Source organism: Mirounga angustirostris, unplaced genomic scaffold (assembly GCF_029215605.1).
Source record: "Mirounga angustirostris isolate CCGP_5_RB_7025 unplaced genomic scaffold, mMirAng1.0.hap1 SCAF_4, whole genome shotgun sequence".
NCBI lineage: Eukaryota > Metazoa > Chordata > Mammalia > Carnivora > Phocidae > Mirounga > Mirounga angustirostris.
In genome coordinates, this window is record NW_026991712.1 from 63106072 (window position 1) to 63250250 (window position 144179).

General features: G+C 35.9%; 1 protein-coding gene and 1 pseudogene across 1 annotated transcript; one reads left to right on the forward strand and one right to left on the reverse strand.

Moving 5' to 3' along the window:
• Positions 1-23754: 23754 nt before the first annotated feature.
• Positions 23755-92610, reverse strand: LOC123858999 (uncharacterized protein C8orf34 homolog). The gene is made up of 7 exons (XM_064587502.1): positions 92575-92610; positions 90965-91112; positions 84088-84219; positions 81004-81132; positions 62976-63004; positions 33687-33859; positions 23755-24016 (listed from the first exon to the last, which is right to left on the reverse strand). Exons 1-7 carry the CDS (start codon positions 92608-92610, stop codon positions 23833-23835), a joined length of 831 nt encoding a protein of 276 aa, XP_064443572.1. The 3' UTR covers positions 23755-23832.
• On the forward strand, positions 92609-94729 carry LOC135364026 (mesoderm posterior protein 2-like; annotated as a pseudogene).
• The last annotated feature ends 49450 nt before the right edge of the window (positions 94730-144179 follow it).

Below are 144179 nucleotides of genomic sequence, written 5' to 3' on the forward strand. Positions count from 1 at the left end.
AAAATGATAAAAAGATTATATGTGTGTGTGTATGGCAAACCACTGCCCCCAGAATTGGATAGACAGGCAGACAGATACAGATAATCTCAGTTTTCTGGAGAAGAAACCCATGAGTAGAAGCCTCCATGGGAAACAGTGCATCAGTAGGTATACCTAACCTGTAATTGATGAATTGCTTGGGCTCAGGCTGGACACGTCTGAAAGTTAAAAACTCCAGGGGGCCCAGTCATGGAGAAGCACCAATACATTTGTGAGTTTTACTTCCAGGAGCTTTACCCCATTCTCATGGTAAATAGCATGGAAAAATCCCCTTGTGCTTCTGGCAGGGGGAGGGGAAAAGTAAATAACCATCTTAAAATATACCAGAGTATTCTGTTCTTAACAAGGCCTGCCTTTGAGAGAAACTATTTTACCAGAACCCAAACTATTATGCTTTTTAAGAGTTTAATTGACCTGGGGGAAGTAAAATACCTAACACGAGGGAAATACGAAACTCCAGCATCCTGTAGCCATCCTGTCTCCATCTAAGGGGTTAGGGGGAACAAGGCGAATGCAAAATACTTATAAATTTCACAGTCCAGAGGCACCAACTCATTAAAACACTGAGACCTAATCATAGGACTACAGAACACTTCTCCTGCTCCCCAAAGTTACCACTATATTACGAAAGGCTTATTTACCACAGTTGCTTTTACCAAATACATCATGCTTGGCTATGAAGGAAAAAACTACAAGACATACTAAAAACCAAAAAATAATCCAAGTGACAGAGCAAGCATCAGATTCAGACTCAACACAATATTAAAGGAGAAGAACAAAGCTGGAGGACTGACGATACCCAACTTTAAGGCTTACCGTAAATCTCAGATATAGAAAGGATGTTGGAAATATCAGACCAGAAATTTAAAATTACTATGACTAAGATGCTAAAGGCTTTAATGGATAAAGAAAACAGCATGTAAGAACAGAGGGACAATTTAAGCAGAGATGAAATTCTAAGAAAGAATGAAAATGGAACGCTAGAGATTAAAAACTAACAGAAATGAAGAGTGTCTTTAATGGGCTCATTAGTACACTAGACATGGCTGATGAAAGAATCTCTAAGCTTGAGGATATGTCAATAGGAACTTCCAAAACAGAAAAGCAAAGAGAAAAAAGACTGGAAAAAAAATCTCCAGAATATCTAAGAACTACAGGATAACCACAAAAAGTGTAACATATGGATAACAAGAATACCAGAAGAAAGAGAGAAAAGACCGAAAGAAATATTTGAAGCAATAATGGCTGAGAATTTCCTCCAAACCAGTGTCAGCCACCAAACCACAGACCCAGGAAGCTGAGAGAATGTCAAGCAGGATAAATGTCCAAAAAAACAAAACAAAAACTCTACACTTAGACATATTGTAATCAAACTGCAGAAAAATCAAAGATAAGGAAAATATCTTGAAAGAAGATGGGGTGAGGTTGGGAACACATTACCTCTAGAGGAGAAAAGATATGAATTACTTCCAACTTCTCAAAACCATACAAACAAGAATAAAGTGAAGTGAAATAGTGTTGAGAGAAAAAAATTCAAACACCCAGAGCAAACTTCAGAACAAGAAAAGTTATCAGGGATGAAGAGGAGCATTATACTATAATAAAAGGGCCAATTCCCCTAGAAGACATAATAATCCCTAATATGTATATGCCTAACAATGGAGCATCAAAATAGATGAGGCAAAAACAGAAAAATGGCAAGGAAAAATAGATGGACTCATTGTTATAGCTGGAGACTTCACCATCCCTCTATCAGAAAGGGACAGATCCAGCAGGCAAAAAATCAGTAAAGACATAGTTGAACTCAACAGTGCCATCAATCAATTGTATATAATTGATATCTACCGACTACTTCATCAACAACAGCAGAATATATACTCTTCTTAAGCTCATATGAAACAGTCTCCAGCACAGATCACATTCTTGGTCAAAAAACAACAAATTTTACAAATAAAAATAATGAAATGTCTCCTTTCAGACCACACTGGGATTAAATTAGAAATGAGTAACAGAAAAACAATGGAATGTCAGAAAATAGTTGGGAGATTAAACAACATATTTCTAAATAACGCATAGTTAAAGAAAATATCAAATTTAAGAATATGTTGAACTAAGTGAAAATGAAAACAAACATCAAAATTTGTGGATGCAGCAAAAGCAGTGCTTAGAAGAAAATTTATGGCACTGAATATATATATTAGAAAAGAATAAATTTCTAAAATCAATAATCTAAGCTTCTACTTTAAGAAACTAGAAAAAGAAGAGCAAAATAAATCCAAGCAAGGAGAAGAAAAAATACTAACAAAAATTAGAGCAGAAAACAATGAAATTCATACATGAAATCAGTAGAAAAAAATAAAACCAAAAGCTGGTTGTTGAAAAGCTGAATAAAATTGATAAGCTTCTAACCAAGCTAACTAAGAAAACAACAGAGAAGACACAAATTACTAAGATCAGAAATGAAAGAGGGAATATCACTACAGATACTATGAACATGAAAACAATAATAAAGCAATAATATGAACAGCTTTATGCATGCAAATTTGGTAACCTAAATTCAATGGACCTATTACTTGAAAGACAAGAACTGCCAAAAGTCACATAAAAAAAGTAAGAAATAGACAATCTGAATAGGCCCATATCTTTTAAAGAAATTGAATCAATAAATAATCTTCCAAAACAGATTCAGATGACTTAACTTGTGAATTCTACCAAACATGTAAGATAGAAATGATACTAATTCTTTACATTCTCTTCCAAAAGATACAAGCAGAAAGAATACCTCCTAACTCATTGTTTGAGGATGGCATTACCCTAATACCAAAAACAGATGAAGATATTACAAGAAAACTACAGTCCAATACCTCTCATAGACACAGATGCAAAAATCCTCAACAAAATATTAGCAAGTTGAATCAATTAATGTATCAAAAGGATATAAACCATGACCAGGTGAGGTCTATCCTGGGTATGCAAGGCTGGTTCAACTTTCAAAAATCAATGAACATAATTCATCACATCAACAGACTAAAAAAGAAAAATCACATGATCAAATCAAGGGATGCAGAAAAGCATTTGACAAAATCCAACACCCATTCCTCACAAAAACTTTCAATAAACTAGGAATAAAGGGGAGCTTCGTCAACTTGAGAAAGAATATCTACAAAAACTTACAGCTAAAATTCTACTACTTAATAGTGAGAAACTCAAAGCCTTCCTACTAAGATTTTAGGTGAAAGGAAGGAATGTTCTCTTTTATCAATCCTTGACACTGTACTTCAAGTTCTAGCCAATGTAATAAGAAAACTAAATAAAAGGTATACAGATTCAGAAGGAAGAAATAAAACCCTTTGTTCACAGATGACATGATTGTCTATATAAAATACATGAAACAACTGACAAAAAAGCTCCTGCAACAAACAAGTAATCATAGCAAGGTTGTAGGGTACTGGTTAGTACACAAATGTCAATTGCTTTCCTAAAAAACAGCATAGATAAGTGAAATTTGAAATTGAAAATGCAGTACTATTTACATTTGCACCCTACAAAGTGAAATATTTAGGTATAAGTCTAAGAAAGAAAGGAAAATTGCAAAACTCTGATGAATGAAATCAAAGAACTAAATAAATGGAGAGGTATTCCATATTCAGGAATGGGAAGACTCAATATTATCCAGATGTCAATTCTTCCCAACTTGATCTATACATTCAATTACAGTCCCAATCAAAATCCCAGAAACTTATTTTGTGGATATCTTACAAAGTTACTCACAAGTTTATATAGAAAGACAAAAGTGGCCAACACAAAGATGAAGCTGAAGAACAAAACTGGAGGATTGCCAGTACCCAACTTCAAGACTTACCATAAACCTAAAATAATCAAGGAAGTGTGGCATTGGTAAAAAAATAGACACAGAGATGAGTGGAACAGAATAGAGAGCTTAGAAATAGACCCACATAACTATAGTTAACTGATCTTTGACAAAGAAGTAAAGGTAATAAAATGGAGAAAATACCGTCTTTTCAATAAATGGTACTGAAATAACTGGACATTCACATGTAGAAAAATTAAATTGGACAAAGACCTTTCACCCTTCAAAAAAATTAACTCGAAATGGAACACAGACCTAAACGTAAAAGGCAAAACTATAAAACTCCTAAAAGATAACATACAGAAAACCTTAATGATCTTGGGTAAATTAATGCCTTTTTAGACACAACACCAAAGGCATGATCCATGGAGAATGAATTAAAAAGAATTAGTAAGCTGAACCTGATTAAATTAAAAACTTCTGCTCTGGGAAAGACAATGTCAAAAGAATGACAGAGAAAATATTTGCAAAAGATACATCTGATAAAGGCCTGTTATCCAAAATATACAAAGAGCTCTTAAAACTTAACAATAAGAAAACAAACACCAATAAAAAATAGGTCAAAAATCTGAATAGACAGATATATAGATGGCAAATAAGCATATTAAAAGATGCTCAACATCATATATGATTAGGGAATGTAAATTAAAACAATGAGATAATTCTTCACACCTATTAGAATAGCTAAAATCCAAAAAAACTTAAAACACAAAATGCTAGTGAAGATGTGCAGCAAAAGGAACTCTCATTCCTTGGTGATGGGGATACAAAATGGTTCAGCCACCTTGGGAAACAGTTTGGCAGTTTCTTACAAAACTAAACATACTTTTACTATACAATCCAGCAATCATGTTCCTTGGTATTTACCCAGATTAGTTGAAAAACTCATGTCCACACAAAAACTTGCACACAGATATTTTCAGCAGCATTCTTTACACTGCCAAAACTTGGAAGCAACCAAGATGTCTTTCAAGTAGATGAATGGATAAATAAACTGTGCAGAACTGTGTGAAAGTCAGTCTCAAAAGCCTCTAAACTGCATGAGCCCAACTGTGTGATGTTCTGGAAGAGACAAAACTATGGGAAAAGTAAAAGAAATAGTGGTTGCCAGGGGTTATGGGGGAGGAGACACAAATATGGCATAGAGGATTTGGGGGGTAATAAAACTACTCTGTATGATGTTATAATGGAGGATACTGTATTATACACTTTCATAACCAATAGAATGTACAACACCAAAAATGAACCCAGATGTAAAGTATAGACTTTGGGTGATAGTAATGTGTCAGTGCAGGTTTATTATAACAAACATATCACTCTGGTGTGGGATGTTGATAGTAGGGGAGGCTGTGCAAATATGAGAGTGGGTGGTATGTGGGAACTCTTTGTACCTTCAGTTCAATTCTCTGTGAACCTAAAAATGCTCTAATACATAAAGTCTGCTTTGTTGTTCTTTTTTTTTAATGTTACAACATTGATCAATCTTGTAAACTTCATGCTAAGCAAAAGAAGGTCTTTACAAAAGACCACATGGTATATGATTCCATTTATATGTAATGTTGAGAGTAGGTACAGAAAATAGATTAAAGATTACCTAGAGGTGAGGGAGTGGGTGGTGTGAGAGACAAGTAGTGACTGTTAAAATTGGATTTCTTTTGGGGTAAGGAAAATATTCTTGGATTGCAAGATGTTTGCAAAATTCTGTGAATTTTGTAAAAACCATTGAAACGTACACATTAAACGAGTGAATTTTATGTCATGTTGTATATTTCAATAAAGATGCTTAAAAAAGAATATAATCATATTCACATTATAGTACATTTTCAGTTGACAATAAGGGCATTTTCAGGTCAAATTTCCACATCTTTCACGCTTTATATCACAGGCACACTAGTGAGAAAGGAAATTCAGTATATCAAATATATGATAGTGACCACACTGGAGGAGTACATATATTCAAAACTAGGAAATTTATCATCAAAGATCAAATTCTGCTTTTTGAAGTGCTACTATGAAATTAAAATGACAATTTCTGTTTCTGCTCAGGATTATTCAAACATCGTGCTTACAAAAGACACACATTTTTGCAAAATTTATCAGAGGTCACGGTTATGAGACATTACTGTAGTAAGGACCCATATGATTGTCTTGAATTACTTTTCATACCTCATGTGTTTTTACATGAAATTCAACCATCATTTCATTTCAGAAACAATAACAAATGTCAACTTTAATTTTAACTCCTGGAATAGTCTCATAATGTAACATTATACTGCCAAATTTTTATTTGTGAAAATTGCTATTTTCTCTTTCAATCCAAATTTTTAGTAAAATGCACAGATATTAAATGTACGATGTAATGAGTTTTGCAAAATGTATATGTACACCCATGTAATGAACAACCCAGTCAAGATACAAAATATTTCTATCACCCCAGAAAGTTTCTTCATGCTAATCCCGCACCCGGCCCACCATGTTCTGATTTCTATCACCATAGATTAGTTTTACCTATTCTTGAATTTCTTATGGTTAAATTAATAGTATGTAATCATTTGCGTCTGGTTTCTTTAGATCAACATAATGTTTATGAGTGTCTTAGTTGGCTTAGGCTGCCATACCAAGTATCTTAGACTGGGTGTCTTAAACAACAGAAATTTATTTTCCCATAGTCACAGAGGCTGGCAAGTCCAAGATCAAGATACCAGCATGGCAATAACTGGTGAGAGCTCTCTCCTTGGGCTGCAGATGCCCACCTTCTCACCGTGTCCTACATGGTCTTCCCTCAGTACCTACACATGAGTGTCACAGAGGGAGCAGAGAAGGGGAGGGAGAGGGAGAGAGAGAGAGAGAGAGAGAGAATGTTCTTCCTCTTCTAAGGCCACCAGTCCTACTAGATTAGGTAGGACTTTCTTTTTGGCCACTTTTATGACCGCATGTAATCTTAATTAACCTCCCCCAAACCCTATCTCCATATACAATGACATTAGGAATTATGGCATTAATGTATGAATTTGGCAAGGGAAACAATTCATTTCATAGTAATGATACTGATCCATGTTGTTATCTGTATCAGTATTTAATTCATTTTTATTGTTGAACAGTGTTCCATTATGTGAATATAGCACAAACTGTTTATAAATTCTCCTGACTGTAATTTTGATTGTTTTCTGTTTGGATTATTTTGAATAGAACTACTTTTATATACAAATATTTGTGGATCCATGTTTTACTGCCCTTGGGAAAATACCTAAGAATTGCTAGGCTATAGGGTTAAGTACATATTGAACTTTATAAGAAACTGCCAGACATTTTCTACAAAGTGTAGAATTTTTCATGGGCAATGTTTGAGAATTCCAGCTACTCCACATCCTTGGTAACATTTGGTGTTGAGAGTCTTTAATTTTATCCATTCTAGTTGGTTGTGAAGTGATATCTCAATGTTGTTTTAATTTGCATTTCCCTTATAGCTAATGATGTTGAATACCTTATTATGTGCTCATTTACCACTTGCTTAGCTTATTTTGTGAGCTGCATATTGAAATCTATTTTTATTAGGCTACTGACCCTTTTAAAAAATTGATTTATAGAAGCTCTGTATACATTCTAGATACAAGTCTTTTGTTGAATATATTGCATATATTTTGTACCACTCAGTAGTATGCCTTTACATTTTATTTTCTTCTCTCTTTTCATTTTCTGAGAAGCTTGTAATTTTAATGAGGCCCAGTTTATTAAAATTTTCTTTTATCCTTAGTAATTTTTGTTATCTCTAAGAAGTCTTTGCCCACTCCAGGATTACTAATATATTCAGCATTTCTTCTTCTAGAAGTTTATAATCTTTGTGTTTATGTTTGCACATATAATCATTTCAAAATAACTTTTGTTGTGGTATGAAGTAGAAGGTCAAAATTCATTCTTTTTCTGTAGGTTTATCTAATTGTCCCAACACCAGAAGTTGAACCTATTATCCATTCTGTATCAAATTACTTTGGTGCTTTTGTTGAAAACTAATTGAACACATTATTTCTGGACTTTAATCCATTCCACTGATTTGTTTGCCTATCCTTACATTAATACTACATGGTTTTGATTATGGTAGCCTTATGTTGAGGCTTAAAATCAGATACTGTAATTCCACTGATACTATTCTTTTCCTAGATGACTTCAGCCATTCAAGGTTATTATTTCCAAGTAAATTTTAGAATTAGCTCATCAATTTCTTTTTTACAAAAGCCCATTAGGAATTTGATTAACACTGTATTAATCATAGAGATTTAATTTAATAATGTTTGGTTAAGAATTTATGCATCTATATTCATAAGAGATATTCATCTGTAATTTTCTTTCAATGTCTTTGTCAGGTTTTGATATTATAGCTACATTGCTCTCAAAACAATCTGAGTAGTGTTCCCTCTTCTCTATTTTCTAAAAGTGTTTATTACATTTGAATTTATCTCTTCCTTAAATATTTGATAGAATTCACCAATAAAACCATCTTCACCTTAAGTTTTCTTTTTGGGAAGGATTCTGTTTATAAATTCAATTTCTTTAACAAATATTTGACTAGTCAGAGGTACAATTTCCTGTTTTATCTCTGGTATGAAGTTTCACCAGAATTTTTTTTCATTATATCTAATTTGTCTAATACGTTGGCATAAAGTTGCTCATAATATTCTTTTGTTATCCACTGTGTATATATGATCTGTAGGAAAGTTTAGTCCTGTCTTTCATTTCTAATATTGGTAATTTTTGTTTCTCTTTTTGTCAGTGTTACTAAAAATTTATCAGTTTTGGCATTGCTGATATTCTTTATGTTAGCCTATTTTCTATTTCATTGGTTTGTCTTATCTTTATTATTTCCTCCTTTCTTATGTAGATGCAATTTGCTTTTTTTTTTTTAGATTTAAAGGTAGAAACTTGTATCAATGATTTAATAACCCTTGCTTAAACCTCTGAGCTTCTCTTTAAGCACTGATTTGTATGCTGTGTACGTTGTATTTTTATTATCATTTAGTTTATTTTCTGAGTTCCCTTTTAATTCTTCTTTGGCCCATGTGTTATTAAGAACATTTAATTTCCAAATTTTGGGATTTTCCTAATTTACATTGTTATTGATTTTTAGTTTAATCCTGTCGTGACTTAAGTACAGAAAGTTGACCCAGTATAGTGTTTCTCAATGAACATTTCATCTGCATATGAAAACAATGTGTTTCCTGTATTGTTAAGTATACTGTAAATTTCAATTTACAATAAATTTCACAATGATGTTCAAATCTTCTCTCTCTCTCTATATATATACACACACATTTTCCACTTTTCCTGTCAATTACTGAGAGAAATGTATTAAAATATCCAACTATGAATACCCATTTGTCTAGTTTTTTTTAATTTTGTCATTCTATATTTTTAAGCTCAAATGCATACATATTTGCAATTGTTATGTCTTCCTGATGAATGTGCTTTATATCATTGTGCTATATGTTCTATGCTTACTTTTTGCATGTAATATATTTTCCTATCCTTTTATTTTCAATCTATCTGGTCTTACACTGTGAATCTTATACTCAGCCTATATAAATCTTACTTGCTTATCCACACTGACAATCTCTGTCCTTTAATTGGTATATGTAGTCCATTTATATTTAATGTAATTATTACTATGTTTGGGTTTAAAGTTTATCATCGTATTATTTGTCTTGTATTCACCCCAACCACTTTTGATTCATTTCTCCTTAGCCAAATGAATTTTACTATTCCGTTTTTATGTCCTTTGTTAGCTTTTCAGCTTAACTTCTTTGGTTTCCTATTTAAAAAATGTTTTTCTTAGTGATTGCTCTTAGGATTAAAGTAATGCATCCCTAATGTATTAGAGTCTACTTAAAATACAGTCTACTTATTAATATTGTATCATTTTTTTCTGTGAAAATGTAGAAACTCTAAAAACATTAAAAAAAAAGAAACTACAGCACTGTAACTCCATTTACTATCATCTGCTTATGCTATTTTTCATATGATTTTATTTCTATGTTATAAACTCTACTGCATTGTTTGCACTTTTGCTTTAAGCAATCAGTTGTCTTTCCAAAAATTAACAAAAGGAATATAGTCTCACATATTTATTCACATATTTATCACATCTGGTGTCTTCATTTCTTCCTATAAATCTTATTTTCCATCTGATATAATTTCCTTCAGCCTGAGAGACTCTAACATTTTTATAGTGAAGGTCTACTGGTAACATATTCAGTCTGCTTTTGTTTACCTGAAATTGCTTTACTTTGTCAGCCTGATATTTTCTAAACTTGTATTGTAGGCTCGTATTTTTCATCAAACTGGGGGGGAAATGGGCAATATTGCTTAAAATATTTTTTCTTTTCTTTCTTATTCTTTCTCCTCTTGAATTCTGATTAAATGTTTTGTCATTTTAAACTGTCCCACCAGTCATTGAAATCCTTTTCATTTTATTTTACTTTTTAAATCTCTGATCTTCAATTTGGATAGTTTCTGTCAACCTATATTCAAGTTCACTGAAACTTACTTCTACATTGTTCAATCAGCTGTTAATCTTATCTAGTAATTTTTAAAATTTCATATATTCTAGACTTTCCTTTGATTCTTTTTCTAGTTTCAATTTTTCTACTGAATTTCTTGTTTACTCCTTGTGTTCTTTTCCTTCAAGTCCATAAAATATGTGTAATAATTGCTTTAAAAGTATTTGTCAGCTAATTCCAGCATCTGAGTAAAATGGTCTATAGGTTGTTTTTTTTTTTTTTTTTTTTTGCCTTGATTTTGGGTCACATTTTCTTACTTTGTTGAATGATTAATAATTTTTATTAAATGATGGACATTATAGTTGATTCTTTTTAGGAAGTCTGGCTTATGTTGTCTTCTCTAAATGACATTGAGTTTTCTGTCAGGAATTAACTGGCATACCTACTTCACCTTTGTAGGCATGGTTTTATGCTTTGTAAAGCTAGTCTATTTCAAGTTTTCCTTCATTCTTAGGAGTGTCTCTCAATTCAGTGTGTGATCATTACTCCTAATGGTTGACTTTCTAAGGTCTCCTCTGAATGCTAAAGGAATTCAGGAAGGTTTCCTTTCTCTGGTTGGGCTGGAACTCTGATGTATCCCAGCTCTGTATGAGCCCACTTCTTCCATTCAATTCTCAGACACACAACAACCACTATCAGGTCGTGGGTAGTTTTGCTCTATGCAAGAGCAGCACAGTCTCAGCCAAGGATTTAACGGAACATACCTGCTGACTTATGTCTATACCCTCTGCTCAGCTTCCTTCTCTTGCTATACTGTCTCACCAATCTCAGCCACCTCAACAGTCCCAACTCCAATCTCTTCCTCCTCAAATCAGTGAGACTGCCACTCTTCACTCTCCAGTTGAGCTCCTCATCCACACAAGTTGGTCAGAGAAGTGTCATGATGAAAAGAGCCAGTGTGAAACATAGGGCTCACCTCACTTTTTCCTCTTCTCTTAAGAATCAAGGTCCTGTACTGCTTTTTGTCCAGGGCCTGAAAAGTTGACCTCATATACTTTGTGTAGTTTTATAATTGTTAAATATAAGAGATAAGGCCAATATCAGTTATTCCATCATAACCTGAAGCAGAAGCCCCTGATGTTAAATTTTAAAATTTTCTTTATTATGTGAGAACTGCATATATGTGGCAAGTAAATATATACATGTTAATTTAAATGTGCATTTTAATGTGTATGTGTTGCACAGTTAATGTTTAGTTCAGAAGCTTAGGCATCTGATTCTTGAGTATCAACTACATAATCTAGGTAAATTTTGCTTTGCAAGGATTTGTGTCCTTTTCTATAGTGTGAGGATAATAATACAGCCTACTCCATGGTATTTTGTAATTATTAAGTAATGTACAGAAACACTTAGCACAGTTTATTGCTTATTACAAATGCACATAATACTATTCTTCATACATTATATATAAAAATATCTAAAACATCACCAAAACATTTTAACAGTAATTATTTCTGGGTAACACATATCTACTTTGACTTCTATAATCTCACACTCTTTACATTGAATAGATACCTTTTTTTTTTAAGATTTTCTTTATTTATTTGAGAGAGAGAGAATGAGAGAGAGCAAGCACATGAGAGGGGGGAGGGTCAGAGGGAGAAGCAGACTCCCTGCCGAGCAGGGAGCCCGATGTGGGACTCGATCCCGGGACTCCAGGATCATGACCTGAGCCGAAGGCAGTCGCTTAACCAACTGAGCCACCCAGGCGCCCTGAATAGATATCTTTTAATAATCAAAAATAAATATTATTTTAAAGGACAGTTGACTTCCAGAATATTTGATATTAGAAGTTCCTAAATTAGCTTATATTGCCAAAAACTGCCAGTATTTTTCTAGAGAAAATTATTCTTTGTTCAAGTTTCTTTTTTTTTTTTTTTTTTTGCCTATCAGGAAGGTAATAAACAATGAAATAAGTTAATACTTTGCACATTTGAACACTCAGTGGAAGAAGGGAATTAAGAATGCCAAAATCCTCAAGCCATTATAAGACCAGTAATGAGCACATATGCCTTTTCTTGCCCCTGAACTGAGAATTATTGAAACATCTGATTACTAGAGAAAGCAATGATACAATTTAGAAATGATACCATTTAGAAAATAAACTTAAAAATGTGAATTGCATTTCTCTTCATGGCTGGAAAGTGTATTTTAAACAAAGATAACATTTCTAAAGGAACAACCATGTTTATTAGCGGAATAGTGAGCAAATAATCTGAACTTTATCACAAAAAATGTTGCTTTTTTGATCTTTTTAAATGTATGTTTTAGAATTTTCTTTCTCCCAGTTAAAAGCTTTTATATTGGAGAATAACTCCTCTCACATTCTTTTTTTAGAGAAAGAGAGAAAAGAGTGTGAGTGGTGGGGGGAGAGGCAAAAGGTGAGGGGGAGAGAGAGAATCTTAAGCAGGCTCCATTCCCAGCATGGAGCCTGTGCAGGGCTTGGATTTCACAACCCTGAGATCATGACTTAAACCAAAATCAAAAGTCAACTGAGCCACCCAAGAACCCCACTTCTCTCACATTCTTAATTTTCTTTATCCGAGTAGCTAGGAGTTTGTTTGGCCCTTGGTCCTTTTGTGTTTAGATTATATATGAGCAGAGACACATTTCTTATCTTAAACTACTACTTTCAGTAAAAGATGTCCTTAACTCAGCCACCGAGATGTTAGGAATCAGATGGTATCAAAATGTTAACAAGGCTCTTTGAGAAAGTTTTGGATTATTAACATCAAAAGTCCAAAAAAATAAGATTAAGAACACCAGATTGTAGCCTGAAAAAAACTTCCCTCTTCCTCTCCTGATATTTTTGTTTATATTATTGGATGTGGATTTTCTGAATCATGAGAGGATAAAAGAGAGCATTATTTTATTTTTTTTTTTTTAATTTTTTTAGAAGTTTTTTTTTTTTAAAGATTTTATTTATTTATTTGAGAGAGAGAGAATGAGAGAGAGCAAGCACATGAGAGGGGGGAGGGTCAGAGGGAGAAGCAGACTCCCTGTTGAGCAGGGAGCCCGATGCGGGACTCAATCCAGGGACTCCAGGATCATGACCTGAGCCAAAGGCAGTCGCTTAACCAACTGAGCCACCCAGGTGCCCCGAGACAGCATTATTTTAAAAAAAAGAGAAGAATGCATTATAATATGAAAATGCATATAGCCTGCACAAGCTTTGGAAAATATTTACTTCTTTGAGCTAGTTTTGGAATGCAACAAATCTTATTCCCATGATAAGTTGGGATGCATGGGCCAAAAAGTCTCCATGTTTCTACAGACCAGGTATTTTTTAGACTACTGAAGGCCCTATGAATGTCAATGACTGTAAATCAGGAAGGTAGTAACCTGGTAACAAAAACATATAAGAGAAAATCAGATATAAGTTCCTAGCTTTTGATACTGTTTTTAAAAAGTTTTAATATTTCAAATTGCTGAAAATAATTTCTTCAGTCAAATTATTAGAAAAAATTGAATATTATAATATTCTCTTCTAATGGGGGTATTATCTTTCAATGGAACAAAAAGCCAAGATTCTTTCTGACACACTGGCGGAAATATAGGCTCATGTGGCATTCTCTTAAGAGAAAGTTGTTTGTGGGGCGCCTGGGTGGCTCAGTCGTTAGGCGTCTGCCTTCGGCTCAGGTCATGATCCCAGGGTCCTGGGATCGAGCCCCACATCGGGCTCCTTGCTCAGCGGGAAGCCTGCTTCTCCCTCTCCCGCTCCCCCTGCTGTGTTCCCTCTCTCACTGTCTCTCTCTGTCAAATAAATAAAATCTTTAAAAAAAAAAAAAAGAGAAAGTTGTTTGTGATTTTTTTAAGGTAAGGGAAAAAATTAGAAGTAGGACTTAAATATCAAGTGGAGAATACCTGTTGAAATAATTTTTTTTTAAGATTTTATTTATTTATTTGACAGAGAGACAGCGAGAGAGGGAACACAAGCAGGGGGAGTGGGAGAGGGAGAAGCAGGCCTCCCGCGGAGCAGGGAGCCCGATGCGGGGCTCGATCCCAGGACCCTGGGATCATGACCTGAGCCGAAGGCAGACGCTTAACGACTGAGCCACCCAGACGCCCCTGAAATAATTTCTAAATATTTAGAACATATCTATATGAGACATTTATGATAAAAGACTAAACACTTAAACCCAAGGCCAAAGTCCTATGATCTTACTTCCTTTTTCACATGTACTAAACCTCATGGGCTAGATGGAGATAGGAAAGGAATTGGTATAAAAAATGATAAGTATAGTAACAAATCCTTTTCTTAGCTCTAATCCTTTATCAGATGCACTGAATACTTCAACTGAATGATTTATTTAATCTTCACAAAACCCTATAAGTATTGCCAAAGTTCCTATTTTTCTGATAATGGATCTGTTAGTAGAAAGAAAAAAGTTACTGTTCTCAAATCACAGAATTAGTAAGAGGCAATGGTCAAACTTGCAACTAGGGTTACCTGAATGCAAGGCTCATGTGTACTGCTGTTATTTCTAATATCATGCTATACTATCTTCCACAAAATTAATCTCATTAGATTAACTTTTGTTTTTACCATATTTATAATATTCTACATTAAATTCTGAAATAGATTTTATTCAAACACATGTTGGTAATTAAAGAATATGACAGCACTTAAAAGATGAAAAACAGCTGGCCTAGTAAACTCCCTTCTGAAAATCCCTGAAAAAGTAAATTTTAAAGAAATTAAAATTTTACATGAAATTTTACATTTATATTCTGATATAAGTAAATTCATTCTATATTAATATCAGGCATTGAATCATCTTTTGCAGAAAGAAACTAAAATGTTGAAAAGTAAAATAAAATCAATACATTTAATTTACCTCCATTAGAACAGTGTCATATTTTTTTCCGATTGTGTTCCTTAGTGCCCTTCTATTTAAACATTTTAGAGCAACTTAAAAAAATATTTTCATGATTGTTAAGAATATTTTCTGAAATTACACAATATAAAACTATTTAAAAAAGAAAATCATAATACTTTCATTTTAAAAGAAATTCCTATATAGGACCAATTTAAATATTTCAGATTTTAAAAAATGTATTTCTAAAATACCTTTAAAAACCTTGAATGAAACTTTACAAAAACTATTGCTTTTAGATATTGAAAATAATTGACAAGTTCTGTGACCCCTCTATTACTGTGTATTCAATATTTCAACTTCAATAATTTTAGTTTTCTATTTAGATGATTAAATATCAGTGATATTGTAATATATAGAAATCTAAATAGATTACTGTAGTTAGACAAAAAGTTTTAAACAATTCAGAAGAACAGTTTTAATACCTCTTTAATGTCTATCGTTTTTTATGTCAAAATGCGAATAACTACTAAGTTAATAACACTCTGTTGCATATTTTCAACCAAGAAAAAAATACAATAAAATAGTGATTTTGGCACCACTTTCAAATGGCTCTTCCATAGAATACAAAATTAATTTAAATTCAAACTGTATGAAAATCAATACCACAGCTAAACAAATCATCTTGAAGTATAACATTACCATTTTATTATGTATTTGAAATGGGAAAGTTTATTTCAAAAGCAACAAAACCCTAATAATATTTAACACTGATTTTTAAACTGTTTGTGATTTGATTATACAATGAATTAATGTAAAACCAGAAAATTGTGCTGTATCAATATTTTCATACTTATCAATATAATTGAAGAGTTTTTAAAGCTTGTAGATTTTTCAACACTTTTATGGTTTTATTTACACAAAAGCATGTAAACGTATTATACAAATTTCTAGTCTTATATATCCCGTCTTTGTCTCTCTCTCCTATTCCTGCTCCCAGCTCAACTTATGCTAGTGAATATTCTTGTGTGTGCACAAAACATTTTTCTTTTCCTCCTAGAAATTACACACTTATGTGGAAGAAAATTAAAGACAATGGAGTAATTTGCTCTATATCCTTAACCAAATCACATCAATGTTTGCCCCTGTTTAAATACCCACATTAAAAATAAAAAATGTAATGCATTGTATTGATATATAAATTATTTGGGGTTACAAATACATTTGTAGCTTTACCTCCTTTCTCTTCAAGTCTTTGATTATATTATCTTGTGGGAAACAAATTTTTACTACTAGTAGGTACTTCCAAAGCTACAGAAAGCTATTTTTTTCCTTTGCTTATAACTAGACAAAATGTATGTGGGGTTGGAGAATATAAATTTACTTGGAAGGAAAGTTCCATCTATAAATTCTAGTGTCTTTTTTCAAACATTCCTGTTACGCATGACAAAAAAAAAATAATAATAAAAGCGTTTTCAGAGAACATCTCATTTTTATTCCTACAGCATCCCTATGTGATAGGAAGATTGAAGTTGTTACCAGCATTTTATAATTAAGTACTTGTAGCTCAGATGACAAAACTAACAAAAGGCAGCATGAGGGCTGGAGCTGGTCTTAGAGTTTTGTAGCTCAATGCTCTGGACATAGACCACATAATCACATCACAATGTGGCTCACACCTTTGCAAGATACTCAGTGAAAAGCTATGACCTAAATATGAAAAAGCACATTAACTTATATTACTGCTATATGTCAAACAATCTGTAACTTATTTCAAAATGAGAAATATGTACTAAACAACTTACTTACAAATATACTGAAACAGCTATCTCTGAAATAAAGGAATTTTCAAAGAAGTCTACAATTGAGATGAAGGACAATTGTCAATAACATGTCTATGGGTTTAGGTTTTATTTTCAAACTCTTGACTTTATTCTGCTATCTTGATCTATTTTTACCACTAGAAAAAATTTTTAAAGAAAAAAAACATTTCTTATTAAATGCCATAAAAGTAAATCATGTAGGATGATGTATGTTTTTAGTGACATGCAAGTTTCTATTTATTTAAAAGGCAATCTCTACATGTAAATGCCAGTTATCATTTGTAAATGTTCCAGTATTTTGTTGAAAGAAACACAAATGAAGAATGAAGAGAATGAATCACAAATGCAATTCCAAACACAAAACAAGTACTTCTAGAAGACTGTGAAGGGGGCTATGAGTCACATCTAACAAAAGCAAAGTCAGAATCCCAAATAAAGCTTAGAATTATTTAACATGATAAAACAGAATCTCAATGAAACCATGTCCACAGGTCTATGCTAGAATCATTTCATGTAATTTTTGTACTCTAGCAGTTTGTCTTTCATGTGCTCCTATAAAATATGATATTGGGAGGGAAGACAGAAATAATTAGAAATACAAACTACAGTAACCAAAGCTTCTTAGCAAGACTTTTCCTTGTTTTCAGGAGACATTTCAAAAGAGCTTGGTTAACTCAGAAACCTCTATTCTGTGCTTTTTATTATAAAAATCACACTTTCTACAATTTTATTCCCCTTGCTTCAGGATATATTAGATCAAACAACAAAAAAGTTCATTGACCATACCTTCTAGATTAGAGTTTCTCATTGTATGCTATACAGATCACCTGCAACAGAATTTCTTAAAGGACAGGAGGAAGGGCATTCCTGTTGGAAAATGGTAATTCATGGGCTGTATTCAAATCTAATGAACCAAAAATTGGGGATAGAGGGAACTGGAATTTTTATTTACAATAAGCTTCTTAGGTGAACCAAATTTTGAGAATCATCCCTGAATAGTTAGTATTTCATGAAACATGCTCATATTTGTGCAAATGTGAACTCCCAGAAATGTACAGAGTCACTTTGTTAAGTGGAGAAATTGATAAACTTATAAATGAATTAATTAATGGACTAATTGGGAGTTGAAGCAAAAATCTACAAATTGTTTGGTTCTATATAGATGTCAATGTTCACTAGATTCACCGTTCTCTCAAAGCCCAAAGAGAGATCAAGTAATTAGAAAAATAAAAGACATAATATTCTACTGCTGTATATTAATATGAATTAGTACTGTTCACATAGCACGTGCATGATATTTGCTGAATGAAAAAATATGTCTGAGTGGATTTACTCAAATGTTGTCACTGTAATCCCAGAGAGACAAACACAGTGCTATTCAATTCCACTTAGAAGACACTTCAGCCTGAACTTACTTGGCATTTGTGCAGGCAATGATGGCTCTAAAAAAAGCTGAAGTTAAAATTCAAAAATATAGGACCAAACTCAATAGCAGGGGCATTTCACAGAGTTTCTGTTACAATATATCACACAAGTCAATAGCAGTTAATATTTATTATTTAGCATGTGAAAGATATTTTCATATATCTGTGTGAAGTCCTAGGTTTTCAATTATATTAATTCATTTAGTGAACATTTAAAATATATGTGCAGATTTTTTATAATGTTTGGGTAACTGTGGTCATCAACTGCCAGTGTAATTACTGGAATTTCTGAGAGTATCTTGTATTTAAAAAAGAGAGCTACTTAGATTGAGGTGGTCTGGGTGTTATTTTATTCAGTATGATCTAGATTTCACTGACTTCAGTGGTCCTCAAATTCGCTGTACCTTAACACCCCACAAATTCGGAATATTTTAATCTCTAATATTAAGTTATTTTGGTACTATGCTGAATGAATTTCTAAGCAGTATTTAAAGCAACCTTACAGATAATATTAAAGAATCCATAAATTTAATTTTGGAAAGTCCCTCACTTTTTAAAAGAATCTTTTCTAAAAGAATCTTCAATTTAAAGTGATAATTCTTCTCTTGTTCTGATATTCCCAATGATCAATACTCAAAGGAAACAAAGTTTATGTGTGCTTTAGACTAGTTCACATACTTAATATCATTAGAAATAAGTATATTGATAGGTAGGTAGATTTTTTTTTTAACATTTACGGTCCTCTCCCCTCTTTTTCTAACATCATTGAATGACCGCATTTTTCACTAGGTGAAATACATGTTTTTATTCTGTAAATATGGGTGCTTTCTGCTTTAAGAAGCCTCCAACTGGGAAAAAAAAAAAAAACAGAACAGAAAGTAAATGTTTAATTTTATTTACTTATTTTTTTTAAAGATTTTATTTTTTTTTATTTTTTGTAAATGTTTAGTTTTAAAGATTGGTCACAATGCAAAAGAATTTGCCAAAATACTGCCTTAATGCAATGAGTTCTTCTTGAAAATTAAACGTTTTACATAATCTGGTAAGATATTGGGATTTTAGAAATTTAGAAATTACTGTATTCTGCAAAGAATAGCAGTATAATTATACTTGTTCTTAATTACTAAATTTAAAACAAATAAAATATAGAAGATGATTTGTAATCACCTTGTTTGCTTTTGGTAATACAATGTTAGTTTTAATTTTTATATGATTAATTAAATTTATATGATTATACTTTCTAAGATCAGAAAGTATAAATCATGACTAATGCTGCTTTCCTTTTTTAGCATCTCTGGAATGTGATTTTTAGATATTTGCCTCATCAATTCTGAGAGAAGCCAAAAAAAAATTTTTTTAAGTAATTATCTTATACTAAAATGTGTAAAAATAATACTTGTGCCTTTCAAATAATTCTGATATTTTCAAGGGAGTATAAATTATATAGAAGATAAACACATAACTGCAATTAGCATTTCATCAAAAATAAAATAAAAATGCATGTAATGAAAATGAGCTTACATTTAAAAGCTGAAATATCTTTTAAATTAGTGAAGTTCCTCATATTTTCTGTGAAGGTTAATGAAGTAAAAGATACATATAGGCTTTTTATAAATCCCTTGCTGTACCACTGTAATTTGTTTTTCTACTTTTGAAAAATTATTGATTTTAATAACTTTCAAAAATATGCAAATTTAATCATTGTGATCCTTAATTTCCAACATAGTTTAAAATATTAGGGAATACCTTAAATTTGAAGATGAGAACTACTTACTTTGAGGTGAGTTGGCAGATACTTTATTCAATGTCTTCTGTAATTACAGCACCAATTTCAGTGGTGCTTAAAATTGTTATATCTTAAAATTCCAGAAATTTGGATATTTTATTCTGTTATATATTAATTCCATTTAAACTACTTTTGTGCTATGAATTTAAAAGTAGTATTTAAAGCAATCTTACAGTAAATATTTAATCTACTTAAAAATTGTAGATGCTGTATGTACTATATTTTCCTATGCCCAATACACTTGGAATATAAATCCAAAAACATACAATTAAACAACCGTGAAGAATTAAATCTTAACCAGTATGTGTTATCAATGGTAAATTCCTTAACAAACAAATTAAGATAAGAACTTTTACTGACTTCTATTTATTCAACTAAAAGGCTTATTTTCCGCCTTCAGTTTTACTGAAGAACAATCCTTTGTTACCTTGACATGAACTAATAATTATACTTCTCATTTATTTATCACTTCACAAAGAGTACAGACTACTCTTGGGCATAATAAAATTTTTAGCCAGTTATACCTGATATAGACAAGTTATACACTGAAAACACATAAGTTATAGCAAACTCATTCTACACAATGTTGCAGATTTGCAAAAGATATTTTAAATACCAGATGTCTCTTGCCTTTTACAATGATTCTATGTACTAAAATTTGATTTCAAATAAATTTTCAGGAGCTTAGCATTTCTATTTTCCTCAAATATGTACAATCACATATGTTTCTCTGGGATCAGGGTTTCAAAAAATACTGTCTTCACATTCTTTAATTATAAACAATATGATTGAAATCTAATATTAAAAGGGCTGGAAAAGTAGGCATTATATAGTTTCTAAATTGATTTAGCAATATCACATTAACTGATTAGTGTAGGGACTGAAATCTACTGAAATACTAATAGAGACATACATGGCTACTGAGGATATACGGTCTTAAAATTGAATAACTTAATAATCATTGTATTTTATACCCATATTCATCCATATTAATCATTCATCCATTACTATATCATGACTGAAAAAAAGTTTTAACTTTTATATTAACTGAAATTTTTCACGTACATCTGTTCGATTTCATGTAAGAGATTAACCATCATCTTAGATAAAATCATAAGTAAAATTTTAAGTCATGAATTTATATACACTACTTTTGAAGAAAACTGAACCTATATTTTAAATATATATTTTCTAAATAATTGAATGGATAGGTATACTTGGGTCTTAAAGACAAATATATTTCACATCCAAATACCACTTTACATAATTAATGAACTCCTGGGCAAAACAATCTTTTGGGTACAATTTTCTGCTATATGACCTTTATTCACTGAGACAACTAGGCAACAGGGTTGCATACGGCATTATTTTAGAGGATAGCCCAATGGACTTGGAACATCCTATGTCATGGCAGAGAAATCTCATAATCTAGAGACCAGCATTAGTATACTACAGCTGTCTATGCTGAGATATAAAGTCCAAACTCAAATATTTCTCATTCTTAAATTTGCTCAGACATTTAAAATGTCTAAATGGGAAAAAAAAATGAGGACCAGCTATTAACTGTTCACATTAGATAGTCTCCAAAACCTAACAGTCTGGTCTTCAACTTGGGAGACTAGAAACTTCAGAGGAGCTGAGATCTATGGGGTATCAGCACTGAGTGACACCTAAGTTTTCATAAAGAACTCCTCAACATCACTGAAATTTATGATTTCCTCCACTCTGATGAGATACTCCTGAGGCTATCAGGAAATCCAAAGTGATTCGGAGCATGCCTGCATTTCTTCAAAAGATTATCTTTGCAAGTTACGTGTATTGCCCTCCTGTGGATATCAACTGACCAAGAGCTGTCATGTAAAGGAAGGGAGAGAAAGAACACTACCCGCACAACCCAATGTCGATGTACCAAAAAGCCAACATCGATGTGATATGAACAACCTCCTGGCCCTTCCATTGACAGTCATGGTTCAAGCCTTGCCCCCTTCACTGTTACTGACCAAAGCAAAGGAACAATTTACAGGCACAGTTATGGAACACAATAGCAAAAGAGTCCATTCCTACAAGCACAAACCTACAAGGGTAATGACCACACTTTGCCTGCTGAACTTCCATCTACTTGGCCTCCAGGACTCACCTCACCACCGGAATCAGTTTCTCTACGAAACATTCCCTGGTCACCATCCCCTACCTCCACATTAGGTGTTATCCCTACATTAAACTGTCTGCTTAATCAAATTGGCAGCTGTCGCAAAAACTACTAGAATGATATATTTACATTTTTATTTCAAACACTAGAAATGTAAAGTCCCTGCAAACAAGATCCAAGATTACTTTATTTTTACATCTCTAGGACTGAGCTCAGTGCTTAGCACATGGTAAGTACTTAGTAAACACTGGCTGAATTGAAGCTGAATGAGGGTACCACAACATCTGGCACATCTGCCACATTAATGATTTGGAAGTGGGGAGATAAGATTCCTTAAAAAAACACCCAGACTTCATTGTTCTTAAAAACAAAAAAACAAAAAAACAAAAAACCAGATGAACATCATGAAGTGAAAATGCCATGACAGTCTCCTCAATGCTGGAATGAATGCAGTATTATAAAATCAGAAAACATCAGTGACCTTGCCATCACTGAATAAATAACACATTTGTAGGTCTATGCAAGAAGACCTATACCATTTTTTAACATGATAATATTTTACTGTCCTAAACACTTAAAACCCAGGAAGCTGGTTTAGAAAAAAATTTTTTTTAAATGTCTGTATATTTCTGGGACTCCTTATTCTATGTTAAACTTATTTGCAGCTTTCAAATGATTACATTATTTATTCACTTCAGTACATGGTTACAAAGTATTTGGAAATTGCGTTAATGACTTAGAATAAAAGGAAAGTTCAATTTTAAAAAACTACTATCCAAAGATTTATGGTGAAATAAAAACATACATTTACTTCATTTAAGATATAAAGGGTTCCCTATATATACAACACTAATAAGGTTTTTCATGAAAGTAACAAGCCTATAAAAACACTGAAATCTTGCAAACTCTCCTCTAACTTATGGAAGACATAAAACACTAATTTACTATCTGCGTCTCTAAATTTTACTGTATTTTTCTAAAACATCCTTGAAACAAGGGACTATCTTGGGATGAGGGCTGAAATATGTATTTGGATATATTTTATAGACAAAAGATGTGACCAAGGCAATCATAATCAGAGAATAAAGCAGACAGACTTGAATTTTTATCACAATTGCACATAGAATAAAGCTTGAGTAAGGAGTCAGAAGGTAAAGTGCTGCATATACAAAGCACAAAATACAGTCTAATAAATACTTCACATGCTTAGGTGATTTCAACTTAGTTCTTACATGCAACTTTGTGAAAGGCTAACGTTTAAAGTATGTGTTAAACGATTTCTTTCCCCTAAGACAAAACTATTCAAAAACTTTAAAATCTCTTAATCACTACACATTTTTACAATGCCAGAGAAGAAGAAAAAGAGAAATTATTAATTTTTAAAATTACCCAGCAATTCCATTGCATCATCTTCATTATCAATATCTTCTTCTGTTACAGATGGGGTAGGGCTGTGGAGAGACTCAAAAGAATCTTGAGAGAGCATTGCTGCCAGAAGTTTCTTATGTTGTTGTTGCTGTTGTTTTAATCCTTTAGTCTTGGGCTCCACCTTTAAGCTGAAGAAATATTTAAATGTTAGTTTTCAGTGATGACAACTCTATCTCAATTAGCTGTGGTAAATAAAGAAATCTACAACCAAATTTTCATTCGATTATTTTGCTATGTAAAATTATAGGCATATTAGTAATATTTTCCCTAAGGATAATGGAAATATAGACTGTCTTCTTTCCTAGACATCCTTTGGTACCTTATTAACCATATTGCAAGTGGGTATAGATGAGAAATATGACAAACTGAAACTCCTGCCCCATTTAAGGGAGGAGGTGCTAATCAGCTCCTACCAATTGTCGCCATGCCATAATGAAAGCCCACTGTTAATGGATTTTTGATTTTTTTTTAAAAGATGAGGCAGAAAATCCAGGTTATTATATGAAATTCTTTGACTTACAAATAAATCCATGTCAAGAAAAACAAACGTAATGGGATAACTATTTTAACATACTATGACAAGATTATTTTTTAAAGATTTTATTTATTTGAGAAAAAGAGAGAGACAGAGCACAAGCTGGGTGGAGGGGCAGAGGGAGAGGGAGAAGCAGGCTCCCCACTTAGCAGGGAGTGCAACGTGGGGGTTGATCCCAGGACACCAAGATCATGACCTGAGCCGAAGGCAGACTCTTTTTTTTTTTTAATTTTATTTTATTATGTTATGTTAGTCACCATACAATACATCATTAGTTTTTGATGTAGTGATCCACACAATTCATTGTCAGACTCTTTACTGAATGAGCCACCCAGGCACCTCTGACAAGATTATTTTAAATGAAAATTTTAATTTTTTTTTTTTAAAGATTTTATTTATTTATTTGAGACAGAGAGAATGAGAGAGACAGAGAGCACATGAGAGGGGGGAGGGTCAGAGGGAGAAGCAGGCTCCCTGCCGAGCAGGGAGCCCGATGCAGGACTCGATCCCGGGACTCCAGGATCATGACCTGAGCCGAAGGCAGTCGCTTAACCAACTGAGCCACCCAGGCGCCCCGAAAATTTTAATTTTTTTAAAAAAAGATTTATTTGAGAGAGAGAGCACAAGTGGGGGCAGAGGCAGAGAGAGAATCCTCAAGCACATTCCCCACTGAGTACAGAGCGTTACCTGGGGCTCGATTCAGGACCCTAAGATCATGACCTGAGCTGAAATCGAGTCTGCCGCTTAACCAACTGAGCCACCCACACACCCAAAAATTTTAATTTCTATGATTAAAATAAATTTCCTCATTGTTCTATCATGCTGCCTAGATCTTGGGGTAGGATGAGGTAAAAGAAAGGATGGATCCAGAACTGGTATATAAATGTTTCTCAGTTTCTTCCAGTCTAGAGAGTTTTTGTAAATTTGGAAGAGTTCCTTTGTGATAAAGCTGGGCTCCTTTGCGTAAATGCTATCTTTCATGGTTCTCTCTCTCCCAACTTCTCAAGACAGTGTCTGACTAGACAACTTACAAGTCCAAAGAGCAATCACATATAGTTTCAAAAACTGTCCCAAAGTTTTTCTCTTCTCTGTAATCCAATTTCTTTTCATGTTATCGCCCAAAGGAAGGAAATGCCAAATGTCACCCCATGAAAGAAAAAGACATGATATGTAGAAGAAGTCTTCCCCAAGCAGGATGGAAAGATAATCTTTTCTATATTCAGAAGGAGGGCCCATAAGGCAAATGGGTTAAATGAATTGTCCCCACTGCCACCAGGCCAAAATGCAGAGGTAGCTTGGTAAAAAACAAAAACATAGAACCAACCAGATAAATTTCAGGGCACAGACCGAACATTTCAAACTGTCTTAATAGAAGTACCAGGTTTACCACTAAGAAGACGATGGAAAACAGCAAAATGACATTGTATGTCATCAGTGGGCAAAGATCAATCAGCCCTACCTCACTGGTTCACCTCTTAAGTTATGGTGAATATGTTAGAGAAGGCCAGGGGAAATAGGGATGGATAAAAAGCTTTTATTTTCCACATTAATCCTAGTTAATAAATGTAGAAGGAAAGACAGAATCAAAAAATCACCATCTTGCAACCACCAACATAATAACTGTTCAGGTAAGAATCATCAGTGGATACTAATGCCCTTTGCTGAAAGATTGTTGGGGGAGGTGGACTCTCAAAAATCTCAAGGTGGGGGCGCCTGGGTGGCTCAGTCATTAAGCATCTGCCTTCAGCTCAGGTCATGATTCCGGGGTCCTGGGATTGAGCCCCGCATCGGGCTCCCTGCTCAGCAGGATGCCTGCTTCTCCCTCTCCCACTCACCCTGCTTGTATTCCCTCTCTCGCTGTCTCGCTCTCTGTCAAATAAATAAATAAAATCTTTAAAAAAAAAAACTCAAGGTGTTTTCAACAGATCACTAACATTTTTAATTGATTTTTTGGCTTTGAAATAATATAGATTTACATGTAATTCTAAGAAATGATACAGAGAGATCCTGTGCACTCTTTACACTGTTTCCTTCAATAACATTATCTTATAAAACTAGAATACAATATTATAACCAGGATCCTGACAATGATACGATTTTCCAATCTTATTCAGATTTCCCATTTTAATTGTACTCATTTGTGTGTATATGCCTGCATGTATTTAGTTCTAGGTAATTTTAGTACTTGTGTAGGTTTGTGTATCATATATCCACCACCAGAATCAAGATACATACCATTTCAAATACCACAAGGCTCTTTTCTAGCCACTCTTGCTTTCCGCCATATGCCTTCTTCCCCTTCTCTAATCCCCGGCAACTACTAGTCTGTTCTCCATTCTTTTAATCTTGTCATTTCTAGAATATTATATACATGGGATCATGCAATTTTAAGATTGGCTTTTTCAGGCAGTCTAAATCCCTGGAGATTCATTCATGCTGTTTCATGTATCAATAGTCCATTCCTTTTCTTTGCTCTGTAGTATCCCATGGCATGGATATACTTCAGTTTATTTAACCATTCAAACATTGAAGGACACCTAGGTTAAGTTTTTTGGCTATTATGATGGAGTTGCTATGAACATTTGTATACATTCTTTTGTGTGAACGTAAGTTTTCATTTATTTGAGACAAGTGCCCAAGAGTGCAACTGCTGGGTCATATAGTATTTGCATGGTTAGTTTTATATAAAACTCCCAGACTATTTCCCAGAGTGACTATGACATTTACATTCCTGGAAGGGTCATCAGTTGAACATGAGGACTGAGGAGAAGTGCTGGAGGTTTGAGGAGACAAGAAAAGGCATGCAATCATCATTGAGGAGCATGGACATGTGAACAGACTAGGTGAATGCAGATTATCTTTGGGCAGGACCAATGACTTTCTGGAGTTTGGTGGCCACGAATTCACAGTGACACCCATCAGTGTGGCCATGTGTTCTCCAGTCTATGCCAGTTCAGCCACAGAATAGGCAAAGAGTTAGATTTAAATAGGATAGTTTTACCACACAAGGAAAACAAAGGACAAGAGAGGTAAGGGAACTAGGATATATTCAATAAATAGATCACAATAATGAGCCAAAAATAAAAACTGGATGAGTGGCAAGGAAAACTCAGTGGAACCAGTGTGTTTGGGTCCCAGTTAAAGCTGGGTACCAGAGGGAACGAACTAGAAAGACAGGAGGTGTAGCCAGAGAGTGAAATATATGGAAATTGACATTAGGGTTTGCAGTTAACTATAATGAGGCTTAGATATAACAGAGGGAATAAGTGATTGAAGTAGGGTGGAATTCAGGATCAGTGGTGAAGTGCAGGCAAAGGAAGGAGAGGCTAGGTTTGGGGAAGAATCATCAATGTGGATATTAACTTCATCAAGATAGGAAGGGTGTTGGGGAAAGTGTCAGTTGAGCCGGATGCTTGCATATTTAGGAAAAAGGAAATGACCTGGGAATTGATAAATTATTGCTACAAGAAGTGGTAGAAGATTACCATGTGTAAAACATGGAATTCAGAACCAGAGACTTTTTTTAGGGGAAAAGGAGACAGCAAGGTCCACAAGCAGGAAAGGGGAGCAAGGATGATACCTTCCTCTTTTCCAGCTCCGTAACCTATAGACTGTAGAAGTGAAAACTACAACATTAGAGAGAAAATACTACCCTGCCTCAGGGAAGCAGGACTCTTACTGCAGACAAGTGGTGAGTGGGATGGGGATAGGTGGGGTGCAGGGTCTTTCTAAGAGCACTTAGGGCTCTGGGCCCCCTCTCATCCCAACCTCGAACCTAAACTTTAATGATAAGGGGATTCTTAGAACTCCTTTCTGAAGAAAGGTGGCATAGCAAAGCACTTAAGGGCACAGAATTTGCAGCAAGATAGACTGGCTCAGCTACTTAATAGTTGTACAATCTTGGGACTGATGCAACTGCTTCAGGACTTAGTTTCCTTATTCCTAAAATACAGATAATAATGTTTCATGAGGATGAAATGTAGTAAGAGTTATAAAGCCCTGACAGCAGCCACTAAATGGTAATTAATACCATATGTGCTCAATGAACACAACATGCAGCATCCTAGATATTTACATGTGTTTCCTTGAGCAGTAATATCCCACATAGAAAGAAAGAGAATCAGAAAGGGGCCTTATGAAAAAGAAGAGCAGTTAATACTTCAATGTGGTGAATACACTCCAGGACTGCATTTTACTTTGGTTCAGAAAGATAAATTCTAAAGCAGATCAGATTGAAAAGGATGGTTTAACGTGACTACCCCCCTCCCCAGCTTACCTATCTAGGTGGAACCTTCCTCCCCCTCCTGATGGCCTACATTCTGACCATTGTTCCCCTCCTCCTGACCCCACTCTTCCCTGGGTGCCTGACGCTGCTTTTTTTGTTTCATATTCTTGTTTCTGAACACAGGTTGGTAAGTATTAGTTTTATCTGACTCCAGGTGCTCATTTTGGTGGAAAACTGGATTATTTCTCTCTTGACCCATCTCCTAAGCTTGTTTAGTTCACCACTGCAGCCTAGCAGGCAGAATCTGTGCCCTTCCTCTCGACTCTAGTCAGAAATCAAAGGACTCTCTTTGCAATAAGGCCCAGGTTGTTGAAGAGATCATAAAAAGTTTCACACTGAATTGCTGCATTTTGGTTTATGCATAAGAGCTGTCTTTTTTTTTTTTTTTAACATGTCTAGATGTGGTGTTTTTATAATTAATTTAGCAGACATTTATTAAGTGCTTTTTATAGACCAGGGATTGTGGGTACAGTACTAGAGAAATAAGACATATCTCCTTGTCATTCTCCTCATTTGAAAGTAAGTACTTTGAATCTGGGATGTTCTTTTTCATATTGGTCTCACCTAGTATCTAGCACATATTCACTTTTTCTTCCTGAACCCCATTTTTTTTAATAATCTAAATAAGAATTAATTTAAGAAGATGTATATGAGTCTTACAACTTGACAGATATGAAAATCGAGGGAAATATATTGGCAGGGAAAGAGAAAAAGGAAAACTATGTAGGATTGGGATGTCGAAGATAAGGAACAAATGGCAGATTATAAATGCATAACTCCCGGGCACCTAGGTGGCTCAGATGGTTAAGCATCTGCCTTTGGCTCAGATCATAATCCCAGGGTCCTGGGATCGAGCCCCGTGTTGGGCTCCCTGCTCGGCGGGGAGCCTGCTTCTCTCTCCCCCTCTATTGCTCCCCCTGCTTGTGCTGTCAAAATAAAATCTTAAAAAAAAATTTTTTTAAATGCATAACTCCTATTCAACAGCCAACAATGACCAGGATCATTTCATGAAGGTTGAAGCAAGTGTTTTCCTGAGTCTCATGAAAATACATGGTTTGGTCATGAAGATAGTGCTAGGCTATGAGTCCTAGACACTAAGTCCAAAATGTTGCCTGTCTCGTAAGAGACCACCTATGAGTCTATGAGTCCATAGGTAACTAGCAATGTGTTTCATAAAATAATAACTTGAGTTAGGATATGTATTTCCTAAAGAAATAAATTAATAAATGAGAAAGAACAAATTTTGAACATATCAAAATGACCTCATCAACATTCCGAAATAAATGCATGACTTAGTTACATACTTTCTGGCTTTAAAAAAGAAATGTGTGAGTCACAAGGTACATTCTTTAATATATATTTTAGATATTTTTAAGGCCTCTGTTCTTTGATTCCTTTGACAGATTAATTTTTGATTAATCAATATTCTTTCTCCTTAAAATTTACATTTAGAATATCCCTAAATTAGTAAACTTAATTCAGTTTCTGGCATATGTATTACATATTTTCTATCATGTCCAAAATAGCCAAAATCTGACAATATTAAGGTTCTTTTTTCTTGGACTTTTTTTTTTTTTAAAGATTTTATTTATTTGTTTGAGAGAGAGAGAGACACAGCGAGAGAGGGAACACAAGCGGGGGGGGGGTGAAAGAGGGAAAAGCAGGCTTCCCGCGGAGCAGGGAGCCCGATGTGGGACTCGATCCCAGGACCCAGGGATCATGACCTGAGCCAAAGGCAGACGCTTAACGACTGAGCCACCCAGGCGCCCCTTTTCTTGGACTTCTTATATAAAATAGTGCCCTTTATTAATTTTCTTCCTTCTTATTCTGGTTTATTTTCCATCTTGCCACTTATCACTACTTGAATTTATGGTATATATTTGTATATTTGCTTGTTTATTATTTGTCTTTTGCTGCCAATTGAGGAAGCTCTAAAAGAAGGAGAACATTTCCAGGCTTTGTTAACAGATACATCATAAGAAATTAGGAGCTTTAATGAAAAGAAACATTTCTTAATGGAAAGTGAAGTTAGCTTTTATTTTAATATTTAATACATATTTCTAAATTGTAAGATTTTCTATTCATTTTATGGCATACTTACCATCTAATAACAATGCTCACTTAACAAAGCCAATTCACCAGATCTATAATATTTATTGATATTATTCTTGCTTTAATAAAGTGGTTAGGCTTAGAGGAGCTTCATCAGGCTTTCAAGGCTTGATAAGCCTATTTACAAATTCACATTACAATTTAGCTAGTAATTTTAAGAAACCCATTACCCAGCTATTGCAAAGTTTAATTAAGATGGCTTAAAATAGAAAAAAAAGATAGCTTAAAACAAAATTATATAGATCTATTACACTCAATTTTTATTTACAGTTACATTATCAATATGTGATTATTTTTAATATCCCTAAATTGCAATAAACACATAGGATTTCCCACTAAATGGCTAGATAAGCCATAGCAATTCATGCCAATTGGTAGTATCAGAAAGCCTTCAATTATTCCCCAATGTATTCACCTCTCTCTTTTATAAATTCCTGTTTTCTTGCTTAGATGCTTTAATTTCTTTCTTAAACTTACTTAATAGAACCTTTTGAAAAATCTAAGAAAGATGTGTCAGGAAAATGCCCATGTCCACAGAATCTTGTCCACATAATTTAATTTCAAGAGATTCACAGATCTCTTGGGTCCATCCAGAGACCATGGAAGGGTCAGGAACCCCACGTCAGTCACTCTTGTCTTATCCTATTAGTTTCTCCATATTGCCCTCATAACTGCTTTCATTTTAACCAGCACTTAACCCTTCAGGTGACAGCTCTGTGTACTAAAGTTGCTGACCCTCTTCATACAATGTCCCATATGCAGGACCTAAGGAGAAAAGTTGTCTATGTACTAAAGATGGAGTGTTGTAATAACAGCCATTCAAATTGAGCAATTAACAACAGGAAAAACTGTGATAGGAAAGGGCAAAAAGTTAGGATAGACTATAAACAACCCTTCTTATAAATAAGCTTTATTTAGCAGATGTCTACTCACAGCCTTCTATGTGCCTCCTTCACTCACACAACAGATGTCTATTGGTAATGACAATGCACCAGGCCCAGTAGGGAAGAGAAAAATGGAAGAAGTCATCCTTGAAAATTAAATCTTCTCCTTCCAAAGCCTAGAATACCACTTAGCCTGTTAATGTTTAAGACCGTTATACTACAAGTTCATTACTATTTAAAGGCAAAAGCTAATGCTCTAGTTATAGCCTCTAGAGTCATTAAAAAATTTCTCCCAATCCATTTTTATTCATCCAATTCAAATCTAATGCTATGTCAGTTCCTTGTATAAATTCGGAATCCTGTTTGGTATTAGAAGATGTGAGAGATACCGTTTCTAACCCATAGTTTATTGCTATTCTTTAAACTAAGTTCAGGTATGCATGCATTCTCTTATGCTCTGATGGGGCATCGGGGTGGGATTTCACCTGTCTTCATTTCATAGAGAATACCTCAATTCATGATTTAAAGATAGAGAACAGTAACACTAAGAAAAACTTTTCATAACAAATACTTGAGAGAGGTCTTCATGGGTTGAGTTTTCTGGGAAAGGGATTTGACTTGGATTGAAGGAAAGATTCCCCTTTATTGGGTATTCAAGAGGGAATCAGAGCTCACTGAAGCTAGGAAGAAAATAGAAGCACTAACATTTGCAATAAATAGCTCCGATTACTATTATGACTAAATGAAAGCAAAATGAAAGTTGACATTTCTCTATTTTACGTTAAAGATCTGGCAATGACTAAAGATGAAGGTCTAGAGGGTTTCATAAGTCTGGTATTAAAAATAAAATTACCTTCATTGACAGGTGAAATTGATCTGGCATTTCACAAAAGAAGGTAAATGGATTTTTTAAAATGGCTTTCTTCTCCTTACATGGGACACTTCAACTATTTAAATAATTTAAAAGTTATTTCTCATGGAAACAGAATCAATTTTCTATATGCCTGAAGCACATTAATGAGTATTCTGAATTTCCTTCCTTCTAGCCAAGTGATAAGTCAAAGTAAACACCCCCCCCCCTAAAGCTATTACATTGTAGAAAATACAATTTTCTCCTTGAGAAAGAACAGTTATTGGTTGCTGCCAAATTTAATGTAGGAAATACAAAGTTACTGTGGCTATGCTATGCATAGGAAAAACTCTTCTGTGGTGGTCAGCTAGCAGCACCCAAAGAAAGTTGTGGCTCTCTTACATTCAATTCATGAGCATTTAAATCCATTTTCTCAGGCTCGTGTAAGCCGTGCCTCCATAATGCTTTTTCACTCCAACTTCCTTGTGGAAGTTTTCATTTTGAGGTTTTACTCACTGCAGTCGGTGTTACAAAACAAGAAAAAGGTTGTTCTGGATATACTTTTTTCTAATAAATATGAAACTTTCAAATTTAAAAATCATAAATGCTTCCAAAATTAAACAAAGAAAATGAAAAGAATTATGTTCAATCATAGTTACCAACTTAAATTTAAATGGTTCTAAACGGAAGTTTTTCTCTCTTATTCTACATTAACTCTGCTTCATGTGGTCTATTATAAATAGTTTTCTTCTTGTTGATCAACTACATCTCTCTGGTAAATGAGAAGCTCCTTCATCTCCAGTTCTTAATAGTCAGCCATTCCCTGCCCAGCATTATAGTGGGTCTTGACTGACAATCTATGTCTTTGAAATTATTTCTCTATTTGGTTTTAGTAGCAAAGAGATGGTGATTTTCTTAGATATAAAGAAAAAATTAAAACCAAAATCTAAAAGCAATCTAGTAAAACTTTAATTTTAAAAGGGAAATTAATTTTTATCTCATGTGGAACCCAGCATAATTTTCTACATAAAATTGCTAAGTTATTTCATCAAAATCATGCCCTTGGATTTATTTCCCTGTTAGCTTTTAACAATCAACAAAATTCAGAATCTTAGAAGGCATCTCATCTCACCTTCCTGCAGGGCTAGAGCTATTATCTTCATTTTCCCATTTTTCATTTTTACTTCTTGGAACTGGGGGCTGTAGCATTTCAGCGGCTAGTGGGTCAGCATCATTCTCTTCTCGACCAATCCATTCTCCAATCACTCGGGGTCTCAGAAGAGAAGAATTAAATGCCACTGTTTCCTAAAGAGAAAAGAATGTACTGACTCAGATGACTTATTCTTTTTTTTTTTTTTAAGATTTTATTTATTTGACAGAGAGAGCACAAGCAGAGGGAGAGGGAGAAGCAGGCTCCCCACTGAGCAGGGACCCCGATGCGGGACTCTATCCCAGGACCCTGAGATCATGACCTGAGCCGAAGGCAGCTGCTTAACCAACTGAACCACCCAGGCGTCCCTCAGATGACTTATTCTTATTAATGGAACAACAGGGAAATAATTTTGTCTAGAGTTTCGACTGCCTCTGCAAATCAAAATGTTCCTTTTTTCTTTCTGTTGACTTAAAATTTCAGGTCTCTCCGTTTCTATTAGGTGACTTACTCTTTGTAATTTGTGCTGACTCCTGAAGGTCACTGACAAAGGATCCAGGAGTGAAACCTTTGATTTGCATTTGGAAGGCTGCATGTGTGTTCTCAGGAAGGAGGAGCGGAGACTAGCATTTGTGGCAGAAGGAAAAGCGTGTGGCAAGGCTCCCACAGTGAAAGAGCTTAGCGTTGCTGGGAAATGGTAAATAATTTCTTAGGAGGAAACTGGTGTGAGGTCAGGGAATAAAGTCAGTAGTGGTGGAAGGATGGATTGCCTCCAATTGTGGAACAGTCTGGACTTGTAGGGATCCAGTAGAGGTTAGAAGCAGGGCAGTATCAATGACAGGTATGGTGTGCTAATTCAAAAAATGCTAAAGTGACCTCTTTTCATAGATTTTCAGATGATGTGGGTCTTAAAATGATACTTAACCTATTTAAATCATTTAATAATTTGACAGGTATACTAGAATACTGAATGTGTATAATTGCTGGAGGTATCTCAGTAAGTGGGGAAAAAAGGTTAAAAGCAATGCCTACTCTATGATCTTAGGTTTGTTTTAAAAATTCATATGGGTGTATATCAATATTTTGTGCTGGTCTCAGCCTCTCCATAACCAATGTTGTGGTTCTTATGATTACAAGATGCCCTTCAGCAATAGCCATCAGGAGACTTTAAAAAATTAAAAGTTTATTCCTTCTAAGACCTGCAAATTATACAGCACACCTGGGGGCCACACACTGAGGTCACAGGTAGAAAGAGAGAGAAAAAGAGAGAGCTAGCAATCACAATGCTGGGGTTCTGCTCTTATTGGGGTTGAAGGTGGAAGCCTAAGGTTTTGTGGGCTCACTCTTTATTGGTCATTTTAAAAAATAAGAATAAGAATTAAAAGCATCGGGAGAGAAAAAACAAGTGGCCCAAATGGTCAGTAATTGAAATCAACCAAGATCTCTAAAACAAAAGAGCTTCAGTCAGGGGAGGTGGCCTGGACCTTTATCTAGTCTACTATGGCTAACAATGTGTTTATCAGAAATAGCCATCTTTGAAGTAGACACTTTGACAATCAAGGTTTAAGTGGGGCACTTGCATTACAAAAAGAAAAAAAAAACCAAAACCAATTGTTAGGGCTTATACTACAATCCATCATTCATACAGTAATTACTCACTTATTAATTTTCTTATATTTATTAAGACCCACTGTGCACCAACACTGCTTTATTTGTTGGGAAAAATAATTGTTAAGACCAAAATTTGGTGGTTTTATCTGAACAGAGGGACTACAGGTAATTTTAGTTTCTTCTTTTTGTGTTTCTATGTCTTTGCAATATTATGATAAATATATATTTGTCTTATAATGAGAAAAATGCATTTTTTTAATTTTTAAAATTTTATTATGTTATGTTAGTCACCATACAATACATCATTAGTTTTTGATGTGGTGATCCACGATCCATTGTTTTCGTATAACACCCAGTGCTCCATGCAGTACGTGCCCTCCTTAATACCCATCACCGGGCTAACCAATCCCCCCTCCCCTTTCCCCTCTAAAACCTTGTTTGTTTCTCAGAGTCCATAGTCTCTCATGGTTCATCTCTCCCTCCAATTTCCCCTGAGAAAAAATGCATTTAAAAAATAACCTGATCTGAGAAACATAGGCTTGACTTAAATTATGTTTCCCTATAGTTTTTAGTATTACAAGAGTTCTGAATAATTCCTTAAAAACTCAGACCTGGTCTTCTGAGTCTTTACAATTCTCCAAAATATTATACAAATACAATACAATGCAAATATGGTATAACAATATGTACAATATTAACTAGTGTACAAATATAACACCAAAGGAAACATATGAAATATGATTAGGACATAGCTGATGAATATTTATCCAAGTCATATCAAGGGATAGAAAGTAGTTGGATATCTTAATACGGATTTCCTAGCCCACATGAAAATGTACCAGATAAGTTTTAGTAATAGGTATTTTTATAACACAACAAATAATCTGAATTCTTTCTGTATTTATGTTCCTGTCATCAGGAAATCAAAGCACTATAATGGCTTTCAGCTGTGAAATCATGCAATCAAATTATTGTTTGAAATTACTAGAAAGGCACATTCATCTATCACAACTTAATATCATTTGAAGTATAACAATTAAAATTAACATCAATATTGTTAAATCTTAAACCTGTATTTGTTTTTAAAAGCAAACTGAAGTAAAGTCATGTTTTAGAATTTTAAAAAATTATAAACATATTTACAGCTTCAGAATCAATTCTGGCCTGTGTCTGAAGTACAACTTATTTTGTGAATTTCACTTTCTCCAAATGTAAAACAGTGATGATGGGAATTATAAAGCCTGCTGTATCAACTGAGTTCATAGGTAGCACAGTTAAACCACAGAATTATGTACATTTGCTAGATACAATTATTTAAGGATGTGGACTATATTAAAACCACTTCTACATGTGTGATATATCTGGGGGAAAAATGGTAAACAGAACTGCAAGAATGGGCAAGTTGGGTAAAAATAAATCCTTGGTTGTCAATATGGGCAGAGTAACAAAACAGAGACTTGATGTGACAAATTTTCAACCTCTGAAGTTTTATAGTATTAAAAAGGTTGGATAATTAAGTTCAATGTTATTAATCTCATTTATGTAATAAAGCAGAATTGGGCTTGGAGATTTGTCCTATTATAGGTTCAACAATAAGAATGGGGACAAAGAGACTGACCACTGTAACAACAGAAAGGAGTGGGTTTGGACACTGTAAATGAAAAATGCGAAACAGAATTTAGAGTTGAGTATGATCAAAAGTTGGGAGCTGAAGAGAATCAGAAATAACTCCCTGGCTGCTTACTGGGAAATTAAATAAAATGATAGATGCCATTGCTGTTGGAAAAGTAGAGCACTGAGAGGCTAAATCGTTTGATATGCAGCCTGTTTAACATTGGTTGGCAGCAGAAATTCAGTGAGAAATAGCTGATGAACAAAACAATACAAAGAGCTGCAAACAGGGTCAGAGGAGTTAGGAAGTGAGTATTTTACAGGTCAAAAAATGGGACTCTAACTTTTTGTATTTTTCAGAATGATTAAAGCTCTTTTGATACCTATGCCTTTTTAAAAATGTTATAGCTATAGAAATTATTGAATGTAATCTATTTACTTGTAATAGATTAAAATAGCAAATATTTCCTTGGGTGTATTGCTTATATTTGATTAAGCTAAGTAAACATAAATTTTTATGAAAGGATTTCAATGAAGAAAGCAGTTCTTAACACTGTATACAATGTACCACAAATGTCATTACAGAGCAAAAGAAATTTCAAAATGCACATCAAAAGCAGTAACTTTTTTTTTTTAAAGATTTATTTATTTGACAGAGAGAGACACAACGGAGAGGGAACACAAGCAGGGGGAGTGGGAGAGGGAGAAGCAGGCTTCCCGCAGAGCAGGGAGCCTGATGCGGGGCTCGATCCCAGGACCCTGAGATCATGACCTGAGTTGAAGGCAGATGCTTAACGACTGAGCCACCCAGGGACCCCAAAAGCAGTAACTTCTTCAAAATATTTTAAGTACATGGTAAACGAATAATTTAAGGTGTCAATCTAAACAATGTAAATCCTAATTACTCTTTAAAAATATATAAATACATATTCCTTTGCCATCCTACGGATAGAGTCTCTAGAGGTTGAGATTCTTAAACAAGTATGTTGAAATTTAATAAGAAAAGCACTTCTGGTCAAAAATTCAACCAAAGATCACAGATTTGCTTAGTATTTTCGATCAGCAGAAAGCTAACCTATCCAAGAAGCAGTTACCGTAAACCGGGCCTACTCTCTCCAAGTAGCTTACTCCCACTGGCTAACTCACATGGGTTCAACTGCTCTGACCACTTTATCACATTTGATCATACTCCGTGGTTTTGTTTCTTTTTTCTTTTATTTTTTAATTCCACTATGATTAACATGCAGTTATATTAGTTCCAGGTGTATAATATAGTGATTCAACAATTCTACACATTACTCAGGGCTCATCATGGTAAGTGTACTCTTAACCCCCTTCAACTATTTTGCTCATCTCCCCACCCCTCTGGTGGCTACCAATTTGTTCTCTATATTTAAGAGTCTGTTTTTTTCTTTGTCTTTTTTTCTTTATTTGGTTTGTTTCTTAAATTCCACATATGAGTGAAAACATATGGTATTTGTCTTTCTCTGATTGACTTATTTCACTTAGCATTATATCCCCTAGATCCACCCATGTTTTTGCAAATGGCAAGATTTCATTTTTTTTCATTGCTAAGTAATATTACATTGTATACATGTATATATACACTACATCTTATCTATCCATTCATCTATTGATGGACACTTGGGTTGCTTCCATACTTTTGCTATTGTAAATGATGCTACAATAAACATATATATATATATCTTTTTGAATAGTGTTTTCATATTTATTGGGTAAATACCCAGTAGTGGAATTACTGGGTCATATGGTAGTTCTATTTTGAATCTTTTGAAGAACCTTCATACTGTTTTCCACAGTGGCTGCACCAGTTTGTATTCTCACCAACAGTACATGAGCGCTCCTTTTTCTCCACATCCTCACCACTTGTTTCTTGTATTTTTAATTTTAGCCATTCCGACAGGCATGAGACGGTATCTCATTGTAGTTTTGACTTGCATCTCCCTGATCATGAGTGATGTTGACCATCTTTTCATGTGTCTGTTGGCCTTCTGATGTCTTCTTTAGAGAAATGTCTGTTCACATCTCTGGCCCATTTTTAATTGGATTATTTGTTTTCTGGTGTTGAGTTGAATAAGTCTTTATATATTTTAGATACTAATCCCTTATCAGCTATGTCATTTGCAAATATCTTCTTCTATTCAGTAGGCTCTCTTCTGGTTTTGAAGACTGTGTCCTTTGCTGTGCAGAAGCTTTTTATTTTGATGTAGTCCTGGTAGTTTATTTTTGCTTTCGTTTCCCTGCCCTCATGAGACATATCTAGAAAAATGTTGCTACAGACGATGTAAGAGACATTACTACCTATGCTGTGTTCTAGGATTTTTATGATTTCAGGTCTCACATTTAGGTCCTTAATCCATTTTGAGTTTATTTTTGTGTGTGGTATAAGAAAGTGGTCCAGTTTCATTCTGTTGCAAGTTGCTGTCCAGTTTTCCCAACACCCTTTCTTCTTCTTCTTCTTCTTTTTTTTTTTTAAGATTTTATTTATTTATTTGACAGAGAGAAAGAGAGAGAGCACAAGCAGGGGGAGCAGCAGAGGGAGAGGGAGAAGCATCTCCCCACTGAGCAGGGAGCCTGACTTGGGGCTCCATCCCAGGACCCTGGGATTATGACCTGAGCCAAAGGCAGATGCTTAACTGACTGAGCTACCCAGGTGCCCCCCAACACCATTTCTTAAAAGGACTTTTTCCCATTTAATATTCTTGTCTCCTCTGTCAAAGATTCATTGACCATATAATCGTAGGTGTATTTCTGGGCTCTCTATTCTGTTCTGTTGATCTATGTGCCTATTTTGTGCCATTACTATACTGCTGTAATTATTACAGCCTTGTAGTATATCTTGAAATTGGAGATTGTGATACCTCCAGCTTTGTTAATCTTTTTCAAGACTGCTTTGGTTATTTGGGTTCTTAGGTGGTCCCATGAAAATTTTAGGATTATTTGTTATAGTTCTATAAAAAATGCTATTTGTATTTTAATAGGGATTGCATTAAGTCTATAGATTACTTTGGGTAGTATGAACATTTTAACAATACTTGTTCTTGCAATCCATGAGCATGGACTATCTTTCCATTTTTTTGTGTCATCTTCAATTACTTTCATCAATGTTTTATAGTTTACAGAGTACAGTTCTTTCACCTCCTTGGTTAAGTTTATTCCTAGGTCTGGAATGACTCCCACCAGCCCCCTTGCTCTGCAGAAGTCTCCTAAATGTCTCTGCCCCTCCACCACACATTCTGAGATTAGCAAATAAATCTCAGGTACTTTCCAAACTGCTGCTTCTATACTGTATCTCAATAGGGCTGTTTGTCTCTTTTAGGGTGGGACTCAGTTTCCTATTACTCTCTGTCTCTCCCAGAGCCAAGCCCGCTGATTTTTTTAAGTTCCAGGTGTTTAGTCCCACTGACTCTAAGAACTTTCAAAGTTAAGCCCCTCTGGTTTCCAAAGCCAAATGTTATGGCTCCCAGTGCAGGTCCCTCATGCCTGGGGTGCCTAGTAGGGGCTCTACTCCTTCCTCCTCCCTATGCCTATGTTGTCTCTCCCCATCATGGACAGTCTTAGGGGTTAACTTGTTTCCTGACCATGTCTCCACCCTTCCCACCACTTTCAATGTGGCCTCTTCTCTAAGTCCAACTGTGAAGAGTCTGTTCTTTCAGTTCTCGGGTTGTTTTCTGCATTATTTACAGTGATGTGGGTGTTATATAGGTATATCTGTGGGATGAGTTGTGCCTAGGATCCTCCTACTCTGCCATCTTCCCCAGAAGTCTGTTTTCTCTTCTTAATAAATCAAGATGTTTATGGAAGCCTGAGATCACATCTTAAATGCTTTTGTTTCCTCCATAATAACTAGCATAACTATGATTTCATAAAATAAGCATAAAACTTGTGTAAATGAATTTAAAATAATTCATATAATGAAAACCAATGCAAATGTGGTTTAACTAAAAATTATATAAATGATTCATGTACAACACTGATTAATACATTTTTAAGCAACATAAGAAAGTCTACAAGATGTGATCTATTTAAAATCATTAAATATTTCTTACAAACTCTTAAGTTTTGAGTAAATTATTTTAATACTACCAGTTCAAAAAAGGAAAATTATGGAACACAAATCACACATTAAATGTTTAACACAAAATTGCATTAAATGTTTAATTTAATAATCATTGTTAAAGTAATCCACACATTAAACTTGCATTAGAGTTTAAAGAAAGTAATGTAAGCAGATAGTTAAAAGCTTTTTTCCTACTACTCCTTCTACTTCTATTTTCTTCCAGCTTTGAGATATAATTAACATTATTATGCAAGTTTATACTGTATAACATAATGATTTGACATACATATATACTGCAAAATGATTACCATAACAAGGTTAGTTAACATACTCATCACTTCGCATAATTACCATTGTGTGTGTGTGTGTGTGTGTGTGTGTGTGTGTGGTGAGAACTTTTAAGATCTACTTTCTTAGCAACCTTCAAGTATACAATATAGTGTTGTAAACCTTAGTCACCATGCTGTGCATTAGATCCCCAGATCTTGTTCATCTTATAACTGGAAGTCTGCATCTGATCACTTGCACCCATTTCCTCCACACCCTCACCTCTGGCAACCACCACTCTACTCTCTCTTATTATAGGTTAGTTTTTTTTAGATTTCACAAATTAGTGAGATCATACAATATTTGTCCTTCTCTGGATGACTTCTATCATTTAGCATAATGTCCTCAAGGCTCATCCACATTGTCACAATGACAATGGCAGGATTTCCTTCCTTTTTATGGCTGAATAATATTCCATTATATTATATATATATGATGATATATTATTATATATATATAAATAATCACTTTCTCTTTATTCATCTATTGACAGGCACTTAGATTGTTTTCATGTTTTGGCTATTGTAAATAATACTGCAGTAAACATGGAAGTTCAGATATCCCTTTGAGAAAGTGATTTCATTTCCTTTAGATATATACTCAGAAGTGGGATTGCTGAATCATAGTTTTATGTTTTTTGAAGCACCCCCATGCTGCTTTCCACAGTAGCTATATGAATTTACATTCCCACCAAGAGTATACAGGGGTCCCCTTTTCTCCATATTCTTGCCAACACTTGCTATTTCCTGTCTTTTTGATAAGAGACATTCTATCAGGTGTGAGGCGATACCTCATTATGGTTTTGATTTGCATTTCCTTGATGATTAGTGATGTTGAGCACCTTTTTATGTACTTGGCCATTTATCTATCTTCTTTGGAAAAATGTCTGTTCAGGTCCTCCACCTAATTTTGAAAAATCAGATTTTTTTTTTCTATTATTGAGCTATCTGAGTTTCTTATGTATTTTGGATATTAAACCCTTATCAGATATATGATTTACAAATATTTTCTCCCATTCTACAGGTTACCTATCCAGTTTGATTTTTTCTTTTCTGTGCAGAAGCTTTTTAGTTTGATGTAGTTGCACTTGCTTGTGCTTTTGGTGTTAAAAAAAATTTTTTTAAACCACTGTCAATACCAATGTAAATGAGATTTTTCTTCTAGGAGTTTTATAGTTTGAGTCTTACATTTAAGTCTTTAATGCATTTTAAGTTGATTTAGTACTTGGTGTGAAATAAGAGTCAAGGTTCATTCTTTTTTTTATAGTTCTATTTTTAATTTTTATTTTTTATGCTATAAATGCTTATATTAAGAAACAAAGTTCATGGGGCACCTCGGTGGTTCAGTCAGTTAAGCATCGTCCTGGGATGGAGCCCTGCATTGAGCCCTGCATTGGATTCCCTGCTCAGCAGGGAGTCTGCTTCTCCCTCTCCCTCTGCCCCTCCCCATATCTTGTGCTCACTCGCTCTCTCTCCAAAATAAATAAATCTTAAAAAAAAAAAGTTCAAATAGACAACATTACACCACAAGGAACTAGAAAAAGAAGAAACTTAACTGAAATTTAGTAGAGAAGGAAATCAGAAAGACCAGAAATAAAATGGAGACTATAGTAAACCATAACATAATATTGAAAGTAATAACAAATTTTTCCCAAAAAATAAATGCAATTGGCAATATTTTAACTACATTAAGAAAAAAGAAGATTCAAAAAGCAAAATGAGAAAAGGAAGAGAAAACAATACAACAGATGTCACAGAAACACAATTTCATTTTTTGCAAGTGATTATCTAGTTTTCCCAACAACTTTTATTAAAAAGATTGTCCTTTTACCTGCTGGATTAAATGTATTCCTATTTACTGTATTGTTTTTTATGCTGTTGTAAATGGGATTTTTTTTTTCTTTTTAGGATAGTTCACTGTTAATATACAGAAATGTAACAGATTTTTCTATGTTGGTTTTGTACACTGCAACTTTACTAAATTCATGTATTAGTTCTAACAGTTTATTGGTTGAGTCTTAAGGGTTTTCTCTGCATAAAAACATGTCATCTGCAAATAGAGACAAGTTTACTTCTTCTTGTCCAATCTGGATGCCTTTCATTTCTTATTCTTCCTCAGTTGCTCTGGCTAGGACTTCTGGTACTTTGTTGAATAGGAGTAGTGAGATTGGGCACTCTTGTCTTGTTCTTGATTTTAGAGAAAAATCTTTCAACCTTTCATCACTGTTGAGTATGATGTTAGCTGGGGGTTGTTATGTATGTCTTTTATTATGTTGAGTTACATTCCCTCTATACCCAATTTGTCAAAAGTTCTTACCATGAAAGAATGTTAAACTTTGTAAAATGTGGGTTTTTTGCATTGAGATGATCATGTGATTTTTATCTTTCATTCTATTAATGTGATGTATATTTATTGATTTACATATGTTGAACCATCCTTGTATCCCAGAGATAAATCTCATGTGATTGCAATCCTGGTATCTGATTCTTTTAATGTGCTGTTGAATTCAGTTTGTTAGGACTTTGTTTTGAGAAGTTTTACATCTATATTCATCAGAGATATTAGTCTATAGTTTTCTTTTCTTGCAGTATCCTTACCTGGCTTTGGTATCAAGGTAATGCTGGCCTCATAAAATGAGTCTGAGAATCTTCCCTCCTCTTCCAATCTTTGGAAGAGTTTGAGAAAGATTGGTGTTAGTTCCTTAAATGTTCAGTAGAATTCATCAGTGAAACCATCTGGTCCTGGGCTTTTCTTTGTTGGAAAGTTTTTGATTCCTGTTTTAATCTCCTTACTTGTTATTGGTCTGTTCAAATTTCCTGTTTCTTTGTGATTCCATCTTAGTGAGTTGTATGTTTCTAGGAATTTATCCAGCCTTTTTTTCCTACGTCATCCAGTTTTTGGCACTAATTTTTCATGGTAGTTTCATGATCCTTTGTACTTCTGTAGTATTCGTTGTAATATCACCTCTTCCACTAATAATTTTATTTATTTGAATCCTCTCTCTTTTTTTCTTGGTTAGCCAAGCTAAAGATCTGTCAGTTTTATTTATTTTTTCAAAGAACCAACTCTTAGTTTCATTAATCTTTTCTATTACTGTTCTATTTTCTATTTCACTTATTTCTGCTCTGGTCTTTATTATTTCCTTTCTTCTGCTAACTTTGTAGCCCTTACTCTTCCTTAGTAATCAATATAAACTGCTGAAAGCCAGGACCTCAGCAATTGGAATTATTCAAAGTATTTTGTTTTAGTCTTTAATATATTTACTTAGCACAAGTTTTTCTCAAAAACTATATATCACATTCTGTGAAAAAACTGAAATATGTTTTGAGCATTTTGATGGATCCCCAGTGCTCCTGGCTTAGTGATCATGCCTTTAGTGTATGGTATGATGGCATTAATGGTCCTCATTGTGCAACCTCATTGTGTCCATGCCCCTTATCATGTGAGTTTATAGTTTCTCTTCTAAAAGTGGACAAATTTACCCTCCACATGTGACCTGTTTTAGCCAATGAAATAGGGACATTATTGTATGCCTGTTATAAACCTAGGCCTTAAGGCACCTTACATGTTTCTACTTACTCTCCTGTATTTCTGCCATCCCCATGAGAAAGATATGCCTATTCAAGTCCACTTGCCCCAAAATGAAGATAAGAAACACTTGTAACAGACCTGAATGACACCAAACAAGCCCACCTTATGTCAGCTGACAGTAGCCAACCTCCAGTCACATGAGAAACTCCAACTGAGATCTGTTGAGCCCATCTAACCAAGATCCAGCCACGGTCAGATGAATTCCAGAAAAGCAGGAAAAATAAATTTTACTGTTTCAACCCTCTGAGTTTGGGGTTAAAACATTACATAGCTATAGCTAACTGAAACAAACTGATCCTAGAAGTAGAGTGCTGCTTAATAAAAACTTAAAATATATGTCATTGGCTTTGGAATGTAGGGGCAGGTGTTGGCTGTAAAAACAGTGAGGAAATTATTATAAGAGGCTGGAAAAATGGAGGCCAATGTTATGTGGTGTAAATTGCTTAGTAAAACTATCATCTCTGGTTAAGATAGAAAGTGATCTAATGAAGTTTCAAAATTGCACAAGGAGATCTCTAAGAAAAAATCTGTAAACATTACCTACTTGCTTTTAGCCACATATGATAAGTTTCTTCAAGAAAGAGATGAGTGCAAAAAATAACTTACCAATTTGCAAGCAAAATTTAGAGGAAATATTAAGAGTCTGGCTGAATTTCTTATATCTAGCCTTTCTCAACATCTCAAGATTTTTAAATTAAGATAATCCTTGTATAAATATTAAATCCATGGCCCTGCCAGAAAGACAAAACCTCAGGGTAAAGAAGAAATTAAGAATGTGGTTATAAGGCCCTTCATTAAGACTTCTGAAAAAATTAAGAGAGTGTCTTCTTAAGGATGTTGTTTCACAACACCTAAAATACCATTAATTAAATCTAGAGAGAGAGGCATGTCCTGAAAAGAATTGTGGATGAGGTTTTTGGCACAAGAAGGAGAGAGGAATCAAATACAAAGGAAACCCAAAAATTATTTAAGACAGCTGAATTGGCAAAAAGCACCTGAAGTAAAAGGGACATAGACTACAAAATGTAAATGCCATTTGGGTGCCCGGGTGGCTCAGTCGTTAAGCGTCTGCCTTCGGCTCAGGTCATGATCCCAGGGTCCTGGGATCGAGTCCCATATCGGGCTCCTTGCTCCGTGGGAAGCCTGCTTCTCCCTCTCCCACTCCCCCTGCTTGTGTTCCCTCTCAGGCTGTGTCTCTCTCTGTCAAATAAATAAATAAATTCTTTAAAAAAAAAATGTAAATGCCATTTTTCTACAAGAAAGAACCTGAAAAAGTTGCTCAAAGTTATCTTTTCTAAATCCCTCTTCAGAAGTGGCCAAAGACATTAACAAAAAAGAAAGTCCTACAGGAAGAAGCCACGAGCTATGGAAAAATGATAGATGGAGACTCCCAGGGAACCCAGTTTCTACTCCCACAGAACAGAATTAAGGAACACTTCCAATGCCTTGGAGAGGAATACCTAATGATATGTGCCCATAAGAACCAATAATTTCTATAAACCTCTCATTATTTCCCTTTTCTAGTGGGAATATTTAATGTGGTTACCTCACGTCAGTCTTATCACTTAATGGAGAGGAAGAAACAAAACTATCAGTCACATATGTTTCCCTATAAAGAAAAATCAAGAGAATTCAGAGGCAATTTATAATATATGAGTTTGGCAAGTTTATGGAATTTAAGATAAAATTAGAAAAATAATTTTCATTCCTACATTCCAGCAAGTTTTAAAATGGTAATTTATAAAACAGATTCCATTTACAATAATAGCCAAAAGTACAAGTTATCTAGGAATCAATTTAATAAAATTTGCATGGTTTTATTGAATATAACTATATGACTTTATCATGTAACATTATAATATTTAATTAAATGGAAATATGCCAAATTCACAGTAGAATGACTCAGAAATGTAACAGTGTCAATTCTCTCATATCAATCTAAAATACAATACAACTCCAAACCAAATGGAATAACAGATATAAGCACATAGGGCAATGGAAGAAAAAGGGCCCAGAAATAAGACAAGTAACACAAGCATGCATCCTGATGGACAAATGATGAATTTTTCAATAAACAGTTATAGGAAGTATATTATCCACATGGGGAAAATATGTTCCAACTTCTTACCATATTAAAAAAATAATTTCAAGTGGATGAAAGACCTAAACGTGAAAAACAGAACTTTTAGGAGAAAATAAAAAAACAATTATTTTCATGACATCAAGTAGAAAAGGATTTCTTAAAACAGTATTACAAGTTAATGTTAAAAATGTCTGTTAATAGAAAGCACTATTTAAAAAGAGATGACAAGCCTCAAACTTAGAGAATATATTTGAGGCACATATAACCAGTAAGAGATGACATCCAGAATATAGAATAAACTCACAAATCTAAAGGCAAAAATACTGGCAATAAAAATGGGCAAAAGAGACAAGCAGGCATTCAATCTTATTGAAAATTATAAAACCACTAATTGAATCTACAAGAAACTATCTTTCATTAAAATGTTTGATGACAGCTAGTGTGAGCAAGGATCAGGAGCAAAAAATATTATTACAAACTGTAGGTGGAAGTGTAAATGATACAACCTTTAGAAATTCTGCATTACCTAGTAATGTTAAAAATGCACATGCCACATTGGTAGATTAACTGAAGTTCATTTGGTTGTGTTTTTCTCTTTCAGTTCAGACACATTTTCATTCCTCAGTTAATTTCAACATTCCCTCTCTCCTGGTTCTCAGCTTATTATGTTGCTTCTTATTTCAATGGGAAAATGAAAGCAATCAGAAGAGAATTTGTTTATCTTTTCATCAACAAACCCACCAGCTATTAGCATTCTTTTTTCTTTTTTAAAGATTTTATTTATTTATTTGACAGAGAGATAGAGAGAGAGCACAGATAGGCAGAGTGGCAGGCAGAAGGAGAAGCAGGCTCTCTGCCGAGCAGAGAGCTCGATGCAGGGTTCGATTTCAGGGCCCTGGGATCATGACCTGAGCGGAAGGCAGATGCCTAACCAACTGAGCTACTCAGTCGCCCCAGCTATTAGCATTCTTGTCTACAGTGACAAAAGATGAACTGTCATTTCTTCTTTTCTGGCATATAGAAGGTACTCTATATGTACAGTGAATAAAAAATTGATAAAACTTAGGTAACGTATGATTCAATGGCTCATAATGCTTTATCAACATTACTAGTCATTGGAATATGTAAATGTAAATCAAGACCACAATGAAATACTACTTCACACCCATGAGGATGACTATAAGTGAAAAGACAGACAGGTCCTAGCAAAGATATGGAGAAACTGGAACCCTCACACTTGCTGATTGGAACGTAAATGGTGCTGTCACTGTGAAAAATAGTTTGGCAGTTTCTCAAAGAGTTTAAACAGAGTAACATATGAGCCAGCATTCCCATTCCTACAGATATGCCCAAGAGAAATGAAAACACACATCCACACAAAAACTTATACATGACTATTCAGAGAAACACTATTCGTAATAGCTGAAAAGTAGAAACAACTCAAACGTCCATAAATTGATGAATGAATAAACAAAATTAGGCCTATCCATACAGTAGGATATTATTCACCAACAAAAAGGAATGAAGTACTGATACGAGCAACAGCATCACTGAACCTTGAAAACATTATGCTACGTCAAAGAAGACAGTCACAAAAGACCACATTTGTTTGACTGCATTTATATGAAATTTCTAGAATAGGCAAATCTATAGAGACAGAAGGCAAATTAGTGGTTGTCTAGGGCTGAGGGGCTGGGGGGATGGGAACGGGTACAAGGTTTCTTTTGGGATGATGACAATGTTCTAAACTTAGGTTGTGCTAATATACTTTGAATATAATAAAAACCAGTTTAGATTTTATTATATGAATTATCTCAATAAAGTTGTTATAATAATGCATTAAACCCATTTTAGCTTTTCCCCTTTCATGGGGAGTACAGTGTATAGTATAAGGGAAAAGCATGGATTTGGAGTCAGATGAACAATCAGAAGCCAGAGGGAAGTATTTATTCTAGATCTAAGTACTAATTCTGACTCAGCAAATCACTTAATCATTCTGGCCTCAGTTTCCTTATCTGTAAAACAAGAAAAACACAACCAATTCATTGGACTGGTCCAAAAACTAAATTCAGTAACACATCAAAAACCCCTTAGCATATCTGCTAGCCCTAAGAGAGACCCAATATTATCCCTCCTCCTTTCCCCCACTATCTTCCGCACCCTCCTACCTGTGATCTAAAACATTTTATTCCTCATTATGGAAATTTTCTTGCAAATACAAAAGTAGACAGAAGAGCAAAATAAACCCCTTTGTAGTCACACACATTTTCATCAATAATCAACTCACAGGTAAACTCACTTCATCCTATCTCCATCCATGTCCCTTCCACATCCCCCCATCCCTGCCAAGATCATTTCAAAGCAAATCCCATTCTTTTTATCATGTCACTTGTAAACGGTCAATTATGTATCTCTAAGAAGGGTGCTTTTATAAACAAATACCATTATCACTTTCAACAATAAAGTAACAATATTCTTTAATACCAACAAATACCTCATTAGTTTTCAAATTTCCTTGATTATCTCAGGGAAATTATTTGTTTGTTTGTACAAGTCAGACTCTACACAAGACTTGATGTGTTATGACTTACTTTTATGTCTCTTCTAATCTACAGGTTCTCCTATGTCATTTTTTGTCCTGTAATTTTGTTGTTGCTGTTGTTTTTCAAAAAAAAACAAATTGTCTGTCCTGTGAGTTTTCCATAGTCTGGATTTTTCCCTTTACATCCCTGTGATGTGGCTTGAAATGTCCCTCTACCCCTTGTAATTTCTGTAAATTAGTAGTTAGTTTTGGATAAAGTTTTTGTTGTTGTTCTGAGTACTGCTTCAGAGAGAATGGTTATACATTAGTCCCCCCACCCCATTATCTGCGGTTTTGCTTTCTGTGGTTTCAGTTACCCGCAGTCAACTAACTACAGTCCAGAAAGTAGTTGATCCTTCTGACATATAGTCAGAAGGTCAATAATAGCCTCAGAGTACGTCACAATGCCTCCATCTTTCACCTCACTTCTCTCATCACGTATGCATTTTAACATCTCACATAATCACAAGAAGTACAGTGCGATATTTTGAAGGAGAGAGACCACAGTCACATAACTTTTATTATAATATATTGTTATAGTTGTTCTATGTATTACTTATTGTTAATCTCTTTGCATAATTTATAAATTAAACTTTATAATACATATGTATGTATAGGAAAAACATAGTATATATATAGGGTTTGGTACTATTCATGGTTTCAGGCCTCCACTGCACTGGGATTTTGGAACGTATCACCCCACAGATAAGGGAGGATGACAATAGTTCCATCTGGAGGCACATAATGTCCTGTTGACTCTTCACTCTTCTTGACTAATGTTGGCAGGATTGATAATTATTGCTTAGATCCATTAATTCACTAAAGATTGCCAAATGGTGATTGTCTAATTTTATAAGACCATATTCATTTATTTGCTGGAAAACTTCTATAAAGAGAAACTTCCTCAAATATTTGGTTACCCTGAAATACAATTTGTATAGGAAAGGTAGATTAAATGTTTGATTCTTTCCCTTTACTTTTACCAGTTTTTGAAAGTAGTAACTTTGGCCTCCTCACATATTTTTAAGGTTAATTTTTGGATGAACATAAAAATTTTAAAATGTTAGATATAATTCACTGTATTGCAGTTATTATTCTTATTCATGTTCAAATTCTCTCAACTCTTTCCAGTGCGAGACTATTTAAAGTTGGCTCCTGAGCTCTTTTGACACAGCCAAGTGGTCTTTTACATGTTCTTGCTTTCTAGCATGACAGGATATTTAGGCTCATTTTGCTTCCAACTCAGAATCAACCATTATTCCAAGGGACTCCGATTCATTTTAGTGGGAAATATATTTTAAGACTAGATTCTGGACACTTGGATGAACTCATTATTTTGGGGCCAGTAACAGTGGACAGATATAAGAAATATGTAAGTTTTAAATATTTTACTTTGACATAATTCAGGTTCACAAAAAAGTTGAGAAAAGAAAAAAAAAGAATTTCTGTATACCTTTCATTCAGATTGCCCAAATGTTGCTAATGTAATAATGTCAACATTGGTGGTTAATATTTTGCTTTATCATTTTCCTTCTCTCTTTTTCGTATTTATAATAAAATTTCCCCAGAACCATTTGAAGGTAAGTTGTTCTTTACTCCTAAACACTTCAGGGTGTTATTTCCTAAAAAGAAGGACATTTTCTTAGGTGGTTACAGTATAATTATCAAAATCAGTAATTAACATAAGAACAATACTAATATTGTATTAAATAACCTTGTTTAAATTTCCTCAATTATTTGAATAGAGCTGCTCAAGGCAATAGAGAATCCTAGATCATATATGGCATTCAATTGTCATGTTCTTATTGTTGTTGCTTAATTTCCTTTAATGTAGAACAGTTTTCAGTATTTCACATTTATGACCTTTATGTTTTTTGAAAATATGGGCCATTTATTTTTTTAGGAGGTCCCTCAATTTGTCGTTTTCCAATGTTTCCTATGATTATAGTGAAGTCATGCATTTTTGGCAAGTATGACACAGAAGTGATGTATTCCTTTCATATCAAAAGGCACATGATACTGATTTGTCTCATCACAAGTGATATTAACCTTGGCCACTTGGTTAAGGTGCTGTCTTTCATGTTTCTCCATCATAAAGTTGCTACTTCTCTCTTGTTAATTATTAAGTATCTTCTGGGGAGTAAGTCTGAAACTATGTAGATAACCTGTAATTCATCAAAATTTCACCTACTAATTTTAACATCCTTCACTGACCCTTCCCTGCATCAATTACTATGATGGCTACCAATTTGTGATTTTCTAATTTCACCGTTCCTTCCAAATTTATTTGTTGATACTCTACCATGAGAAAGAGCTTCCCTCTCATCTCCATGTGTGTATGTATGCATGTACATATGTAGGTATATCAGAATGGGCTTATGGATTAATTTTTTTATTCAATGGACTATAACATATTAGTATCATTATTTTTAGGTTTTAAAAAGTCCCTAGAAGGAGCTCCTACAAGTAGGCTCCTGTGTTTTCTTGAAATGTTCCATCATTCTTTGATTGCATCTTACTTCCTGACACTAAAAGACAATCCAGACAACACACATACTTTCTTAGCTGCAGCCCTAGATTCAGCCATTTCTCCAAAGAGCCCTGGTTCCTTTTAACAGAGAATGATATTTAGAAAACAGTATCTGCTCTCTAGTTGTGCTCAGTGCCAGTGGAGAGTGTGTTATACCGAACTAATGAATCATTGAACATTATATCAAAAACTAATGATGTATTATACTTCAGCTAATTGAATTTAAATGAGATACCACCTCACACCAGTCAGAATGGCTAAAACAAACAAGTCAGGAAACAACAGATGTTGGCGAGGATGCGGAGAAAGGGGGACCCTCCTACACTGTTGGTGGGAATGCAAGTTGGTGCAGCCACTCTGGAAAACAGTATGGAGGTTCCTCAAAAAGTTGAAAATAGAGCTACCCTACGACCCAGCAATTGCACCACTGGGTATTTACCCCAAAGATACAAAGGTAGGGATCCGAAGGGGCACATGCACCCCAATGTTTATAGCGGCAATGTCCACAATAGCCAAACTATGGAAAAAGCCAAGATGTCCATCGACAGATGAATGGATAAAGAAGATGTCCATCGACAGATGATGGACACACACACACACACACACACACACACACACACACACACTGGAATATTATGCAGCCATCAAAAGGAATGAAATCTTGCCATTTGCAACAACATGGATGGAACTGGAGGGTATAATGCTGAGTGAAATAAGTCAATCAGAGAAAGACATGTATCATATGATCTCACTGATATGAGGAATTCTTAATCTCAGAAAACAAACTGAGGGTTGCTGGAGTGGTGGGGGGTGGGAGGGATGGGGTGACTGGGTGATAGACATTGGGGAGGGTATGTGCTATGGTGAGCACTGTGAATTGTGTAAGACTGTTGAATCACAGACCTGTACCTCTGAAACAAATAATACATTATACGTTAAAAAGAAAAAAAAGAAGAAGAAGAAGAAAAAGAAGATAGCAGGAAGGGAAAAATGAAGGGGGGGAATCGGAGGGGGAGACAAACCATGAGAGACTATGGACTCTAAGAAACAAACTGAGGGTTCTAGAGGGGAGGGGGGTGGGGGGATGGGTTAGCCTGGTGATGGGTATTAAAGAGGGCACGTATTGAATGGAGCACTGGGTGTTATACGCAAACAATGAATCATGGAACACTACATCAAAAACTAATGATTAACATAATAAAAAAATAAACACCCAAATAAAACATAAAAAAGAAATAAATGAATGAATTTAAAAAATTAAAAATAAATTAAAAAAAACAGGAATTTTTTTTTATTTTTCAAGTTTTTATTAAATTCCAGTTAATTAACATACAGTGTAATATTAGTTTTGGGTGTCGAATTTAGTGATTCATCAAAAAAAATATGAATTCTTAATGATACTTCCTCTTAAAAACAGGATTATTGGATTTTTACTTAATATTCATCCTACATCTGGATTTCCTTTCCCTTATGCCAAAAATTCTGGTTCTTAAGGATATTAACATAATTAATTCTTTGTTATATCACACAAAACATAGACAATAATCTCTTTATAATAATGCCAACACTACTCATCAATGACACGATTGCCAAAAATAGCTTTAGATTGTACTGCTGTTCCCTCTGTCCTTAGGGAGCAGAGAACAATCAAATCACTGTGTTTATAATGACTTGGAGTAATTCATCTCAGTGGGTTTACACCATCAACCCTGAAACACAGTTGTGCTGATTTGTTTCATTTTGCTTTTGATTATTAAAAATTACTGTTTTAAGATTTTATTTTGATTTAAAATTATATATGTAAGTGGTCCCAAATGCATACATATTCAAAGTTCTAAGAAATCAAGCCTCTATCCCTATAGTCTCCTCTCTACACCTTTCTATATGTAACTTTTAAAAAACAATGTGTGTTTGTGTGTTTTACAGTATGACAGATTTTGCTCTTATTATTTTGGCTTTCATCTAAACAAATATGTATCTATATATTCATTACACTTACTCAGATAAATGGTAGCACACTTACAAACACATTTCCTCTTCTTGCCTCTTTCATTTAACAATATATCCTGGGAATTACTCTGAAGTCTCTATAGAGAGATTCTTTCATTTTTACAGCTATATAATATTCTATTGTGTGGAGGTACTACAATGTATCCAATATTTTTCTTTTAATGGACATTTAGCTGTTTTATATTTTTGCTATTAAAATAGCATGACAAGGTGTAACCTCATGCATAAGTCTTTTTATATTTTTGCCAGTGTGTCTTTGGAATAGACTCAAGGAACTAATCAAAAAGTATTGCACATAAAGTTTTTTAAATGTTGAAAATTCTCCCTGCATAGCGTTTGTACCATTTTGCATTCTCACCAGCAATGTCTGAAAGTGCCTATTTCCTCACAGCCTCACCAAAAGAGTATTTTAATTAACTTGGGGATTTTTAAAAGTCTGATAGGTAAGCAGTGGTGTTTAATTTGCATTTCTCTTATTCTGAATGAGGCGACTAGCATCTTTTCATATGATTAAGGAACATTTTCATTTTTTTTTCTGTGAACAATCTATTCATATGGCTCATTTTTAGTGGAATTGAGGCCTTTTATTCTCTATTTTTAGAAGCATCCTATAATTAGGGTTATTAAGATTTGCCTGTGATGTAAGCTGCAAATATTTTTCCTTGATTGTCACTTTCCACATTTCATTTTTAAGAGATAGGTTTTTAAGATAAAACATGAACAATAATTATACTGGTGGTTTCCCTTAATATTAGGACTATTGCTTGTTATAAATCAAACATATGACCAACACAAGATATTAAGCAGTTTTATGGATTTTCCTCTACTGGGCACATGTGGTGGGCAAGAGATTCTGGAACACAGAAACAAGACTAAGGATCATAACAGTGTAAGTATGCCCTAAATCCCAAAACCATTCTCTAAATAATCACAAAGACATGCACGTGCACACACACACACACACACAAGGAATGCAATCCAGATTTGTTTGCTTGGGAGAAATGAATAGAAATGGAAAGTCAATAGCAAAACAAATCTATCTGGTGAAAAAATATCTTATCTTTGAAGGAGTTAAGATTTCAGTCCTTCCACTGGTATACTTAGTGGGGGCAATCATCAGGTGGCTAGAAAGCCCATGGCATATTATGTCTGTACCAGATTATGTTACTCGCATCAGATAGCCAGTCTGAAATAATAAAAAATAGTCTCTTGTTGAGCTTCTTACTTGTTAGTGAGGCAACATAACATAGTATTTAAGAAAATGGGTTTTGGAGTTAAATTTGCACTCAAATCTGAGTTCTGCAGTATATTATCTATGTCTGTAAATTCACAGAAGTTACAAAACTCTATGGGCTTCAACTGTCCTATGTGTAGAATGGACATAAGAGCTTTCTCAAAATAGGGCTCTTGCAAATGTTAGTAAGAAAGTGTACTTACGACACCTGGCACAGTACCTGTCATACTGTATGCTTGATAAATACAATCCATTATTATGTACCTAGTTAGTCTTTTGCATGGTCTCATATATACTTAACTTCCATGTTGAAACATTTGTGAGAATGAACACTACACTGTCGACCTCCCTTTCTAGATTTCTATCATATTAGAACTAGAGCTCTTAATATAATAAAATACTCAAAGAAAATGTCTTGATAGTAGGCAATATGGTAAAAGGCCACAAAAAGTGAAACTGGATTAGAGAAATGGAACATACTTAGTTCTGGCTATTACACAATTATTTCCCCAAGGCTTAGTGCAGACTTAGTAGGCACTGTGAACAAAGAGTTTCTTTCTTTCTTTTTTTTAAAAAAAGATTTTACTTATTTATTTGACACACAGAGATACACAGCGAGAGAGGGAACACAAGCAGGGGGAGTGGGAGAGGGAGAAGCAGGCTTCCCGCAGAGCAGGGAGCCCGATGCGGGGCTCGATCCCAGGACCCCGGGATCATGACCTGAGCCGAAGGCAGACGCTTAACGACTGAGTCACCCAGGCGCCCTGAACAAAGAGTTTCTAATAAAGATAGTAATTATTAATTGAGTGATTTTTCAGCACCAGGCACCTGTAATAGGAACTGTACTGGCATAATCCACTGGAGAGACTACGAGTATAGATTCTGGAGTATAAACTGTCTGGGTTTGAGTTCCAGTTCTTCCATTTACTGTGGGACCAAGGGGAACTTATGAAACTCTAAGAGCTCCTATTTTGTCATCTAATAGACTGATAACTAACAGTAACTGTATCACATACATGACATAATTGTTAAGAGCATGGGCTCTGAGGTTAATGTGTCTGTGTCCCACTTCTATTTTCAATTAATATAACTTCTGATAAACTTATTAACCTCTATGCATCCCAATTTTGTTGTTCATCAAATGGGAATAATAGTACCTAATTTCACAGAGTATTGGTAAATATTAAATAAGATACCGCAGGTAAATAATTTAGAACACTGCCTGGCATGCAGTAAGTTCTCAACAAATATAAGATATTTTTTCATTAGGGTAAAATGGCGTAATCTACAAGAAATGCTTAGCCCAAGGTCTAGAATATAGTATGCACTAAATAGTCCATTATTATTATATCCATTATTATTATTATTACACCTATTTAAAGATTCAAGGACTAGAAACTCAAGCTATCATTCAATAGTTAACAACTTGGTTAAATGAGTTGTCTAAATGATGAGTTGTCTAAAAGAGATGCAAACTATCTATAACCCTAAATACTCTAAAATGTATCTTTTCCTTGAGCCAGAACACCAGGGAGCCCTGTCCTATACATCACTATTTAGACTTCCTGTGGAATTGTTCCAACTATACTTTGCTTTTGCATTATGACATCTGTCTAGGTCAGCAGACATTATTCAAAGAATTCCTATGAAACTAATGATCCTATTTACTCTTAGAATACATTGTTTTAAATTATAGTAAAACAAATGAACCTCCTAAACCATTTTTTAAGTATACAATTTTAAGTATATATTTTAAGCATACAATTCAGTAATGTTAAGTACATTCACAATGCAGTCCAAACCAATGTTGAGCGGACCTCTTCCATCTTGTGAAACTGAAGCCCTATACCCATTGAACAACTCCCATGTCCCACTCCCCTTGGGCCCTGGCAACTATTGTACTTTCTGTTTCTATGAATTTGACTACCTTAGATACCTTGTATAACTGGAATCAGACAGTATGTGTCTTTCTGTAACTTTTTTTTCCACTTAGCATAATGTCCTCAAGGTTCATCCATGTAGTAGCATATGACAAGATTTCCTTCCTGTTTAAGGCTGAATAACATTCCATTGTATGTGTGTATCACATTTTGTTTCTCTATTCATCCATCAGTGGACACTTGGTTGCTCCCACCTTTTGGCTATTGTGAATAAGGCTACAATGAACATGGATGTGCAAATATGTCTTCAAGATCCTGCTTTTAGTTCTTTTGGATACATACCTAGAAGTAGGATTGCTGGATCATATGGTAATTTTATCTTTAATGTTTTTAAGAACTGCCATACTGTCTTCCATAGTGACTACACCGTTTTATATTCCCACCAACATTGTGCAAAAGTTCCAATTTCTCTACATCCTCGCCAACATTTATTATTTTCTGGAGTTTTTCTGATAGTAGCCATCCTAAGGGTTTGAGATGGTATCTCGTTGTGGTTTTGATTTACATCTCTCTAATGATTAGTGATATGGGGATCTTTTCATATAATCACTGGCCATTTGTACATCATCTTTGGATAAATGTCTATTCAAGTTCTTTGCCCATTTTAAAATCTGGTTTTTTGTTTTGCTGTTGAATTGTAGGAGTTCTTTATATATACTGGATATTAACCTCTTATTATATATATATATGATTTGCAAATATTCCTCCTAATCTGGAAGTTATTTTTGCACTCTGTTGATTATACCCTTTGGTGCACAGAAGCATAAGAATTTTTTAAGAATATTATTGATACATTATACGTATCCACTTCATGAGGATTAATGAGGGATATTTTTCTTAAGATTCAGTAGTAGGAATAGTTAGTTTCCCTGTGAACAACTAGTTTGCTATGATCCTGTGAGTGGTGATGATACCAAGTAACAAAAAGCTCAATTGTGGCTCAAACAGAGTGATGATATTGAGCCCCAAGACTGCATTTTGCACAGGGGACTCACATATTTTCTATGCTCTGTTCTCTTCGAAATGATTTTCCCAAATATTCCTTTTAAATGTTTTACATTTTAGCAATCTGCCTAAAATTATTTTTGAGTGGGAGAGTAATTGATGTTATTTTCAATAGTTACTAAAACCATTACATTTCACAGAGAAGGAAACTAAAGGCCAGCATCTATAAATAACTTTCTGAAGTCCACATAATTAGTAAATGGCAGGAGCCAAGGTTCAGTCCAAAGTTTCCTCTGTGGATTCTTCCAAAATATCAGGCAATTTCTTCAAGCAGTGAACAAAAATTTCCATAATATGAGACAAGAAGTGTCATTTGTGATGTGGTTGCTATATCCTCTAAAAACTCAGAGGAGGTAAGATCACTTTCTGCAAGAGTGATCAGGAAAGGCTGGAGCTTGAAAAATGGAAAACTTAGAAGGGAGGGAATGACAATGAGCAAAAATGTGGAAATAAACAAAAAATATGAAAAGTACTATAGTCTAGCTGCCTTACACTATTCTTTGTTGAGCACAAAACAGACTCTGAATAGAGAAAAAGAGGGAAGCAAAGCATAAAATATAGATTTGAGTGACAAAATGGAGACCGCTTATTCTGTTAGAAATTTGGACTTAATTTAAAGTAGCCAGAGAGTCATGGAAAATTTTTAGCAGGATTCTCTAAGTAAGCTTCCCTAGAACCAGAGGCTAAAAAAGGTGATATATTCATAGGGTCTCTCAAGTGAACCTGTAAGAGAGTAAAGGAAGCAGAAGACAGGGGAAGAAACTAGACAAACATATGGGTTCAGGTAAAGTCTACTCACAGCCTGATCTCATAAGGATCTCTGGAATGTAAATGACAAGTCAGAATCTTATTTCAGTCAGTCACTAACTGAGGGCCAACCCAGGCATCTCTGGGCAGGATGGCTCCCAATGGATTGAAGCAATCCTCAGGAAAACAGTGAGCCCAGAAGCACCCAACCCTCACAGCACTTGAAGGCTTGGTCACACTGCCCCAATGAACAGAAACTGAGCAGGCACCAGCCATGTCTACTATATGGCATTTTAAAGGATGAACTGGAATGGTAGCAGCCTGAAGAATTAGATACAGATATGAAAGGTAATACTATCTGAACCTGAATAGTGGCTGTAAGGCAAAACGATAGCTTCCCCAGAATGTCCACATCCCAACCCCCAAACCTGTGAATATGTTACATTAAATGGCAAAAGGGACTTAGCATGATTAAAGTTAAAAATGTTAAGATTCGATTATCCGGATTAGCCAGGTGGCCCCAACCTAATCACATGATCCCACAAAAGCAGAAAGCTTTTCCTGGCTACAATTAGCCAGAGATGAGATGTTTCTGGTTTTGAAGATGGAGGAAAAGGGTCATGAACCAAGAAATAGAGCAGCCTCTAAGAGCTGGAAGGGGCAAGGAAACAGATTTCCCCTAGAACTTCAGGAAGGAATGCACCCTATGATAACTTGATTTAAGCCCAGAGAGACTCATGTTGAACTTCTAAACTATAGAAACATAAGATAATAAATTTGCATTATTTTAATTTGTCACAGTAGCCATAGAAAACCAATACAGGGGCTAAGGAAAGAGGAAGGACAAAACTAATGAATAAGAAATTGATAGAATTCCCACAACTAAAAATAAAAGCCTTAAAATCTAACATTAGCCTCTGTTTTGTTTTACTGTTTCCATTTTAAGTAAAATTAATCATTCTTACTACCTTTATCAGAATTCACAAACTAACTTTGAAATCCGCAGGAAAAAAATCATTTCAAAGAAATGACAATTAAATATAATTGGAATAGGATAGTAAATGATTGGTAGTTTTATAAAGGTTAAGAAAAACAGATCTTTAGCAAACCCCCCAAATTTTTAATGGAAGATTAAAAGGAAGAAACTTAATTGATTTTTATTATTACATTAAAGACATAGGTGTCAGGTCAACACAAGTTGTAAATCATTCCTTTTGGGTTTTTTTAGTATCTGCCTGAGAGTCACATTTTCTTACCGAGAAAAATGCAGGACTGTGAGCTTAATGGTCAGCAGAGAGCGCCATGGGGCCAGCTCTCTCCCCAACCAAAGCTGCTTTCCAGGCAGGCAAAGAATAGTGGCTATGGCTCTGGCAGCCTGTGTTTGCCTTTTATTATCTGGGAACTCTTTAAAAATTAGGTATGAGAATGGTAACAATTTCTTTACACTGACATAAGTATTTTTAAATAAAAGTTTTATGACAATTATTGACATCTTCCCAGTAAAAATTAAAAATATTAAATGTACAATAAATTTCATCAATTTCCATGAAGTCTTCAAAAATAGGAATATCAGGTAAGTAAATGAAAAATAGCAATTTAGTTAAATTGAAACTCCTTTCAGCTAGTACTTGGAAGAGAGAGGGTATTGGGGTATGGATGTGTCCTGAGGGTGATACTAATCAAGGATCATGGCATCCACTGAGGGTGAAATCTATTTTCAGTTGAAAGAACAATTAGTATATTCTTTAGCTTACAAAAAAGGTGTAGGCACCAACCCCACTGCTAATTAGAACCCAGAAGAAAGGAAGGACAAGGGCCAAGCAAAATCACACAAGCTCATATATGGCTCAGGCAGCCAGGGCTTTGCAAAATATATTGGAAGGAGCAAATGAACCTAGAAATAGAGATGATGAGGTCTTTGTACTTAAAGTGAACACAGAATAAAAATGCAGGAGTAGGGTTTATGAAACTTCTGCAAGTTGTAAGGAAGGTCGTGGTATAAGAAGGAGGCCAGCTGGGGCAAAGACAATGATGGACACAAAGAGGAAGAAGACTACAAAAGCAGGACAAAGTCAGGAGACCACATCTGCCACTTGTTCTACTTGCTATTGTTTGTAGTCAAGATCTAGCTTTGCACAGTTAGTATAGATACAAATTAATGTTTAAATATCATGATGGTTTATTGACTTACTTAATACTTATAAGTATATTGATAAATTTTACTTATTATTTAGTCAAACAGAAATGTATTTTTATGGTACAAAATTCAAAAGGTATAATCCTATTTGGAACAGAAGAGTACTAACTTTATTGTTTTTGTAAAAATAATACAATTATTACATTATAGTTTATTATTTTAAAATGTAATGATTCATAAAATTCCATTTTTTTGTATGATGCTTTCTATCATTTTCTTTCTATCTATGTATCTAGCCACCAAGCCAGCTGTAATATGTCTTCTGTTTAGAGAGATTTTGGGTCAACATTCACCAAATATTAATGGCTATTTCTAGGTGCTTTGCCCTTTTCCAACTACATATCTGACGTCAGATTTTTTTTTCAGCCAAAACAACATAACACAATGAGTGCAGAAGTAGTTATGAAAATGAAGAAGTTTCCAATTAAGCCAGGCATTAAAGAGACTTTCAAAAATGTAAATAATGTAATGTTCTCACAAATACCTTGTTTTGGCAAATAAAGTATTTTTCATAAAAAACGTTATCTTTGTTAATATAATGGCTTTATCACTGCTATTTTTAAAATGAACAACATATACATTTTTTAGAAGTCTTAATTTCTTACATGGTAAATATCGATAGATATAATCTACACAAACCAAAGCCTCTTGAGGCCCTCTGTCCTAAGAATGTAGAGGAGTCCTGAGACCAAACCAAACCAAACAAAAATGAGAACTTCTATCCCAATGACTCCTAAATGTATAACTAAATCGAGTCTCTCATGAGTAATAGTGCATATAAATATGCTTAATAGACAACTCAAAATAAACAAGCCAAAAGAGAACTCTTACTGTTACTGCAATCTGCCTAATCTGCTTTTCCCCAGTTTTTCCAATTTTGATAAATGGCACTACAGTGTACCTAGTTGTTTATCTCCCAAACCTAGGAATCATCATTGACTGATTCCTTCTTTTTTTAAAAGATTTTATTTATTTATTTGACACAGAGAGAGAGACTGCGAGAGAGGGAACACAAGCAGGGGGAGTGGGAGAGGGAGAAGCAGGCTTCCCGCGGAGCAGGGAGCCCGACATGGGACTCAATCCCAGGATCCCAGGATCATGACTTGAGCCGAAGGCAGACGCTTAATGTCTGAGCCACCCACACGCCCCCCCGCTTTTTTTTAAGATTTTATTTATTTATTTGTGACTGATTTCTTCTACAACTCCCACATCGGATACACTTAACAAGTTCTACTGACACCACTGTTAAAATACATTCCTAATGATGTCACTTCTCACCACCTTCACAACTATCACCCCAGTAAAGGTACCATCATATTCTCTTCATATCTTGGAATTTAAAAACAAAACAATACAAAAACTTACTAAGTTTTCCAAAGGATAGCTATAGAAAAGTACAAGTGTCTTCCATATCCTCATCTTCATCATCATGTACAGAAAAAAATATTTTACGTAATATAATATGATTAGTTTTCTTTTTTTTTTAGTGATTCAGTGAGATTCAGTTTTCTCTAACCAAATTCTAAAACTCCTGATTCTGAAGAGTAGGTGATATATATACTTCATGCAATAACTTTCATAAAAGAATCAAAGCATATAACTGGAAGTTTTGAAAAGTTAGCACCAAATAAGTTATATTTGAAGACTTTATGTTTCAGAAAGTCTTTCATTTAGACAGTGAATTAAAATAAAATGTAAATTCTACATTTTCTCTTCAACTTACCTTATCGAGTTCATCTGAAATTGCAATACCTGGGATTCAAAAGAGATGTATAAAAAAGTTTTAGAAGAAGTCTTTAACAACCCAATGTTAGAAACAAAAACAAAAGTTCTATTTGTAAAATTAGTACATTTTCCATTCTATTTTTGGCTTTTATTAGTGCTTCAAAATAATGTGGTATATCCTTTCTACTAACAAATTAGGAATTTAAGTCAACTATAACAGCATGAACTGCTGAAACAGTGCAAATGTGTGACAAAAACAAAACAAGTACCATACTGCTTGCAGATGGTTAAATGCAGAGCAAACATGCAAAGACAAGTGTAGAGATGACAATCAAGTACAGCTTAGCATGTTACAATTTTGTTCCTCCTGAAGAATTGATTTAGACTCCTAGAGTGATAAAATATTATAGCAGAACAGTGGTTGGAGATCATTTATTTTAATTCCCTTATTCTACAACTGAAAAAACAGAGACCAGAGTTAAAGGGATTTGCCCCATATTCTCTTAGGTTGACAGCTTCTTGAGCCAATGGATAAATGATTCCTCCTCACAAGTTCGCCTTCAAACTATCCACGCATTTCTCATTGTATATCAAATTTCTGTCTTTCCTATTCCTCCAAAATTGGTCTAAGTCAGCAATGTAAAAAGTTCTAGTCCTTAATTTATCTGTGATAACAGGCTCTTTTAACCTCATTCTCCTCCTTGAAATGCTGCCCTCTCTCTTCATTCTGTCTTCTTCACAGGAATCCTCTTTTTTGGGGGTAAGGAGTCCTTCCCTGAAATGCCGAGGGTTCTTTGCTGAGCTGTCTTTTCTTTAGCTTCCCGTGGTAATCTAACTCATACCAATGATGTTTTTATTTCTCTATACGGTGATGACCAGGGAGTCTTTATCACCAGCATAGACTTTCTTCCTGAGCTGGTTGCTGAGTCCCTGTGGGCATTTCAATCTCGACATGCCAGGTTAAAGACGTCATCCTCCCATCTCCTCACTTCTTCTTTCGAACAATGGTGTGCCTATGGCTGAACACACTGTGGCCAGGCACAGGAGTAGTGCAGCCAGCCCTCAGGTTTGAGGCAGAGGGTAAAGGGAAGCTGGTGTCAAACACCAGTGTAGGATGGGCCAAGAGACAAGGAAAGTTCTAAGGTTTGAAGTCAAAGGAAACACAGAGAAAATAAAAACAGCTTGAAGCCAACGTTCAGCAGGCTATAAATAAAGCCCAAGAAAGAATGAGCTGGGTTAGAAAAAAGAACCTGAAAAGAGTAGCAAGAAAATAAGTCTAAGTAAAAATCCCCTCACCTGATCAGGTACAGAATGTCTGTACAGAATTTCTGTCCTGTGTCGATTGCTATATATTATTTCGCTCTCCACTGACCTCATAAATCAATTATACACAAAGTAGAAAAAGATGCCCTACTTCCTCTCAGTAAGCAGCATAACACTTCCCCTTGTAGATAAACTAAAACACAGGTGTATTTGAGACACATTCTTCATCGCAATACTCTCTGAAATTCTTTTTTGGTAAAAGTTACTGTAACTAAGAATTTTTATGTGTCACTATGCTAAAAGAGTCTAGCTACCACTATTGGGATTTTGGAGGGCCTAACTTAACAATTATTCAGGGACTTGCTGTATTATAAAGACAGCTCAAGGAGAGACGACTTCATGAAGGAGCACCGCAGCTGGGGTGTGCGGTGAACTCAGAGATACAGTGGTACGGCAGTAAGGGAGCATATGCCGACGGACGAGGGACCCCAAAGCTCTGCGCGATCATACACATGTCGAAAGGCCTCACAGAAGTCACACACTTATGAATGTTTGGGTTTAAAAAATATACACAAATATGAATGTCACTTAGAATGACTCTGATTTCAAGCTAATGTAGGAATTTCAGAGTATCAAGTGGTTTACGTCACAGTCTATAGAAAATTTAAAAAACATTATTCGGATTTATGGAAGCCAAATATGCATTTTAAATGCTTGGTATTTACATTTATTATAGTACTGAGGAAGTGTTCCTTTCCAGTGAGTTCAAGATTAAAACTGAACATATGGTTTAAAAATAAATATTTAAGACTTAATCTATCTTTAAAAAGAGAGAAAAAAGATATACAAAACAAAACTCTCTTTCTCATCCAAAGTCATAAAACTTAGCTATTTAGAATTAAATAATCCATGATTCAATTGACTGGGGTCTTTTAAACTCTCTTGAGTTTTTCAACTTTCTGCATTAATGCCCTTGGCCCTGCAATGAGTTTTCGCATTAGATTGTTAGAAATTGTTCAGTTGATCCTTAAATTTTTTACCCCTCATATTTATGCAATCCATTATTCATAAAGATAATAATACCTCACCTATCTAGAATGTAGCCAAGATCTAGCAAGTAAGTCAAAAGGCCTTTGAATAATGAGAATACATGGCACAGGGTACTTGCCTATCACTTATGAGCTAGCTCCTTGCAGCATCTGTTTACTGTCCGTTACTCTTTTTTTTTTTTAATTTTTATTGTTATGTTAATCACCATACATTACATCATTAGTTTTTGATGTAGTGTTCCATGATTCATTGTTTGTTCTCCATGCAGAACATGTACTGTCCATTACTCTTGATACTTCACACACATCAGGGGCTTTTTTGCAAGACAAAGAAATATTTGCCAGTGGAAACTGGAGATAAAGAGAAGGTTGCCATGAAGAGATATTGAAGTACAATGAAGTGACAGGTCCCAGAATAAACCTCAAACTAGCTAAATAGGAAACGTTGTTTGGGAAAGGAATTATGCCTCTAATTATTCCAGGTGTTTGGTCTTACATATTTTGTTCAAATACCTATTATTATATTTTCCTAACATTTATATATTTTGATGACTTTGCCTAATAAATTATCTAAACAAATCCCCACTCTCTTATATATATAATTCTATCAGCTCCTTATTATTTATATCAAATTACATAGGAAATTTTCACTTTTTGTTATTTCATTTTTAATCAAAGCTTAAACTGATTAAAAGCAGTTGAAAGAGCGCTAAAGAAATGTTCCTTTACAGAAACATGAAGCCATGATGAGAACAATTCATATTGAGGAGCCGAGATTTTTTCTCCTAGTGCCTACCAGAGCATTCACAGCTATTCCCTGAGAGGAGATTAACAATTTTTGGCCATTTCATTAACTCGTAAAAGCCTTCATATCTTAAGTTATATTTTTTAAGTTTATAGAAGCTGAGAAGAAGTGGGGAACAGAAAATAAAATACCCTGGAAAATACGCAAGGGGAAATACAGTGGGTTACTATAATATGTTGTAAGGAAAGAAGGCCCGGAGTTTAATAGTGCAACTCTCGATGCATACTGGCACACACGGTCTTCCTAAAGGTCAACCTCTATCTGGATGGATTCCATTTGTGTCCTTCAGCTTATGGGCATTTCCATTTATTCTAATCTCCAAAGAGGTCTCAAAGTATCAGAAATTTATGCCAAAACACAGTTCTCACATTCCTAAATTTGAGCTGTGCTCTATCAAGGAAACAACAGCTTTTCTGCTTCACCAAGATGTGCATCTTCCCAGGTATCAGCTTAGCCCTAGAGTTCAAATTCAGCTGTAGCTACAAAAAATGGAAGTAGAAACTTTTCAAAAGTCTTTACAGTTTAGTCAGTGTAATTAATTCACAAGAGTAGGTCAGAAAATTCATATGGTATGAAATGGAATGAGCTATTTCTCCGAAATTTGTTTCCCTGTGGGAAAAAATCCCAAACTGGCCCAAACCGGCTTGTTGAGAACCAATTCTGCACATTTCTTCCCAACTTCTCATTCAGTACTAATTGGTAGCCTGAAAGTAGCCATGTTGGGAGTACTTATACCATGGAAATTGGCAAATGCTACAAATTAGGGATTATTTTTTGAGTCACTGTCCCAGCACACACTATGGAGTCATGCATAGTGTTAAAGCAAATACCTATGTAAGCATCACATATATCAACAAATTGAACACCGCTCATACCTCAGACCTATCCCTGACCATTTGCCAATTAAAACATTCTTTAGATAGGTTGCTGACTGCTTTTAGAGCAAATGGAATTCCTGATACAAAGTGAGGGATTCTACCTTCAATTTGATTACCAAAGAACAAAGTTGGAAAAATTTTCTGTAAGGAGTTAAATAGTAAATACTTCAGGATTTTCAAGTCACATATGGTCTGTGTCATATCCATATATTTCTTCTTCTTTTTTTAAACAAACTTTAAAAATGTAAGAAACATGCTTATTAGCTCATGGGCCACAAAGACAGACCACAGGCTAGATTTGGCTCCCTGGTTAGGGTTTGCTGAGTCTTTTTCTAGAAACACATACCAATTTTTATCCTTGATTAATTGACTCTTCCAGTCTTTGAAGGACACTTCCAAACCTTAAGGGTTTTCATCAGGCCCCTACCCATCTCTTCACTATAAAAGACTTGCTCACTGTTAAAGGACTATCAGATTTAAACTCCCTGGATGTTCTGACCATCTTACCCCCTTAAACAAGCCATTTACACTGTTCTCTCTAATCTCAGAGGACGATATGTTCTTTCCCCTAGGAAGACCAATCTCCACACCTGTTTCTTGATTCTATCCCCATCTACCTTCTCTGGTTTTTGTTCCATCTATTATCTTCCTTCTCTGTCCTGAATCTGCAAGTTCTTTATTTTGGTTTCCTCTGATCACCCTAAAACCCATTACACATTTACAGAGACACACATATTCTCTGTAATTGCCTCTCCTGTCTCTGTTACACAAACCCACACACGCACACACATGTGTACATGCACAAAAATAAAGAAAAACCAAACCAAAATGACTCAAAATCCTAACATCCTTTACCTTCCTCCACTAATTATGTTCTCTTTCACACCTTCCCTTTTCTCATCAAAACTTTTCAAAGTGTCATACTCCCTGTCTCTCTTTCTTACTGTCCATTCACTCTTCCAACCCCTACCTACTAGCCTCTGCTTCCACTATCCTCTTGAAACTGTTCTCTATACACATCCTGATCATGTAATCAAATGGAACCTTTTCTACTACAAAAAGATACCTATTTTATTTCACTTTATCAAGCCAATATCTGTTTATCACCAAAAAATAGAAAACATAATAAGGGGAAAAAGGAAAACAAACCTCCATTCATAGACAAATAATGATAACAGCTGGTTGTGAATTCTTTCAAATAATTTTGTGCACATATAGGCATGCATATAAATACTGTAGGTCTATATAGGCATATATACAAGACAAAATGAAATATACACACTTTCGTTACCTGCTTTTTACTTAAAGCATATCTTAACTATATTTTCATGTTACTACTTTCTATATCATTTTTAATGGCTATATACAGTGTACCATTGTGTGAATGTACCATGATTTCTTTATCCATTTCCCTAATAAAAGATACTTAATTTCCAACTTTTCACTATCATGAATCCCACGGCAGTAAACAATGGAAGTGGAGCTTGGAGATAGCTGCACACACAGTGGAATAGGTTTCCATCTTTTTCTTATAAACTTATCTGCCTCTTCAGACACTTCAGTTTTCTGAAATATTTTCCCTCTTCGATTTTTATGAAAATTCTATCTTGGTTTTCATCCCACCCTTTTCAGTCTCCTCAGCTAGATCACTTGTCTACCTGTATCTCAAGTGCTGATGGGGTGTGTGTGTGTTGCCTTTCCCTATGTACTGAAGATTCCCACATCTATATCCCTAACCCAATTTCTCCAAATAGGCGACTTTTATATGTATGTACTTGACTGCTGGGACCAGAGAAGAGCTATCCAAACCACTTGGATGTGCCAACAGTATCTGCGACTGGAGTGTGAAACAATACTCCTCCTTTATCCCAAAACCCTTTTGAATTTTTATTTGAGGTAGAGAGAGCACCCAGTCACCTTGATTATAAAAATAAATAAATAAACACGGGGCGCCTGGGTGGCTCAGCCATTAAGCGTCTGCCTTCGGCTCAGGTCATGATCTCAGGGTCCTGGAATTGAGCACCTTCTCCCTTTCCCACTCCCCCTGCTTGTGTTCCCTCTCTTGTGCTCTCTCTCTGTCAAATAAATAAATAAAATCTTTAAAAAAAAACCAGGGGTGCCTGGGTGGCTCAGTCATTAGGTGTCTGCCTTCGGCTCAGGTCATGATCCCAGGGTCCTGGGGTTGAGCCCCGCATCGGGCTCCCTGCTCAGTGGAAGCCTGCTTCTCCCTCTCCCCTCCCCCTGCTTGTGTTCCCACTCTCGCTGTCTCTCTGTCAAATAAATAAATAAAATCTTTAATAAATAAATAAATAAATAAATAAATAAATAAATAAATAAAACACATCCTTTTCTCTTTATGTGCACCCTTCCTTCATATAAACCAAGGACTAAGCCCCCTTCTCTGTTTTCTATCCCATGGCTTTTTTAGGCTCTCTTCATCTCGTGTTTGCCTTGAGGCATGGACTATAATCATTGTGCCAGAGTGATTATTCAAAAACACGGGATGATGACCTGCTTACAAGATCCCTGTAGCACAGAAGCCCTCACCCCTGGCTGCCCTGTCACCTAGACTTCCTTCTTCATAGCCTTTCTTACTCACTTCATCCTTTATGCATCAACAGTATAAAATTTTCCTCTTACACACATGCTTCTCTCTCTGCCAGGTACTTTCCTCTCCCCATGACACATCTTCCTTCTCCTTTTACCTTAGCTTTATCTTTTCATCCTTCTAGACTCCATTCAGATATAGTTTCCATCAGGTTGGCCCTAAACCCCCTTGTCAGACGTTCTTCTACATTCCCATAGCCCCTCCTCAGGCGCCTTATATAAGGCTTTAAAATTCTGCTTTTCACAATTATCCCTCCTACTAAAAGGTAAACTTGAGGTCTGGGTGCACATGTCAACCATCTTTTAATGTATGAAGACTAGATAAATCTATGTGGCAATGAATGGATAGACAGCTCCACATTATCTGCTTCCATTCTCATTCACAGGCTGTCATCCTCTAACTCCTCAGGCTGTTTGTCAGACAAGACTTTCTTGGTATGTTCATGATTGATGAACTAAAAAAGTCATTTGTTATTTTTTCTTGGCTGAGTCGAGATTGCTATTATCAGTCACGAAGCATAAATATCTGTCTTCTGTCCTCTCAACAGCTGGGCTCTTTCCCTTGGAAAAGTTCCAGCCAGTGTTTCTCATGAACTGCATCTGTAGACCGACGTCCGACGGACTAAAGATACTCATCCTATCGCTGCCTCATTTCAGAGAAAACTGCCAAAAGCAGCAAAAGCCTCAGGCTCAGAAAATGCTGGAAGCACTGCTACCCTAGAAACAGAACTCTGCTAAGGAAAAGATTCTGTTGACCAATGTCATATAATATGGAACTGCTACTCTGTTGCTTTTAGTTTGTTATTTACCTACTCATTTACCTATTTATTTTTAAACATTACTCCTTCAATAGATAAGCCACAGTCAAAGCTAAAGATCTCAGCAAACAAATCAAATCTACAAATACCAAAGCCATGTCATCTGATATCAAAGGCCCACATATAGAGAAGTAAGAAGTAGCTCAGCAGTGAAGAAAGAATAAGGGAGGTGTCTCAGAGAAGAGGGATCAGGAAGAAATGGAATCACAGGTGGCACTCCCTCAGCAAATCATAGCTGAGTTACGTGCTACGTGCTGAGAAAGGCCAGGTACAGAGTGGCCCTGGCACCAGGGAGGAGATGAGTGAAAAGCAGGTAACAGCAAGGAAATGTGTTCAGAGAAAAACACAGAAGCACAAAAAGGGGGCACCAAATCCAGGCCAGAGAAGGACAGCAACAGGAAATCATTTCGACGAACTGGTATTTGAGCTGAGGCTAAAGGGAGGAATAGGAGTAACTTAGCAGAAACAGAAGCCCTGGAGAGAAGTGACGGTGACATTTCAGGGAACAGGGACAGCATAAGCAAATATGTGAAATGGAAGAACTTCAGTAAGTGTGAAAAACTCCCATGTTGTTAGTGCATAAATGGCTAGTCATGAGAGATGACACTGAGACAGGATTAAGGGTCAAATCATGTAGCACCTTCTATGAGGTTTTAAGGAGACACTGAATATCTGCAAGAAGTGGGTGTCAGGTTTTCGCTTTAGATCCATCATAATGATCACAGTGAGGTACTGGAGGAACTAAGAAACAAGAGCATGGGCAAGACTAGTTATTCATTCCTCAAGCCATTTCCATGTTCCTCCTGGGCACACAAGCTAGACTACATTTCCCAGCCTTATTTACAGCTGGTTGTGCAATGTGGTCAGGTGTAATGCACTATTACTTTTACCTCTAGGCATTAGAAACCTCCCCCTTCAGCAGGACCGTTGGAGGTCATGTACTGAAGATGGCAGAATAACAGGATGGAAGTAGTCTGCACCCCTACCACATATCATCGGGCTACTTCCTGAGTAAGAAAATAATATATTGTATGAAGCCACAGAGATTTTGGCCATGAGACTCCCCTACATAAGGTTATTGCAATCCAGCCAGCCACTAGCTCAGTAAGGGCAGGGACTGCATCTGTTTTTCTGTCCTAGGACAGGAATGAAATGGGACAAAACATAACATGTCAAATGGGTAAACCAATGATGTGGTTGGTGATGTTGAGTGTGAACAAGGGAGTACTAATAGGGGTGAAGAGAATCAAACCCAAGCCAGAGGGAAAATGAACAAAATTTGGTAATTGGTTAGTTATGAACAGCAAGGAAGAGAAAAGAGTCTAAAGGGTTCCAGTTTGGGTGAACTGGTAAGCGATGGTGCCATCACCTGAAGAAAAGTATGCAGAAAAAAAGTCATGTTTGAAGAGAGATGTATGATCTACTTTGATATACTGAGTTTTGCATGGCAGTAGGATATCCAAGTGGAGATACGCTTCAAACATTTTGTATAAAGTGTAAATGTCTGGATGGTCAATATACTCACCTGACTTAGCTGTGTAGGGGTGATAGTTAAAACTATGAGGGAGGATGACAATGGAAACAGAGCATTTGAAAGAACAAAGGATGACTTGTGGGAACAGTATTTAAAGTGGTCAGGAAGAAAGAAGAGCCCAGAATGAAGCCTACAAGAAATGGTATGAAGGGCATCTAAGAGGATCAAATAAATAAGGGCCAGGTCCCAGGAAGTAGAAGATGAGCATCTGCAGAAAGACAGAATAATCAATGGTGTTAAAACTACCAGAGCAATTTTGTAAGATGAGGATTTGAAAAGTGTTCATTCAGTTTGACAATGTGGATTCAATTGGTGACCATAGTAAGAAAGGTTTCAATAGAATGGCAGGTGCAATCACATAGCCACACTGAAGGGAGAAAGGAAGATGAGCAAGTGGAAATAATGAGTGTTCATTATTTCTTTTGAAAATTTGTATGAAAGAAGAATAATTCTGATACTGTAATGAGGTAACTCAAATTCAAGAGAAGAGTTTTCATGTGTGTTTGTTTTTAACATTAATGAGAGCTGTGGTATCCAATACGGTAGCCACTCATCATGTGGCTACTGAACATGTGAAATGTGGCTAGCTCAAATTGAGATGTGATATAAATTAAAATTCACACCTGATTTTGAAGACTCAGTATGAAAAAAATCCCAATAATAATTTTATGTGGAATACAAGTTAAACTGATAACTTGGATATAGTGGGTTAAATAAAATATTTTATTAAAATTCATTTCATAGGCTTCTTTTTGCTTTTTTGTAATGTGCCTGTTTCAAAATATAAAATCACACATGTGGCTCACATTACATTTCTGTTGCGCCATGCTTAGCTGGAGCATGTTACAGGCTATTAAGGTAAACAGTAGTAATACTAATAATATATGTGGTAGGCAGAATTCTAAGATGGCCCCCAAAGTACACAACTGTGTAATCCTTTCTCTTTGAGTCTGCATGATGGGACCATCAAATATGAAAGGATATCACTCTCCTAATTGGTTACTAACTGGTTCACTGGGTAAATCAGAGAGAGATTATCCTGGATGGCCCTGACCTAGTCAGGTGAGCCTTTCAAAAGAAGGCCAAGCTTCAGAAAGGTGCTCCCCAGTGGACTCAAAGAAGTAGTACTAAACTACCATTACGAGAAGATCACAAGGCAAGAACCTGAGAACGGCCTCTAGTTTTAAGAGCAATCCCCGGCCAATAGCCAATGAGAAAACAGGGATCTTACTGCTACAAGAGCAAGGACTACATTTCGCCAATGACCTGAGTGAGCACGGAAAGAGACCCTGAAGCCTCAGGTGAGATCACAGTATGAACCAGCACCTTAATTTCAGCTTGCCTAGACCCAGAGTAGAGGATTCAGCTAACCCACACCTGTACTCCTGAGCTGCAGAAACTATAAGATAGTAAATTTATATTTTTTAAAGCGACAAGTTTGTGGTAATTTGTTACATGGTAATAGAAATATAATATCTAACATTTAATGAGCATTTATTATATACCAGGCACCATATGAAGCACTTTAGATACACACTATCTCATTTCATCTTCACAAAAACCCTAACAAATAGGTGCCATTATTATTGCAGTTTTGCAAAAAAGGTAACTGAGACACAGAGAGGTTAAGAAATTTTCCTAAGGTCACAAAATTAATATTAGGGGGAATGGAATTAGAAAGATTTCCACATACAGAAAAGACAAAGTAATTAATGGAATCAGATCTCAGAGGACTGGGCAGGAACTGGGATCAAGATCATGGGTGGAAAGCTTGGCCTTAAACAAGAGAAACACCTGCTCTCTTGATAATGGAAGGAGAAGGGCAGGACAGATGTGGATGCACTTACGTATGCAGATGGGTAGAGGGGAACACATGCTACACGTTCTACAGTTAAGTTTCTCTATAAAGTTGGAGGCAAGCTAATTGCTAACACAGTGAGGCAGGGAATAAATAGGGGTGTGTAGATTTTTCATAGTTGCAGGAAGAGTGCAGAAAGGGAGGAACTGACCAAGGTAAGTAACATGTTGGAAACCAAGAATTTGTAGGGTAGTGTTCAGCTGGGCCCTGCCATTTTTCTCTGGAGCTCTCAGCCTTACTGGTAAAGAAGAGCTGAAGATGGCAGCACTTATTCAAAGATGGGAATTTCACTTGGAGACACAACAGAAGGTTGGAAACAATAGGGAACGAGGATATTGGTAAAAGTGGCCCACAGTTCAGTCTGGGCAGGGGAAGAGGGAGATCAGAAGTGAGAGAAAAAGATGAAAAAGAATGAAAGGAGAATACACCGGAGATACTCCAAAATACTGAAAGTCACAATGCAGGAAGAACAGAGTGAGGATAACAAAGAGCTAGGAAGAATGCAAGCAGGTTGGGTGCCTGGGTGGCTCAGTCAGTTAAACGTCTGCCTTCGGCTCGGGTCATGATCCCAGGGGCCTGGGACGGAGCCTCACATCCGGCTCCCTGCTCAGTGGGGAGTCTGCTTCTCCCTCCCCTTCTGCCCCTGTCCCCAACTTATGTGCTCTTCTCTCTCTCTCAAATAAATAAACAAAATCTTAAAAAATAAAGAATGCAAGCAGTTTGAACCACAATCTGTAAGCCATGAATACAATTTTATTTTGGAATATAGATTATAGATCATTAAAATAAAGACCTGTGAAAACTGGAGAGATTCTTGATGGTAATCGGGGATAAATTACTTCATTTTAACGAAGAGGAAACTTGAGGAAGGAGGTCAAATGGTATACTCACAACTGGAAGCAAGTGAGTGGCAGCCCAGACCCATGACATTTCCCACAGCAGTCCCTGCATCTATTCTACATGATATACATTATGGTCTCAAAAAAGGATAGAACTAAGACAGCACAGAGTATATAATATTATATATTTAAAAACACTTTAAAAATGTGTACCTAACAATGATTGAATTTACAGTTTAATTACAACCTCAGACACATGTACATGAGTGTATGTATGTGAGTATAGTTAAATGAGATGTTATTCAACAGAGAAGGATTCAGAATAACATAATAAATGTCTAATACAAGTGTACTACTCTTTCTTTCATTCTCCTGAAAAGTTTCCTAAAATTATGAATTATATATTCATATGTCCTTATTCTCACAAAGCATTCTAGGGAGAAATATTATTTATTTTGATGGACACTAGACCATTCCAAAGCAATAATTACTAATAGTGCTATCTCATACTTCTACTGAAGCACAAATCCCTGGAGATACTTTGCTAGGTTTTAGAACATGTCTTTGATCCAGGTAGAGAGTAGGCATAGAAAATGTAGGTAGAAGAGAAATATCAAGACCTCTTAACAAATCTGTCCCTTTTGGATTGTGGTTTCTTGAAAAAGCTATTAAATAAATTCAACCTGACACTTGAAGGAAAGGGCATGAATCCAGGCTCCTGGAATGAGAAAGTCATGTTTGAAGAACGTTCGGAAATGCTGCAAAGGGAGGGATCCAGGCACCAAAAATCCACTATGCCTACCACATCATGACTATGCCGCATTACTAGCCACCGCAAGTTTTTCTAGCACATCTACCTTTTAAGAGAATCATAGCATGAGAGTGTCAGCTCCTGACTGACTTTAAGATAAAACATCACACTGAAAGGTTTGCAAAAATCCAGGAAAAAGAAGCATGGTACAGTTGTTACTAAAACAAAAATCCCGTATGCAAATTGGAGAGAATATCTAGTCTTTCCTGTTATTATCTGAATCCTGTTGAGAAAGAGAGAGGGAGAGAGAGAATTTAAGCCTGGATAAGCTGACAGCTGAAGAACTGAGATAATTCTATCATTTTGAAGGATATAAATGATTTTTTGCTGTCAATCTCAGGTACATAACAAAATGCTTCCAAAATATGTCACCATCTTTTGGACAGCACAACTAAGATAAAGCAAAGTCCAACCTTGCCAGAGAGAATTCTATCATAAAGTATGAAAATTAAGAAATCACTAAAAACTTTGAAACTTTCCTATCAACAGCTATGGCCCTGGAAAGAGAGGTCCACAATAACAAGACACTGAATAATCCCTTTGACCACACCTTGAAGGAAAAGTCCATTTCCAATGTCTTGCTAGTAAATAAAACAATGCATAATAGAGATTAGAGATAAAGGTCAGATTAGAGAAAGAGTTACCAATTTGAAGCTATTATAAGATCAATTAAGAACTAATGACATCCTGCTTCAGGACAATAGAACTCAGTTTGTGATTACATAGTTAAACAGTGGGCAGCTAGACTGCTAAATAAACATCAGTAAGTGGTAAAGCTGCATTTCTACTAATTTACCCTGGCCATCTCAGGGAAACTGATAACTTGGTAGTTAGTCACATATTGGGCCTAAGACAAAAAGTTAGTATTAAACCTCAGATAGCAAAAATCACAGAAACTCAAGTCATTCCAAGAAAGCAGCATTTTGTTCCGAGACTCAAAAAAACTTAAAGGGAAAAAAAGCAATCCCTCCCTATGTGAAGACCTGCTCCCTTATTCCCACATAAACCCCACCACTACTGCCACAAAAAAATTGAGCCCCCTCAAAACCATCAAGGGCAGTCAAAAGCAACTCTCCATCATATACATAGAACTGAATGTTACACCTTATTTCTGGTCAAGCTACTGACTCATCTGATAGCCTCCTTGACCTTGACTTTGTCCCAAGAATAATGTCCCATATTTACATCTCTTCTACTCTCCCAACCAAGGATTGCCCTCTGGCCATTTTTGTTTCTCCAGACTTCCTTCAGGAATTAAATGAGCCCCATGTTACAGCCCCTAACTAACTTCTGATCATAGGATCAGTTGCTAGGTCCCACCTATAAGGTCACACCTATAAGGTTTTCTTGGGACAGACCATCACTTGAACCTTGACATTTCTGCTACACATCTTGGCAAATACATAAGTGAAAGGCAATCAAACTCCTTTATTAAAAAGTTTTAGGTACAGGCCAAATGTTTTCTTACCAGCTAACAATGATATAACAAGTCTCTGTAAAGCAATTATCATATGTTAAAGAACGAAAATTGACTAATACTCTATTTGAAGATCTGTGTAATAATTGGGCATATTCTTCAATCATCTTTCTTTTAACTCATGCTTTTAGATAAATTGAGAGGCTATAAGGAGCCATAGGCTCTTCCCAAAGGGGTAAGATTTATACATATTAATAGAAACCTTTGACATTTAATAGGGTAAGACTTATTTCACGAACATAATATAGTAATAAGCTGCACTCACTTTATGATTATTTCTTCCAAAAGTAAATCTAGCCAAAAGTAGGGCCTTCTTGAATCCCAACCAGAAGATGTTTACTAATGGCAAAATTATAAGATCCTATGCACCAGGAAAAAGACAGTCTCTTCAACAAATGGTGCTGGGAAAACTTGACAGCCACATGCAGAAGAATGAAAGTGGACCACTTTCTTACACCATACACAAAAATAAACTCAAAATGGATTAAGACCTAAATATGAAACCTGAAACCATAAAAATCCTAGAAGAGAGCACAGGCAGTAACTTCTGTGACATCAGCTGTAGTAACTTTTTTCTAGATAGGTCCCCTGAGGCAAGGGAAGCCAAAGTAAAAATAAACTATTGGGACTACATTAAAATTAAAAGCTTCTGCACAGCAAAGGAAACAATCAAGAAAACTAAAAGGCAAACTACAGAATGGGAGAAGGTATTCGCAAATGACTTATCTGACAAAAGGTTAGTAATCAAATCTATAAAGAACTTATAAAACTCAGTCCCCTAAAAACAAATAATTCAATTAAAAATGGGCAGAAGACAGGAACAGGTATTTCTCCAAAAACGACATCCAGATGGCCAAACAGACACATGGAAAGGTGCTCAACATCACTCATCATCAGGGAAGTGCAAGTCAAAACTACAATGAAATAGCACCTCATGCCTGTCAGAATGGCTAACATCAAAAACACAAGAAACAACAAATGTCAGCGAGGGTGTGCAGAAAAAGGAACCCTTGTGCACTGTTGGTGGGAATGCAAACTGGTTCAGCCACTGTGGAAAACAATATGGAGGTTCTTCAAAAAATTAAAAATAGAATTGCAATATGATCCAGCAATCCCACCACTGAGTATTTACCCAAAGAATATGAAAACACAAATTCAAAAAGATACATACATCCCTATGTTTATTGCAGCATTATTTGCCACAGCCAAACTATAGAAGTAGCCCAAGTATCCACTGGTAAATGAATGGATAAAGAAGATGTGGCATATATATACAATGGAATATTATTCAGCCATAAAAAAGAACGAAATCTTGCCATTTGCAACAACATGGATGGAATTAAAGAGTATAAGGCTAAGTGAAATGAGTGAGTCAGACAAGACAAATACCAAATGATTTAATTCATATGTAGAATTTAAGAAACAAATGAACAAAGGGAAAAAAGAGAGAGGCAAACCAAGAAACAGACTATTATAGAGAACAAGCTACGGTTACCACAAGGGAGGTGGGAAGGGAGATGGGTAAAATAGGTGATGGGGATTAAAAAGTACACGTATCATGATGAGCACTGAGTAATATATAAAACTGCTGAATCACTATATTGTACACCTGAAACTAATATAATACTATATGTTAACTATACTGGAATTAAAATTAAAAACTTAATTGAAAAATTATATGATCCTATCATAAGGCAAATTAACTTGTGACATAGGTTCACCATACAAAAGTTCTAGTGAGTTATGCATTAAGAGGTATGAAAAGACTCAATCTCTTTCTATATATAAAATTATAATATAATAAAATGTAAGTATAAATATATATAATTACAGTATAATACAATATGCAAATACACATATATTATATATACATATGATATCTACATTATTTCTCCCAAAATATACAAAGGGGCAATTTTATTTTTTTTTCAGCTCCCTATGCTGTGCCTTTTAGTCCCATGACTTATTCATTCCATAACTGGAAGCCTATATTTCCCACTCCCCTTCACCCAATTTGTTCATCCCCCCCAGGCAATTTTAACTTTGATACATCACAAAACTAGTAAAACTGTGCTATCTAAAGAAACATATATATCCTAAAATATAATCCACTAGAACGTGCTAGTATCCTATTTTCTATTTAAGAATTTTTAATATTTCATGACAGCAAAAGAAAATTTTAGTGAGGTCATGGCATTAATGTGCTCCTAAAGGTATCTAATTTTAAAATTGAGAGTTATTTCAGAACCAGAGAAAGATAAGAATACTCTGAACTCACTACTAAAACCACAAGGTATATATATATATATATATCTACATATATAGAATGCATTTATCAAATATTTGTCTACTCTCATGACAGTAATATTTAAAAGTTTTTACTTGAAATATATCATTTTAAACTTTCACACCTACCAGAAAAAGGAGACAGAATCACATCTTCCTTCTCTGGAGATGAGAGGACCAAGGTTCATTGGAAGTTTAATGATTTACTTGAGGTTATTAATAAGTTGCAGAGCAAAACCTATAACCTTGGCTTTGGATTACAGAATCATTGTTTTTACAAAAAAGTATGTTGCTAGGTTCTGAAAGGATTTTAAGAAGAATTCTGCCCCAGTTGCTACCCTTAGAAGTTTAGAGACGTCAATGGCATCAGGGAAATCCAAATCAAAACCACAATGAGATACCACCTCACAGCAGTCAGAATGGCTAAAATTAACAAGTCAGGAAATGATAGATGTTGGCGAGGATGCAGAGAAAGGGGAACCCTCCTACACTGTTGGTGGGAATGCAAACTGGGGCAGCCGCTCTGGAAAACAGTATGGAGATTTCTTAAAAAGTTGAAAATAGAACTACTCTATGACCCAGCAATTGTACTGTTAGATATTTATCCAAAGGATACAAAAATAGTGATTCCAAGGGGCACATGCACCCCGATGTTTATAGCAGCAATGTCCACAACAGCCAAAGTGTGGAAAGAGCCCAGATGTCCACTGACAGATAAATGGATAAACAAGGTGTGGTGTACACACACACACACACTGGAATATTACTCAGCCATAAAAAAGAATGAAATCTTGCCATTTGTAACGACACAGATGGAACTAGAGGGTATTATGCTAAGTGAGATAAGTCAGTCAGAGAAAGAAAAATACCATATGACTTCACTCATATGTGGAATTTAAGAAACAAAACAGATGAACATGGGGAAGGGAAAGAAAAATAAAATAAGATAAAAACAGAGAGGGGGGAAAACCACAAGAGACTCTTAACTGTAAGAAACAAGCTGAGGAGCGCCTGGGTGGCTCAGTCAGTTAAGTGTCTGCCTTTGGCTCAGGTCATGATCCCAGGGTCCTGGGATCGAGTCCCACATCGGGCTCCCTGCTCAACAGGGAGTCTGCTTCTCCCTCTGCCTCTGCCCCTCCCCTCTACTCATGCTCTCTCTCTTTCTGTCAAATAAATAAATAAATAAATCTTTTTTTAAAAAAAGAAACAAACAGGTTTGTTGGAGGGGAGGTGGGGGGGGATGGGGTAACTGGGAGATGGGCATTAAGGAGGGCGCTTGATGTAATGAGCACTGGGTGTTAAATGCAACTGATGAATCACTGAACTCTACCACTGAAACTAATAATAATACACGAAATATAACTAAATTGAATTTAAATAAAGAATTTTTTTAAAAAGTTTAGAGACATCAAAACCTCATGGAGGCAATAGGTGTGTTTACTATTTAGGATGACACAAAACAATCAGGTTCAAAAGAGAAGAATGAGTAAGATACCATTATATGTGTGCAGCTGACCGGGGTGACAGAGACCTTGTAGAGAGACTGGAGTCAAATAGCAAGGGCAAGGGACAGGGTGGGGCAGGGGTGGTGTCTACAGTTCCTCCTACTCTCTATACCTGTCTTCCCAGGAACGTGTGGAAAAGGCAAGATCAATCCTCATTTCCAATCTCATACACACTCTTACAACCTCTCACGTAATTATAATGAGGATGTTGGAAATGGGTTACTGGCAATAGTAATAAATGTTTGTACTTTAATATTGGTTAGGAATTTCAATTATAATCAAGTAAATGAACTTACTTCGAGAGAGATTCTCAAGGGCTTTTCCCAGCTTCTTGCTCTCTTGAAGGATGTGGTTCAATTCATCAAAATCACGGCTTTCTGGTTTAATTCGCCAGTTCCACTTAGGATGATCTACTGACCTTGGCACTATGTTTTAAAAAAAATGATTACTTCATAAGCATGCTACATAATGATAAAAATTTACTATTCATCATTATGTGAAAGATTGTATCAAGATCAATGTACAGAATAAAAATGTTTGTTTTGGAAATAGTTTTCTTATGAGCAAACAGAGGGAAGTTATGAAGCTGGGCTTTAAGAAATGTTTTAACTGAACTAGTAAAGGGAAGTGTGACTGTTTATAGAAAAAAGAAAATTCAGGCACTGATTTACAATTAATGATTTCTATAACTTAGGGGAAAACATACAAGCAAATTATATTTTATATCATCTTCTAGCAGCTTAAAAATTACTAATTTCTTCATCAGCAATTAGTATATATTTTTAAGACATTTTGATATCTTCTGATAAAACAGAAGACAGAAGAAACATCTACCTTCACTTCCCCCAAATTCCTTCTAAAATTATATTAAATATTTTTGGGGTCAAATAATTAGTAGAACAAGAAGAGAAGACATTATTAGGCAAGAAATAGCAAATCTTTTTTTTTTTTTTTTTTAAAGATGCGGTATAAATTGAGGAGTGGTAACTGCATCTAGCAAAGTAGAGAATACTGAAATCTAGTCACTGAGGAAAGACAGATGCCCCAAAAGGTGGATATTTCATAACATTTCAACACTCAAGCATCAATCAATCAAGGAAGACAAATGTCAAAGTAATAAAGATATAAAAAACCCATTTCTCAGATTGGAAGGATCCATTAAATGTCCAGAACAATGCAAACCATATTATCACAAAATTTTACAACAGTGGTAAAAAAGAAAAGATCCTAAAAGCTTTCAGGACAGAAACAGCAATCAAGTTCTTGTCAGACTTTTTAATAGCCATACTTGCCCCAGAAGACACAGGAGAAATTCCTTCAAAATTCCAACTGAAAATTAGTTTTAACTTAGAATTTTATACCCAACTAAGGAACCAATCAAGTTACTTATAAGGATTCAAATATTTATCTTGCAATCATTCTTGTTCAGAAAGCTTGTAGTGGAGATACTCCACCAAAATGAATAAATAAACCTAAAAGCGGAAAGACTTGGGATTCAGGAGACAGACGGTCCTCCACAAGAAGGAGGAAAAGAAAATCCTCAGGATCGCAGTGAAGGATGGTCTCAGAAGACAGTTGAGAAAAGGCTAGAAACCAAGAAGCCAAGATTAGAGCAAGAAGACAAAGGGCTACAGAAGAGAGGTCTCTAATTTTTTTTTAATGAAATAAAATATAAAATAAAATAAAATCAAAGTTAGAATTACTTGATGTATTTGATCATATTGAGTGTTGAATACTTTAAGGCAAGGTTTAGTGAAACAGTGAGGGGTACACAGAAAACAAAGCAAATAGAAAAACAAGACAATTATTAGTTCTAGAAACAAATTAATAGTTGGACATCTATGGCTCTACTGAAATTATGGCTAATTAATGCAGTCATAACAACATTGTGGGATATATATTCAACATTTGAAATACTTGCATGAATGTAGTGTGAGGACGAAATGGGCCTGAGGTATGAAACCACAATGTCTTAGAAGGAGGTCAAGACATGATGCCTCAAATTTAAAAAGTAAAAGGGAACTATGTAAATAACTTGTATGTTTGGATATGTAAACTTGTGTACCAAAAGGAACATCTAAAAGAGTTAAAAGTGGCTCCACATTAGAAGCCTATAATACTACTTTCGTTTTCAAACCATATTTTTTTGTTTTGATTAAAATAAAATAATTTTTAAATATTTATATGGTAATGCTATAGCAAAGGCGAGCTCAGACTACTGAAATATTTTTTTCTGTCACCTTTTAAAAAAGTAATTGGAAATATTTACTATAATAAAAATATGCTGATTCTCTGACCCCACAGTCTTATGTCTGGTAAATTATCATAAAGAAATGAGAACACATTCATTTATTTCAGTTAATAGTTTATGGAGGCAAAACTCTAATCAATCCAACTGTTCTTCCACAGGGGAATAAATAAATTATGGCATATTCACAGCATGCTACAGTATGTATTTATTAAAGTAGTGTAACTTAGATCTAAGTTTAGCATGGAGATATATCCACAGCACATTCTAAAATAATAAAAACAAATTGCTCAAGAATGTGTATAGTCTAAAGCCATTTTATAAAGCAGATCAACTCACACATATTTTATATGTTAGCTTGTACAAAGAAAAGGATGTAAAAAGATGCAAACTATTTCAAAGGATGTGAAAATTATAAACTATTTCTGAGGAAGTAGGATTTGAGGGGGCTAAAAGAAGAGAGAAGGATTAAGAATTTAAATTTTGTTAAATTTTTTTAATATAGGGCGCCTGGGTGGCTCAGTCGTTAAGCGTCTGCCTTCGGCTCAGGTCGTGATCCCAGGGTCCTGGGATCGAGCCCCACATCGGGCTCCCTGCACTGCGGGGAAGCCTGCTTCTCCCTCTCCCCCTCCCCCTGCTTGTGTTCCCTCTCTCGCTAGGTCTCTCTCTGTCAAATAAATAAATAAAATCTTAAAAAAAAAAAAATTTTTTAACCAATTGAGCCACCCAGGCGCCCAAAAAAAAAAAAAATTTTAATATAAATCTCCTTTGCTTCCCCTCTAAAAGATTTAATTTGCTTTTATGTACTTTATTAAATGTAGGGCTAGTTTTGCTTTGAATGTGATAAAAGGCTGCAACTGAACGTGACAGGTAAGGAACCTGCTCCAGTCAGCTTACGTTCTTAAAAGAATATACTCCAGAAGGTCTAAATCAATTAAACATGCTTGAGAATATGAGTGAGTAGATATTTATAAATAAAGCTCAATGTTACTGCTGAAATGAACACAACATTCATTAGGATTAATAGCCAGAAATATCAGATAAAAAGTTTGACTCCAATTCTTACCTTTTCTTCATTTTGTTAGTAACACATACTTACATAAAGTAACATTTGAATAACAAAATTCCTTACATGATTTGGATTCTGGTGATGGTGGAGAAATGTTAGACACAGCAAGGTCACTTTTTGACTTTTTAGGCTTCTTTGCATTTAATTGCCAAGGCTTATCATAATTTCTGAAATCCCTTCTTGTTCCTTTATGTTCTGTTAAGACAAACAAACAATATATATAAACTCAACAATAAGTGATTTCAAGATTGACCAAAAACTAAATACATGAAGTCATTAGATATGCCTGGCAAAAGCTATAGGTTACCTCACATCAAAAATAATGCAAATATTCAAAAGTATTTCTTGCTTAATTTCCCATGTAAATTTTAGTTTTGGATTTGATATGATTCAATTTGTATATTAATATGATTAAGATCATTTTAAACTGTGAAAGGCTTCTGGAAAGACTCTAAGGCATGGCTTAACCATTACTTAAAATAACATTCTTTAAATGGGTACTATGGAATAAAGCACTGTATTCTAATGTAAATGAAAACAACTGGGGCTCCTGGGTGGCTCAGTCCATCAGGGAACCGACTCTTGGTTTCAGCTCAGGTCATGATCTCATGGGTGGTGGGACTGGGCCAGTGCTGGGCTCTGCACTCAGTGGGGAGTCTGCTTGAAGATTCTCTGCCTCTGTCCCTCCCCCCACTCTCTCTCTCTCAATTTCTCTAAGGTAAATAGATAAATCTTTAAAATAAAAATAAATAAAAACAACTAAAGACTTACGTAAATTTTACTCATCTGATTTTACCTTATCCATTATTCACTAAGACACATTAAACCATTGACAGTCATCTACATTCTTTCCTTAGCATCATTCATTTTTTCCACTTCTCTATTCAAGAAAGGGTAATTCAGGGTGCCTGGGTGGCTCAGTTGGTTAAGCGACTGCCTTCGGCTCAGGTTATGATCGTGGAGTTCCAGGATCGAGTCCCGCATCGGGCTCCCTGCTCAGCGGGGAGTCAGCGGGGAGTCTGCTTCTCCCTCTGATCCTCCCCCCTCTCATGTGCTCTCTCTCTCTCATTCTCTCTCTCAAATAAATAAATAAAATCTTTTAAAAAAAAAGGGTAATTCAACCAACTTTGTTGAAAATTATAGCTCCCCTTCAAATGTGGTCAAAGTCATACTAATTCCCAAATTAAATGATCTTTCCAAGAGTTCACCCCTCTCGGCATCTTTGCCAAGCATTTCATATTTTTAGACAGGCCTAACTTTGTGGAATATTTTCTTCTCTTATCCTCAGGGCCCTACATTCTCCTCATCTCCATATCACCTATTTGACTCTTCCTTCTCTGTCTCATTCACTGCTTCCTCATCTTCCCCCTTCATCTATGTGACATTCCTTAGAGTTTAGAGTTTCCTTCTGCCTTCCTGTTTAAATTTATAAGTTGTTGAATCATTCTACCTTTATGAATGACTCATCAATCTTTCTCTAGCCACCCACTTGTAAATACCAAATAGACATCATGAAACATTATATGGATTCCTCAAATTTATATTTGAAGGTTGTGCAAAACTAGCTGTTACCTAATTTTACTACCTCCAACATGCCATTCAATACCAAAAGAGGCATAAATATTCTAAAACTCTAGGAATAGAAATATCGGTCTGTGGTCTGCCAGAATGCAGGACATATTTCCACAGATAGGAATAAGACAAAAGATAGGCAAATCAGAAAAGGATTGGAAGATTTCTAGGCATCCATGATATTTGCCCCTATATCAAAGTCATCTGTTTCTGTTCTTCTATGAGAATCTGTCTTTCCACATCCATCCTAGGACCATAATATCTTCTAATGCAACATGGCTAAAGGAACAAAGAATCCTGATCATAAAACAGAGCATTTCATGATGCAAAGAAAAAGACTAAAAAGAACAAGGGAGGAATAGCAAACTGGATTTTGTGGCTTTTTAACTTTTCCACTATAGTTAAGGAGAAAAATCCACATTAATTTAAATAATCTAGCAATGATACTGTTCTTATTTAGTTGGTTGAAAACAAGATGAGACAAAATTACTCATGAACATAGGAGAGACCCATAGGATTCAACTGATAATGGAATTTTAGTAGCAGTCATGATTTCTTCTGTCTCTCTAAAATTTTTGAAAGGGATCCAAATTGTCCTGAGCTATATGTTGAGGGGACAAAGAGTCCACCTATAATATTAACTGACAAACGTAAAACTAGATAGAATACGCCTCGTTTAAATTTGAATAAATGGAAAAAATATCGTTCTAAAAAAATTTCAATATGAAAAGCAACACAGCATTCAAGATACAAAGAAAATTCATAGTTTTAGAGATGATTTACTCTGAAAAACCTTTAAATTTTAGAATGCGGCTAATTGCCTTCTTAATAAAAATAAAGAAAATGGATTCTATGAAACAAACAGAAATGTGAGAGGAGATAAGTTAACCAACTAACCTACAATAAAATGTAACTGCAGACAGAAATGAATAAAGAAGATAAGGAAATATTGACAATAAACCAAAATGCAATACCAACATTTAAATTTGTTTTCAAAGCCAGAGAGAGAAACCTGATACTGCAGAAAATTGAATCAGTGACACAGAGAGCACACTTGACAAATCTCCCCAGAAGTTAGTCAATAAAGAAAGGCAAATATAATGTGAAATGAAATGAGAGGAATGAAGAACAGCAAGGCAAAGTCAATTTACACATAGCTGATTTTCCCAAAGAAGAAATTGAAAACAAATATAATAGAAGCAATAACTAAGTATACAAGAGGAAAACAGTTTTAGGCTGAAGACCTGGATTTGCTGATTGAAAAGATTCACTGAATATAGGAAAAAAAATTTAAAGAAAAAAGATAATCATCGAGATATAGTCCCAGTAAAACTCATCAATATCAGAAAGAAAAAAAAAATCCCGTTAAGTATTTAAGAAAAATAATTAAATATCTAAAAAGACATAAAAATAAGGAAGGCTTCAGGTTTCTGCATAGTAATATTAAATGACAGACTTTTAGATGATGTTGTGTCCTGAGTTGCTAGATACATTTGATGGCAATAAGAGGACAACTTAAGATATTTTCAAAAGATATTATACCAAAACACTTTGAATACTGAGATAATTTCTAGCTAATTAGAACGTGCACCAGAAGAAACAATTCAAAATTGCAGTCAAGGTGTAAACTGGCATCATTTACTATCACCCGAATTATAACTTCATCACTTATATTCATATCCAGGAATTATCCTATGCTTTTCCTTCTCCTTCCTGTCATACTGTTTCTCTCTAAAATTTTGCCCCTTCACCTTCTGGGACATACATTCCAGGTAAACAAACACTCTTCTATCCTCAAGACCCCTCTTTCATGTTTTAAGAAACCTCACGCTTTCCACAAGAGTGCTCTCTCCTCTGCAGCTTCCTGGGACAGAGGGTTCATTCCCCTACATGGTACCGGCCACAGGCTGGGTTTTCCAGGCCCAACACCGTTAAGCTGGAAGTCCCTCCTCTCTAGTGATAAATGCTGCCTGTCTACACTATTCACTGCTCCTCACTGTTGCCATCACTCCTCCTTATTACTCCACAGCCCAACTCAAGATACTGGCACAGTCTCCCTTGACTTTTCAACAACTTGAATGCAACTCTGGTTTCATCTTTTTAATGGTCAGACTAATCATGCATAAAGTCTCATTCTTCCTTGTCCTCCCTAACTCTGAAAAGCTTCACTTCCCTTATAATTAAGATCACCCCACAACTAAGGCTACCAACAGGACCTTCTCATCATCTGGACTCACTCCACCTCCAAAGTCTTGATCTCAAATATCACAATTTCCTTCCTTCTAATCTCTCTCATATTTTCACTGCACCTACCCCTGCACCAGCCTTCTAAAAGTCTTCATCTTCAGCTCTCTGATTTGCTTTTTTGTCTAATTATTTTCCTATCCTTGCTCACTACCCTCTCATACCAGACCATGTGCTTTGATACTTGAATAAATTCCTCACAAATGTCCTCGACTGTTTTGCAAAACTGTTCTTCGGCCCTCTACCCTTGCCATGTCACAACCACAATTCTCACTCATTCCCTCAAACAGTTGGTTCTGCTCCCTTCCCACTGCTTCTGGGCACTGTTGGAGAAAATCACAACTGTCTGATGGTTTCTAGGAGTCATTCATATCTTCAACTTCAGAGAGGACTCAGAATTGCCTCACAGTCTTTTTTTTTTCCTTTTGCCAACTATTTTCTCCTTTTCCTTGGTGACTTTTCACAATTGGCATCACTACAATCTCCCCTCTTCAATTCCCAATCCTCTTGTTCTCAGCAAACAACCTCACTTCTTAATAAAAAGACAAAATTTCAGGCATCAGATATAATCTCACACTTGCTTTGCCCCAGTCCATCTCCCACTCTACTGGCAAATTTGACAACTTCTTCCATTCTTTCACTCTCATAACTTTAACAATTATATATGATCCTAAATGCTACTCTGTGACTCCTGCCTTGACCCATCCCCAGAGTTTTAGACTCACATCTAACTGCCTGCTGGAATTATTGATGCCTCACAAAAACTCAGTCATCAATAGAAGTGGACTTATCATTGTCCTCTGTTCCCATCTTGCTTTGTTAAATAAGCATTTATGCCATTACCCAAGTCAGTAAATTGGAAGTGATAATAATCTCCTCCCCTCCTTCACCCTCTCCAAGCAGTAAGTCATCAGTACTTGTTTTTTTTTAAGATTTTATTAATTTATTTGAGAGAGAGAATGAGATAGAGAGAGAGAGAGCATGAGACGGGGGAGGGTCAGAGGGAGAAGCAGACTCCCTGCTGAGCAGGGAGCCCGATGCGGGACTCGATCCTGGGACTCCAGGATCATGACCTGAGCCGAAGGCAGTCGCTTAACCAACTGAGCCACCCAGGCACCCCAGTCATCAGTACTTGTGCTACTCAGAAGTCTAAGATGATCCCCATGATCTCTGCCCCTGACATTATGTCTTATATAATTCCCCTCCCCTTAAGTGTAGTAGATAGGACCTTTGACTTGCTTCAAACTAACAGAATATGGTAAAGGTGATGGGATGTCAATGTTATGATTATGTTATTTTATATATGCTAAGTAGACTTGAATGACAGAAATTCCCTTGCTGATTTTAAAGAAGTAAGCTGTCATGATGTGAAAGAGCCATGTGGCGAGGAACTGTGGATTGCATCTAGATGTTGACAGCAACCCTGGGCTAAAATCCAGCATGAAAACAGGAACCTCAGTCATACAGCTGCAAGGAAATTAATGCTGCTAACAACCTGAATGAGTTTGGAAACAGGTTCTTTCTTATTCCAGCCTCCAGATGAGAATGCAACCCAGCTGATACCTTGATTTTCACCCTTATGAGATTAGACAGGGGATCTAGTTGTGGTAGGTACAGACTTCTGACCCATGGAAAGTATGAGATACTAAATATGTGATGATTAAAAGTGCAGAGTTTAACATACTACTATCTCTCCAGATAATATAATTTATAAACACGGGCTCATATGAGCTTCACTGGGCTCACAGATTTCATATGGTCTGCCTTTACATGATGGGTGCCATCTTTGTACCTACAAACCAGAGTTCATGCCTATATACCCATGCTACTTAGAATCTAAACCCAAGAAAGTGAGGCCAGGAAAATGCAAGAGTTCTCTTTTATACGCCAAAAGTTTGTATCCTAGTTTCCTATATAATGCAGATATCTTCTATATGGATAACTGCCAGCAGAGAGCTCTACATTCTTTCAGAGGATACCCTATTCCCTACCCATTTTAGTGTGGCTTTGAGACATGGTCTCAAGAAGGTACCGATATGAGAATACAGCCTAAGAAGACCAAAATCCTTTTGGGGGATCTCATAAAGCATGAAGAGGATAAGAAAAGTGAAGAGGTCAGGAATGCATTTGGAGTCCTGTCAGTCAGATTCCCATGGGAATTAGGCAAGGAGTTGGCTATTGACATAACAGGCATAAGAGATTTGGTTTTAGAAGTAAATGTCAAACCAACAAAACAGTATGTAGAATAAAAAAGCTGTCAGACACACAATCCATAAGCAAAGATCAAAGTCGGGTTCTACCCAATTATCTTAACCAGTGCTTACTGGGGAGATGAGGTTATTGCAGACTTGGTAAGATTGGTTCCCCAATGTCCAGAGTAAATGAATCTTCCTAAAGTTAAACTTACTACATAAGATAAAAATAGGCACCACAGGAAATAGAGAATCATCATCAGTTTGGGCAAAGTGAAAGGTAACTTTTTTAAAATCTTTTTTTACCTCTCTATAGGTAAGCTATAATCATTTAATTCAAAGTCTTCATGAAAAGAAATAAGTTTAGAATAATTAGTTTGAATTCACACAGAATGAAATCTTTTTTTGCAAATCTGAATCTTCTATTAAAATTGAACACACACAGATTCTCATAATACATAGCATAATATATAACAATATATTCAAATTCAAGAATATTTTATGACAAATTAAATTTTTTTTCTTTTTGGAATATAATTCACATATAGTGTTATATTAATTTCAGGTGTACAATATAATGATTCAACAATTCTATACATTACTAGTGGTCATCAAGCTAAGTATACTCTTGATCCCTTTTATCTATATCACTCCTATTCCCCCACCCCCCCACCTCCCTTCTGGCAACCAACAGTGTGTTCTCTGTATTTAAGAGTCTTTTTTGTTTGTCTCCTTTTTTCTTTATTTGTTCATTAGTTTTTTCTCTTAAATTGCACACATGAGTGAAATTTTAGCATATGAGTGAAGCTGCAAATGAATACATGAAACCCTTGGTAACCATCTACATTTATCTTATTATAATCAAAAAGACTTTTGTACATTTTTACATTAAATATATAAAAATCAACTGTAAAATATACTTTTTCACTTACCTGATGTTTCACTTTCTGCCCAGAGAGCTGCAGATCCAGATAAAGTTCTTTGAAGTTGTCCGCGGTTTCCTTGTTTAGACTGAAGATGGTCAATGAGAAATGGGATTGGCTGGTCAGGTGTTTCAGTTATTAATTTGGTCATTAATTCCTGAAGGCAGAATAGAGCAAACATTTATATCTAATAATAATAGTGAACACTTACATAGCACTTACTAATGCCAGGCATGGCTCTAACTGCTTTACAAACAGCAAATGATTGAGTCCTAATAATAATCTTTTAAGGCAGGTACAAGTTATTGTCCTCCTTGTGAGGAAAGTAAGGTGCAGAAATGTAAACTATGTTATATAGCTAACACATGCAAAGCCAAAATATATTTACTTATATTTATTTTTATTATTCTACTTGGCCAAAGAAATACTAGAACTTTGATCTAAATTCTTTTAAAAACTATAGCCCAAGAATTTTAAACTTCAGATTACTATTTTGAGAAATGCCATTACAAACTAAACTTTTGGTAAACCTTGGTTTACCAATGTTATTTTCCTTCTTAACCATTTATATATATCCCAAAATGAAGGAAATTTTGTTGGAATAAAAGAAACAAGTAACAAGCCACAGACTCACAGAAACCAAAAAGTGTCTTAAACTAGTCTCCAAACAATACAGAATTTACTTTTTCCAAAAGCCCTAATGGGTATTCATTCTTCTTCTTCTTTTTTTTAATGAGTTAAGCAATGAAGATTTCTCCACCTGCTGAAGCAGCCTGTTCTATTTTTGGACAGCTATAATGAAGCTTTAAATTGGGTGGAAAGCTGCCTGAGGGTAATATCTATACATTGTTTTTTTCCAGTCAGGAACAGCAAAGAGCAAGCTCCAATTTGTGGTCAGTTAGAATCCCCAGATTGTTCCCAGATGAACAGCTGCCAAGCCACATGGATATCATTTTGTGCTGTGTAACTAAGTTTGTGAACTTGTAAGCACCATTGTACGTTCATATCAATCACGTTTCACTTTGCTCGTTTTAGCTGAGAATTCTAGTCTGTCAATTATCATTTTAAGTTTAGATTCTGTGAGAGGCAATGGTCTTATGAGTGGGCCAGAAAATCAGGTATTAGGAATGCTAACAGAAGGAATACTGGAAATTCCCCCATTCCATTGTCTTCTTTTGTTGGTGGCCTATTTCCTTTGCCTTGAATGCTCTTCTCTCAGATGTTCAGATGGCTGGCTTGTCATCACTTGTCTCTAATGATATCTTAAGAGAGGCTTACCCTAATGAATCTTCGTAAGTTTTTATCACTTCATTATCTTATTTTCTTCATAGCATTTAGTACTCTCCAGAATCATCTCATTAAATACTTGCTCATCTTTTTGTCCCTGCCTCTGCTCATCCTCTACTACAGCACTAAGAACATGGGCTGGCCTGGTTTGATCTCTACTCTCTCCCTAGGGCCTGGAACTCTTCATAGCTCATAGATGGTACTGAATGAATGAATGGATTAATTAATTAATCCTTGGTTTACTGATCCCAGGTAAATATTAGTAATTAAAGTCCCATAATGTCCTAATAAACAATTAAAGCATTCACAGATTTCTTGGCCCAGCAAAATACACTCTTCAAAATTCCTATACAAGAAACTGCTGCCATGATATCTCAGGTATATTTGCTGACATTTCTAACAGTCTAGAAATACACAGATTTATCTGAGTAGAGGTTAAATGGAATTTGTAGATGACAAGATTCCAAGGTGATCTCAAAGACATGGATAAAATAATTCAAGGTATCTCAAATGTGCAGATTGAACACAGAGCTGGAACTAAAAAGAGCAAAGGATTTCTAACCAAAAACACTGTGTGGCAAAATATTTATTGGACAAATGTGATTTTTTATATATATATTCTGAAAAAGAAGTAAGCAAACAACCAGTTGGCACAGGTCTTCTTTATTTCTGTTTTTTAAGATCTCAACTATTAGTTATAAGTAAAGAAATCATTTCTATACTGTGGTTAAAACAATGCAGGGTTCAATTAAACCCCAATCATACATCAGTGAAATGCAATTTAAAACATTTTGGATTTTGCTTCTGTAGAAAAGATGTATTTTATTCTATTTAAATTCATTGTATGTTACAAAAAAAATAGAAAAATAAATAGAAGAACCAACTAGATTACTCTTGTCACAGAAGGCCTGGGCACTCAGATAAAGCAAAATCAGGTCAGATAATAAGGCTTTAAAGCCACAGCAGTTTCTATTCTGAAACCTCTGAAGATCTCATGCACTTCTTTTTACCTTTCAAATTAGATGGAAAGTTTCTGTGGGTATTTTCTTTCTTTTAAAATAAACTGAAGTGTTCCTGTATTGTCTTTAGACAATGTCTATAGTCATAATAAACCAAGTAATCACTGTTAAATTTTAAAAATATCATTAGTCTAGTAACTAATTTTGGATATCCTTATATTCCATTAGTGAGTATATATTAACGACACAGGACAAATTCAGTCATAAATAAAATGAAAATAGTTTGTAATAGGGTATGTTGGGTACCTTGACTGTACAACAGTATAGCTTTAGATTATTGTGTTTATAAGAGGAATTATCCTGACTCTCACTCAATCCATCTAACCACCAGCATTTGGACGTGAATAATTTTGAGGACTTGAACTGGACAGAAACCTCTTTTCCAGACGTGAAAATTTAAAACCTCAGATTTGCAAAGATGCTCTTGGTAATAAAAAGGTTGATTTCCACCACCACGACCCCCAACCCCCCAAAGATTTATATACACACAGACACAACTTCAGGGCAGATAGACTGGGGAAATGAGAGGGGAGACGTGCAGCTAGAATGTCGGGTTGGCAACAGAAACCCCACTGCTGAAGTTTCACAGGGATCATTCACATAGGGCAAAAAGTACTCCAGAACAGCAACGGGTGTCAGGTAAGGAGGCCGAACTTCCGCGGAGGGAGAGGAGGCTTATCTACAATTCTTACCATCAGCGCAACAGCTGTGACATGAAATTCCCTGGGTGCTAGAACCTAACCAAGATGGAGACAATGCGCCTGGCCGTCCACACATGGGCCACATGTGGACCGTGCTGGGTGTCAGCTGGCAGAGCCCGCTGACGAGCGCCGACAGCGCTGGCACCCGGGCCAAGCTCGAGACTTCCCGCTCTGCTGCGACGGCGGCTCTGCGCAGGCGCAGACACACGCGCCAGCGCGCGATCCCCGACCGACCCGCGTCGTGGAGGTACCCGCCCGCCTGTCCCGGAGCCGTAACAGCGCCCGAGCGCCTAGAGAGCAGAGTCCTTAGGTAACAACGCCTTTACTGCCCCGGGATGCAGTCTCCTCCGCAACTTCCCCAAAGGAGAGACACCGACGCCGCTCGTTGGACTCCGCCCCAAGCCTGTCCCGGGATGTAGACCTCCCCGGAGTCCGGGAACCAGGACACGCCCTGAAGACGCCCCCTAACCCTGTGGCCTCGAGGCTGGCTGCAGTGGATCAGGGGATCCCTGTGTCTGCCGAGTCCTGCCCCTTGCCGTAAACCCACTCCTCCTGCCCCGCCCAACTTGCGCGAGACTGCTGCCTCAGACCCAAAGGGGATGCTGGAACCACCGTGTGGAGTTGCTCCCCAGCTCTGAGGACCAGGCACCGGACCCTGCCTTCCAGCTCAATGACGAAAGCCCTCCCAGAGCTCAGGCCAACAGCTCAGTGGCTGCCCTGAACTTAGGCAAGATTTGGAGAGGACCCGCCTGGGCCTCTTCTACTAATGGCCTTGCCTGCCCGCTTTTCAGCCGGGAATCAGGCCTATAGTGTGGGGCGCCCTCCTCATCTGCTGCTTCAGTGACATTCAAGTCTTCCTTCAGCCAAGGATCCCTGGGAGATGTTGGCCGTGGGAACATAAAAATTGAAACAACAATGGAAGTCATAGCACTCCTGCCTTGGAACAAAAACATTTGCGGAAATTTTAGGCTAAGGACTTGGGGATTGATAAAATGTAGGTATTAATTTTAATGTGATCAATTTGCACTTACAAGCTTAAATTTGGGGCATTAAAGTTGCAAACAAAATATATTAACAACTGTCACCAATGGAGGATTTAATTCATACTTAACTAATATTAATAATATTACTAATGTAAATGAAATGCAATAGAAGACAGGATAAGGTAGTGATTAACACCAAAGCTTTGAAATCAGAGAGACACTTTTTTTTTAAATTTTTATTTATTTATTTGAGAGAGAGAATGAGATAGAGAGAGCATGAGAGGGGGGAGGGTCGGAGGGAGAAGCAGACTCCCCGCCGAGCAGGGAGCCCGATGCGGGACTCGATCCCAGGACTCCAGGATCATGACCTGAGCCGAAGGCAGTCGCCTAACCAACTCAGCCACCCAGGCACCCCAGAGAGACACTTTTTAAAAATCATCTTCTACTTACTAGCTGTAAGACTTTGGGCAAGACAATCACTTTAACATTCAAAAGGACCATTCACTAAATGTGAATGATACTACTTACATCATAGAGTGGCCAGGAGGATTAAATAAAAAGATTGCAAAGCACTCATAAAGTGCTTGGAATATATGTGGCCTACTATAACAGGTTGTCTACATTTCCTTCTAAGGCTGGGAACTGTTTCCCAAAATCTCCTTTATATGATCTGGGTTACAGTTTCCTACTGTGAGGAATTCAGAGGAGACTTGGAAAGAACATAGAGAGGCAGAAGAAATTCTCCAGAGTTAACTGCAGGCAGATGTGAGGGCAGATGAGGAAGTCACAGCAGTTTCCCAGCAAATTTGTGAAAACCACTGCAGACTGGGATAGCTGTGGGAGCTCTGCAAAGGTACTGGAGAACTTCAGCAGCTTCCAGGCAAGCATTTGAGAGCCACTTACTTCTGTGCTCCAGGCGGAAACCTTCAGGGTCAGCTCCTCCTGCCTTTGGCGACAGCCCCACAACCTTCAGCAGCATTTCCCTGGCCTCTGTGTCCCACCTTCTAACTCACCATCACATAAACTGGTTTGCTTTAAACCCTATCTGTTTTCCTGACTGAACCCGTAATGCTCCACCCAAAAGAAGTGTTACCTTATATTTTCATGTTTACCTATTACTTTTATATATTTACATAATATTTTATATATTTATGTTTATTATTACTACTACTATCACATTACCATTTTTATCACATTTTATAGCATACACTTTTTGATGCTATAAATGCATACTGCATCTTTTTATAGGCTTTATTTTTCTGGTTATAAAACTAAGATATGTCCTTTTAATATAGTTTATTACCAACTACAGTCTTTAACTTCATGAATATACTATATATTGAGACAGTCCCCTGCATTAATATCTGTTTCCTTGTTAATTATAATTTTGTTACTGGTACCAATTCAAATATATTAATTTTAAAAATACACATATGAAGATAACATTCTTTTTAAAAATTTGAAAAACAATTTAAAGAACCATTAAGTAATTACTGAATGCAGATTTATATTATATAACATATAAGGACTAATGGAATTTAGGGCCATTATAGCTAGTAATAGACAACCGTGTACTATATGTAACATTAGCACAATTAATGAGCTGGAGAATGGATACTAATTAAATAACAATGATGAGTGTCTCAAAATACATTTTAATGTCCACTAGATAAAAGCAAAACTATGAGTGAGGACGTAGCTCATCATAGAGTCATTATTAAAACTGGAATGAGTAATCAGTCAACAGTAGAAATTATTTTAATAAAAGATCATTTCATTTAATGAAAGCTAAGGGACTCCTTAGTTAAAAAACAAACAGAAAAAGCACATATGTACACACAAACACCAAATTTTACATAACATTCCTGGTGTTTACCTATCCACAGGCTGACCCTCCGAGGTTCCAGGTTAGGAACCCTTGTTCTGGGTCGCACAACGTACAGATAGCATGGGATTCTGCCCCAAAATTACTTACCTAATTACTTCCTTAGGAGTAAGTTACTTTGTACTTCATTACCCTAAGAGGTAAGTACTACTTTGTTCCTCTTAACCTCAGGAGAAAGTTATCAAGAAACAAAATTAAAGCCAGTTCTAAAATCTCAGGACTTTCTAGTCTTTTTGTTAAATCAATAAACATGCAGGACAATTACAGTCAATAATGGAGGTGGTGTCAATCAGATATATTTCTTACTCAACATCTACAATTACCTTAAATATTAATTGCATATGGCACATTATCATCTGTAGAATGTTATTTTAGTTCAAAACTGTATTAAGATCTGATCACTGAATTAATTCTAAATCTGCACGTTTCAATTTTCTGTTTTTAATTAGATCTCTTAAAAATATGCATTTGAAATCTCAACCTTCTGAACGCCCACCCCACCCCCACCACCCAACTATATGTCATAAATAGGCAGGTAATGGACATTGGGTTATCAACAAATATATGAGAGAAGTCTACTTAAAATTCAGTTGTCCCAGAAACACTTTTTTCTGAAACATTTTTTTTAAGATTTATTTATTTATTTATTTATTTATTTATTTATTTATTTGAGAGAGAGAGAAAGAGAGCAGGAGAGGGGGAGGGAGAGGGAAAGAATCTCAGGCAGACTCCATGCTGAACACAGAGCCCCATATAGGGCTCGATCTAATGACCCTGAGATCATGACCTGAGCCAAAACCAGGAATCATATGCTTAACCAACTGAGCCACCCAGGCGCCCCTGAAACAACATTATTTTAAATCGATGTCACCAATCCCAGTTGGTTGAATTTTACTTGGTTTCTACCCACACCAGAACCCATGCTTTCCTTTCTCTCCTTCCATTTTTCTGAATGGAAGTAGAAAAAGGGGGATTTTTTTTTTCTGCCTTAAGCTCTGTTCTGAGTTTTGGCTTTGGCCAGGAATGGGTTCCAATGCATCATCTAGGGTTCCATGCACATGTGAGAAGGGGACAGACATCTGTTTGGATGTTTTTCTGTCCTCTATTCAGAGAACTCAAATTATCTGCTGGTTATTCAACCTTCCTGCATCTCAGAACCATGCCCACACCTGCCCTAAACTCACTTCCCTCATTCCCAATTAAAACTGAGATTTCACTGGAACAGTGATCTCAACAGAAAAGGAAGCAAAGTGAATAGCAATAATTAAAATATCAGTTATTTACTACACTCAATATGCACAAGTATCAAGTATTTTATATAGATTTAATCATTCACTGTAAATTAAAGGCTTGCATACAAGATGCACAATCTAACTAGTATGTGCTTGTTAAATCCTTGCTTATTTCTGGTTACCTGCCCCTCACCAACAACCTATCAATGCAAACTTCACAGTCACACACCCACCCACAACAATATAAGCCTAGGGAAAAGAAAATTTGCACTCCTCTTCTGAAAGGCTCTTGGCCCTTTTCAAATATAATCTAATATAAAATTAGGATTATGATCCTCATTTATAATTAGAAAAGGCATCTAATTAGCCCTGCTGTATATTATGGAATATAATCTAGATAATCTAGGGAAAGCAAAAACTAAGTTGTTCTATAATAAAAATTAAGAATAATGAAATTACCACAATTAAAATGAACAATTCTAAATCTAAAGCTAAGTCACTGATACTGAATCCTCCCTGCTTTTAATAATATAGGCAAATAATAAGTAAATCTACCCAGTAGAACTACTGAATGATGACAAGTGATAAAATATTTATCTTTTTTTTTTTAAAGATTTTATTTATTTATTTGAGACAGAGAGAATGAGAGAGAGAGAGCACATGAGAGGGGGGAGGGTCAGAGAGAGAAGCAAGCTCCCTGCCGAGCAGGGAGCCCGATGCGGGACTCGATCCAGGGACTCCAGGATCATGACCTGAGCCGAAAGCAGTCGCTTAACCAACTGAGCCACCCAGGCGCCCGATAAAATATTTATCTAATGCCTACTAATCTTTCCTCTAATACAGAAATGTCTTTTCAGATTAAATTATTTAGAATATTTAGTATTTTAGTATATTTAGTATTCACTTTGAGAAAATCTTCATATAAAAGTACAAGCTTATAATTAAATTTCCAGGCAAATGTCAAGGTCCCCAGTGAAAAATATTAACATACTCTATGAAAATACTTTCAGTTAGGGAATTATATTGTTGAGCATAAAAGTCTATCAAAACAATTTATCTGGTGTTAGGAATTTCCAGAGTCTTACTTGAAAATACCACTGTAGGAGTAAAATATGGGTGATACTCAGAAGAAATAGTAAACACTTCAAAACTCAAAGAAATTATATAAATCAACCCATGATGGAAGTAGCAGATGTATATAGAAATTACCATAAAAAGGATGTCTCTCAGTTGAGTATGAATTAATTTGTTTTAGATTTTTATCATTTGTAAAGAATATGTAACTAAAACAAAAGTGCTCAGCATGACAGAATAATGAGGAAATTTCATAGTGCATGCCCAGAACTTCCTCTTAGAACTAATGATCTAAGGAAAGGATGTACACATTTCTGTCTCTATGGCAAGTATAGCTTCAAATTGGTGATGGATATATTGGACTATCATAGGTGAACACTGCTACATAGTGAGTACTTATTCTGATTGCATGCACCCCAAAAAGTCACAAAATCAAGTGGCCATATATACATGATCTATTTCTAGAACCTACATTCTCCTTCATTAATCTATTTGCCAATCTTATGCCATTGTTAAAATATCTTAATGACTGGGGTGCCTGGGTGGCTCAGTTGGTTAAGTGACTGCCTTTGGCTCAGGTCATGATCCCGGGGTCCTGGGATCGAGCCCCGCATCAGGCTTCCTGCTCGGCCGGAAGCCTCCTTCTCCCTCTCCCACTCCCCCTACTTGTGTTCCCCCTCACGCTGTCTCTCTCTCTCTCTGTGTCAATTAAATAAATAAATAAAATCTTTTAAAAAATAAAATAAAATAAATAAAATATCTAAATGACTATGGCCATACAGTAAATTCTGATAGCTCAAGGAAAAATTCTTATCTTGTATCAATCACTTTTCTATTTATTTTGTCAAAACTGTTCATTTTTCTTCCTTTGCATTAACTGAAATTTATTCTACTTTTCCCTCTGTTAGTCTGAAAGTCATACACACTTTTAATATTCTTTTAGTGGTTATTCAGAGATTATAAATTAATACTGACTTATGTACATTAAGTATTCATTGGTCCTTTTCCCTCATCTCAGATTTTGCAAGGAACTTAGAATACTTTAATTCCATTTGTCACACCTGGCATTAGCATACATTTCTATGTATCTACATATTTACTATTCTTATTGCTCTATTTCTTCCTTCATCTCCAACCATCCATCTGGGATCATTCTCAGCAGCATAAGGAATACCTTTTATTTTAGTAGTGACAAATTCTGTGTTTTGTTTTGTACAGCAATCTTTTTTTTTTTTTTTTAGACCTGAAGATATTTTCACTGTATCTCACTATATATTGGGATTACTTTCTTCCCATTTTCTTTTGTTTCCAGTATTATTTTTGAGAATTCAGCCACATTTCTTTTTTAAAGAAAATCTGAATTTTTCTAAGGATGTTTTTAGTATTTTCTCTTTTTATTTTTTATTTGCAGTTTTTTAAGAGACTTTTTTTATTTTGAAACAACTATAAATTCACAGGAAGTTGCAAAGATATGTACAAAAGGTCTCATGTACCCTTCACCCAGCTTGCCTCATGCAAAACTATACAGCATAATATCAAAACTAGGAAACTGACATTACATTCGCCAGTTTACATGCAGTGTGTGCATGTAGTTCTACACAATCGTACCACATGTGTAAATACTTAACTGCACCATTATCACAAGACTTCCTCTTGCTATCACCTTATAGTAATACCCACCCACTCCCTGCTCCTTACCTAAGCCCTGGCGACCACTATTCTATTCTTCATTTCTATTATCATGTTATTCCACAATGTTATTATGTAACAGGGATCATAAAATATATCTCCTTTTGAAATTGACTTTTACATTCAGCATAATTTCCTTGAGATTCATTCAAGTTGTGTTGATATGCACAACAAACAATAAACAATAGTTTATTCCTTTTTATTGCTGAGTGTTATTCCATGATATGGATGTACTATAATGTGTTTAGCCATTCATTTATAACTATCAATAATCATTGAAGGACATTTAGTTAGTCCAGGTTTTTTTTTTTTGGTTTTTTTTTTAAGATTTTACTTATTTGACAGAGAGAGACAACGAGAGAAGGAACACAAGCAGGGGGAGTAGTGGGAGAGGGAGAAGCAAGCTTCCCGCTGAGTAGGGAGCCCGATGTGGGGCTCGATCCCAGGACCCTGGGATCATGACCTGAGTTGAAGGCAGACGCTTAACGACTTAGCCACCCAGGTGCCCCGTTAGTCCAGGTTTTAACTATTATGAATAATGTTACCATGAACATGCATGCATAGGCTTTTGTGTGAACATACATTTTCATCTCTCTGGGATAAATGCCTAAGAATGTAATTGCTGGGTTGTAATGCTAAGGCCATTCTTAGTTTTAAAAGGAACTGCTATGTCATTTTTAGAGATTCAGTTTTACTTTCACAACAGCAATATATGAGTAATTTTAATCATTCTTGTAATTTTATAGTGATATCTCATTTTATAGTGATAATTGCATAGTAGCTGTACCAGTTTACTTCCCACCAACAGTGTAAAAGGGCTCCCTTTTCTTCCCATTCTCACCAACACTTATTATCTCTCTTGTGTTTTGACAATAGCCCTTCTAGCAGGTGTGAGGTAATACCTCATTGTGATTTTCATTTGCAGTTCCCTGATGATCAGTAACACTGATCGTCTTTTCATGTACCCTTTGTCCATTTGTACGTCTTTTTTTTTTTTTTTGCAGAAATGTCTGTTCAGATCATCTCTCCATTTTTAATCATGTTTGTTTTTGCTATTGAGTTGTATGAGTTCCTTATATTTTGGATCTTAACTCTTTATCAGTTATATGGTTTGCAAACATTCTTCCCCTTCCATATGTTGCCTTTTCATTTCGTTGATTATTTCTCTTGCCATGCAGAGCTTTTTAAAGTATACCTGACTTTTTTATTTTTGCTTTTATTGCTTGTGCTTTTGGTTTTATAAACAAAAATTGCCGCCAACACTGATGTTAAGGAGCTTTTCCCTTATGTTTTCTTCTAGGACTTCTATAACTTCAAATCTTATAATTAAATCTTTAATCCATTTCAAGCTAAATTTTATGAGTGGTGGAAGACAAGGATGCAATTTTATTCTTCTCCATATGAATAACCAGTTTTCCCAACACCTTATTGAAAAGACTATCATTTCCCCACTGAGTACTCTTGACTCCCTTATCAAATATTAGTTAACCATATATGCATAGGTTTATTTCTGTGCTCTCTATTCTATTCCATTGATTTATGTGTCTGTTTCCATGCTAATAGGATACTGTTTTGATTTCTATAGCTTTGTAGTATAAAATATGAAATCAGGAATTGTAATACCTACAGCTTCATTCTTCTTACTCAAGATTGCTTTATCTATTTGGGGTTTCTTACAGTTTTATACAAATTATAGGATTTTTTTTCTATGTCTGTGAAAAATGATATCGGAATTTTGATAGGAACTGTATTGAATCTATTGAGGCTTTGAGCAGTGTAGACATTTTAACAATATTAATTCTTCTAATCCATGAACATCGTATATATTTCCATTTATTGGTGTCTTCTTCAGTTTCTTTCATTGAAATCTTATAGTTTTCAGTGTACAGATCTTTCACCCCCTTGGTTAAGTTATATATTTTACTTTTATGTATTGTAAAGGAGATTGTTTTCTTTATTTCTTTTTCAGATAGTTCATTGTTAGTGTATAGGAATGCACCTGATTTTTGTATATTGATTTGTATCCTGGAACTTTACTAAATTCATTTATTAATTCCAAAAGTTTTTTGGTGGAGTCTTTAGGATTTTCTATACATAACATCATGTCATCTGCAAATAGAGACAATTTTACTTTTCTTTCTTTTTCTTGACTAACTGTTCTAGTTGGGACTTCCAGTACTGTGTTGAGTAAGAGTGATAAGAGTAGGCACCCTTGTCTTGTTTGTGATTTTAGAGAAAAAGCATTTAGCTTTCCACCATTGAATATAATGTTAGCTGTGGACTTGTCATATATGACCTTTATTTTATGTTCCTTCTATACCCAATTTGTTGAAAGTTTTTATCATGAAAGTGCGTTGAAATTTTGCCAAATGCTTTTCCTACCTCTATTGGGAGGATCATGTGATTTTTTTCCTTCATTCTGTTAATGTGGTATATGTTGATTGATCTGCATATGTTAAACCATCCTTACAACTCAGGGATAAATCCAACTTGATCATGGTTTATAATCTTTTCAATGTGATTTTGAATTGAGTTTGCTAGTAATTTGTTGATAATCTTTGCATCTATATTGATTAAGGATATTGGCCTGTAATTTTCTTTTCTTATAGTGTCCTTATCTGGCTTTGGTATCAGGGTAAGCTAGCCTCCTAAAATGAGTTCAGGGGTATTCCCTCCTCTTTCATTTTTTGGAAAAGTTTGAGAAGGACTGGCAAACATTCTTTAAATGTTTGATAAAAATCACCAGCATCTCTTTCATTTATAATTCTTTTATCGAGTCCTCTCTCTTTTTTCCCCATTGGTTAATCTAGCTAAAGGTTTGTCAATTGTGTTTATCTTTTCAAAAAACCAGCTCTTAGTTTCATTGATTTTTTTTTTCTATTGTCTTTCTAGTCTCTATTTTATTTCTGCTCTAATCTTTTTTATTTTCTCTGCTAACTTTGGGTTTAGTTTGTTCTTTCCCCCCCCCAACTCTTGTAGTATAAAGTTAGGTTGTTTGAGATTTTTCTATTTTCTTAATGTATTCATTTATCATCCCTTCACTTTCAGCCTATATGTGTTCCTAAAACTAAAGTGATTCTTTGGTACGCAGCATATAGTTGGAGCTTGTTTTTAATCCATTCAGGCACTCTGTGTCTTTTTATTGGAGTATTTAGTCCATTTAAATTTGATGTAATTATAGATAGGTAAAGATTTATTACCACCATTTTGTTAATTGTTTTCTGACTTTTTGTTATTCCTTTATTCCTTTCTTCTCTCTTGTTGTTTTCCTTTGTAATTTATTTTCCGTAGCAATATACTTGAATTCCTTTCTCTATAGATAAATATAAGTCTACTTTAAGCTGATAACAAGAACCTTCAATTGCATTAAAAAACTCTACACTCACAATAAAAAAGTCTACATTTTTACTCACCTCCCCCACATTTTATGTTATGGATGTCACACTTCACACCTTTTTATACTGTGCACCATTTACAAATTATTATAGCTATAGTTATTTTTAATAATGTTTTTAACAATTATGCTAGAGATAAAACTGATTTTCACACCACCATTATAGTTTTAGGGTATTCCAGATTTGACTATTTATTTACTTTATCAATGAGTTTTATACTTTTATTTGTTTTCATGTTGTTCCTTAGCATCCTTTCATTTCAGCTTGAGGAGCTCCCATTAGCATTTCTTGTAACACTGGTCTAGTGGTAATGAACTTCCTTAGCTTTTGTCTGGAAATGTCTTTATCTTCCCATTTCTGAAGGATAGTTTTGTCAGACATAGTATTCTTTGCTGGCAGCTTTTTTTTTTTTTTTCCTTTCAGCACTTCAGATACATCATCCCTTCTCTCTTGGCCTGCAAAATTTCTGTAGAGAAATTTGCTGATAGCTTTATGGGTGTTCACTTGTATGTGATGAGTCATCTCCTGAGACTTCAAAGTTCTTTTGTGTTTGACTTTTAACATTTTGATTATAATATGTCTTAGAGTAATCTGTGTTGGAATGATTTTGCTTAAGGTCCTTTGAGCTTCCTATGCCTGAGTGCCTTATCTCTCCCATGATTTGGAAAGTTTTTAACTATTATTGCTTATAATAAGCTTTCTTCCCTCTTCTCCATGTGAATATTCAATTTTTGGTGTCCTATACTTCATGTAGACTTTCTTAACTCCTTTTCATTCTTTCTTCTTTTTGTTTTCAATTCTGTCATTATATTTTTCATCTTCAGGATGTCTGTCTGGGTTTTTTTTATGGTTCCTTTTTATTAAACTTCTTGTATTGTTCATGCATTCTTTTCCTGATTTTTATGTGTGTTCTCTTACATTTCATTGAGTTTAAGATGATTATTTTGAAATTTTTAGGCAAATCACAGATCTCCATTTCACTGGGGTAGGTTATTGGAGCTTTATTGTTTTTCTGTGGTTGTGTCAGACCTGCCCAATTCTTCATGATCCATGTAACGATAGCCTTGCATTGGTGTCTGTGTATCTGAAGAGCAAACACCTCTTCCAGTCGTTAAAGACTGGTTTTGGCAGGTAAAGACCTTCTTCTGTCAGTTCCCCAGACTGATAGGTTTACTTCCAGAATTTCAGGGTTACATCTGGTTTAAAGCTGTCACTGGGACTACGGTGGGGCCCATGTCAGTGGGCTTGTTATCAGGGGCTTAGGTAGGCATAGATCTTCTCTGGTCTCTGCGTGAATGGGACTGCGTCCTATACCTTTCTCAGTAGGATGGTGCTGTGGAAACGGTCTGGATCAGGTTCCTCAGTTGGGTCTTCAGATAATGGGCCTATTACCGGGTGTGCAGATGGCTGTGTCCCACCAGATCCATAGCAGAGCTCCTGCCTGGTCACTGGATGGGTCCCTAGGTAGAAGGATGGCCCTGGATCATGGCCGTGAGGGACAAGAACCAAGCTCTAGGACTGCTTCAGGTTCCACAGATAAAACTAAGGTCTATGTATCCAATTCTGAAGGCACAGATAGATATGTCTCCTGCCAGGTCCCAGGACATGCTTGATTGCTCCCTGACCACAGCTGGAGAGACTGAAGTTGATTATAGGGCCATTTCAGGATCTCCTGAAGCACAGACATTAGTGACTCCTGCCTGATCCCTCTGCCAACCAGACTACTGGAAGATTATGGCCATGAAGGGGACAGAGCCAAATATAGGGCCCTTTCTGGATCTTGGAGGGCACAGACAGAAGTAGCTCCTGCTGGGTCCCTGTGCCAGAGGACTATTCACAGCATGCAGGTGAAATGGACAGTTACAGGGCCCTTCTAAAATCTAGTCTGACCCAATTTAATAGGCTTATCTCCAGGAGCTCCCGGACCACACCAGAGAGAAGCTGCAGCTGGTTTATGGGCTTCAGCATCTACAGCCAAGACTGAGGTCTGTATGCCTAGTACCCAATGCATGGGTAAGCATGACTTTTCCTGGGTTCCTTGGTCCATGGTACTGGTGACAGGATTAAGGCCAAATGGGGTTGTTGTGAATACTCAGAGGGTACCTAGTTATTTGTAGGGCTGTAGCTGGGATCAGGATTGGTGAGTCAGCTACCTGGGTGTGAGCCTGCCTTCACAAAATGGTTCTCCTTCGTCTTGGACCACATCAAAATTTCACAATCTCCTACCAGATCCCAAATCTACCTCAAAGACACTTTTGTCTGTGGATGAATGTCCAATTATTGTTGCTGAGAAGGGGTCTGAATGGAGGACATCTTATTTATCTATCTTCCTAATACCACTCCTGTAGTTGTTAGATCATTTTTACGACAGCTGTTTTAAAATCCTTATCTGTTGACAAGGGAGCTAAAAATATTCAATGGAAAAAAAAGTCTTTTCAATAAATGGGGCTAGGATAATTGGATATTCATATGAATGAAACTGGACCCATAACTTATACCACTCACAAAAATTAACTCAAAATGGATCAAAGATTTATATGTAAGACCTGAGATCATAAAACTCCTAGAAGAAAACATAGGAGTAAAGCTCCTTGACATGGGTCTTGAAAACAGCATTTTGGATATGATACCTAAGCCACAAGTAACAAAATCAAAAATAAACATGGGAATACATCAAACAAAAAGCTTCTGTACAGCAAAGGAAACCACTAACAAAGTAAAAAGAAAACCTAATGAATGGGGAAAAATATTTGCAAACCATATACCTGATAAGGGGTTAATATCCAAAACATATAGAGAGCTTATACTACTCAACAGCAAAAAAACAAGTAACTCAATTTAAAAATGGGCAAGGGCTTGAATAGACATTTCTCCAAAGAAGATACACAAAAGGCAACAGATACATGAAAAGATGCTCATCAATACCAGTCATTAGGGAAATGAAAACTAAAACCAGAATGACATATCATCTCATGCCTGTTTGAATGGCCATCAACAAAAAGAGATAACAAATGCTGGTATGGATGTGGAGAAAAGCAAACCCTTGTGCACTGTTGGTGGGAGGATCCTCAAAAACTTAAGAATGGAATTACCATATGATCCAACAATTCCACTTCTGTATATCCAAAGGATATGAAAACACTATGTTCATAGCAGCATTATTTACAATATTTACAATATTACAATTATTTTCAATAGCCAAGACAACAGAAACAACCTAAGTGTCCCTCAATAGACGAATGGATAAACAAGTTGTGGTACGTATATATACAGAATAGAGTAGCATTCAGTCATAAAGAATACAGAAATCCTACCATTTGCAACAACATGGATGGGCCTTGAAGACATTATACTAAGTGAAATAAGTCTGACATAGAAAGACAAATACTGTATGATCTCACTTATATGTGGAATCCTACAAAAGAAAAAAAAATTACAGAAAAGATTAGATTGTGGTTACTAGAGGTGGAGGGTGGGGGAAAGGGAAATCATAAGAAGGCTGTCAAAAGGTACAAACTTCCAGTTATAAGATAAATAAGTACTAGGGATGTAATGTACAACATGATGGTTATAGCTAATACAGCTTTATGATATATACAGAAGTTGTTAGGAGAATAAATCCTATGAGTTCTCATCACAAGGAGAACGTTTTTTCCTTTCATTTTACTATATCTATATGAGAAAATGGATGTTAGCTGAATCTATTGTGGTGACCATTTCACAACATACATAAATCAAACCATCAAGCTGTCTGCCTTAAACTTATACAGTGATATATGTCAATTATTTCTCAATAAATCTGGAAAAAAAAAATCCTTGTCTGGTAGTTCCAACATCCAGTTCTTTTTGATATTAGCTTCAGTTGATTGGTCTTTCCTCATTCAAATTGTGGTTTTCCTGGTACTAGGTTTGGCAAGTGATTTTATATATAATTACATTTATATATAATCCAGGACATTCTGTTTAATACATTAGGAGACTCTTGATCCTATTTACCAATATCCTATCATTTAACATGCAGTCATACTGTTTAGGTTTAGCAGATGGGTTCTGCCCTACTTTTGTGGGCTTTTGTTTAAAAGACAGCTTAACACATGCAGAAGAATGAAACTGGACCATTTCCTTACACCACACACAAAAATAGACTCAAAATGGATGAAAGACCTAAATGTGAGACAGGAATCCATCAAAATCCTTGAGGAGAACACAGGCAGCAACCTCTTCGACCTCAGCCGCAGCAACTTCTTCCTAGAAACATCATCAAAGGCAAGGGAAGCAAGGGCAAAAATGAACTATTGGGACTTCATCAAGATAAAAAGCTTTTGCACAGCAAAGGAAACAGTCAACAAAACCAAAAGACAACCAACAGAATGGGAGAAGATATTTGCAAATGACATATCAGATAAAGGGCTAGTATCCAAAATCTATAAAGAACTTATCAAACTCAACACCCAAAGTACAAAGAATCCAGTCAAGAAATGGGCAGAAGATATGAACAGACATTTTTCCAAGACATCCAAATGGTCAACAGACACATGAAAAAGTACTCAACATCGCTCAGCATCAGGGAAATCCAAATCAAAACCTCAGTGAGATACCACCTCACACCAGTCAGAACGGCTAAAATGAACAAGTTAGGAAACGACAGATGTTGGCAAGGATGCAGAGAAAGGGGAACCCTCTTACACTGTTGGTGGGAATGCAAGCTGGTGCAGCCATTCTGGAAAACAGTATGGAGGTTCCTCAAAAAGTTGAAAATAGAGCTACCCTATGACCCAGCAATTGCACTACTGGGTATTTACCCCAAAGACATAAATATAGTGATCCAAAGGGGTACGTGCACCCCAATGTTTATAGCAGCAATGTCCACAATAGCCAAACTGTGGAAAGAGCCAAGATGTCCATCAACAGATGAATGGATAAAGAAGATGTGGTGTATATATATACCATGGAATATTATGCAGCCATCAAAAAAAAAAACGAAATCTTGCCATTTGCAACAACATGGATGGAACTAGAGGGTATTATGCTAAGCGAAATAAGTCAATCAGAGAAAGACAAGTATCATATGATCTCACTGATATGAGGACTTCTTAATCTCAGGAAACAAACCAAGGGTTGCTAGAGTGGTGGGGGGTGGGAGGGATGGGGTGGCTGGGTGATAGACATTGGGGAGGGTATGTGCTATGGTGAGCACTGTGAATTGTGTAAGACTGTTGAATCACAGACCTGTACTCTGAAACAAATAATATATTATATGTTAAAAAAAAAAGAAGAAGAAGAAGAAGATAGCAGGAAGGCAAAAATGAAGGGGTGGAAATCGGAGGGGGAGACGAACCATGAGAGACTATGGACTCTGAGAAACAAAATGAGGGTTCTAGAGGGGAGGGGGGTGGGGGGATGGGCTAGCCCAGTGATGGGTATTTTAAAAAAGGGGGGAGAAGCTTAATATTTGGAGCCCTTGCAATGTTTATTTTAGTCTGATTTGTTCTTGTAGCACTGCAGGAACTCCTGCTCAATCCTGGTGTTGCAATCAGTAGAAGCTAAGATTCTTTCCTAAGCTGATTGGTATCAATGGGTGATCATGGTCAGGGGCTAGGCAAGAAGCCTCTGGCCCTTGTTGTTCTTATGCCATTCAGTAGAAAGCAGGTGAATAGGACTGCGGGTGAATGGAACTGCCTGCTGGTGTGCCAACTTGTAGAGCCAGGACTAGGTCAGCCTACAGCTTTGCTGCTGCGACTGTGGAAACATCAGACAATGCACTAGCTCTCTAATTGTGTACGAGGGACTAGGATGGCCTAGAGCTTTGGTGATGCCACTGCTGACAGATCAAACTGCACAGAGGTGCCTCAGTTGTACAGTGGTTTCTGTTGGGGGTTCCTGGTCAACCTCTTAATGGTCTCTTAGAAAGGACCAATGCTCTCAGGGTAAAAGTAACCCCAAACACATGGCTTACCACCCTGAATTTTCATCTTCTCCTTGATCTTGGCCCAGTCATCTTTCACTAATTTGTTAGCTTTTTGAGACTCTCAAAAAGATGTTTTCTATATTTTGACCAATTATTCCAGGTTTCCTTAGTTGAATGCTTGGTCTAAATTATCTAGTACACCAACTAAGCTCTTTCAGTATTATTTATAAAAATGTGTTCAAGAACAACATATGTTCTTATTCCTTCCTCTCTCATAAAAGTAACATATTTTGCATACCTCACTCTTTCATTTAATAGCATATCCCTTATATATTTTCATATCAGCACACGGAAAAAATCATCTGTATAATATTCCACTGGGTGTACAAAGTTTATTTAATCAGTGCCTTGAGAGACCAGGGTTAATTTCAATGTTCTGCTATGACAAACTGCAATAATATGTGGTCCATTTTGTACATACTGTGTTAATATATCTATGGAATAAGTTCCAAAGAGACTTAAAAGTAAACTTAAAATTTAATTTGAAAAAAAGTATATGAAAACTCTCTGTACTTACTATTAAAATTTTCTAAAAACCTGTACATGTTCTAAGAAATCAGGCACTTTTTTAGTCTATTAATAAAATAAAATCTATTACTTTAAAATAATAGTCTATTGGGGTACCTGCGTGGCTCTGTCAACTGAGCATCTGCCTTTGGCTCAGGTCATGATCTCAGGGTCCTGGGATCTGGACATCCGCCTCAAGCTCCCTGCTTAGCAGGGAGTCTGCTTCTCCCTCTGTACCCCCCCAAGCTCATTCTCTCTATCAAATAAATAAATGTTTTAAAAAATAAAAATAATAATAGTTTATTAACTTTTAAAGTTCTAATTAGAAATATTTTAATTAAAAGAATGGCAGTTGGATTCTCTAACAGGAGCTTAGGAATTACTATGTATACTAAGTCTTTATATGAACAGTAGTTTTAATAGCAGTTGTTAAGAACTATAACTATGAGCCAGTTTTATCAAGAGTGGAACTGTTCCCATATGGTACCTAAATCTTTCCTCCATCCTTCCCTTCTCCCATGTCTTACAATGTCAGCTCTGAGGAAAGCAATAATATAATACTTAAGGAACACAAAAGAAAGTTTATAAATAACTGTTTTTGAAATTGATGTTAACAAATACAACACAAGTAACAGTCATAACATTATTCTAAAATATTCATTCACTCAATAAATATTTACTGATCACTTGATATGTGCTAGTCTCTTTTTGAGATATTTGGAATACAGAAGTGAACAAAACAAAATCTCTGTTCTCAGGGAATTTACATTATAGTGGTAGGGAGAAGACAATGAATAAAATAAATACACAAATTATATAACATATTGATAGGTGATGAGTACTATGGTCAGAAATAAAGCAGGGAAAGGGAGGGGTCGGGTTTCCCATAAATGGGAATGGTTTAACAATTTTACCCAGAAAAATGTCATGAATTAATTCATTTTTAACCAGCTAGGGGAGTTGTTTAAAGATTAGTTGCGACCTTAACATTATTCTTCCTACTAAGAACCCAAAGGTTAAAATACCACCCTCCAATCATACATCCTGGTTAAGAATGAAGAAAGAAAAAAATTATCTGCAAAGCATAGTCCTAGGTGTTTAAGACATGCTTTCTTTTCATGCTCACAACAATAACCCATGAAGCAGGTATTCTTTTGCTCGTGTTAGAATTAGGAAATTGAGATATAGAAATTTTAAGTGACTTTCCCAAGAGAGATCAATTAATTGCTAAGTCCATCCCATAAGAATTTTTAAAAAAGGAAGTCTTTTTGAACATAATCCAGGCTCCATATGTATATAACAGCACAAATAGAGAAGCCCTTTTGAGCAGAGTTGGCAGCTGTGGATACCATTTGCTGTAGCATATGCTAAAGAACAACTCCCCTTAATATCACTGCTAAGAGGATAGATGAAGCCATGTATTTGATGATCCCTTTGTGTAAAGTATAAAGTAGATGGAGAATTTTCTGTAGTTAATATTTTTAAATGTGTGGTTCTGGTAACCACAAATCTGATCTCTTTGTAAGGTTTTTGTTTTTGTTTTTGTTTTAAATTCCACATGTGAGATCATACAGTATTTACGAAAGTTATTGATCATACAGTAGAGAAAGTATTATCTTTCTCTGTCTGACTTAATTCACGTAGGATGATTATCAAAGCCGGAGGTGGAGGAATTGGGTGAAAGTGGTCAAAATGTACAAATCTCCACTTATAAGACAACTATGTCCTGGGGATATAATGTACAATATGATGATTATAGTTAACACTGCTGTAGAGTAGATTTGAAAGTTACTAAAAGAATAGATCCTAAAAGTTATCATTAACAAGAAAAAGAAATTTTTGTAATTATGTGAGGTAATGGATGTTAAAAGAATTTATTGTGTTAATCATTTCACAATATATTTAAGTCAGGTCATTACACTGTATACCTTAAACTTATACAGTGCTGTATGTCATTTATATCTCAATAAAACTGAAAATAATAATAATATTGCCTCAAAAATTTATGACTCAGTCAATTCTCTAGCTTGGGCAAAAATGTAGATTTATTGGCTTACAGATTCCAGAATGAGTTGAATAAACCAATCTACAGGAAGTGGAGGGATGAATGCTGGCTTTCAGGAAAAACCGGAGGCAGACTCTTGAAGCTCATCACACGTCTCTCTCCATTTACTTTCTCTTTCTTTGCAGCTGGCTTTCTCCACATGTTGGGAGTCAATTCCTGCAGCTTCCAAACCAACTGTCCTCTGTGGCTGTAGTGTGTTACATGACCACACGTAGCTAACCTAACTTAGCTCCTACATGTCAGGTCAACAAGACATAAATGAACTTTGACTCTTCAGGTTTCAAATATAAAAATTCCCAGAGAAGAGATGGAGTGGACATATTGATCAGGTTCTCATGAAGAATATCATAGCCTTTTTAATAGCCATATGGATGGTGGAAATGGTAGTTTATTAGAAGAAGAGGAAACGTGGGAAAGTGATATTACAGATGCCTACTAAATATAGCTTCAAAGAAGTGACTATCATAATAAGAACCACATGGAATCAAAAAAAAAAAAAACAGCTCTGATCAGCCCCAAGCACAGTTAGTTAGGCATAAGAAGTATTTGAATAACATCATGAATACAGTTCTAGACAACACTCATCCCACTGTATTGAATCATGTGTTTACCAGCGCAGCTCTCTGCAGAGTTCAGGAAACATGTCTTAGACATCTTTGTTTCCCAAGATCAAAGAACAGTTCTTGGCACATTTGCTACAAGAAAGAATGAGTAAATGAATAAATTATGTCAATAGCTTTACCAAAAATCTTCTGTAGCTGCATATTACCTGCAAAAACAATGATACATACCTCCTATCATGGCATTCATAAATATATAAAAACTGTTCCCAACCTGCAGTTTCAGATCTTACAATAATATGCTCCAGACTCTACAGATAGCAAAGGTTCCCTTGATAATCTTTCACTTTCATATCACATATTTATAGTAGTCTCTAGTCTCAAAATAAATTAGATGGCCTAGGGAGCTTACATTCTTTGGAAGAGTAAGATAATAAACACTCATATCAACAAATAAAATAAATACAAATTCTGGAAAGCTCTATGGGAAAAAATGGCAGAATAATAGAGAAAAATGGGGGTGGGATATATTACATAGGGTGGTAAAGAAAACCTCTCTAAGGAGGTAATATTCGATCTGAGACTTGAGGGTAAAACTAGAACCGGACATTCCAGGCAGAGAGAACAGTAAATGCAAAGTCCGCTGGGCACTGAAGAGCTTGATACATTCTGAAGAGCAGTCAGAATGCCAATAGAGACTGAATAGTATGTGAGTTGAAGAGGTAGGCAGATGCCAGACCTTGCAGAGTCTTGTCAGCTAAAGCACAGAGTCTGAAGATGACTTATTTTTTTTTTTAAAGATTTTATTTATTTGACAGAGAGAGACACAGCAAGAGAGGGAACACAAGCAGGGGGAGTGGGAGAGGGAGAAGCAGGCTTCCCGCCAAGCAGGGAGCCCGATGCAGGGCTCGATCCCAGGACCCTGGGATCATGACCTGAGCCGAAGGCAGACGCTTAATGACTGAGCCACCCAGGCGCCCCTGAAGATTACTTTAAATGGAGTGCAAAGCCAACGAATGCTGTTAAGGAAGGAAGTGACATGGATTTACCCTTCTAAAAGGTGATCTCTGGCCACAGGGTAAAGGTCAAGAGGGGAATCCAGAAGAACTGTTCAGAGACCACTAGACTACTAGAGTGGTGGCATAAGTGGGGGTGCAAAGCCTTTGGCCTGACTTTACACAAATTTCAAAAGTAGAGCTGATCTGGGGAGGGAGTTGGTAAAAGCAGGCTGAGGAATGAATCTCCTAGGTGTTGAGCTTGAATGACTGAGCTGTGGCCAGTGCCACTTACTATGACAAGGAACAACGAGCAAGGGATGGTTTGGGGACAGAAGACCAAGAGCTCCAATTTGATAAAAAGAGCTGTGAAGTAGCCAGACAAATGAGATAGTGCTCACAGCAATTTTCAAGTTAATATTTTAATGCGCCCTTTAGAATATCAATGATATTATTTATTTGTTCAGCAGGTATTCGATAAGCACCCACTGTAAACCAGGCACTGTGTGTTGCAGATTGTCAGTGAACAAAAGAGAAGGGTACCCCTGCTCTATAGCTGGTGGTGTTGGTCTGGAGATTTTCTCTTCAGATCAGAGTGCTTCAATTATCTCAGGAAAGTAGGAAAGAAGCTCAACAGCAGAAACAGAGCACGGGAGATGAGGACTGGGAGTTTTGGGGAGAGGGAAATATGTAAAATAGTGACCCAGGAGTGCATGAGAGTGATTGAGTTATGAATGTGATCACTGCCTGGCCACTCGATATTTGTGGTCACAAATCTAAAGCAAGGCAAGTTAGTGTCACCGCATGTTTCCCTCCCAGCCATGTTCAGCTACATAGGTACAGGCACGAAAGAGGTAAATGTTTCTATTTAGTCAGGGTTATGGTTTTGCTAATTGAATGGGATGAACTGAGAGAGGGGCAAGGCACTTGAGGGTACATGCAGGGGAGAAATTATGACTGGCCATGGACTCCAGAATCTAAGCTGGGTGGGAAGCAGAGTCAGGACATCAAGGAGGTAAGGGAAAATGAAAACATGGTAGGATCCATGGCCTGGATGTCCAGGTAAGGTCAAAGAAATGTTGGGGTTGGAATACTAGAGGTAGTGAGCTAGAAGGATAGGAGGAGATGGTCAGAGAGAAGGATGCTTGAAGGTGAGACTATGGAGAATCTTCAGTTACTGGTGATGGCAATAGGGGTGGTGGAAGATGGAAATCAGGTAAAAATTATTGGTTAAAAGCTTAATAAAGATACTAGGATGAGGGAAAGGTCATCTACACATATATGAAAATTGTCAAGAATGAATACATGTGTAGTATTAGAAAGAGTGGTAATGATCAGGAGTTAAGACTTTTGAGGAATATGGGGAACCACCCAAGGGTCTGCAGATAAAAGTAACAATGAGGGGTGGTGGGCAATATAATCGGATAACATGGAGTTGAAAGATAGGACTATATTTAAAATATCTCTTAAATCTAGCAAGTCTAAAACAGCTAAGTACTAATCTTTCTTCTTTACTAGAAATATTTTCTCAGCTATACTATTACTATTGAAATCCAAAATTATAAAACATTACATTAATATTTGAATTTATGTATTCATTTTAGAAGAAATATTCTACCTAATATGCAATGTAGAAAAGTCAATATAGAAAAAAGTTAATGGATAAGGCATTTAGTACTAAATACTATATCTACATTAAAGCAAAAGCCATGGCATTAGGCATAGACAGACATTCTTACATAAATTAATTTAGCGGCATGCTGACAATCATATATTCCCTGTGGTTTGTGACAAGTAAAAGAGCAAATTCACGTCATCAGTAACTGCTGGTAACACATTTCTAATTTACAGACACCTAATACCCCCATTCACAAGGTAGGTATTGAGCTCTGTTTATACTGCTTTATACAAGGTTTTGTTGAGTTACATATGTTTTGATAAAAACAGATACTATGTGTTTTAGACTAAAATTCCTTAATGAACAATAAAGAGCAATCATTTCAACAAACATTCACAGTCCAACCAAGCTCACTGCAGCTGGTAAACCACAAGGTGATTTAGAAAGATTCACAACCATTCAGTAAACTCCATTTTCAGCTAAGGCAGTGAATAATCTTGCCAGCTGTTTTCAAGACTGCTTTCTATATGAAATATGCTGTGTACACTTATATACATTTATTTGACCAAAAATGTTCTCCCTCAACACAAAATCCAGACCACAAGTTCTGTTTGGAAGCATGTGGTTGTGTGACATTTGTGCAACAAGTTAAAAACATGTCAGTTTCTCGTGTAATATAGTGGAATGATCTTACACATCTTCACACTGACTAGTCCTTCCCTCATGCCCCAAAGTCCTATTAAAATAACAGAAAAAATATTATTTAAAGGACGAAAACACTTCATAAGAGAAAGCAAAAAAAGGTGCCATCAATGGACCAGAAAGTTTGAGAAACTCTGGAAGCATGAAGAATGAAGCAGGTAGGGTAAGACTAGGGGTTCCATCAGAGCAGGAGAGACACTACAGCCCAAGACATGGGAAGTAGAGTTCTTTTCTTTCCAAGAAAGCTAGAGAGAACATTCAAGCTGAAGCACATAACCAGAAGCCAAGGTAAAGCCTTTGGTGCATTCTTTTATGAATGGCGTTCTGAGCAACTGGGCTAGTTGGTGTCCCACCTCCCTCTTATCAGGGGTGCTGATGACAGCTGGGGCTTTTACCCACACAGTGAGGTCGGAGAACTCTTTTCCCATGGCACCTGTCTCAGAGAGTCTCCAGGAATGGTGTTAGACTCCAAGAAGTAGCAGAGCAGTAGATAACACTGGACTCTACATCTCATGAAAAGTGAGGATAGATGCCGTGACTGAGCTACGGGGAAGCATTCTACCCTCCTCATTTGGGCAGCTAGGTGTTCCACCTACGCATTGTATGAGGAAGACTGATTGCTAACCTCTCAAACATTTCACCCAGCCTTCCCAGTGAAGGAAGAGGTCAGATGGGGGAATCTAGTCAAATACAGAGAAAGCTATCTATAATAAGCAACCTCATTTTCACTCATATATATGAATCAACAACCAGAAATCACCAGAAATTTTAGGAAAAATTGTACAAGTGTATAAACAAAGAGCACAACTGAGCCAAGAAGAAATAGAGCTATTTCAAGAAATTCAGCTGGAAAGACTGTGGCATTTATAAAACAGGAACTTACTGCCATGAAAAGTTAAAAATCTGAGAAAAATAGAGAGTCCATGGGGATTAAAATATTATGGCTAAAATCAAAATATAAATGGAAGGACTCAATAAACTAAAGGCAATGTTAGTGACCAAAAAATAAAGACAAATGGATCTAATGATGAATGAAATAAAAATATGAAAAGAATGGGGAAATATAAATGAAAAGTTATGGAAGTGAGATATGAAAGTCCCAACAGTCTTTTAAGAAGCATTTCAGAAGGATACAGTGATAATACAAATAAGAAAATAAAGAAAAAAATATAATAAAATTTCTCTAAGCTGAAGAGATACCCAAAGCTTCAGACTGAAAGAGCTCAGATTTAATGAAAAGACCAACAAAAATATCCTGATGAGAAGAATGAAGCGGGGGAAATCGGAGGGGTAGACGAACCATGAGAGACGATGGACTCTGAAAAACAAACAGGGTTCTAGAGGGGAAGGGGGGGAGGATGGGTTAGCCTGGCGGTGGGTATTGAGGAGGGCACATTCTGCATGGAGCACTGGGTGTTATGCACAAACAATGAATCATGGAACACTTCATCTAAAACTAATGATGTAATGTATGGGGATTAACATAAGAATAAAAAAAAATATCCTGATGAAATGTTATTAGCTCATAGATAAAAATAAAAGAATAAAAGATGTCAGTGGGGAAAAATATTGCCTATAAAGAAAATCTGACTATTACCAACTTCCCATCAGTAGAATTTGATGTTAAAAAACAAAAGGGCTGGGGAACCTGGTGGCTCAGTCAGTTAAGCGACTGCCTTCGACTCAGGTCATGATCTCAGGGTCCTGGGATGGAGCCCTGCCTTGGACTCCCTGCTCAGCGGAGCGCCTGCTTCTCCCTCTCCCTCTGCTGCTCCCCCTACTTGTGCTCTCTCACTCTCTGTCAAATAAATAAAAATAAAATCTTTAAAAACAGAACAAAACAAAAGGGCCGTACCTTTCATATCCTTGGCTAGGGCAAGAGGGGAAATGAATGTGTTGTGTTATAATCAACTGTGTGGGGGAAAATAAGGATATTTTCAGATATGAAATTCAGAGTTTATCTCCCTCACACCCTACGTAGGGGAAAAAGTATAAGAAGAGATATTCTATAAAGAAAAAGGGAAAGAAAAAAATAGAGTATGAATATAAAAATCAGAGGCAGCCAGGTATACAGAAATGTAGTAAAATGTTAGAAAGAAAAAAGAACATTTAAATATACAATTTGATCTTTAGTAAAGTCTTTAGGTGATAGTATTTTAATAAGATGTGGTTACTTTTCAATTTTTATGGTCACAGTCCCCCTACAAGGCTCTGCAGCCATGGGCAGAGGAAGCGCCTTCACATCTCCCACTTCAGCCTCCACAACAACCTACGTCTGGGGCAGCCCCAGTCTCTGGCTCCAGGCTAGCTTTCCTCTCCCTGAGGCACCCACACCATAGCTCCACCAGAAGGAAGATGTCCTCACGGTCCCTGTGCTCTAGTCCACCCAACAAAGAAGTCCTCTGACACACCATCATCACTGGGATCTGTGAGGAGAACAGTGTTGCCCAAGAAGCTCCTGATCCCATGTGGGCAGATGACCCTCTTTCACCCATAAGGCTCTCAGGAGGACACACCATGCCTCACATTTCTCCCAACTGAGTCATCAGCAGAAACACACATCTCTCAGTTTACCACCCAGAATGTCACACCCAGTCTTCTGTATAGTCACAAATCTAATCTATCTTCAACTCCTCCCTATGATTCTGGATCCTTCCACCGTTCTATGATAATATGCTTCACGGAGGACAGAAGCCACATTTAAACTTACTAAGACCAAAGCCACCAGAGAACTAGCAGATTGACTTGTCGTGCTATCCACACCCCTTCCCCCTTTGTTTCCTTGGTTTCCACAAGGCTCTTAGCCCCGTGACTGGGTCCTCTGGACCAATCTGCTTCACGTTTCAGGGCCACATTCCCTCCTCCCTCTTATACTCAACTCTCTACCCTGTAATTTAAAATAATTTCTGTAAATAATCTTTGTGCCTTTCCTTTGGTAACATGGATTTTATGTTGCTCTACCTTTCATTCCTCCCCCCAGCAGCCAACTTTTTTGTGTTCTTTTTGCTATTTTTCATGGCGAAAGAAGCCAGAAAAACTCAGGAAATCTAAAAGTTGGGATATAACAACAAAACTCTCTAACAGTTTCATTACAACAGGAAAATAGAAGAGTTTATTTTATTTGCTTTGGTATTTTTTTAAAAATTAGATTGATTTGCTTTATTTTAATTTCTCACGGAATTATGGGAAGAAGTGAGATCGGAAACAAAAATCAAATGTTTATTTTCTTTTGAGATAGTTGTCAAGAGTAGTAAGTAACCAGATTTTGTCTGGGTGTTTCTTTTGCCTGCTCTTTCATATGTCCGACATGGGTAGCTACAGATTACAATACTCTCAGAGGTAAAGGACCCTCCCTGGATGGACTTTAGATGACATATGAAGTGTAACCTATCACACAACATATCACCCATCTACTATGTGTTCTCTGCCAGTCTAGTTCAATCCTCCACCAAGTTATTGTGGTGGGTCTGTGAGAACTGTCCTAATAAGCAATGACTCAGACTGGCCCACCCCTTTGAATTTACAGTATCTTAGGGAAGATCAGGTTAGGTAACAGACTTATAATATTTTATTTTAGGATCTGGGTGAACCCAGTGATCCCAGAGTAAACCAAGGTCTTAAGTAAGCCCAAGGGCTCTAGGGATCTTCTGTGAGATTCAATACAGGATCCTTATGTCAAAATAAGTGACTCAGTAAGCTAACGTTGATGTCAGGCTCTGATGGACAAATGATCATCGAATCACCTCAAAAACGTACAGAGTCGAAAGACAAACTGACTCACTCACATGTAGTAATTCTGAGGCTTCCAAAAGATGGGGGGAGAAAGCACAGAAGGCTAAGCAGAAGATGGCCAGTGGTGAGAAAGAGCAAGTCTCCAGGAGGTGGAGCATGACCCGACAGCTACAGGAGTCATGGCCGGTCTTCAGGCGCTCCTACCTCCCAGGGGCCTCCCCCACGGGCACAGATGTACACTGTGGAAGAGGAGCATCTCTACTACTGCAATGATAACATCACAAAGCTCCTTACTGATGTTTGCTGCAGGTGGAATCAGGGTCTTCAAGAAGTAAGTTGAAAAAAAGTAGGAAACCTCATCATCAAGGGGTTCTCCGTGACTGCAGAGGGTAGAAAAAGAAAATGTGGGACCCCGTGTTAAAAAATGATTAGGAATTTCAAGACAATAGCAGAGCATTAAGCCAAGAGTGGAGACTTCCGAGCCCGGGGCATGCGTGATGGCGCAAGTCACACACCCACAGAGCCAGCCCTGTCTAAAGGAAAGTTAAGAGTTGCTGAGTCAGATACTGCTGTGATGTAAACTGCTTTTTCAGTAAATTTCCCCAATGCTAAAACTGCATATTTAGCAAAACAATTCAAATATAGAATGAATATCTCAAGAGTACTTGAAACTTTCTCAAACTGCTTTGAAATCATTTCTTTCTTAGGGATGTTGGATTATGTAAGTGAATTCTTCTGTGCCAAAACAATAACTCTATTTTGTGATGATACTACTAGATTTTCAAAATACTATTTCAGTATACTGTGTTTTGCTCCTGATGACTGTTTGATTACATATTCCTTTCAGGCTTACGTTCATCAACCCGTGACTACACATTTAATATAAATGGGATAGTCTTCACAAATATTAATTACTGGTTCAACTGCAAGGGAATTTTAATTAGCTTTGTTTAAGCATAACTTTTAGGCTTTTCAATTAATTAAGGGGCCCTAAAGACTTCCAATAGTTAAAGTGGCTACAGAAAAATCATAGGTTATATTTTATATCTTTGTGTTCCTAAAACCTGTGTTTCTGGTTTATAAATTGTATTATTGGCAGTACATATGTCATAAATAAAAGAAAAAGATAGACTAAAAGGAACCAGGAAAAATATAAAAAGATAGTTCACAGGACAAAAGGAATGGCTCTTAGCACAGCACAATGTAGCAAGGCATTTCAAAAGTAAAAATGTGCATCCTAATTTAGCCAATTCAAAAAGGACAAATAAACAAGAACATTTATTTAAAGCACTATTTAAAATAACAAAGATTGTAAACAACTAAAAGTCTGTAAGATCTTGGCTAAAGAAATTACTATACACCACACTTTAGAATATTTTACAATTATTAAGCAGAATAAAACAGTTTATACATACACATACCATCTTCCTCCAAGTTAAACTGCTAAATGAAAAAAAAACAAACAAGGAGTTAGCTTATGATTGTTAAGATAATGATCCAGTATAATGGAAGTTAGGAGCCTAATTAATATAGCATTTAGGAAAATAATGGGATTGAAAGGAGAATGGGGTAGTATTTGGAGGGCTAGGAGAAAGGTGGCTGCCTCCGTGTAAAAGAAAGAAGAAGCAATACAGGTGAGAGGAGCAAGAATGACCGTCTAACATGGCCAGAGCTTGAGGAGACCTTCAGAATAATCTGGCAGAACCTTCTCACTTTACAGATGAAGGAACTGAAGAACACAGTCTACTTGTCTAAACTGGCAAAGCCCCTAAGAGTTGTACTGTATACTGTACGAGATGGAATTAGTCCTTTATTTCTTACAATGATTAATTATTAATTCATCATTAAATTTTTTATAAATATTACAAAAATAGAAACATGTTGATATATTCAGTAAATAGATACTGAGTTGTTTTTTTTTTTAAGTCACATGCCAAACTCTGTGCTAAGGCCTTAGAGATATTACAATGAATAAGACATGTCTCTTACTGTTTGGTGGCAGGGGTGATGGGGGCAGGAGTGGAGAAAAAATTATGCCCCCGAAGTTGCCATTTAGTGTAAAAGTTGCTAAACTTCTATAGGTACTGCCCCCTTAGGAAGAGATATAAACGGAAAGTGTATGGTTTTATTACATGTAAATTTCCATTAAAACTAGCGGGCACATTTCTATTTCCCTGCCTTCAGGATCTGTAGGTTTCCTTACGCCTGAACACTTCAGACAAAATATGGATGGTAGTCTTCTACCCCACAACATCAAACTCCAGCACAGATACTGAATGAAGCTGACAGGATTCCCACTTGGCCCTCCTAATAGCCCTCTCCCACATCCCTTGCCTGCCATTATACAGTTGTTTTAATAACATAGTTCTAATAAAATAGATGTCCACTTATCTCTCCCCTAGTAGACTATAAGCTTCTAAACCACAAAAATCTGGGCTCTAATATGGGTACCTGGGTGGCTCAGTTGGTTAGGTGTCCGACTCTTGATCTCAGCTCAGATCTTGATCTAGAGTCATAAGTTCAAGCCCTGCATTGGTCTCCTCATTGGGCTCCTCACTGGGTTCCACATTGAGCTCCGCACTGGGCATGGAGCCCACTTAAAAAAAATAAATAAATAAAGATCTGCGCTCATATCTATTTCTAAATTTCTCAAAGTACATATCAATGATTTGTACTGATTAGGTCAGACTGTTAACTTTTATTTTTTGTTTGTTTGACATGGTGAGGCAAACATAGGAAATATAAAACAACATGTTCCTTGACATCAAGGAGTTCATCATTAGTACTTTGACCAGTGATATTCAATAGGAACAGGAGGTCCCATTCCAGATATTCAGAATCTTGAATTATTGGTTGGAGCATGTGTATACGTGCATATGTGTGCGCGTGTGCATGTGTGTGTATAGTTGGATTCAGAGAGGGCTGGAAGCAAACAGTATATTTTGCTATCTTCCCCCAGTGAAGTTATATTTCCAGGGAAAACCCTGTGCTCTGCTCTTTATTTGCATCCTTCAGAATATGACAAAATTAATCTTTGGGCACACAAAAACTGTTCAGTAGGCATCTACACACTGATAGTTATAAAAACCCCTTTGTAAAAAAAAACAAAAACAAAACAAATCAAACAACAACAAAAACCAACACTTTGTATCTTTTCCACATACTTGCCATTGAGGGGCATTCTATTACTTGACATGATATGAAGGAATTTGAACTATTGCTGACTGTTTTGCTAAATTCTCCCTAAAAGTGCTAAAATAAGTTGTGTGAAGTCCTACTCTAGAAAAACCAGAATTAATACTACAAAATTTAACAGAATCTTCACATCACTAACCCTCTATATAATATGATTCATTCAACTGTAGGGATTCCTACTGAATTTTCAAAGAAGCTGATTCTCCAATAGCTAATATTTACTGTGGTATAGCCTTCTCTCAGAGCAGTATAATGCAAGAAATGAAATCTTGAGCACAAAATCAAATGAAAGGTACCATAACTAATAATGGCCACTAGATGGCAACAGCAGAAATGTCATCATTTTTAGTACTAAATCATGCACTGAGATAACTGCCTTCACTTAAGATGAGAAACTGTGTGCTCACTGTAAAGCCTGAGTCCAAAACAAGATCGAATTCATCATTAAAGCTATAGTAAATATCATAAATTTAGAAACAAAATTATTTTGCATAATACTTGGCACTTAAAAATGAGGCAATAATTGCCAGGGATGTGTGTTTCTTCCCTCAGAAATAGCATGTCTACCCACTCAATTTCACTACCTATCCAATCATTCTCGAATACTCCTTCACCCTCACCCCCACAGGTAATCAAATACTAAGTCTGACTGATAACACATGGGCTGATGACTAGATATCAAAGCCGGAGTATACTGTAAGCTTTCATCTAATTATTTCACTAACCTGTTTTGAAGCCCTTCAATGGCTTGCTATCACCTTCAGAAACAAGCCTAGGCTCCTAAAGATGGTTATATAGACCCAACTGAACTCACTTCTGCTGAATTCTCTAATTTCACCTCTTTCCACTTCTCTCTTCTCCAACACTACACATTTCTGAAATATTTTGTTTCCTGTAAATCTTCTAAAGTTTCCCCTTTCTCTACTTTTTCCATGTTCTACATTTCCTTTCCCCATGCCAATCTTAGGAAGCCAGATGAGAGAAAAACTCACCTGATTTTTAGGCTGTGATATAGCTTCCAATTTGTCACTGCAGCCTAGTACTGTTCTGTTATGGTGGGAGAGAAGGTTCAGTGCAAAATTCCCCACTTTTCACTGATCTGCTAACATTCCCATGACATGTGCTACCAAAAAATGTGAGATATTCATGAATTTTTTTTGTTTCAAGATATCCTCCATTTATTTCCTGCGACAATGAACAACTCTGCTGAATGTGTCAATTCTCCATACTTCTTTATTTCATCACATCATATAACATAGACAACATTCCTTGTCATATATGGAATAAGACTGAGATTATCCCTCATTTTTAGATGGACTGGGCTTGACCAACCACCACTTATACCCAAATTCAACTCATGTTACTCACAAGAGGCTATTTAGTTGTAGAAAATTTACTGCATACATAGACATATATCCACCTCAGTCTTCAGCATTTTGTCCTTTCACCAGCCCCAAATAATTAGTTTAAAGCATGAGTGAGAATTACAGCACTGTTTTACAAATGAAATGAAATTCTGGCTAATGGATTAAACATAATTAAGAAAGTAATGTGTTTCTCTAACACATTCCCTTATAAAACATTTCCAAGGTCAACATTCAATCCTTGGGCTTTTTCCAAAGCTTAGTCTTTATTCCCTGAAGCCAAGAACATGATGTTATCACTTTTCAAAATCATAATAACCTATAAAAGAAAACAGGACTGCAGTCCCTAACACAGGCATATTCTTCAAACCAAGACTAGATTGAGGATGAACTAGGGTCAATCTCCTTTAAAGTGGATTCTGAGAAGCTATCAATTTTTATATATTTAATTAGAATATTCTTGCATTAAGTATTTTTTTAAGTAAAGCATAATTGGGGATAAAAAGCATTTGATAAACAAAGCTATTTTGTAATGAAATTTTATCTGTAATATCTTCAGAAACTTTACAAAGAAAAAAATAGTTCTGGCTAAACATTACCTTTTTATATTTGGGAATATATACAAAAAGTTACAAAGACTAATCCACCAAACATTCTTTTACTCAACTCAAAATTAACATACATGACTTTTGTTTCCAGGCTTGTATGTTTCGTTTACTATAAAAAACAGAACATTGTGAAGAAAAATCAAAAGCCCCTAGGCACCCAAGTAAATATGAGAAATTAATATATTTTAGAGGTAGCCTTGTATATCCGAGAAGAAAAATGGACTATTTTATTAAGGGTATTGGGATAATGTACCTTTCTATACATAAATAAAATAAAAACTAGATTCCTAATTCAAACCCCATATAAAAACAAACTCCAGATCTATTAAATGCCTAAATGAAAAAAGAAAAAACTATTAGAAGAAAATATAAAAGATGATCTTCATGACCTCATGGAAGAAAAATATTTTGTCGATAAGAAATGGAAAAAAAAAAGAAAAAAAATGGTAATTTTGAAATCAGAATTTATATTCCCTTCAGATCAGTTACCTTTTACCAACAAAACTATCTAATGTGTTTTACATGAGTTTAAAGTTGTGCGAACCATTTGGTATTTATTAGGGATGTTCATCGATTTTCCTGGTTTTGCCCTTCTGGATGTGATAGGATTACACTTTCCCAGGTCCTTGCGTTCTGGGGCGGCTACGTGATTTGCTTTGGACAATGAAATATGAGCAGAAGTGATTTATGTTACTCTGGGCCTTTAAGAACCAGTACACAATCTGCCATCTTCCTGTCCCTCCGCTGTGGTGGACAGCCATACTTCAGAAAGCAGAAGTTTTTGCGTGAAGATGACAGAGCCCAGAACTTCCCACTGACCCAAATGGGCATGGAATGTGAGCAAGAAATAAAACTTGTGGCTTAAACTGCTGCGATGTGATGGTTGTTTGTTATGTGTCACTTTGATAGTAATGTGGCAGTATCATGTGGGACTCTGATAGCAAGTGCCAAACACCTAACTGTTGCGTAAGGAAAGAAAAGCAACAATTAGTTAATAAGGGCAAATTGTAGGACAGAAGAGACCTCTTGTAACATCCGTCATCATTGCTCTTTCTCTGACTGTCACCATTGCTTCTCTGAGCATGTCGGCCTCATGCTCTTCAACCACCCTGTTACGTGGCATGCGCGACATGGCCACCAACATGTCAGTACAGCCTGAGCATTGAGATGGTAGAGAAAAAATGCTCTTTTCCAATTTGAATTGGAAAACGTTTGTGACAGGACTCCAGTTGACCCAGACATGACTCCCATGCTTGTGCAAATTTCAGTGGGACAGTGGCAAGTTTTATCCTTTCTAAGATAGTAAAATCTCCTCTTGCAATGTTTATCAGAACCAAGTAAAGTAATCCACATGAACATTTAGCTCAGAATAAGTATATATTAGCTATTACTAATATGAAAACTGTGTGATAATTAGTTTTATGAGTCAACGTGGCTAGGCCACAGTAGTCAGTCATTTAGTCTAACACTAATCTGGTATTACTATAAAATACTTTGCAGATGTGGTTAATATCTACAATCAGTTGACTTTAAGTAAAAAATATTACCCTTGATAATGTGGGTGGGCCTCATCTAATCAGTTGAAAGCCCTGAGAGAAAAAAACTGAGGTTTCCAAGAAACAAATTCTGTCTCCAGCTTGCAACACCAACTTCTGCCTGAGTTCCCAGCCTGCTGGCCTGCTCTACAGATCTTAGACTTGCCAGCCTCTACAAATGCATGAGTCAATTCCTTAAAATAAATCTCTATTGGATCTGTTTCTCTGGAGTACCCTGAATGATACACACTATAAATATACTCACACGTTAAAAACCTCCATCTCCAAAACTGAGCTGTTAACTGGTACAATTTAAATCAAACTCAGATCCCTTGGTTCCAAAGCTTATGACCTGGGGGAGATGCACAGGATAAATTTTTAAACTTGATAAATTTCCCATAGCCAAAGTAAAAAGGAAAAATATGACAGGGATGAAAAGAAAGCCTGTTCTGGTTTTAAAGAATCTATGAGATACAGCTTCCATTCAAAATCCCCTCTGATTTGTATTAACTTCCACCAACAGAGCATTTGTCTTTGTATATATTATTTTACTGCTAGCTATTTCTTCTTGACCCATTTATAGCTTATGTAGAAAGCAAGTAGCTATCACCTTCTAGTTCAAAAAATTTCATAAATTTAATTAGCTACATTCAGCTATCCCTCCAACTTTTCCAAAGAGAATAAATTTAGTTCATGGTCCCAAATTCATGGACATGGAGCCCAATGTGCTAAAATTTTCAAACACTGGTCCAGGGGACAGATTGGCAGACTCAGAAGCAGAACTCCCATCCTTTATCCCTGACCAAGTGTATGCTCACTGCATCCTGCTTCTTTTTAGTCCCTTCCATAGCAAAAGATGCCACACCAAAAGGGAAAAAAAGATATAACAACAGTGGGGAAAAAGACAAAACAAACTCAAATTTGAAATAGGATATATAAATCCAGGGTAATGAAGGAGTCACCTATTCATTAATAGTAATGGTGATGGTGATAACTTCAAAAGTAACTGTAGCTCAAAATGCTTACTCATATGCCTTAATACATAAGCACCTTAGAAAGAGGTTAAAAGAAAAGTGGTCAGCATTAGGATTATATAAGCCGAAAAATAATTTCCATCTAAAGAAATTGTCCTTAAACCAGATTTTGCTTCTTATGTGAAAAGTAAATATATTTCTCTCCACACGAGTTCACCAAGCCTTTTAGAAAATAAATAGAAAAGAAATTGTCAAATCATCTCTTCCATATATCAAAAGATCACTTTATTTCTTTTATTCAGTCTCACCTTCAGATTTTTAATATATAAACCCTTGAATAAGTAAGTCTCCAAGTGCTTGATAATTCTGAGTTCCTAAGCTACAATCAAAAAAGAGACTGTCACCCATGCCCTTTATAATACAATAATTACAAAATAAATTCTTACCTTTAAAGAGGGAGGCTCATGTGCTTTGTACAACAACTTGAGTAACAAGTATACTTAGGTATTGGATGTGCTCGAAATATGCCTGTAAGTCATCACTACAATGCCTTACAAGAATCTTTTTCTTTCTATCTATCATGGTCTCTCCTATATACACATTCTTTGTTTGTTTGTTTGTTTGTACCTCACATCTAAGTAGCACTTAATAGTATACAAGGCACTTACAAAACCTCACTTAATTCATGGCAGCTATGTGAGTTTTATCATCACCACTATATCACAGATGTAGAAACTGAGGAGCATGCCCAAGATCATAGATCATGCTCGATCACTAAGATGAAAACTATGTCTTAAATTTTATAATTGCCTACTTATTATTCTTTTTCTTCAATACATTACAGGTTCCACGAGGGCAATAATTCACTAATTAATCTACCTACAGGAGGGGGTGGGATTTGATAAATCTCCATACAATAAATGTATACTAAAATCTGGATGCCAGATCTTATTAGCAATGATAAAGCTTCAATTAACTGAACATCTGCTGGATAGCACATCTTGTAATTGGTATTTTACAGGTATTCTTTATCAACTGCCAATACAAAAGGGTTGCAGTACAGATCCTAATCAGAAAAGGCTAACATAAACTTGTAACACTCATCTAAAGCTAGTACAGAGCATTGGTTCTCAAAGTGGGATTCCTGGACCAGCCACATCTGAATGCTTGGGAACTAGAAGGGCAAATTCTTGGGTCTCACTCCATATCTACTGACCCAAACGTTCTGACAATAAATAGGACCTACCAATGTGTGCTATGACGAACCCTCCAAATTATTTTTATATATATGCTAACACTCTGAGAAAGACAAGACTAGACTAGACTAGTGAAATAGCATCCATGGAAGATGGTTTGAAGGCTATAAGGTCTTTCTATTTCTCTATACCACAAGCCATGTTATTTTGGCCCTCTATAACATTGCTTTGCCTGCATTGTATCCTGGCATCAAGCAACTGACCTGCGTCAAGAAAGAATAAGCTAAAAAAAAATTAGTAAATACCCATTTGTTCATTGCTCAGTAGATTCAGTATGATAACACCATAGCACTTCAGTCTGCTAAAGTGCCTGTAGCCAAGGGAGATGGGAGGGAAAGGAAGTAAGCCCCTATTCCCAAGAAGCTTAAATTTGAGAAAAGAGGAAAAATAGTTACATAAAAATGCATACCATAATGACATGGGTGATAAGTGGTTACAGGTAATCCACACCTCAGAGGAGGGGTGGTTCCAGCTAGCTGAGTAGCTAAGGTGATCACATAAGACTTTCTATGCACTCTGGAGAGGAAGAAAGCTATGTTAGACTCCACTAGCTCTCTGGAATGAAAAACAATGAGGCTAGCAAGCTTAAAAAATGAAGTTGCTAAATACAAAATATAAGCAATTGCATTTAATCCCCAAATCCTTTATGTAAGCTTTGTAAAGATTTTTCTCCATGGAATAATGAGTAAGAGAGAAAAAAAACATAAATTGAATGTTTACTGAAAAAAACAAAATTGGTCCTGGGGACAAAAATCGGAAGCAGTCTTCATGGAATTCATTATTAGAAATGATCAGTGGAAAATAACTATCAACAATAGGAAGCAACCAAGTATTCCCTGTGACACACTACTGGGAAATATACAATTGGTATTAATCAAAAAAGTAGCTCCCTACTGGTAGGTGCCACTTCCCTCCACCGGGCCCCAGCATACACACAGAGACACCTGGGGGAACCAGCACTGCCCCAACATTCACTATCTAACTTGTTAACAGTGTGTCCCAACCTGCATTCTCCTACAGACACTCCCCCTCAAGTTAGGCCTCAGCTCCAGGTCTCCTCCAACAGCTAACTGAACAAACTGTGCTAACACCACAACTTCCAACCACTGGGCACCTCCATGGATCCACCCTCTACAACTCCTACAACCTCCCCTGCCTCAGTCCCAGCAGCTGTAGGTCCCCTCCTGGTGTGGTCCTTGCTGGTACTATGTGCTCTGCCCCTGCATTCTTCTGCAGTGTGATGCTACTGCATCTCTGGTAAATGCCTAATCTTACTCAACTTAAGCCCAATGCAACCACAGATTGGCCCACTAAACACACAGGAAACAAACTCTGCCAATAATAGACAAAGCGAGCCATTACAGACAACTGTGCTGAAGGCAAACACAACTCAGCCACAATAGCAGGGTGCAGGCAACACACATAGGAGACACCCCTGAAGTGTGAGGTTCTGGTAAACAGGAGATATTCCACAGCAGGGTACTACAAGACCACTTCTTCATAAGGCCACTACTTTCAACAGCAGATGTAGCTGAATTTACTAACACATAGAAACAGACACAGAGAGTTAGACAAAATGAGGAGACAGAGGAATACGTCCCAAATGAAGGAATGGGACAAAAATCACAGCAAGAGACCTAAATGAAATAGAAATAAATAATACAGCTAATAGAGAATTTAAAGTAATGGTCATAAAGATATTCACTGGACTAGAGAAAACAGTGGAGGATCTCAGTGAGAACTTTAACAAAGAGATAAAAAACATGAAAAAGAACCAATCAGAGATGAAGAACTCAATATATAAATTAAAGATAGACTAAATGGAATAAATAGTAGACTCGAGCACCCTGAAAGAGTAATGGAAAGCAATCAAACTAAACAAGAGAGAGAGAAAAAAAAATGAAAATCGACTTAGGGAACTCAGCAATACCATAAAGCATAATAATATTTACATTATATGGATCCCAGAAAAAGAGAAAAGGAGGCAGAAAATTTAGTTGAAGAAATAATAGCTGGAAACTTCCCAAATCTAAGGAAGAAAACAGAAATCTAGATCCAGAAAGCACAGATAGTTCCCAACAAAATCAGCTTAAGGAAGTCTACACCAAGACACATAGTAATTAAAAAGGCAAAACTGTAGAGATTTAAGAAAGAATTTTAAAAGCAGCAGGAAAAAAAAAAAAACAGTTATATACAAGGGAAACCCCAAAAGGCTTTCAGGTGATTTTTCAGCAAAAACTTTGCAGGTCAGAAGAGAGTGGCATGATATATTCAAAGTGCTGAAATTTAAAAAAAAAAAATAAAAAATAAACTACAACCAAGCACTCTATCCAGCAAGGCTATCATTCAGAATAGAAGGAGAGATAAACAGTTTCCCGGACAAACAAAAGTAAAAGGCATTTATCACCACTAAACCAGCCTTACAAAAAAAATGTTAGAGGAGACTCTTCGAGTAGAAAGGAAAGACCATAACCAGGAGTAAGAAAAGTAGGAAGCTCAAAAGCAGTAAAAGTAAGTATATCTATAAAAATCAGTGAAGGGATTCACAAAATAAAAGGATGTAAAGTATGACACCATAGACTTAAAATGTGAGGGGGGTGAGTAAAAATGTAGTGCTTTTAGAATGGGTTCAAACTTAAGCAACCATCAACTTAATATAGACCACTATATGCATAAGATGTTATACATAAACCTAATGGTAACCACAAATCAAAAAATAGTAATAGATATGCAAAAAGAGAGAGAGGGAACGGGAGAGAGATAGAAAGGAATCCAAGTATATTACTAATGAAAGTCAACAAACCATGAGAGAGCAAGAGAAGAATGGAACAGAGAACTACAAAAATATTACATAAAACAAGTAACAAAATGGCAATAAATGCATACAAATCAATAATTACTTTGAATGTAAATGGACTCAACACTCTAATCAAAATATACAGGGTAACAGAATAGGTAAAAACATAAGACCAATATATGCTGCCTACAAGAGGCTCATTTCAGACCTAAAGACACATGAAGACTGAAAAGGGAAGGAACAGAAAAACTTTGGAATGGAAGTGAAAAGAAAGTTGGTTAGCAATACTTACATTGGAAAAAACAGACTTTAAAACAAAGAGTGTAACTACAGTCAAAAAAGGACACTATACATTCATAAAGAGAACACTCTAACAAGAAGATAACAATTGTAAATATTTAGGCACCCAACATGGGAGCACCCAAATATGTAAAGTAGCTATAAACAAACATAAAGGAAGTAATCAGTAGTAATACAATAATAGTGGAGGACTTTAACATCCCACTTACATCAATAGAGAGATCATCCAAACAGACAATCAAAAAGGAAACAGTGGCTTTGAATGACACATTTGACCAGAGAGATCTAACAGATATATTCTGAACATTTCATTCTAAAACAGCAGAATACATATTCCTCTCAAGTGCAAATGGAAGGTTCTCCAGAATAGATGAGATATAAGGCCACAAAACAAAGCTCAACAAATTCAAAAAGAGTGAAGTCATACCATATAACTCTTCCAACCACAATGCTATGAAACTAGAAATCAAGCCCAATAAAAAATCTGGAAAGAACACAAAAACACTGAGGTTAAATAACATGCTACTAAACTATGAATGGGTCAACCAAGAAATCAAAGAGGAAATAAGAAACTACAGGGAGACAAATGAAAATGAAAACACAATGGTCCAAAACCTTTGGGATACAGCAAAATCTATACTAAGAAAATTTATAGCAATACTGGCCTACCTCAAGAAGAAAAAAAAATGTCAAATAAACAACCTAATCTTACACATAATGGAGCTAGAAAAAGAACAGAGCACATGAATAGACTTTTTTCCAAAGAAGACATACAGATGGCCAACAGACACATGAAGGGATGCTCAATAGCACTACTCATCAAGGAAATGCAAATCAAAACCACAATGAAATATCTTACACCTGTTAGAATGGCTAGAATAAAAAAAAAAGTAACAAGTGTTGGCAAGGATGTGGAGAAAATGGAACTCTTGTGCATTGTGGGTGGGAATGTTAAGTGGTATAGCCACTGTGGAAAACAGTGTGGCGGTTCCTCAAAAAATTAAAAATAAAACTACCATATGATCTAGTAATTCCACTACTATTTACCCAAAAATAAAATAAAAACACCAATTCAAAAACAGAAATGCACCCTAATGTTTGTTGCAGCAATTATTTGCAATAACCAAGATATAGAAACAGCCCAAAGTGGCCGGTTAGCTCAGTTGGTTAGAGCGTGGTGCTAATAGAAACAGCCCAAGCCTCCATCAACAGATAAATGAACAAAGATGATGTGGTGTGTGTGTGTGTGTGTGTCTGTGTGTGTGTAATGTATACACAATGGAGTACTGCTGAGCCATAAGAAAAGAATGAGATCTTCATTCTTTCGCAACAACATGATTAGACTAGACAGTATTATGTATGCTAACTGGAATAAGTCAGAGAAAGACAAATATCATATGGTTTCACTCTTATGTGGAATCTAAAAAACAAAACATGTGCGGGATCTAAAAAAAGAAAAAAACAAAGAAACAAACAAAAAGTAGAAACAGATCTATAAATACAGATAACAAACTGATGGTTGCCAAGGGGAGGGGGTTGTAGATGGATGAAAAGGATTGAAGAGGAGTGGGAGGTACAGGCTTCCAGTTATGGAATGAGTAATTCACAGAGATGAAAGGTATAGCATAGGGAATATAGTTAATGGTATTGTAATAGCATTTTATGGTGACAGATGGTAGCTACACTTGTGGGGAGCATAGCATAACGCATAGACTTGTCGAATCACAATGCTGTACACCTAAAACTAATGTAACTGGTATCAACTATATTTTAATAATTTAAAAAGAAAACATTCTGCAAAAAAAAATTCTATTTGACTCTAGATCAATTAATCTTGTTTTCCAGTGATTCTTGAATATACCTAGTCTTCTATCTTGAAAATTAAAAACTCCTTTCCTGCCTTCAGTGTTTTGGCACTTCTGTGTTTCAGCTTGGCAAGTATGGCTTGGGGATTTAAACCATGGATACTGATATTGAAGTACCTGGGTTTGAATCCTAGTCCCTCCACTTGATTGATGCATGACCCTAGAAAAATTAACTTCTCTATGGCTCAGCATCTTTATCACTAAAAAGAAGCTAACAAAATTACCACATAGAGCTGTTGTGAGAATCAAATAAGATAATATCCTAACACTGAGAACAGTGACTAGCACATCATAATTGTAGTTAGATGTCAGCTTATTAATAAAAGAAGGTACACAGTGGTTCTATGACCTCAATTGTTGAATTCACAAGGATATAACTCTGAGCCAAAAGACTTTCAGCTCATTAAAAGCATATTCTATTATTTTTTTTGTCATTTCTTGGTCTTCAGCTTCATCTTAATCAAGAACATCCTGTTTTATGGTGTTTAAAGATAATCCTCTTTGATAGAAAATATATTAACAAAATAAAAGTTGAATTACTCTATTTTCTCCATGTCATCTGTTAAAATGTCACCATTTGCTCCCACCATGAGCTTTGTTCCATCATATTATTAGAACCTACATTTCCAATCTTTCAAAATATATGCAGAGAGAGAACAATGCCTTTAGCTGAGTGGAAATAACAGTTATGTCTATGCATAATGACCGAATCAATTTCCTTTTTTTTTTAAGATTATTTATTTATTTATTTATTTATTTGAGAGAGAGAGAATGAGAGAGAGCACATGAGAGGGGGGAGGGTCAGAGGGAGAAGCAGACCCCCTGCTGAGCAAGGAGCCCGATATGGGACTCGATCCTGGGACTCCAGGATCATGACCTGAGCCGAAGGCAGTTGCTTAACCAACTGAGCCACCCAGGCACCCCCGAATCAATTTCCTTGTCAAAGTATTTTTATGTATTTAAACAACCAACTTTAGCCTATTAATCTGATAGTAATCAGCAACAGCAGAGGCTAAATTGTGCCTTTATACAATAAATTCATACTGGCTTCTACTGAGCATCTTTTTTTGATGTGACCAGCAATATATTTGTATTTGGAACACTAAACTGGCAAAAGTCCTTGAATCCATGTTCTTTTGATCCATTGTTTTTGCTATTGATATATTTTCCTTCTATAATTAAGGACTTATTAAAACTTCAAAGAAGAGGGTTAAGAACTCTAAATTGACATTGACTTGAGATGCAAACAGATTTTTTTTAGTTTCAGAAAATATAATTGGAACAAGTCAAATTTCTATCTCTGAAGCATAGCGTTAGTTCAAGTTATCTTAAAAAGGTGAAACTTCCCTTCTTAATATATCTGCTGAGAAAGGGCAGTGTTGTTAAACACATGAACTTATAAAACTTATAAACAGGACACACATTTGAATGGCAGACTACTTAAAATACATCCATAGCTATCCCAATGTCTAGTGTATTGCTTTTCGTGGAACCGAAATACTCTTTCCACCCCCGACTACAGAGATTGCACAGGTTCATTTAGACTGCTTGATGACACAAACCTGGATTCTTTCATCCAACAAATATTCTCTCAGTACCCAGTAACTGCCAAGATAATCTCTTGGGCACATGGTTGCAAAATATTTATGGAGATACCAATGACCATAGAGAGGATATGAGCAATTCTCACCACACGTTAAAGAATTAGATGGGCTGCAGTGTTGAGGGGGGGAGTTTTTTCCTATATTTTTTCTCTGAAAGGTTCACTGTTGTATACTCTACAACTTGAAGCATTAATCTGGATGTGATAACTGAGAAGCTTATTGATCATTTTCACACTGCAAGTGTAGATGTACATATTGGACTTGAAACCTTAAAGGAACATCCCAGATCCAAATATATTTCCTCTCAGTAAACAGTCGGAAGAGAATGTGTCTTTATAGTTTATATACTATAAATTTCAACGTTAACACTGGGAGGAAAATCTTATGATGGAGAAATGTCTAAACCATACAAGCAAGACACAGATCTCTGAAGCAGCTCATGAATGATCACAGTCACCATCATATGGGTCTGAAGTAGAAGATGAAGAGATGGAGGGATGGAGGACACAATTTCATGTATAACAACCTCCCCAAATTTAGGCAAAAGGTTCTCTTTTGGTTCAGAATTTTCAATAAAATTTTACTAGAAAGTAAGAAAACAGTTATATGAACACAGTCATGATAATGGCCTTGGATAACTTTATTTTCAAGTGTGTACTCAACCTAGGATGACAGTTACATCTTGCCTGTCTCATGCATTTCTGAATTCTTGGCCTGATGCCATCATTCACTTCTGCTACACTGATACACAGGTATCCAGTTTCTGGTCCACTCTTTTTCTGCACACTAGAATCATCCTCTCATTTTCTAGTTCTTGTCTAAGGAGCCCCCTCTTTCCCAGGAAGATGGAGCTGTCAACAAATCTAAGCAACAAGGATATAAAGTAAACATATCAGAAGACATGATATGAAGTGAAAGTATAAAACTCAAAACTGTCAGCAAACAAAAAGCATTTGAATCCAAAGAGGTGGATGAGTCTAGGATTGAGCCCTGAGAATATACAACATTTAAAGACTCGGTGGGTAGTAGAAGCCTGAGCAGAAATGGCCTAAAGAAGCAGGGGGAAAACTGGTGTCATAGGGCCCAGGGAAGATGGCATCTCACTGTGTGAAATAGCTGGGAAGCTAGAAAGGATAGAAAATAGAAATACCTCTAAATCGAAGGCAACACCACCCAATAAAATATTCTGCAATGATGGCAATAACCTATTTCTGTTGTGTTCAACACAGTAGCCACATGTTACTACTGAACTCTTGAAATGCAGCTAATGAAACTAAGGACTGAATTTTTAATTTAATTTAATAATTTAATTTAATTTAATTAATTTGCCACATGTGGTTGGTGGCTGCTGTACTGGGCAGAGTAGAGAATCTAAGGAGATATAGGGCAAACTAGCCTAGTAGTTAAAAGTATGAGCTTTGAGGGGCGCCTGGGTGGCTCAGTCATTAAGCGTCTGCCTTCAGCTCAGGTCATGATCCCAGGGACCAGGGATTGAGCCCTGCATCGGGCTCCCTGCTCTGTGGAGAGGCTGCTTCTCCCTCTCCCTCTGCCCCCACCCCTTGTGCTCTCTCACTCTGCTCTCCCTCTCTCAAATAAATAAATCTTAAAAAAAAAAAAAGAAAGAAACTATCAAATGATGTAGTAATTCCACTTCCAGGTACATATCCAAAAGAAATGAAAACAGGATCTCAAAGGAATATCTGCACTCCCATGTTCATTACACATAGCATCCATGCAGCATTACTCACAAAAGCCAAGATATGGAAACAACCTAAGTATCCATCAACAAATGAATGAATGAAGAATATGTAATGTGTATGTGTGTGTGTGTGTGTGTATATATATATATATGTATATATATACATATATATATATACACAATGGAATATTATTTAGCCATGAGAAAAGGGACATTTATAACAACATGGATAAAACTTGAGGGCCTTATGCTAAGTGAAATGAGTCAGATAAGTATTGTATTATCTCACTTATACCTGGAATCTAAAAAATCCCAACACATAGAAACAGAGAGTAGAATGGTGGTTACCAGGGTAGGAGAGTGGGAGAAATGAGGAGATGCTGGTCAAAGAGTACAAACTTCCAGTTATAAGAGGAGTAAGTTCCAATGTACAGCTTGGTGATTATAGTTAATAATACTGTACTATCTACCTGAAAGTTGATAAGAGAGTAGATCTTAAATGTTCTTACCACAAAAGAATAAAGGTACTTATGTGACCTGATAGAAGTGTTAACTAATACTATGGTGGTAATCATGTTGTAATATATAAGTACACAAAATCAACACTTTGTACATCTTAAACTTATACAATGTTATAAATAGTCATATCTCCATAAAGCTGAAAGAAATCTAAAAATTAAAAAAAAATTTAAGTATGGACTTTGGATTCAGACAATACCAGCTTCATATCATCTCCTCTAATTGTACTCTGTATATTTTGGGAAAGTTGTGTCATCTCTATAAAGCTAAGATCCTTCACACGCAAAATGAACACAATAAAAATAATAGCATTGTTAAAAGTATTAAATAACTCATGTATTTTAAGTGTTAAGGGTCAAAGACTTGGCACTTCTAAAAAAACTTATAAATGAGATAAATGGAACACTAAGCAAAAATCTATAAATAGCAACACTCAAGAGGTGAAAACATAGATATAAAAAGTCATCTAAAAAGAGGCTCCCTTCCTACATGGCTGCACTTAACAAACTAAAAGAAGAAATCTGTCAACTGGAAGGGATGATGGTCAACTATGGAAGCATAAAAAGTACAGTCAGGAGGCAAACAATGCAGTGCTCATCCAAGGCTCATCCAGCGCTAAGATCTTAATAACTAGTCTTTAAGTATTTATCTATTTGCAAAAACTAAACCTTCCTTTTGTAAGATTAATGTATGCAACATCTTAGCCTGATACCAACACATCAAGCTCCCGCTGTTCCAATCAATGTCCCTAAGGAATCTTCTGAGTCTCACATAGCTCTATTCATATGGAGAGAAAATCCTGGAAAATACATAGTTTGCCTATTTTCAACCCCAGTAATAAAGATTTCTTACAGAAAAAAAAATTGATGAAATGTATTAGAATAATAATTTTCTTTTCATAAAGCTTGGCTCCAAGAAAAACTCCTGGTCATGCCCACCAGTGTTACTGGTCCAGGATACATTTATCAATCTCTCTTTTTAAGATAAACTTAGCATTCTGCTGTTCTCCCCTGGCTATGTATTTTGGTAAGTGAGGTGGGGTTTTTTTTGCTTGTTTGTTTTGTGTTGTTTTTGTTTTTCCAGGGCTTGATCACCAATGCTGGATATCAAGAGCTAGTCTCTGGACTTTGCCAGCTAAGGCTCAGATCTCAATGGCTTCTCCTAAGATGACATTCTCTGATGGTTGCCATCTAATGGCAGGGGGTCCCTGACAGAGATTACATTATATACACACACACACACACACACACTCTTAGTAAGAAGTTTTAAGCTATTTTGGAAATTATGTGAAACTAGAGGACCACATGGAATTATGGAAGATAATCTTCCTTAGATGGACAGATATTTGGAAATACCCTTTGGAATCATGTGTGAGGTCTTTCACAGAGGGTAAATCACACAGCAGCAAAGAGAATGGCCTCTTGCTGAAGAAAAAGCTTGGTTTATAAATCTATAAATCAAGCCCTTTGTATTTAGAGCACACAAAGAGATGGACTGATGCTTACCCCTCCTTTAGATTATATAACCCCTTGGGTTTTCCTGGGCCTTATAAAGAGTAGGTTGGGACAGAGACATGTTATTTCCAACTAATAAAAGCATGTGGAGTTTTAAGGATTAAGCAGGTAAACAGATGCAATTACATAACTGCTTTATTGAGTGGGTCACATATCATCTTTTCAGACTATTTTATTTGTATTGAATGTAAAGTGATTGGCTCAATATCTAGAACATAAGAACTCAATGACAGGAGAGAGAGAGAGAATCAGCAAGCAGAGAGGCTCACAGAAGCCACAGTAAGAGAGAACTGCAGGTTATTGGAGAAAACTCCCTTGGGACCTTGAAACATCAAGCTTCTAATTCTTTATAGAAACCACTTTCACATGTCATTATAATGTGCTTTCCCAACAAGCCTAGAAAGTGGGAAAGAACTGTATTATTATCATCTTTATTCTTATTTTATAGATGAGGAAATAAAAGCTCAATATGAAGAAAAAAATAACCTACAACACTGCCGAGATTGTGACCTGTAAAAATCACTCTGGAAACAAGTTTGGCAATATATGTAAAATTCCCTAAACTGAGCACATCTTTTTATATAGCAAATGTATTAATGAGAATTTATTCTAGAAAGCAGAGATATATATGTATCCATCACAGCAATGTTTACAATTGCAAAGATGGAAAAATGGAAAAACAAATGCCTAATAAAGTAGGAAACTGGTTAAATATGTTATGATGCTTTATACAATGAAATAGTATTAAATTTAAGTTATCAAGGGAATTTTTATGCAAGATATATTTCTAATTGAAATTTTCAAGTTGCCAGTTTGTGTAGTATGAATCACTTTTGTTAAATAAACAACATATATGAATAAGAATGGAAAATGTGTATTAAAATCTTAACAGTTACTTCTGATGATGAGGTTATAAAACTTAAATTTATTATGATTTTTAATGTCTATTTTTAAGCAATGGTTATTTAAATATTTTTTTAAATGGAACAGAACACACACCATGTTTAAGATACATAACTTGTAACCCATTTAATTGCCTATTAAAGCTTATAAATGTTTTGGTGTTTTAAATGTAGGCTATAAATGGTGAAGGTCTTCCAATGATGATGGAATATTCAAAAAGCAACATTTACAAATCAGAAGATATGGTACTGACTGTACATGAAATGCAGGGATTAAGTGGACTAATTAAAGTCCGGTTAGTTAACCTGTAAGTCTTCTCTTTGGAAGATTTAAACTGAGAGCAGGGCTTCTGAATACAGACTCATGAAGTTTGTTGTTTTCCCTTCTTGTTAGAGGATCATAACCTAACCTTCCTCTTTCAGATAATGTGACAAACTAGCCAATCCCATATAGTCGTTTCTTGTTGTAACTCTCAAAATATTCAGAAAAAAATATTTAAGTATTCTTTCATTAACCTGCTCTTCTACTAAATAACTAAAATCCTTCATACTTTAGTTCATGATAATTATTCTAGAATTCTTAATTGTAATTCCTTCACCTAAAAGCCTTCTTTTCCCTAAGACAACTCATCTTAGCAGCTTTCACCTTTCTTCTTACATTTATTATCTACTTTATTAATATGGACTCTCGGTTGAAATTTAGTTTCAAGGTACAATTCAACACATTAAAAAAGTTAATGTTTTCCCAAAAGAATCTTCTGAAGCAAGTGCTTGTGTTGTAAATCTTGATTGCCTTGGATTAAGTAATATATATATTCTTCCAAGCTTGGGTTCAACCTGAGTTTCTTTCCAAACTGTCTGTGCAAATAAAACATTTGCTGACCTCATCAGTGTCTTATATATATCTATTTACCAAGTGATACAACTGAATTAAGTTAGTGTTACATAAAGTGGGTTTTTTATGTCAATAAAATATCAACGCATTCAGTAAGCCCCAATTAGAGCCAAGAAATCTAGGGCTTGCATTCATCCAATCTAAAAAAACCTATCAACAGTTTTGCTGGCTTGACAGCCACAGAGCCAAATACTGATAAAAACGCACTTGTTGGAAGCAGGAAATTATCCTAATCAAAATGTCACTTCTAAAAATATCTTTTAAAAATGACAATACTGTAAACAGAAATTTCCACAGTGACAATTAAACGTAATTAAATGCTGGATTTCTCTTCAAGTTTCTTTCATTCTCTACAACTTATTTTTTTGGGCTGAACTCAATTTCTCTTTCAAGTACATCTTGTTCCTGTCAGAGAAAATGTAGCTACTATTTTTTTAATTTAACAAGTGAATTTAAAGGCACGCTGAGCCATATTACAAATCTTAATGACCCTGAAGACATTTTCTCTAACCATTAGAGGAGCCTCGGATTAACATGCAACAAGACAAAGGGTGGAAGGTTTATACATACGTCCCCAGGAGGAAGAGAAGGGTGTCCTGGCACATTTGTCTCCAAAATAATAATATGATTTTTTTTTTAGTTTTCTAAAAAGTGGCCTACATTTTTCAGGTTTTATTTTATGTGTTTCTTCCTTTGAACATCAACAGCCTGTGGAAGGAATAACACTGCAAAGAGAAATGAAAGGAAGGTCCAAGCAATGGAAGGAAAGAGAACAGATAAAGTTGCAATAGCAAGAGTGGGACCAAAGTCAGAAAGAAAAACAACAGTAGCAAAAATGGTTAAAATGATATCCCAATATGGGGTGCCTGGGTGGCTCAGTCAGTTAAGCATCTGACTCTTGGTTTTGGCTCAGGTCATGATGTCATGGGTCATGAGATCAAACACTGGATGGAGCTCCAGGTGGGGCTCCCTGCTCAGTGGGGAGTCTAAGTGGGAATTCTCTCCCTCTGCCCCTCCCCCTGCTTGTGCTCTCTCTCTCTCTCTCTCTCTCACAAATAAATGAATAAATGAATCTTTAAAATAAAATAAAATGATATCCCAGTAAGTTTTATCTAAGTCAACGCTGCTATGGAGTAGGGCAGATAGACGTGGAGGGAGTTAAACTTCATGCTCAGTCTACCTGTAGGAATGTGAAAACTATAGTAGACATTGCCCCTTTGTGGGAAAGAGAACAGATGCCTTCTGGAGTATTGTTCATAAAAGTATGATTCTTCTCACCAAGAATAGGCTGCACATGGGATTGATAAACTGAAGTAACGATGGAATGTCCTAGAGTTGCAAAGTCTGATTTTCAAATATCCATGAACTGCTAAAGCATTCCATCATCTTGTTCCCTCTCCAATTAGTTATAAGCTATTGTTTACAAATTAGTACAATGTTCAGTTTAATCTATTTATATAAATACATATTTTTTTTAATAAATTAGGGCATGTAAAGTATGCTTACTTTGTTCACATAGCAAGTCCTCCTCCTTTGAAAACCCTGAAGAACAACTTTAAAACCATTCAATAATATATAGGGAATTCATACAAGTGTTGGATGCCTCATTGTCCCTTTTCATTTCAAAGATAATCCTTTGTTTTTTGAAATTTATAGTATCAGATTTCTATTTTTAGACATTCTTAATATCAGTCTTTATATATTGATCCAGATTTCAAACTTTAAAAATAAATGTTCCTCACAACACAGACACCCCAACCTTTTTATTGCTTATCCCTCAACTTACCCATCCTATACGTGTACTGCTTAAGATGTTTGGGGTTGCAAGTAATAGAAAACCCAATTCTAACTATATTAAATAATAAACAGGATGTACTGACTTACTTAGCTAAAAAGTCCTCAGCTTGATAGACTCCAGGTTGGTTGACTGAAGGGCTCACTAGCATCAGTAAGGAACCAGCAAGGACCTAGTCATTTCTGCTTCTCTGCATTGATATTCATACTGTGGGCTGCATCCTAAAGAAGGCTCTACATTGATGAGGGAGAAATTTAAACTTAACCCTACCCAAAACAATCAAGGCATGGAGAAGTTTAGGGGACAAGGAATTTATTCTAAAGATTATTACCATTCACGCATAGAATCTGAAAAAGAGAGTTTTCAATAAATATTTGTTGAAAAAGTAAATGAATTATCCAGGAAATAAATTACATAGTATGATTCCAAATCAACGTTATCAGGTCTCTGCCTTAGCACATTCACACATATGGCTTAAAAAAAAAAAAAATTGCCTTGCCAGGCCTTAAAAATAAAAATAAAAAAACACCAATCACTAAATCACTTTACAAAATGGGGGGGGGGGGGAAGTCATGTAAATGTTTCCTAAGGATTCACACTTAATATAACATAATGTCCAATGAGACTCAAAGACATCAGATACAATTGTGAGTAGCAGAATCTTAGGAAATTCTTACTGAGATTGTAACTGAAACCTGTACTTCCACCATCTGCTTTTAGTCCTAATGACAGGCTTACCAACTCACCACTCTTGCTTCTTGCTTCTGCCTTTCTCATAATTGGACCTCTATGAGGTTCCTTTTCTCAGCTTTTATTGCTGACATTTAAAACAAGAAAAAAAAAACAAGGCAAAACAAAATAGCACATTCCTGTCTTAGAATGTCTGGATTATTATAAAAAAAAAATACCACAGAGTAGGTAGCTTATAAATAAAACCATTTATTTCTCAAAGTTCAGAGTCTGGGAAGTCCAGGAACATGGCACTAGAAG

Bases quoted from the DNA above. Each gene is read 5' to 3' on its own strand.
- LOC123858999 (XM_064587502.1), bottom strand. From the start codon at position 92,610: ATGGCAGCAGTTTCTTGTATAGGAATTTTGAAGAGT. The intron at 63,005-81,003 runs GTAAGTTCATTT...TTTGAATCCCAG, and splicing joins CCTTGAGAATCTCTCTCGAA to GTATTGCAATTTCAGATGAA. The intron at 24,017-33,686 runs GTGAGATGAGAT...ATATTTCTTCAG, and splicing joins AGCTCTAGCCCTGCAGGAAG to CTTAAAGGTGGAGCCCAAGA.